General features: G+C 38.7%; 8 protein-coding genes, 1 long non-coding RNA gene and 1 other non-coding gene across 45 annotated transcripts in view; 4 read left to right on the top strand and 6 right to left on the bottom strand.

Moving 5' to 3' along the window:
* clasp1a (cytoplasmic linker associated protein 1a) overlaps window positions 1–18922 on the bottom strand; it is an 80689-nt gene extending 61767 nt beyond the window's left edge. For all 33 annotated transcript variants that reach the window (XM_077579994.1, XM_077579999.1, XM_077580008.1 and 30 more), the window contains exons 1-5: window positions 18786–18922; window positions 16232–16867; window positions 2011–2089; window positions 1288–1391; window positions 1047–1138 (exon numbers count right to left, since the gene is read on the bottom strand). In XM_077579994.1, the coding sequence (XP_077436120.1) occupies window positions 1047–1138; window positions 1288–1391; window positions 2011–2089; window positions 16232–16426 (470 nt within the window). In that variant the 5' untranslated portion in view covers window positions 16427–16867; window positions 18786–18922. The remainder of the gene's footprint in view (window positions 1–1046; window positions 1139–1287; window positions 1392–2010; window positions 2090–16231; window positions 16868–18785) is intronic.
* A 403-nt stretch (window positions 18923–19325) lies between these two features.
* On the bottom strand, window positions 19326–26369 carry nifk (nucleolar protein interacting with the FHA domain of MKI67). Its single transcript, XM_077580464.1, has 6 exons — window positions 26090–26369; window positions 25205–25333; window positions 24886–24994; window positions 23372–23583; window positions 19979–20038; window positions 19326–19722 (listed from the first exon to the last, which is right to left on the bottom strand). Exons 1-6 carry the CDS (start codon window positions 26201–26203, stop codon window positions 19546–19548), a joined length of 801 nt encoding a protein of 266 aa, XP_077436590.1. The 5' UTR covers window positions 26204–26369; the 3' UTR covers window positions 19326–19545.
* LOC144061041 (small nucleolar RNA ACA64) lies at window positions 19808–19942 on the bottom strand. The gene has a single exon (XR_013296069.1). It is a non-coding gene; the product is annotated as a small nucleolar RNA ACA64 (small nucleolar RNA).
* Window positions 26370–29387: 3018 nt separating the features above from the next.
* On the top strand, window positions 29388–40436 carry LOC144060698 (high affinity cGMP-specific 3',5'-cyclic phosphodiesterase 9A). 3 transcript variants are annotated; one of them, XM_077580461.1, is made up of 14 exons: window positions 29388–29530; window positions 30299–30460; window positions 30551–30602; window positions 31202–31304; window positions 31445–31587; window positions 31681–31740; window positions 33288–33465; window positions 34430–34552; window positions 35420–35512; window positions 35621–35688; window positions 35777–35879; window positions 39543–39647; window positions 39825–39971; window positions 40055–40436. In XM_077580461.1, the coding sequence occupies exons 1-14, from the start codon at window positions 29443–29445 to the stop codon at window positions 40223–40225; spliced, it is 1596 nt and encodes a 531-aa protein (XP_077436587.1). In that variant the 5' UTR covers window positions 29388–29442; the 3' UTR covers window positions 40226–40436. The 3 variants fall into 3 exon arrangements, with proteins under 3 accessions (XP_077436587.1, XP_077436588.1, XP_077436589.1); XM_077580462.1 differs by lacking the exon at window positions 34430–34552; XM_077580463.1 differs by lacking the exons at window positions 31202–31304; window positions 31445–31587; window positions 31681–31740.
* Window positions 40437–48108: 7672 nt separating this feature from the next.
* LOC144060674 (glycerol kinase-like) lies at window positions 48109–77537 on the top strand. 2 transcript variants are annotated; one of them, XM_077580412.1, is made up of 19 exons: window positions 48109–48255; window positions 60110–60183; window positions 60409–60515; window positions 60652–60729; window positions 62904–62983; window positions 63134–63271; window positions 63400–63509; window positions 63970–64036; window positions 65446–65481; window positions 66727–66794; window positions 66888–66930; window positions 67012–67092; window positions 67173–67251; window positions 67381–67477; window positions 67563–67647; window positions 74271–74391; window positions 75545–75688; window positions 75769–75861; window positions 77182–77537. In XM_077580412.1, the coding sequence occupies exons 1-19, from the start codon at window positions 48202–48204 to the stop codon at window positions 77193–77195; spliced, it is 1569 nt and encodes a 522-aa protein (XP_077436538.1). In that variant the 5' UTR covers window positions 48109–48201; the 3' UTR covers window positions 77196–77537. The 2 variants fall into 2 exon arrangements, with proteins under 2 accessions (XP_077436538.1, XP_077436539.1); XM_077580413.1 differs by lacking the exons at window positions 74271–74391; window positions 75545–75688; window positions 75769–75861; window positions 77182–77537 and adding an exon at window positions 68105–68538.
* A 452-nt stretch (window positions 77538–77989) lies between these two features.
* Window positions 77990–84082, bottom strand: ddx18 (DEAD (Asp-Glu-Ala-Asp) box polypeptide 18). The gene is made up of 14 exons (XM_077580411.1): window positions 83888–84082; window positions 83298–83477; window positions 83047–83199; window positions 81785–81920; window positions 81560–81660; window positions 81228–81427; window positions 80337–80451; window positions 80070–80209; window positions 79834–79995; window positions 79594–79746; window positions 78854–78967; window positions 78722–78778; window positions 78475–78652; window positions 77990–78369 (listed from the first exon to the last, which is right to left on the bottom strand). The coding sequence occupies exons 1-14, from the start codon at window positions 83991–83993 to the stop codon at window positions 78224–78226; spliced, it is 1941 nt and encodes a 646-aa protein (XP_077436537.1). The 5' UTR covers window positions 83994–84082; the 3' UTR covers window positions 77990–78223.
* A 1700-nt stretch (window positions 84083–85782) lies between these two features.
* On the bottom strand, window positions 85783–87482 carry LOC144060602 (uncharacterized). The gene is made up of 3 exons (XM_077580291.1): window positions 87224–87482; window positions 86857–87014; window positions 85783–86794 (listed from the first exon to the last, which is right to left on the bottom strand). Exons 1-3 carry the CDS (start codon window positions 87399–87401, stop codon window positions 86108–86110), a joined length of 1023 nt encoding a protein of 340 aa, XP_077436417.1. The 5' UTR covers window positions 87402–87482; the 3' UTR covers window positions 85783–86107.
* A 387-nt stretch (window positions 87483–87869) lies between these two features.
* LOC144060447 (actin-related protein 3) lies at window positions 87870–102670 on the top strand. Its single transcript, XM_077580029.1, has 12 exons — window positions 87870–88080; window positions 92298–92353; window positions 92625–92749; window positions 94220–94330; window positions 95187–95282; window positions 95390–95497; window positions 96023–96166; window positions 97060–97233; window positions 99264–99356; window positions 99533–99658; window positions 100078–100161; window positions 101813–102670. Exons 1-12 carry the CDS (start codon window positions 88037–88039, stop codon window positions 101906–101908), a joined length of 1257 nt encoding a protein of 418 aa, XP_077436155.1. The 5' UTR covers window positions 87870–88036; the 3' UTR covers window positions 101909–102670.
* Window positions 102671–110757: 8087 nt separating this feature from the next.
* On the bottom strand, window positions 110758–113601 carry LOC144059985 (uncharacterized). The gene is made up of 2 exons (XR_013295817.1): window positions 113082–113601; window positions 110758–112656 (listed from the first exon to the last, which is right to left on the bottom strand). It is a non-coding gene; the product is annotated as an uncharacterized LOC144059985 (long non-coding RNA).
* A 25324-nt stretch (window positions 113602–138925) lies between these two features.
* Window positions 138926–144179, top strand: part of dpp10 (dipeptidyl peptidase like 10) — a 172906-nt gene continuing 167652 nt past the window's right edge. The window contains exon 1 of the mRNA XM_077580498.1: window positions 138926–139066. Coding sequence (XP_077436624.1) covers window positions 139007–139066 — 60 coding nt within the window. The 5' untranslated portion in view covers window positions 138926–139006. The remainder of the gene's footprint in view (window positions 139067–144179) is intronic.

Here is a 144179-nt window from a genome sequence, read left to right as displayed (position 1 = left end):
CACAATTAGGATTTAGAGCACCAAAAGGTGCAATAATCAACAAAGATTCTACCTTTGGCCACAATGTGACGCAGGATTGTAGTTAAGGTAAACTATTTCAAACTAAAAAGAAAAGCTTTTCTGTAGCTGGAAGCAGAGGAGGCAAATCCAGGTCCAAAAAGTAAAAACCCTGCCACAGTTTGGCTTTAGCCCCAGGTACTAGCTAGCAGCGCCAAGCAGGTCAACGACCACCATGGGAGCCAGCTAGCTAGGCTAAAGCCAAACTGAGGCAGGGTTTTTACTTTCTGGACCTGGATTTGCCACCTCTGTTTGGAAGTGGGACTTCCGTCCAACGGGAACTCGTTCACTGCCGTCAACATGGAGTGTGTTCGGAAATTCACTCTGACTCCCTAACACCGCCCTTAGAATGTGTGTGTGTGTTAAGGGAGGCGCACTCAGCTCTAATTTTTGAACGCAGCAGGTAATAACCAAACGGCATATTTGAACAACACTCTGTGGGTTTTTGAACAGTAGGAGTAAAGTAGTTTGAGTTCCGAACGCACCCACAATTATGGAACAGCGATTTTGTTTTCTTATATATATATATATATATATATATATATATATATATATATACACACTATATATCTAGATATATATATATACACACACACACATATACTACATACTATACTATATATATATATATATATATATATATACTATATGTAGTATATATATATATATATATATATATATATATATATATATATATATACTATACTATATGTAGTATATATATATATATATATATATATATATATATATATATATACTATACTATATGTAGTATATATATATATATATATATATATATATATATATATATATATATATATATATATATACTATACTATATGTAGTATATATATATATATATATATATATATATATATATATATATATATACACACACACACTACATATACTATACTATATATATAAAATGTTATAGTCAAAAAAATCCGATACTAAAAATTAAAATTGGAAGAAAGGAGGAGTCTCACATGGTCAATGTGGCAATAAGGCAAAGGCAAACTCCTTCCCTGGTCCTGTTGTTCTTATGTTTGAAGCCTCCAAGCATTCGGTCCCACACATACTATTACAACACAACACAATCAAATAGCATGTGTCATCAACACAAACCAAGATTTGCATAAATGATAACTTCATGAATCAAACTTGATTGAGTATATTAAGAAGTAATATACTACTAACAGTGTGGTAAAATGCACAAAATATTAATACCTGTGGAGATGCAGCTAGTTCCATGATCTTAAGCAGCAGTGCTTGGTCTTGTTCTCTTACTTGGTCTTTGGCATCTCCCAATCGATCGATAAGACTAGGTAGAGCTGAATAAATAAAAACAAGACAATAGTCAGAAGAAGTGGGTACATTAATTGAAGTTTGGTGGCATAAATGTGAGTTACAGAGAGTAGGAATAAATCAGAGGCATTGCTTCCACCGAAGTTTACACATTGGGCAGTATTACTTCAGGGATTCCACATAAAAAGACAGATTCAATTGTCAATTTTAAGACTAGAAAAAAATATATATTTTAAATGATAAAGAAATAATTATTATTGTTGTTGCAGGTGTCAGACAATAGCTGCATTCAAATGCAAAGAATATTTAACAGTCATCACAACATGTTCTTCCAAAGGTTACCTTATGTGATATGGAATTTAGGAAAAATGGGTAAATAAGGGGTATAAAAAAAATATTTTAACCTTGTTAGGGATGGATGGATAAGTCTTAAATTCAATAGATTAACATTTGAAACGGAATATTATGAAAAGGAAATTGTATATGCTGTAGTATTATATTAAGCAAAAAAAGAATGTCTGAATGAATTATTCAGTCCCAAACAAAAAATCTGATTGTAGAAACAAAATTATGTAAACGTTAATATTCAATAATTAATTGTGTTAGATACTTGTGCAACATACTGATATATGAGTTTAAACTTACCTGTTCCCACATGAGCCCTAAATCTCTCTTGTAACCTCGTCACTAAAGTGGAGAGGAGATCTAAGCCTAGCAGAGCCACCTAGTGGAGAGACAATAAAAAGGATATTAGTATTAGAGCTGTTAAACAATAACATTTTCAAATCAGATTAATCACATCTTAGAATTTTGATTAATCACGATGAACCACTTAATAAAAAAGGCTTTTTTATCAATATTTTTCCCCAAATTTAAAGAGCACCGGTTATGTGGTAATTCTTTCGACATTTAATGTTATGAGCACGTCGTCAACATTTTTTGATCAACTGCACACGCTCATCCTCCTCTTTTTCTAATCCATGAATTACTTGCATAATTTAAAATGGGGAAAAAAATGACCCCAATATTTTGACATGAACAAATATTCTAAATGTCATACGCAAACATTTATTAAATGCTTTACTTTAATGCATGTAATTATGTTTATTGCTCAAACAACCTGTGCTATCTTAAACGTAGCCCTCCGCTGTCACACTAAAGGATAATATATGGTCCAAATTAATAGTGCGATTAATCTGTGTTAATTCGTGATTAATGCAATATTTTTTTGTAATTAATTAATCAGTTAATGCTTTAATTTTGACAGCACTAATTAGTATTAACTTTTCTCACATGCTGCCAGTCCCTCTCCATCCAGAAAGTAGAGGGAGAAAAAAATGGTTGACGGCCCCCAAAAAAATACAACAAAAAATTGTCTTTTTCTGGAGGCAGCCCCTCCAATCTCGACATAATTGAATACAATGGCGAGGGACCCCAAACCAATCAACCAAGTTGTACATGTTTGCATGTCCCATCCACTTACACTTTCCTTAGTTTCAGATATATGTTTTTTTGCAGGTATTGAAAGCAAAAGTACAGTAAACATCTCTGCACATCAGGAGAACGCAAAATCCAATGCAAAAAAGCATTTTTGTCGTTTCCAAAAATAAGTCTTACTATATTGTTGGATAATGAGCTCTCATTGAGACTTGTCCAACCCTTCCATAGGTCTAATAATTGCCATTTAGTTTGATGTAGATCTTAAACAGTTTGAGGTCCAAGTGGACTAGATTTTCTCGTGGTAACGGGGTAAGCGGCCTTTCCTGGTGATGTCGATGTTCTTTCTCGTCAATTGCTCATTCAGGTACACACATGTCCCCTTCAGTTAGTGACATTGTTTAAAGGATTACTCAACAGGGGGATATCATTTCCCTCTGCTCCATCTCATCTGCTCACAATTTTAATGCACCACACACACACGCACGCACGCACGCACGCGCACACACACACACACACACACACACACACACACACACACACACACACACACTTGTATATACACTGGGCGGGGTCACATCCACGGTGTAGGGGTAGAGTTCGTCAGTCGGCGAGCTGGCGAACTCGGTAACAGGGTTAGCTTTCATTAGGTGCGCTGGCGTGACGACCGGGCCCTTTCCCCGCTGGGCCTGGGGTTTGGGGGTGCCGTCAGTCTCCCAGTGCTCCCATCTCCCCTTCAGCCCCCAGTGTTTCGCCCCACCACGCGGCTGGAGGTGGGGTGGGCGCGGGTGGGATTTTTAATAGGTTTTAGGTGAAATAATGAGTACACTCACACGCACGCACACATGAACACACACACCCGTACATGCACATACTCACGCACATACAAAAAAAAAAGAAAAAGAAGGGGGGGATAGAGAGAGAGCTATGATTATTATGTCGAATCGGTAAGATTACTGAATGAGCAATACTGAGCTTTCTCCACCCCCCCCCCCCTGCCCCCCCCCCAAAAAAAAGGATTACTCAACAAGAAGTCAGACTCTTGCTCCACCCCTCACCCCTCAGATTTGAAATCGGCGCTCAAAGGGGGTGTTGCCTGGAGGACCGTCGGGTTGCGAATGGGGAGAGGGTTGAGCGTGGTCTGGCTGTGATTGGCGGCAGCAACTCACAAAAAAGCCATTTAAGGAGGCGTGTACGAGAATGAGCCGGTGGGTGGCGGGGGTGACTATGTCATGCGGAACAAGTGACGTAGTACGTATCGTCTCGTGCAATGAGAGGACAAACAGCCAAATTGTGTTTATCTCTGTGTTAAACCCTAAGATGGCACCAAACACACGTTTTTTTGCCACAAATTCAAGCTTTAAACAAACGTACTAAAATGTAAAAATAATGACCAGGACATGTAGACAGCATTTGTAGACGCCAGTTTATACAGTTTATCAGCAAGAAAAAGTTGAATAAGTGCTGAGTTAAGCTTTAATAGGGCGAATTTGGACATTCTACGGCATTTGTAAAACATAGAATAACTGCAGGTTTGTTGCTTCTTACCTGCGTGTGGGTAAGATTTGGAATTAATGTCCAGACCTGAGATTAAAACATCATTTATTTGGAAGTATAGCTCTCGAACGGTGTCAAAGCTTTCCAGCAACTATCTATTTTTCCTTCTCTGCATGTTACGTCTTGAGCGATTTCACCTCGTCCACCAGGCCAAACAAGAAGATATTTACTTCATGCATTTTCTGAAATTCTTTCTCTCATTGGATGGACAAGTAGCATGCTTCCCATCGTGTTTGTGTTTGTCTCTTTGTTCTGTGACTACGGAGAATTACAGTATAAAAATCCCCTTCTCCACCACATTGAAGCTACTGGGTTTGCCACAACGGTTGGGTTTGGCATGCACTACCTTTGGCCTTACATCAATTTGGAGTAGAGTACTGCAGGCTAAGTTCTCCAATGTTGTAAGAGAGACTATGCATTAAATGCAGTGTTTCCCACACCATGTTAATACTTGGGCGGGCCACCCAAGTAAACTGGCCTCCACCCAAGTAGATTTCAAGAAAATTTTATAAAAATATATTTAAAAACAAAACAAAACAAAAATATACCGCATTTAACCCCCGGGTGATGTAAGGTTTTCATTTCAAATTTAACAAATGTAATGATGATGCCATCTATTTGCACTACTTTGTTCTCTGTTTATATTTAACTATAGGCTACATAAGTATTTTTTGTGATACATATTATTTATATATGATGTGTGATGTGTATTGCTGCTGGTAACGCTGTGAATTTCTCCACTGTGGGATAAATAAAGGTGTATCTTATCTTATCTTATCTTATATGTATGAGCAAAATTTTTGAATTGACATGCAGTGTTAACATAGCCACAGATACACAAAAACACCACTTTTTCCAGCTCACTTCATCCAACAACTAAGCACCATGCTCAACTTGCTGCAGAAACACTGAAATAAGAGCATTCTCCTCAAAACATTTCATCCACTGATACTACTAATGCACGTCACTCTCTCTTTCAATTCCAGATTTACAATGCCTGTTGACATGGCATACACAAGCTTTATTCAAATTCACATTAAGCATTTCAGTGGGGTGGTGTTCCCTGTCAGAATTTCCAAAGCAGGTTGTGTTGACTAAAACCTCCCTCATGTCCCATCATCTTCTCCCATTATCTTGGTGTTGACTGTGGGCTCCAAGGCCAGCCATGGACTGAACAGAAGTCTCATTACATTATGCTTCTTATGCATCTTCTACTGTACACAACATTTTCAAAACCACTAGTCATCAGGAAGAGTTGACATTATTCTTAACGTCCTGCAGTGTCCACAGATGTATTTTTGGGCAAAAGTTATACAATAATAATAATAATAATAATAATAAAAAAATATATAATATATAATAATAAACATTTCAGCTCCCAAATTGAGTCACGTAGCAAAATAAATTCATAATCAGAGCTGCTGCCACAGAATGCTGAGCATGTGAGATTTATTTTACAATTTAATGGCAGCAGGTAAAATGTGGCATTTCACTATTGACCAAGTCAAATACTGTTATCAAATCAAATCAAACTTTATTTATAAAGCACCTTTCATACATTAAAATGCAACTCAAGGTGTTGAACAATTAAAACATATAGAAACAAAAACCCACCCCCAACATGTTGATGCATTTTAGACTGAAAGAAGGCTGACATCCTTTATAAACGGTTCTGATACAAATGTGGCATTCGATGTTTCAGAATGTTGAAATAGGTTATTTGAATTAGAGGTATTTAGACCCAACTGACCCATCCTGATGACAAACATAACACACTGGAGGGGAATGTTTCACAGACAACATAATGGTTTGACAATAAGAACTCATCCAACCTCAGGGCTATCATTAGCCATCTGAAAACAGTACGTAAATGCGTACAACATTGTAAACAGCTGTTTCTTAGGAGACAACGCAGAGAGAGAAAACAAGAGGAACAGAGAAGGGAGCTGAAGCTGTGAAAAGGAATTAAAACAAGGCAGCAGAAATAGGCTTCTTTCAAGAGATGAGTGTTTAGACAAAAAAAGTGGATGAGAGGAAAGGAATGTGTGTTAGTAGCAACATTAGCTGAAAAGGCAACAAGCTAAAATTACAGGATTTAACTACACATGACCAACAGCTGAAAATGTGCAACTTAATCAAACACTTAACGCTGCAATTACTGTACCTGTGATTGTCTTATCCTGTAACAGTAGAATATACTCATTCCCAAGACAATCTGACTGTAAAAACAGTTATTAAAGGTCATTATGTCAGTGGTCCTACAGAACTTCAGCACAGGGCGTATGTTTTGTAGCACTCCTAGGGGAAAAGAGCAGATGCCTTCACAATAATTGATGAGCAAAAATGTATGAAGAGGCGTGGCCACTATGAGTGTAACAGCTTATGTATTGGTCCCAAATCGTCTCGGTTCGGACGTCACGGCATACAGTCGTCATGAATACATGAGTTCATTGCAGTATCTATCTGCACTCCAAACCAGATGGAGGGAATGCGACTAAATCAGTTTGCCAACCGGCAATAAACAAGAAACACAAAATATAGAAATGGCGTCATTGCGACTTCAGGTGACAGCAGGAAATTGAAGACCCACCAGCTTCATTGTGTGGGAAATTGAAATCTGTGTGAGAGTACAACAGTGTTGGCGTGCGAGTGGTGGATCGGAAGATTACCAGTGTGCCAGCGTTGTTCAACACGACAGTTATGTGGGTACGTCCATTGCGTCTAACATTAATTAATTCCTACATTTTGATGCATAAAGGTCCAACAACTTATCCCCACTGTTTAACTTTTTAAGAAGCGTCTAGATTTGAAAGCTGACAGGTCCAAATATATTACCGAAGTTACTGGCGTAGACATTTGAACACATATGCGGCCATATGCAGTAGTGGAGAACCCAGGCTATTGGGAAAAACATGCAATATGCGATATAGTTGTTTAAATCATTCACTCCGAGCCATTTTCACTGAAGCAACCCCCTTCGCTTCCGGCTGTTTTACTGGATTTTGGCTGATTTTGCCAGGCCCACAGAATATTGTGTTTTCTTGCTATAAAAACATGGAACCATCAAAATAAAGATTAGAGTATATTTTTTTCATCAGGAAAAAAAAGTACATTTGTATCTGTTTCCGTTTTGCAGCAATTAGCATTAGAATATGCTATATATAATAAACACTAGGGATAAGAGCTAACACTATGTTGAAGTTGAACAAACTGTTACTTGACCTTAATACGTAATTGTGTGATTAAAACATATGGTAACAGAGGTAAAGGGTTTATTGTTTAAAATGGGATCCTCATTAGTTTTCACCTCGGTGAAAACTATTCTTCCTGGGGTCCCTCATAGAAACTACAAATAAAACATAATTCTTTAATAAAAAATCAGAATCAACATGATCAATATCCTTTACCTAAACATTCCAAAGTGCATACATAAAATAAACAGAAACAGAAAGGAGCCTGCAGCTAAGATCCTAGAATCACACTGTACTACCAATTTTCACATTCCATCACATAATTCATTATATGGTATACCCAGTGTTTCCCACACCATGTTAATACTTGGGCGGGCCACCCAAGTAAACTAGCCACCACCCAAGAAGTTTTCAAGAAAATGTAATAAAAATATATAAAAAACAAAACAAAATGTGTCGCGACCAAATATACCGCATGTAACATTAGTTCGCTGTCACTCACTTGTGGATCATGAGGTTAGAGGAGGCGCAAGTAACAGGACTGAGAACACCACGAGTCCACCCAACCAAGTAGATTTCAAATCTGGGAAACACTGACACCTATATAATAACACTAATGATCTCCCAGTATGAGCACACTTGGATCGCCAGTGAAAATTATATTATTAGTCATAAAACTGCACTGAAATAATCAGCTTAGTGTAGCTGCTGCATGCAGTTGTATCACCTCTTTATTAACCAGACTAGTTTGTGCTAGCAGAAAAAGGCTTTGCCCTGAGCCTCTTTTAAGGATATATTTGTTCTAAAACGGGTTCGGTTCAGCCAACAACAGCCCTGTGTCCTAAAGGCAGCCATGTGGCCTATCAGACAGAAACCACGGGATGGTCTGTGACGTTAGTGATAAGTCCTGTGTGCCACAGGCAAGGGCTATAAACAGCATGGGTATCAGAAATAACATTGACAAACTACAGTACCAGCTTTTATTGGGGGAACACCCATACCTACCCAACCAACCTTCCACTAGCACTCACAACACCCACTTAAGTATGCATAAATCATACTTGCATTATACTCAGATAGGACACTGCACTACAATCAGACATCATCTGCAGTACAATAAGGCAATCAATTATATTACAAAAAAATGGAGATGGGTTGCAGACAAATTTTGTGCATGCAACATAAAAAAATTCTTTAGAAGACAAATTAATACGAAACTATTTAAAGATACTATCAGCATGTAAATTACCGTGTCAACAGCTCACAAGAAAACATGTATAAGTGTCTTCATTGCGAAGTAACAAGTGACATCAAATAGGAACAAGAACTTAGATGTTAAAGAACTTGACCGTATCATGACAACTTGCTGGAGTCATGTGTACAGTGGCCTGGAGAAACACTCCACCTGTTGACTGACTCCTCACTAATCAATCTTAACGTCCAACTGGGACAATCATAATATGTTAAACACATTACAGTACATTTTACTTGAATTACCCAAATATATGATCTACTGATTTGAAATATTTTTGTACTTAAGAAAAAAAAACAAATTGTGGATCTGTTCTTGATTGCAATTAAAACAAAATTAGAGGTGCAATGATTTTTTACTTTTTATTTTCAGTTTTTTTCTTTTCTTCTTTTGCTGTTGTGGCATGCACCAAGTGAGAGAAGCCAAAAAAAACATAAACCTTATACTCTGAGACGCTAAAACGGTATCACTAACTCTCTGAAATGCTAACACAGTTGATCAGCAACCATATGATAATCCATATCATCCGTAGTTTGCAGGGCCCGACCGTTTAATCAGCTGCCCGAAGTCAGCTGGGATGGCTCCAGCACCCCCGCGACCCTTATGAGGAATTAGCAGTTTGGAAAATGGATAAATGGAAGTTGTAAAATTTAGAAGGGTCGGAACTGTGTGGCAGGTTTATCATGGCTCAGTAGATGCGTACTGTAACTCGCTCCCAAAAGCTTTCTAGCGGTACATTTCCAATGCAATACGTGACTGGTGCAAGGTAAACGGCACATCCAGCTTCCAATAGCTTTCAGGACAGAGCAAAAAAGCTTGGATAATGGTGAGTGCATTGCTTGTTTAGCACTAAACAGTCACCCAAGATAGCAATTAGCATTACCGATTGATTTTTTATTTTATTTTTTTAGATAATGTCAATTTTTGGGTTAAAGGTATAGTGGACAATTTTCTCGAAAAGTAGAAGCCAAATGTCATTTGTCACTTTTTTAAAAATGTGCAAGACCATCCTACCTGCTCTACTGCTTGCCTGGAGGAAACGCCTAACAAATGTTGGGAGCGAGCGAGCTCATCTTCCCCGAGCATGCACGGTTCTGTTTACAGTCTCTGCAGCCAGCCTCGCTTCATAGATGGACGGGTGTCCTCTTGCGACTCTCAGCCATTTTCAAAGTATGCGGTAAGATCGATGGAGCTACAATGAATGGCTACATGCTACAAACACTCAAAGTACGCGTGCGCAAATAGGAACGGGCACGCATAACGCCGTTACGTAAACATTTCTCCAGATTGATTGACAGAATGGAGGACCAACAGTTAAGATGATCCACCTAGAAAAATGCAGCCAAAAAAACATTGTCCACTACACCTTTAAGATCAGCGAAATACTTATTATTACTCAAATATATGTTGTGACAGCAAGATTTTCTGACTTGAATTATGACTTGCTTGGACCAAATAATGACTTGACTCAACTTGCTTGATTTTTTTCCCCCCACAGTAACTTGAGACTTGCTTGAGATTTGAAGGTTTTGACTTGCAGTACTTACTTACTTACTTACTTACTTACTTACTTGACAGACTTACTTGCGACTTGCACATACAGTATGACTTTAACTTAATTGTGAGTTGCACATACAGTATGTGAGTTATTCCCACCTCTGGTATCATCTGGTATAAAAACAGACGAAAAGTGAGATAGAAAAGCGGACAAACAATCTTGGCTTCATTCTGGGAACTGGGTGCCTTTTTAACAAGCTTTCCAGACTTAAGCAGATTCTCTGACGACTAAACCCAAGCAGCTCAGAGCTACACTGTCACAGGCTTCACTCCTTCGGCTGCTTTACATATTAATGTACGGCTGTTTCTTTCCCATCATGGTGTGGCCCTGTTGCCAAGCCGGTTCTAGAATTGTTGGACAAACAAACTGCTGGTAGAGCGAAGATGTATCCTTCACAGCCACTGCAACAGCGGCACCCCCACACGATTCGTAGGACTGTTGACTGTCAGACTAAAATCAAATATCTATTCACCCATACATTTTCTATACTGCTTATCTAGTTCAGCGTTAGGTGGCGCTTCAGGCTAGCCCATCTGATTGTGGGCAAAAGGTAGATATCACCCTGGACTGGTCGTCAGTCAAACACAGGAAATATTGCGTGGAAATCACATTCATGTGTCATTATAATTTGTGGATATGTCACCCTACAGTGTGATAGGACTGCAAGACCTATGGTATATTTTATGTCAAATACAAAAAAAATATTGACTGTAAAACTGCAGTTTGGCCCCCATATTACCACTTAGCAGGGACAAAAATATTTTGAATAATACAACTGGCTTATGACTAAGGTAGAGACAGTAGTACAGGGTGTTCTTTACAATTTAAAAAAATATTACAAAGGCAGTTGATGAAATAGTTTATCCAGATTTGTTTTATTTTAACCAGTGTTTATTACATCATATCACATGTGTTTCAAATACTATTGATGGATGGGAAAACTGATGTCGAGGCTATCCTACAGCGAACATGGCATGAAATTGAGTACCGTCTTGATGCGCTTGGCGCAAATAATGGTGCCCATATAGAGGTCTATTAAAATAAAAATAAAAAAAATAATAACACTCATTCAAATAAAATAAATCTAGTTAAAATATCTCAACAACTAAATTGTTTTAATTATAAAGAGACTATCGACAAGACCATTGCACGTTTTGACTGGATATTACGTCACACATACGTTTGTAGTCACAAAGCAACGTCGGATGGTAATGTAAGGTATGCTTGGGGGGGCGACAAAACAGGAATCTTTTTGGAATTAATTAAAGAAGCGAATATTCATGCATTTTAGATGGAAAACAGCAAAGAAACGCTACAGTTGATCAAGAATTACAAAAGCAAACTCATATGACTTCATTGCACGGCGCAGTCGCTTCCTGTTTTTCTTCTTTTAAATCACTATGGTGTATACCGCCACCTACAGCGGAGGAGTCCCCTCTCAATATTAAAATATTAAAAGAACAGATGGAAACAGGCATAAATCGCATGTCCGTTTTGCGCATTTTCAGTGAATTTGCTTAAAAAATTTGAAACAATTGAATGGAAACCTGACTGATGACGAGAATCGACATGTGACGGAACACTTCGACATGTACCTGACATGTCAAAAATTCTGTCAGCTTCCCGTAACTTCTAATAGGATATTTTGAGCCGGGGTGGCGGCTCATACTTTTAGCTCATCTGTCAGTGCCCTGCGCTCCCAAACCGGAGGCTTGGGTTTGATCCTCATGTTTGGTGAATATTGTGAGAATATGTAGAATTGTTGTCCTCAGGGAGAACTGCACTAAAAATGGGCATCATTGTGTAAAGGATATTGCCACGTGAGGTCACGAGGTCACGAACACTGCACCATGTAATGCAAAAGCTATACTGTATAATTAAAAACTTACAGAAACGCCACCAGATTCTCTGGGACCATCCTCATTTGAGTGGACTGACGCAAAGAGGAAGAGTGTGCTTGTGATGTGGTCTGAAGAGTCCAAATTTCTAATTGTTTTGGGGAATCATTGGTGTTTGTCCACCAAGCCAAAGAGGGAAAGGACCATGCAGACCTGTGGAGTGTTATCAATACATTGTTATTAACACAAAGTTCAAAAGCCAGCATCTATGTTGGTATGGGGCTGTGTTAGGGTCCATAGTAAAGTATGGGTAATTAATTTGCACCTCTGCGAAGACACCATTAACGCTGGAAGATACATACAGATTTTGGAGCAACATATGCTGCCATTTAAGCAACATCTTTTTCTGGGACCTGCTTATTTCAGCAAAAACACATTCTGCACGTGTTACAACACTGTGACTACGTGGTTAGAGTGTGAGTACTAGACTGGCCACCCAGTCCCACTGACACAATTAGAAAAACAAAAAAACAAAACACTGAATAACTGAAGACCACTATTGTCCAATTTAACCTGTATAAATATCAAAACAATCAGCACAATAATTTTCAATTTTGTGGAGCTGATAATGACTTTTCCTCATAGGAGCTCACGTTAAACGGCAATAAAATCTAAAATAGTATGCTTATCACTTTTATATTTTTACAGGTTAAAGTGAACATGAGTAGAGCTGTGCATATGAATTCTGGTGATGATTGCTCACAGTTTTCTGACAAGGTGATGACAAAATGTGACAAACCAAACCAGCAAACAATGTGACAATGCTTGCCTCATTAATGATGAGTCAAGCTGGTGTGTGTGTGGGGGGGGGGGGGGCAGTCTCTACACACAAATAATGGGCAATTGGGCATCATTAAGATGTGCTGAATGTAGTGATAAAAATCACATTAAATTACTTCTTTTTTTGGGGGGGGGGGCATTTTGGTGCTGACAATTTTTACATACAGACCTATTACAGATGTGCCTATTATTACATAAGTACCAATGTTCCAATGAACATTATAATTTGGATATTCTCATTTCGTCTACTCATGATTGTTGCCAGTGGTTTTGATTTTATTGGCTACTATGGGTTGAGTTATTTTGAGATTTTAATTTACACAGTTATACAAGCTTTACACTGAATTATTTACATAGTAGCAAAACACAATTTCTTCACTGGTGTCCCATGAAAAGATATAAGAATATATTAACAAAAATGTGAGAGGTTTACTAATGACTGTGAGATTTATTTATTTTTTAGACATACGACATCCTGTTAAATGTAAGCCCAGCATCTAAACTAAACAAAATCATCGTGTATTAACTGAAATGATCAACAGGCTGCATTCATACTATACGGGGGAATTCCACAAAGTTCCAACAATTCACACACAAACATTCAAACTTCTGTTTAAAGTCTGGTTAAATAACATTGAAAGCATTTAGATATGATTGTACTAGTAACCTCACAACCACCACATGCTTGACAATATTTTCAGCAGCTGCGTCTTTGTTATCATCAGGTGGAATTTGTTTGTAGATATGACTTAACTTCTTTTTAGAGCCAATAGAGACCATATAAGTGAAAATAATTGTCTTCCATTTTTTTTGTCCAAAAAATTCTCATCAATCTGCGCATATATTGCTCCAAACCGTGTCTAAATTCAAAAAGCCCTTGAAATCACAAAAACACGTGTCAAGTTCATCTGCAAAACACAACTTTGATACAAGCTTGGAATGTTGAAGTCATATATTTTTAACTTCGCTAAATAAAATCAAAACTAGGGCCAGACCAATATGGATTTTTTTTCAATTATCCGCAATTAACCACATTTTTCTACTTTTGATTCTACTTTTTTTCTTCAAAGCTTGGAACAGCTTTTTACTTGATGTTGGAATGAATGAAAATAATTAACACACTTACGTTTTATTTATGTTTCAGTACGTTTTTACTTAATTTTTTATTTTTTTTAAACAGTGACTTCAGGTTGTGTGTAAAATACGGACATCTAGTACAATAACGTCTTTAATGTAAAAAACAAAATAAAATAAAAAATAAAATAAAAAATAATTTAAAAAACGTTAATGTTGCTAATGTTTCCTTTGGCAACATTAACTGTTTTGTTTTTGTTAGCTTTTTCGGTTTTACCTACTTAACATTTCCACTAAAACAACCCCCTTCGCTGTTTAACTAGACTTTGACTGATTTTGCAAGGCCCACACAATATTGTGTTCTATTGCCATTAAAACATGGAAACCACCAAAAGAAAGATTAGAGTCTCTTCTTTCATCAGGAAAAAAAAGTACATTTCTATCTGTTTTCATTTTGTAGCAATTAGCATTAGAATATAGCTAAGTTTCATCATTATTCACAAATCTGTCTAGAACTGTGGGGAAAAGAGCGTTTTTATAATAACTACCATTGCTTTAAGTGTTCTCTTCAGTTCAAAGGCTGCAACACAATATTGTGTTCTATTGCCATTAAAACATGGAAACCATCAAAAGAAAGATTAGAGTCTCTTCTTTCATCAGGAAAAAAAAGTACATTTCTATCTGTTTTCATTTTGTAGCAATTAGCATTAGAATATAGCTAAGTTTCATCATTATTCACAAATCTGTCTAGAACTGTGGGGAAAAGAGCGTTTTTATAATAACTACCATTGCTTTAAGTGTTCTCTTCAGTTCAAAGGCTGCAACAAAGCCTTCTATATGCTCTAGCATAAAAAACAACAACATGTAAATACGTTTTTGGGACCATGGTGATATTTAAAATCGAACATTTTTATACGTTTGAGAGCAAATGAGTTAAAGACCGACAGCAGAAAAACGCTACCAATCTTTTTCCTTCTTTCACTGCCCTCACACCAGATTTACTCATCCAATCAGAAATCACAGACGCCTTCAATGTCTCATAGACAGTCAGATCTTATAAAACTCTTGCAACCATCCATGTAGCACAAATGCAGGTTGATATTCCCTCATACAGCAATGAATACTGAAAATTTGGATTTTGCACCAGATTCCTCTGGGTACTATGCAATAATGTACTAAGGATTAGAGTGGAAGCAAGAGAAGAGATGTGCTGCTTTAATTTACAACTGGTCCATTCCAAATACTACCGTAATACTGAGGGAAATTGCCCAATGACAAGACATGAATTCTCCAAGTTGTGCGGACACCATAAATATGGACGCGCCACTTTGAGTTGCATGCCTACAGTTATGCTAAGCTAGTGGGGTCAAAGTGTACATTCTACATTTAGTAGAAAAGTTACATGCAGCTCACTGGTTAACTACTCTCTAATATATATTTTTTAAATTAGCAAATTGTGTAAGCAAGGCACTGGTGAGCTATTGTTAGAACCAGCCTGCGGGCTACTCATGAGGTCTTTGGGGGCCACCCACGGGCACCATGTCGTTGACTCCTGGGATCTACGCTTCCGTTGTATTATTTAGCAGGTGCTGTTTGAGCAGACAAAGGTGTGTAAAACTTGCACTAATAGAACATATTGGAGTTATCTGTTTACGCTGCACTTGCATTCGGATACATATCGTGTTTTATCCACATTTGCAAGATGCCTGATTCTAATCTGATAGGATATCCGATTTCATGCATTTTTTTCCTCCTTATGCTGCCATGACGAATATCTGAATTATGCCATATGAGAGACAAAAAACTGACAACAACTATCAATTGTGCCATGCAGTCTTAACTCATTCACTCCCAGCCATTTTCACTGAAGCAACCCCTTTCGCTCCCGGCTGCCTTACTGGATTTTGGACTGATTTTGCAAGGCCCACATAATATTGTGTTCTATTGCAATTAAAACATGGAACCTGCCAAAAGAAAAATTAGAGTCTCTTCTTTCATCAGGAAAAAAAACCCTATATTTCTGTTTCCGTTTTGCAGCAATTAGCATTAGAATATAGCTAAGTTTCATTATTATTCACCCCACATTAGTGGAGTTCCCAGCCCAATCAATGGAGTTTACCTTGAAGTTGCTGGAATTGACCCAGGAGCTGGCAATGCCATCAACCATCTTATCAAGAGCAGTCTGATCCTGTTCAAGGTCATGAGACTTTTCTTTATCCAAGATGTAGTCGATGATCTCTTGTCCCACCTGAAGACGACGGCCCACATCCTTCTGCAGGACCTGGGCTAGGCAGCTCTCCATGTTGGACTCCATCAGGCTGGCCTTAAAGAATCACCTTCTCTGCCTCTGTCAGTCTTCACAGCTAAAAGATGGATGGTTGCAAGAGAGCCTGAGAGCTCAAAGCCTCAGGAATCACTAGTAAGCGCTACTACTTGGATGTAGTTTGGTGACCGAGAAAACAATTCTCCTAAAGGAGCGTCCTCCTTTTTGTGGCAACTTTAAGCACACCAGCAAGCTAGTGGCTGTGCCCTCGGGACTGATGGAGTCGGGCTTTGGGAATGGCAGCAATGCACCATGTGCGTCTGGGCAGCAGCTGGGAAAAGTGCCTCTTACTTGGGGTTTTACTTGGAGCCAAACCACTGCCGCAGTGTTTGAAATGGTGTTTTTGAGAAGCAGCAATCAAGCAGCAAATAGAGAAGGATGGAGGCCAGATCACATCTCCATGTCTTTTCCTGGGATCTGCCCCGGAAAGCCCTGGAAAAGCAGAAAACAGATCATGAGAGAAAGCAACAATTGAAAATAAAGGCTCAGAATGAGTTATATCACTTCTAAACATGTCTCTCTTCTAAGGAGACGCTTCACATGCTCTGCTGCATGACCGACTACTGCCATAGAAACACAAGAGAGCTGTGAGGGCTGGGCACTCAACTTCAGATGGACATGACACAGGGGTGTTAATCTTTTTGTTGTGGTGCTGATTTTTTTTAAACATCTATTGAACATAGATAATGCAAATATCAGACAATCCAATTTACATGAAATACATAAAATAAACGGGGGAAACAAAAGCAAAAAAGACCCAAAAAATAACATTCAGGTAGCTTCAAGTGGTTTAAAAAAATACTAATAATAATAATAAAATATGCATGGATATTAATTATCAAATGACATTTCTTGTTCGTAACAAATACCCCTGGGCGTTATTTGACCATTTTTTGGCTTTTTGTTGGTTCTGACCAAGCCATTTCAAAATAAAATAACGCCCAGGGGTTAAAATAATTGTAAATTCCAATCAAAAATAATTTGAATAAATGATTCAAGTTTAGAAATGTAATGTAATTTATGGATATAAAATGTTCCCAATAAAACACACAAATTAACCAACGTTGACAATTTTTTGTTCTTAGATTAAAAAATATTTTTTTTACCATCCAATATAATCGTGTGTTGTCTTGTTGCTTCACACATAAAATAATTTTCAATATCTTTCCAAAAAAAACACTAATGGGGCAATCAAAAAATAAATGTGTTACACTTACCGTTACAACTTTACAAAAAGAACATTTGTCATCAATATTTATAAATATAATAATTTAGTGAGTAAATATTGTGCAATATTTTTAAATGTAGTTTTCTCACTTTATTTGTAATGAAAAACAAGCAATGCTCTACTCAAACTAATATTCCTAACTTTGTATAGAGGTTCTCTGATGTGTTTATTGGTATAGGGGTGTTTATCAACTCCACTTTCATACTCCATGTCCGTCATATCACACACACAACACATACAGTATACTATTTTGCCTTCCAGTTCTTAAAAACATTTTGTGACAAGAAATGTTCCATATCAGATGTGTTTCTTTGTATTGTTTTTAAATGATAAACTGGACTAAATCTTACACGCAACACATATATTATTTTCCAAATAAAGGGTTTGTGGGTTGTTTTCGGCTGTGGGTTTTATAACTTTGTTTTACTTGGGCAGCAAAATTGTTCAAGAGTGATTACACCTTCCTTACCACATTTAACAATCGCCACGCTTACTGACTTCTAAGTATCGATAGCTGATCAGAAACGTATCAACTGCACGTTTAAGTGTGTCCACGAGTTTAAAAGCTATCAGAAGCTTTTTTTAGCCAAGCAAATTTAGTCTCATTGTACCAAAGCGTTAATCTATAACAATGCCTATTAATTATTACCCGGGGGGGTTGAAGTCAACCACAACACAGCGCGAAAAATATCAACGACAGAATAACTACGTATATATCATGACATTCATACCTGAGGTGCCCTTGCCTTTGACAGTCTGACATTCATGTGTTGCCACCCAGCTTGTGTGCTTTTGTGCAGTTAGCAGAGCTGTGGCTAGCTCGCAGTCAGACCATTACTGCTAGCAAATAGAAACACTTTGCCAAGCCTCAACACTTTTGACGCAAAATAAGGGATCCATCTGCATCAAAATTCAAGAAACAATTCATTTCTTACGTTACTACCAGGAGAAAACCGCTGGCGAGTTTATTTTCGCCAGATTGTGCATGAGGAATTAAAACTAAGCTTGTCTTCTCGCGAAGCGCTCCCTTTCAATGAAACGTCAGTGTACAGGCACAGCACAAATAAGCAAATATGACAAGAAAGGAAGCGCGCGGTGTGTTGAAACTATTCAAATACTTACCATATTCTGTTTTGAGGCTGCTAGTGGTCTCGGCAAATAAGCTCCAAGTGCTGTTTCGGTATAAGGCCTAAAAATCGCGTCTTTTTCTCTCACTCTTCACCCGGAATGCTGCCTGCAGCACAAGAATGGGATCGTCGCGCGCATGCGCAATAGGCAAAGGGATGATGCTGGCACTTGGAGAACTGTCGCATGGCAAAGCAGAACCGCTGCAGAAGCTTTGGCGACATCTGCTGGACGACGGAACTACACGTTGAACAAACTATTAAGACTCTCAGAAATAAACTGCATAATCGCCATCACGACATACAGTGTGGCTCATAGCTAGTATTTCGCCATTAATATGCATCACTATAATCCAGTAGGGAATGTAAAAACACAGGTCTTCCTCGTAGATATTGGCCCGGGTGCATCATGGCACACAAGACATCACAAATCCTCTGGGGCTGAGGAATCCTTATCTTTTCTACACATCTTGATCGACCAAAACAAGATGCAAGATAATTGAGAAATGGTTCAAAAGCCAAGTATTGTATATCATGATTAAAAGAGTCCAATAAGATTTATTTGAAACACTTTTTATACAGTTCAAATGTATCAAAACTCTTGACTGTATCCTAAAGAAAAAAAGTCATAATTACACTTGCATCGAAATGCACCATGATCTGTGCTCTGAAACCCAGAGAAAGAAGTCCTCAAACAAACAAAAAAAAAGTCAGGCTATGCATCCCATGATCGAGCCTCAACAGCTCTGCAGGGTTATTCAATCAGAATCGCCATCATCCTCTTCCTCTTTTTCTTCTTCCACCTCCTCCTCTGAGGAGCAATCATCATTTTTGTCTACAGATGGCATCTTGATGACAATCTCATCATCATCATCATCATTGACCATGGACTTCCTTCTCTCCAGGAAAGAAGGAGTGCACATTGGCGTGGTGTCCTAAAGGGGAAGAGATGGACTCAGGTCATTGTGGTACTAAGTAAAAGCTGATTAGTTTAAAGTTTGTGTTTGAGTCGTTTGACACGCATGTTGGTGCATAGGGTTTGACCACATTTGTCACATTCAGACAAAAAAATGATACGCTTAATGCACCACATTACTTTAGGCACAGTTATCTGACCCCAGATTACAAACACATCTGGGGTCATTTTCAGTCTGTGCCACACCAACAGTAACATATTGTTGTGCTTCTTACATTACTAGATGTAGACTCATTCAAGGAATCAGACGACTTTTTCTGGGGTACATGGGAAGCCTATAAAACAAAAACACACAAAAAGTTATTTGCCAACTGCCAAAAGGAAGGAAGAAGAAATCGAAGCACAAGAAGCAGTTGTCAAGGCAATGAATGTGCCGTGCTGCTAGTTTAGCATGCTCCTTCCTTCATTCATTCATGTTTCATCCAATCAGAACTCGTTCAATGCCGTCAACTCGGGGTGCGTTTGGAAATTCACTCAGACGCCCTAACACCACTCTGACAGTGTTAGTTCTCCCATTCATTTCCAAATGCAGCTTATTAGAGCTGTCAAAATTAATCTATTAATCGACAAGTATTCTATTAACAAATTAATCGACACATTTTAACAATCAAGAAATCATTTGGAGCCATTTTTTAATTTTAAATTGTCCAAATCCTCTGATTATAGCATATCAACAAGTAATTGTTCCTTGATGAAAGAAGACTGATTATCTTCTGTGTTTAATCAAAATAAGACATTTGCAAACATCTGTTTTTACTTTGAAAAACAATGAACAAACCAGTAACATCAATCCCCCCTTTCTTTTATTTATTTTTAATTTTTTAAGAGATGTGCAGGTGAAGCTTTGTGAACCTTTGAGGCTTTCTTTCAAATTGTGACGAAAAAGATTCGGAGCTTTGGTGCCTCAGTGAAAGCAACATTTGGGACAACTAGTGGAAGAAAGGTGTAAATGCAACCTATGTCATTGAAGTGTGAAACAATCAATCACAATAATCTTTCATCAATAAAAGTCTAAATAAATCAGAAACCGAGCATGTATTTTTTACAAAAGTCTGTGCTTCTAATAAAAGTTTTTCATAAATAAAATACGATTGACGTGTGTATGTTGATGTTTATTATAAACGGGAGTACGTGTGAACAGTTACAAAGGACGCAAACCATGGAATTATTTATTTATCGAAGATAAATATCGAAGATGCATCTCTTTATGCTTTATAATTCTGCAGTTTTGAAAATATGCATCGTTCACTGTAATAATGAAAAAAAGCACCAGATCTACTCAGTTATAATGCGGCAACAGTTACAAGCAATAAAATTAATTAAATTTCACCATGCTTATATTGGTTAATGATTAATTAAATGAGACCCTTAATATCATACATTTAATATAAGTAGCTTTGAATAGAGAACCAAAACATTTTTTTCCCATCTCACTGTGATCTTCCAGTGGGGGGAAGCAAACCCACGCCTCCTGTACCAAAGGAAAGTGACAGTACCACTTCACCACCCAGAAAAGACCAAGCAACATTGAACTTAATGGGACCTTCGCGGGCCACCAGCCACCAAAACGTTTCGGGTCGTCAATATGCGCTGTGACGTATGAATGAAGCTTTGAACGTCATCGGTCACGTGATACAAGCTCTGAAGCACAATTTCGAAGCAGTGTGATTCAGGAAGTTTGACGCTCGCTTTGAGGTACCGGTTTCATTTGAACATCACTATTATTATTTTTTTAATCACTATACAAATACATAGTATGAAATCAACACCAGTAACTGGTTAATAAAAAATAATAATCGGGGGGGGGAAAATACTTTTATGATACACTTTAATGCTAAATTAAAATGAAGCTGATTAATCGGCTTCATTTTAATTTAAAAAAATATTCGGTAGTGACAGCCTACAGCTGATGTTATAAACCAAATAGCAGTTCAGTTTTTATCTGTACTGCCTGACACACTGGATTCCGGCACTTTTTTATTGGAGCACTGTGACTAACCAAACAGGAGTGATGTTGCGCTCGAAGCAGACGCTCGAGACAAGTGTCGAGCACTCGCGGCAGAAGTATCACAATCGGTCGTCCCGATGTCTCGCTGGATCTGGTGGAACATCTAGTGACGTCACGCTCGAAGCAGACGCCCGGCAGGTGTCAAGCGCTCACAGCAATAAGTGTCTCGATACGTTGTTCTGATGCCGTGCTTCATTCGGTGGAAAAATCACGTGACCGCGGAAGCGAAGTGTTGTTACGTCACATGCGTGACTGTCGTGTCACACCAGGTAGGGAGGGGTCGAGTCTGTCAATTAGATTCTGAGTCAAACTCACAATGCTTCTTGGGAGCAAGATTGAGAGGAGAGCTTTTGCGCGCATTGAAGTCAATGAGAATGAGGAAGGGTGCACTAAAAAACAATGAGTAGTATTTACTTGGGGGGCTATGAAAGTGTTTTCACTCCAAAATTAAACTACTAGAGTTGAGGCATGAACCCACAACCTTCAGGCTAGGATCTGAGCCACGCCACTACTGCTGTATTGCTGGTGTTAGGTGGAATCCTTGTACCCTCAAGCCATTTTTTTTGCTCCGTTTAGTCACACCAGAAATACATTAGCCTGATGGTAAACAACAAGACTAATATGGCTCACATGATAGAGTGTCTGCCTACCAAGCAGAAGGTCATGAGTTCGCTCCTCAACAGTTAAGTAACTTTTTTTCCATTATAAATAAACTGAGAAAAAAATATATATATATATATAATAAAAAGTTTAGTAGTTTTTTTTCAAGTGAATATCACTCCACCCCCTTTTTTTTTTTACAGTAGAGGTGAAGTTAGATTATTACACAATAGATTAATTTGCAATTGCACATATTGTAGGCATTCATTCACACACTATATACACTGATTTATGATATAAATAAAATCACCGAAAGTATATTCTCCAAAGCTGGAGAGGTCATAGGAACCAACTGAAAAAAAATGCTGCAGAAATTATGTTTTTTGTGAAACACCCAAATCCCCGTCCCAGTGTCACAAGCATTTTATTCATATACCATCGTCAATTTTCTGTTGCACAAGAATTTCATTTTTTCATTTAAAACTGACACAAGAGTGTCTTATTTCTTATTGACATTTTGCCCTTTTGCTTAATGTAAATTAAATCTATTTTTGTCCAGCAGATGTCACCACATTGAATTGTGTCAAATGCCTCGAAGCACTGAACCATTTCCACACATTACTTCATATTGATTCACTGCTTTAGAAAGCTTCGGTTTCTCCATCACTACCAAACGGCACATTTGACCACCACTCTCAGTTTCTGAACAGTCAGAGTGAAGCGGTGAGCATATTTCCGAACGCAGCCATGATTAGGGACCAGAGATTTTGGGTGCAAGTTCGAGCTTTACTGTTCTTTGTCTCGGATTTCTAAAATACATTTTAAAAAAAAAATAAAAAAAAATAAAAAAAGAGTGGGGCTTTTAGAAATATGGTACTCTCACATTGGCAGTGAAACAGTGGATCAAAACAGGAAAACAAAGTTTTTTTTTGTTGGTATATTATTTCCCTTTCATAAATAGCAGACCACTACCTCCGGTGTAGAAATTGGAAGTACTTACAAACCCTGGGAAGTCATAGTCAATGCCTTGTGCTGCCAGCCTCTTGCGGAGCTTCCTCTCCTTTTGCAGGAGCTTGTTGGTCATTTTGACAACTTGCTCACTTGTGCGCTTCTTGTTGTAGCGGGCAATACCTGGCTTCGAAGGTTTTTTAAAGGTCCTCTCTGAGCCAGCGAACAGCTTCTCATGCAATTTTTCTGGTGGCATTACATGGCCTAAAAAATTACGGGATACGCAGTGGGTTAAGAAGAGTGCCTATTAGCAACCAAAACTGACAAAATTAAAAAAAAAAAAATGACTACAAGTGAAAATAAAAATGGATATAAAAAATAGAATTTAAAAATTAAATCCAACTATATATATATATATATATATATATATATATATATATATATATATATATAAATAAAATGAAAAATGTCAAAATAATACAAAAATAAATAGAATTATATATATCAACAAATAAAACATTTTTATTTTTTTGAATCTCGTTTTTTATTTTTGTACTTATTTTTACTATATATATATATATATATATATATATATCGTTTTTTATTTAGTTTATTTTTTTACTTATTTAGTTTATTTTACTATATATATATATATATATATATATATATACATATAGTAAAAATAAACTAAATAATAAGTAAAAATAAATACAAAAATAAAAAACGAGATTCAAAAAATAAAATAAAAATGTTTTATTTGTTGATATATAATTCTATTTATTTTGACATTTTTCATTTTCAATCGTATTTATTTATTCATGGATATTTATATAAAGATATATATATATATTATATAGATAGAGCGATAGACAGACAGAATTTATTTCCTTTTTTTATTTAATTTTTTGAATTGTACTTTTTATATCCATTATTTTCTTTTTTTTGTCATTTATTTTTAATTTGGGCAGTTTTTGGTCCTCCATAACAAATAGGCTTACGACAACAAAATTGGAATGAATACAGTGTAAACAACCATCTATAAAACAGATTTGAGAGAAAGCGAGATGAATGCTGATTTAGATCAGATGATCCTATTGGTTGATTATTCAGACAGAATATACTTTTGCTTGGTTAATCAATTATGAATACACAGGAGAAAATAAGACATTTTACTCAATAAACAACCAATTGTTTTTCTTTTTTTGATAATCAGTTCTTCTCAAATTTCTGAAAAGTAGTCATGTGCTGCTAGCAGCTAGCCGCTAACACTAGCATTTATAGAATTTTCAAAGACATTATAATTAACAGGCATTTTTTAGTGCCATTAATCAGCTATTGAACAAGATTTTGGGATGGTGTTCATGTGGATGTTGGTAAACTGGGCTCCCGGCCCGCCTTCAGTGAGCATCACAACAATTAAATGGCATCTGACTGTCAGTTCTATCACTCATGATTAGTTATTCAAGTTCAGTTCATTCTATACTACAGTACATCACTAACCTACTGCACTGTGCCAAGTGACAGGCTCAGTGGTAAAATTTACACGTGCAGGCACACAATACTCACATTTAATAAGTCTTTCTCCCATCAGGTAATTGTTCATGGTCTCGGCCACAATCTTGGCTACTTCATCACAATCAAACTCCACAAACGCGTAGCCTTTGCTTCCTCCGGTCTAAAAAAACAATTGAATATTAAAAGAACCGTTACAAAATGGTGTATTAGCGAAAATAATTTAGCTTGTTTTGTTGGTGCATGTGTTTATCACAGTACAAATCCATGTGCACGTGGTAAGGTTAATGCACAACAAAATAATTTAGGCTCAGGTATCTGACCTCAGATCACTGTTATATAATTTTCAGACTGGGCCAATTGAATATATTACCTTTTTACTCCTGGATAGTCGTAGCCGCAAAACGGTCCCAAACTGTTCGAAGTAGGTTCTGAGCTGTGGCTCAAAGAGCCCACGAGGCAAATGACCGACATAAATCACCCCAGGTGTTAAACGGTTTGCCTGTGTAACAAAAATAATAATAATATAAATACATACATAAAAACACACACACAGGTTCAGTCTGTTCATTTATTAACATATTACTCCAGTCATACGATCAATCTGTACCTTCAATACCTACTGACTGAAACTGTTTAACCAAAGAAAATAAACAAAAACACACACACAAGCGCTAGTTAGTATTATCTAATGTCAGTTTGCGTAGTTTCCCACTGCGCAAACCGACATTAGATAATATTATTTAATAATACTTTTGCCGTGAATCGTAGGAGAACTATAAGTACAATTTCTGCGCCAGTGAATGTGTACCAGCTCGTGAATTGTGGTTATAGCGGTCGCCCCGAAAGTACTGGGTCACGGCTTCAAATCCCCCGCAATTTCATGACAACTCTGGGGGTTAGTCGAACCAGGTTAGGCTGGCAGCTACTGCCTATCTTCGGTGGCAAAACTAAACTAAAACATAAAAGGGGTGAAGGGAGACGTGAAGAGAGACGTGAACCACGCGCAAGCGCACGACTCCGTCTGGCGATTGACCAATCAGAGCCGTTCACGGCAAAAAAAACAAAAAACGCTAGTAGGAAGGTTGCCAATCACGGCAAAACAGCCACTGCCTAATGTTTCTAGCAAATGGCACTTTTATTACTCAATGCTACCCGGCCAGTCCAAATTATTTACACGAAATGCCGTTAGACTATATAGGTAAGGTTTATCATAATCATTTTAGTCCCTGTAAAGTGTAAACGATCTTTAACCTACCTTGTTGGACTTCACCTCCTTCACCTTCTTTTTGAACTCGCGCTCTTGCTCAGGATTCAACGACAGTAGCTCTTTTCCAGGCTTAGAACTCGCTTCTCCTTTACTTTCAGTCATTTCGGTTAGTTATTGTTGACTGGCATGAATCGTGGAATAAGAAAAACCTTCTATTTCTACTGATACCACGTTGATCTCTTCATCCGTTAGACCATGTGGTAAAAACTCGACGACAAAATCACCAGTCGAACGTTTACATAGAAGTGTATCTGAAATAATGTGCAGCGCCCTCGATCGGTATGGAGTGAGACTGCAATAGTTTTTTTTAATCTTATCGATCTGAAGAGGAGGACCAGAGAAGAGAGCCGAGTTGCCGACAAATGCTTTACTATAGTTACTTTAGATGGGGTCCAAAACGTAATTGCCATAATTGCAAAACGTTTAAAATATAAATACAATGAATGTATTTGTATAGGTCTGTAACAACATAACTTTTTTTGGGGGGGAGGAGGGAGGGGGTGCCACTATCTTAGCTTGTAAAATTGTTTTTTCCCCTACATCTTGTGATCCTTGTGATCTCGTGAAACGTGTAATCTCGGCAAAATTACTGTTCCAAGTTAAAGTAGGAATAAACCAAAAACACGCAAGATACCCGGATGTTATTCTTGTCAACTGGTTTAAACCAATTATACATCCGTTGGATACTTATAGTACTTGTGAAGGCTTGGCTATGACTAAGGCGCGTGGCTATCATGTACACATCAACCATTCCAATTTACAAAGAGATTTACGTTTTTAGGAAGAACGTGTGTGAGACCGTATTTGGCGATCAGGAGACCACCTGTTCTCATCAGCTCTGATCACTTAGTTTCAACCAATCTGCTCAATCCAGCCATTTGTGTCTTGGCCAGGTGTTCGTCACTGTTTTATTTGCCAGACTGTATTAGTTCTCTGTTTTGTATTCTATCTCTGTGGCCATTCATTGTACTGTCATGTTACATGTGGTGGTGACTCGTGAGCTATCCCACCAACTCTGTTTAATTACCAAATTTATACCCTAATTTTTCTAAATTGATTTCGCTTTTTTTTTTATCCAGCAACACTGTATTTTTGTTTGTACTTTTTCCTAACAAATATTTTGTGTTTCTCTTGAGTTCCTGCCCTTCTCGCCTAATATCTGCTTTGCGCTTAACAGAATAGATTCTAGGGTCTGTTAGGGCGTCAAGCAGAAATTAACTGCAACCCGCCAACCAGTGTTTGTCATCATTTTAATTAAAAAAAAACGTTTAGAGTAAATGCATTTATTTCACATTCCACAATACCACATTATTTTGCACAATTTGCAAAATGGAATACAATTTCAAAACGTGATCACCTCTATATTGTAGTGGACCACTAGATGGTGCTCAAGCCAGGCCTGGCTTTGGGGGGTCCAAGGCCCAAGCAGTTGTCTGGCCTGCCTTTTGGCAAGAATGCCTTTGGAGCGTATGCAACGTACCCCTAGGCGTTATTGTGACCATTTTTTGGCTTTTTGTTGGTTCTGACCAAGCCATTTCAAAATAAAATACTGCCCATGGGTTAAGTCCACATTTCGCTTGCATACCGCCACCAGGAACCCCGGATGCACTGTACAAGAACAATGTGGATGGAATTTGATTGTTTATTGGACTCAATGTGTGTGTTTTTATGGAAACGGCACACAGAACAAGAAATACTGTATTATTTATTAGGGTTTTTATCATGTACAGTTTCCTCATACATCTGTAAAAGCAGACGCCCACTGAGGAGGCAAATGTTTGCAACACTAGCAAATGTTGATTTCTCATCAGGGTTTGTTCAATTTCACAACGTTCATTAAACTTTTGCTAAGCATTTGCCAAATGTTATACTGTTTTTTCTTCGCAAGGATTTTTTTTTATTTTGAACATGTTCAAAATGTCCTTGCAACAACAATAGGGTGACCAGAAGTCCCAGTGGATTTCACCAGCTCCATTGTTTTGTGCCACTTTTACGCAGGTCCCGTCCCAGTTTTTAAGGCAATTGTTTGGGCCACGTGTAGCCTATGTCAATCTCAGTTGTCAACGCAATTCATACAATAAGCTAATTAAAAAAGAATGTAACTGTTATAAACTTATATTCCTTCCTATTTACTTTCCCATTCATGTTTGCATTCTTCTCATTTGCTAGCAGGCATGTGTTTGTCATAACCGGAACTACTAGCTGAGCTATTATGGCGGCATATTTACACTCTTACAATGTGGGACGGACGTTAGGGAAACAGCACAGTGAGCCTCCAAAAAGCAAAAAAAGGTGTGCAAAAAGGGTGAATGCATTGCCTTGTTTAGCACTGTTGAACCGTTAACCAAGAGAACATTTAGCATTAGCTAAAGTAATAACACAACTGGTCACCAGATTGACCAGCGATTAAATTTGTTATAAATAATTCCTGGTGCATGAGATTTTATTGTTTATTTGATTTTTAGCAAAATTGTAGTCTCCCAGTTTTCAATTTTGAAAATGTGGCCACCACAAACAACAACCATCAAAACATTTGCTGAACTTCCGGTGAACGTTTAGCGAACTTAAACGAACCCTGACGAGAAATCAACATTTGCTAGCATCGCAAATCGTTGTACCTTCTGTGGTATACAGGCTTAAGGATGTAACGCATATTGTCAGTTCATTGACCTGTAACCAGAACAGATCAAGTAGTGGTTCACTGTTTTGCTTCTGTGCAAGCCATGTGGGTTCAGTCCCCACTCTGTGTTTGTTTGTGTCAGAATATGCAGTTGTTGTTTTGTGTATGCTCTGTAATTGACTCATGTTGACCAGTCCAGGGTGTAGTCTGCTTTTTGCTCAAAAGCCAGACTCCACCTCGCTGTGACAATGAACCTTGTCTGGTACTATATTGAATGGATGCATGCTAATAATAATAATAATAATAATAATAATAATAATAATAACAATAATAATAATAATAATGAACTGTTATGTTTGATAGAACGCACAGAACATTATGACATATAATTTCAAATCTATTTCATTTGAAGTTTTTTTTTTTTTTGTCTTACCTGGTGTATCTTCATAAGAATGTTTTGGGAGGATCTTTTTTTTATGGTGCATCTTGACCACTAGTGGGGAAAAAAATAGTATGGTGTTGTTATTAATAACTTGACTGCTTTATTTTTCTTTATTCAATAGGAAGCACCGTCCAATGGAAAACAAGAAGGCGGGGCAGAGAAGAGGTGGGAAGAACAATAGAGGTGGAGTGTTGTTTCAAGTAAGATAATGAGGTGAAACAGACGCTTGATTCAGACGTACAGTAGACACAGCGACGTAAGCGGCACTAAATAAATGAGATGGCAACAAAAATTATTTACTTCACAGTAAATGGGAGACCAGAGCAAGCTGAGTTCCCGGTAACTTGTCCTGCTCAAGATGTCAAAGGTAAGAGCAGAGAATTTATGACCTACTTTGGGAAAAGGTTAAATATAAGTATAATTCCTTATAAAATGCACAATTACCATGTTCTTTGTTTCATGTGTTTGTATAAATTCACCAGTAATGAGACTAGAGTTGCTGAATGGAAGGGCCTGATTTTGCTTGTGATAGTGGCAATAGTAGACAATGTTTAACTTCTGAAAGTGAGACCCAATGTGCACAGCTCGTATGGCATCACGGACCTCACACTGACTTGGTTATGGAAAGAGTAGCACAGGAGCAACAACATACAGCTGCCACTGACAGGTCTTCAGTCGGCATTTTCACTTCTCTGGCCTACAAACATTATCCGTGTGTTTATTTCAAGCACTGTGAAAGTCCAAAAGTGTCTAACCTGATGACTCGTTAAAAAAAAGAAGACCTTCACCAACCACCACATTTTGAAAGCAACTTGCCACTTATTATGTAACTTCCATAAGAGCAGAGTAAACTTCAAGCCTCAGTGTGAAGACAACTGTTGGCATTTGTGTTTGAAATGTTCTATACAGAAAAGCAACGTTGAATGTCTCTGTAGATTCTTGGCCAATCTGACTATTAGCTGCAAAAGTTTCATCTAGGCAACTGAACTGTGCACTTCTCCTACGTCTCTGGTGGCACTAACTTTGAATGAAAGGTGAAATTTCTTCTACAGCCAACAAGAGTTCAGTTGCCTTGAGTCAATGGAAAAACATTGAATCTTAACAAACACAGGAAAAACTGAAGCAATCTTTCCAGATCTGTTCCGATCTGCAGCTGAAGCAGGTCCACATGACATCCTGAAGCTCTACAATCCCAAAGGCAACATCATCAACATCTCACCAAATCTGGAGCCTAACAAGCCAAACACCTGCTACAAGCTGGAAGTGGTGGCTTCTGGCTGCAACAGTGAGCCATTAGGTATCCGTTCCTTGGCAGGAAAAACAAGGTAGCATGTTTAGGTTGAAAACATTTGACATGTTCTTTTTTTGTTTGTATTGTCTAAATTAGGTGTGGAGCTTGCTGGTGCACTTGGATTTGATCTCTCATCTATGGAGAAAAGGTATAACACCTCAAGCCCTTTCAAGATAAGAAACACTTTTTAATGAAATTTTTCTGAAGTGTAGTATATGGAATCGGTGTATATCACAGCAAGTTAAATGTACATTCTCTAGTCTTTACCTTTGTTTAATTGTTTTTATCTTTCTGTTAAAATAGACAAAGGAAGAAGAGAAAGTACAGATTAATTAACAAAAATATAAACCTAACTTTCTAAAGCGATCTCCTATCAAATACTTCTCAGCTCCAACAATTAAAATAAGAAACATAAAGGAGACAACTACTGTATATAATTTAAACATTTGAACTTTCCTATTTGAACAAATTTGCCTTTTTTTCCATTAAAAAAACACAAACAAAAAAACACAACAGCAACAAAAAGACAGAAAACCTGACAACCATTCCTAACCAAAGACTATCTAGACGAGAAATACAATTCATTACAACACAAAAACAAACAAACAAAGATCACAAACATAACCAACAAACACACCCACACAAAAACAATCTGATAGACAAGCTAAACCTTTCCCTAGCCTTTATCACATGACAGTATTGCACAAAGTTGTTGAATGTGCAAAGGCAATTATGTTGTTACCTCAGACTTAAAGGCCTGGAAAAGAAAATCCTCATTGAAGCAGGAACAACGCCTGCAGTCATCTACGAGATGAAGAAACAGGTGGATTCCTTCCGGGAGAAACTCGAGGTGCCACTTGAACTTGAACGTCACATAAGTGTCTTTTGAAAGTGTGCTATCAGCATTTGTATTTTCCATTCTGAAGTACAATATCTCAGTGAAGTATGTACGTTCCAGCTAACTTCCATCTTTGAACCAATTCATTTTAGAGTGTTGAGCATCTTAGCTGGCTTGGGTTATTCAAGGACTTGTCAGAGGGAGCACACAAGCCCTCTCCATTCTACCACAAGAAAACCTTGCATAAAACAAAAGAGGAATGTGAGCACATGCTTGAAAAGTTCCTTCAAATGAGGCATGTGCAAACGACCTTTAAACCAATTACCTATTTTTTGTATCAAATGTATTAATTTCTAATCATCATTATCTTATGGTGTCACCCTCGCAGCTCTCTTGAGGTATCAGAGGAAGTGAGGCAGTACTTAAAGACTCCAACATTTGACAACTGGTAGGTTAGGATTGGGCACCTGTACCGTATTAACTTCACTGGCAGCCATTTTCACTGAAGCAACCCCCTTCGCTCCCGGCTGTTTTACTGTTTTTTGACCGATTTTGCAAGGCCCACAGAATATTGGGTTATATTGCTATAAAAACATGGAACCTACCAAAAGAAAGATTAGAGTCTCTTCTTTCATCAGTAAAAAAATGTATATTTGTATGTTTCCATTTTGCAGCAATTAGAATTAGAATATAGCTAAGTTTCATCAATATTCACATTCCTGGTGAAACCACTTAACAAAAAGAGCTTGTTGCAACATGGCCCTGGTTGATCTCTTCTACTCTGCTGCCACCATTGTTTTAAGCCACATCTTCATGTCAGGAGCTGCATCAAAGCCTTCTGCATATGCTCTTGCATAAAATAAAACATAAAAACGTTTTTTTTTTTTAAGTGAAAATAAGGGAGTGAAGGACAAATGATTGAAAAACGTGTTAACATGTTTTTTGGGGGGTTTGAATGAGTTAACAGTGAGGCAGGCAGTTTGCTCATGACGGTTGTGCACGTGTAAAGCACCCATCTGGGTTTCTGAAAAATATGTGGTCTCTCATCCTTTCATTCTGGTCAGCATACTCATCTCAATATCAATAGGCCTGCAGAGGGCTCACATATCAAAAGGCTCATGAAAGGCTTAATTAAAGCCATGTTTGAAGCATGGGCGCAGATTGTTTCATTTGTCCAAAACCTTTATAAGCAAAACAAAAAATACACATACTGGATGGAGATGAGACCAAACCACAGGATGTTGAAAGCAGACAATAATCACACAGGCGTTTGATGTTCTCAGCTCCAGCATTTCTACGTGGAGTTTACTTGCGTCCATTATCCAAAGTCGAATATTTTGGTCCCTGCCCTTGTCACACTGTAAACCCCTGTAAATAGATTAATTACACAATGCTCAAAGTTGATAAAAACTACTACTAACTTAACTTTTTCAAGTTGGTGTAACTTTTTATGTTTTTATGACAAATTTGTACTAATAATTGTTGATTAAACTGAACTATACTAGTTTTTGGGTATGGAAAACTTTAATTGTTATTTCATAATAACATCTTATTTCTACGGAAGCGTATTGCATTCACTTGGAAAAAAAATAACTCCTTCATTTCTGACTATTTTTGGGGGGGAGTTTAAAAAAATGTTTTAAATTGTATGTTTTTCTGAATATTTGTTTTGTTTTGTTTTTTGTTATTATTATTTTTAAAAAACGGGAAAAAAATTATTGTTGTTTTTGTTTTTCAAAATTAATCTGATTCATCCTCATAGCAGGCGGCATGGTGGTGGACTGGTAAGAAATATGATTCAAGATTCAGGTTGAATATTTCACAAAACAATTCATTTGTTAACTTTTGTCCTTTGAGCTACTTTTTTCTCTTCTCTTCTCACGTTGTCAAGATGGCTGACAGAACACAGTGAGATGGAATTAGTGAGAAATATAATATATTCCATACTCACTGCTTCTTCTGAGATAGTTTTCTCTCTTTTTTGTGTGAGTGCAGGCAGTGGGAGGATGCAGAAATCATGGTGCTTCTGCAAGTCATGTACACAGACTTGGATTTTATTGCTACCTACAATATTGAACCTGAAGTATTACAACAGTTTTTGTTTGAGGTGTACCGCAGATACAACAACATCCCTTTCCATAACTTCAAGCATTGCTTCTGTGTCACCCAGATGGTGAGTCTCTCTCTCTCTCTCTCTCTCTCTCTCTCTCTCTCTTCTCTCTCTCTCTCTCTCTCTCTCTCTCTCTCTCTCTCACACACACACATACATACTGTACCGTTGTTTCATATGGCAAAATATTTTACAGTAACAAAAAGTTTGTCTGCAACACGCAATGTTGGACAAAACAGGTTGATTATTTTATGCAATTTTAAATGAAGACATAAGGAAAAAAACAACGGCTTTGCTTTTATGTGAACATTAGTTTGTTCAGCTCTTATAACACGGGGAGAGCATTTGTCTAAAAATTATTCACACACTACGAATAGATCCGTGATTTTCACATGTTTTTCAGATACACAAATATAGCCGTGTTGCACAGCTATAGATGTAGCTTTGCCTTGCATCCAGAAGACGTTCATGTTCTGTTGCTACTTCTGCTTCTACACCACTGTAGCATCAGCAGAGGAAGAACGTCTCCAAGCTTCAAGACAACACAAACTCTGAACACATCCTATGTTAGAAACAAATCAGTGGATTGTGCTTGAACTTTTTCCATAGATCTGTACTGCCTGACTGCCCACAGCGTGCCCCGGAATTAAATTTTTGTTGCACTCGACCGACACCGTTGAAAAATTGTTTGAGTTTGAAAACGGTCGGCGTGGAGCAGAGTGCAGTTTGAAAACGGTCGGCGTGGAGCAGAGTGCGCATGGATTATATTCCCAAAGTCACCCATAGATAAGAGAAGAGACTGGCTAACGTCGTGAAAAAGATGGCGACTTTCAACCATGTTTAGTGAAAAAGACAGTGACTTTCAACATGTTTTAAACAGTGAGGCTGCAGAGGGAGCATTAATACATGCACTCATGCAAGTGTGACAGAATGAAATGACTGAATTTCAATTAATCAAAATTTTTTGATGCTGATGAAACGCAAGTAAAACAAAATATGTCAACAAAATGTGTCACCACTTACACAGATGTACGGTTTAATCTGGTTGACTGACCTGAGAAGTAAGATGGACAGCATTGACCTGCTGATCATGCTGACCTCCGCAATTTGCCATGACCTTGACCACACTGGCTACAATAATGCCTACCAGGTACAAATAAGCACATTTAATACAAAAACAACAAAATCATCTTATTGTAAAAATCAGAATTGCAGCGCCCTTGTCATGATGCATGTACTTTTCCCCCTGATACAGTACAGTATATAATATATATTTGTGGTGTCAAAATTAGTGCGTTAATTTTAAGTTAATTTAAAGTTCCTTTAACACCACATTTTTTTAAATGTGCGATTAATGACCGCCGCTTACTTGGAAAGCCTGTATTGGGGGAATTCCAGTCGCTACGCAGCTGACACGTTCACATCAAAATGTAGGAGTAATACATTTAATAATAATGTATAGATTTGTGGAGATTGAGGTCAAGTTGTATTTTACAAATCAAAAAATGTGCAGAATTTCACAAATTAGTTCATGTTAAAGATTAGATAGCTCTTAATATGAAAAGAAAAATGCACTGAGCTGTCACCAACATCTTACAAAATCAATTATGCCATCTAGTGGCAGAAATATGACCTCAACACAAATCAATATCACACGTTTTTTTTACAGTTAAAGTATATCTTTTTAATTTTAACTAAATTTTATGAATTATTATGAAATTACTGTATCAATGACTAAAAGATGCAGCCATATTTCTATTATTTTAACATTTGTTTCCATTTTTATGTTAACAAGAGTATGAAAACTTAGGGGAGAAAGTATTTTATTGTACATTTAGAACAGATATAAAATTTGCGATTAATCATGGGCTAACTATTGAAGTCATGCGATTAACTACAATTACAAATTTTAATCGCCTGATGCCCCTAATATATATAAATACAAATACATTCATTTACTCTGCAATCCATCTCACTTGCAACTGAAAACAACTCACGGTATGTATCCATATTGCAGATAAATGCTCGGACAGAACTGGCCCTTCGCTACAATGATATCTCTCCCTTGGAGAACCACCACTGCGCTGTCACTTTTGACATCCTGGAGAAGGTACAACTTTTCAACACTGCCATGAAACATGTAGAAATGTTTGTCCGGAGGTGAAGTAAAGGGAGTGGTGAAGCAGCAACAGTCAAATAAGGGTTTTGTTGTGTCTAGAAAGAAAGCAACATCTTCCGAAATGTGTCTCCGGACCAGTACAAACGGATAAGGGAAGGCATTATTAAGTGAGACCATTTGTATGTTCTTTGTGTGAACATTACTTTGCTGTGTCCAGAGTTGATTACTCAGCAGCACAATATTTTGAAACGGCAGATGCATTCTGGCCACTGACATGACAAGACACAATGAAATCCTCAGCAAGTTCAAGTCTATTCTGTCTTCGTTTGACTTTGACAACAAGGATCACAGAGATGTGGTAAGAGATTACACTCTATCGCACTCCCATTACTTTAGCTACATCCCTCTAGTTTTTGTTTTGTTATTTTCCAGATTTTGCTTGCTGTATCTGCCTCAGGATTTACGGCATTGTTTTAGGGGATTTTGACTGAAATCCCCTAAAACAATGCCGTAAATTCTGAAAAACTGGTGATGTTTTTGAATGTCAGGCAAGTGACAGAGTTTAAGTTTAAGTTTGTTTGAACATGATTTTTTTTTTTTTGGGTAACATATTATTATTATTATTAACTTTATAACCTGTCCGGTGTGAAAACTCACTATATTAACAACATTTTTAAGAGTTTTTTTGAAAAAAGAGTTTTCTGCTGTAGTAGTTCATGCTCAACTAAGGGTTAGTTAGAAGTTAGAAGATCACTACTGCACTGTAGGTATTAGAGTTTGTTAATCTTATCAGACATTTTTTAATTTAGTCTCAGTTTTAGTCCAGTTTCAATCACGCTTGTTTTAGTTTCTATCATTGTTAGTCAACCTCATCGCTTTTATTTAGTCAACATTTAGTTGATTATAAATCTAGCCTTCTAGTCTTTATTTTAGTCCAAGAAAACGTAATTTTATTCGTCTAGTCAACAAAAACGGTCTTTTAGTCTAGTTTTAGTCAGGACAATCATTTTATCCCTGTATATTTTTTCAGCAGATAATGTTGAACATTTCGGTTCTAAAACTATTTCACACAAAATGTTCTCTCATCTATTTGATGAAAAACAACTTCACACACAATTACAGTCTATCACTGTAGATAGATAGTGGCTACTATGGCTTCATGCCATGAGCTATTAATTATAGTACAATAGTTAGCGTTCAGATTAACATTATTGTTGTTGGAACATTATAGCTGTTGGATTAATGTTATAACTATAATTTACTTCTTCTTCTTTTTTTTTCTTTTTTACCTTTCACCGTGAAATCACCTCCTGTCTGTCCCAGGTGTTTGTGCATGTTGCACTTGTTGGCTGCAGATTTGAAGTGTCACTATGTGTCACATGACGGTGTCACAGTGACAGATTAGCAGAGACAAGATTTTACAAAATCATATAATATTCGTCTTGTTTTTGTTCATGAACTAAAATATCCATAGATTTTAGTCCAGTTTTTATCAAGTGAATTACATGTTAGTCTCGTCTTCATTCGTCAACGAAAATGCATACTGATTAATCCCAGTAATTGTTTATTAATGAGGGTTTTAGTCTAGTCTAGTCTAGTCTAGTTTTAGTCCGGTGAAAAAGGTGTGTTGACAAAAATATTTTTGCTTAGTTTTCCTTAACGAAATTAACACTAGTAGGTACTGAGTCACATTACAGACCCCACATATTGACTAGTTTAGTATGCTGGTAACAAGGAGCCCTTGAGGGTGACTACTGCTTTTCTGAACTGAAACGATGACCAAAAACTTGTTGTATGCTGACAGATATACCTTAAAAGGTTTGGTTTTATTTTTGATTCCACCCCTTCCCCATTGTTAATGAGAAGAAAAGGAGAGTGGATGTCATAAATTCTTCTACAGAGAAGAAAGCAAGTCTGCTGGTTGTGAGTAACCACTTATAAAGACAGATTGGGAACTAAACGTTTATCATCGGGTTTAAAGTTCACGTGTGAAGTGTGTGAAGTTTGAAATTAGTTTGAGTGAATGCCTTGTTGAGTTGACTGCAGCACGCTATCCATTTCACAATCAAAAAAGCATGTTAGCCATTAATCTGGGCAACAGAAAGCTCAAGCGATAATACTAGTCTTTGTGGTTATGTAACAGGGAAATAGGTCATCTAACATAATAAGTACATCATTGTAATTTACTAAAATAAAAAAATAAATAAAAATACACACACACAATAGTAGGCTAGGCTCATGTAGAAATTATTGTCATGATCAAGGTTAAGGCATTTCATTTATTTCTCCTGAATTAGCCAGTTTCCTGAATTAGCCAATGACCTTGTGACCTGGTTAACTAATTATTACTTTTAATGAAGTCACCTCTTGAATTGTAAATAATGGCCAGTGCTGGGTCTCCCTTCCAAGAATTTGATAAGCAGTTAAGAATTACCGCGTCACTCAGCAAGAAGAAAATCATTCAAGTCATATACTGTTTTGTCAATCACTCCACCTTGACCTAATCACATGGAAGGTTGTGTTTATTAATTACTAGGGTTGTCAGTGGATTAACATTTTAAATCGTAAATAATCGCATGACTTCAATAATTAACTCATGATTAATCATACATTTTATATCTATTCTAAATGTATAAAATACTAAAATAGATCCCCCCTCCCCCGTTATTTCATACTCTTGTTAACATAAAGTGGAAAAAATATTTTAACCTAACACAAATATGGTGATATATTTTAGTTCATCGATACAGTAATTTCATAACCTTCAACAGCATTCATCAAAATTAATTAAATTGTTTTAAAATTAAAGATATGTTGGCTAATGTAAAAAAAAAAAGAAGAAAAAAGAGAGAGAGAGAGTGTGAGGCATTGATTTGTGTTGAGGTCATTTTTCTGCCAATAGATGGCATAAGCGTTTAATGTTGGACATTGATGACACAGTGCAACATTAATCAAATGTTTAAAACATTTGTGGCATTAAAGGAACGTTAAATTAACTCAATATTAATGCACTACTTTTGACCCCTCTACTAATTACTAGTGGTGCCATTTGAGAATGCTTCAGCTTTTGCCTCCCAGAACAACATGTGACGTCACAGTAAAATGTCCTACACGCTGATGGTGGTGATTTTCAAAAGACATGCATGTACAAGTACAGTTTCTTTCCTCATGCTCATTTAAGGTACATTTGACTTCTTTCTCAATGATTTTGGCCCAAAGCATTGTATATATAACTTTGCTGTAGCAAATAACTGCTGTGAAAATGGTATACATTTACATTAGGAGTGTCAAATCCATTTTTGTAATGGGACACATTATAGTTTCCCTTGGACTGACGTATGACTGTGAAACCGTATACATGTTTCATTGCCTCCTTATATTACTTATACACTACACAACAAATTGATTGATAACTAGTTTTGAAATCCGAAGTCAACTAGACGTCAACGGTATGTTGTGCGCGCCGACGTATTTACGTCATCAGCTAGTCTGGACAACCCTAATGCGATGACGTCACCAACATGCGCTACCGCGGTAAGACGGTAGAGTCAAAATCTCTACCTTCGGCAAAATGTATACCTTATATTGAATATACTGGTTATATCACCCAGCCCTAATTACATATGTCAATTTGAAATTTTGGTACAGATTTTACTTTTAGCAAGCATCATGGAAGTTGACATAAAACATAAAACTAAACCAACATAAAACAATGGGGCACCAGATCTGGCCCCCTGGCCTTTGGTTTGACCCTTTGTGATGTGCATGAACATAACAATTTTTAATCGTGTGTATTTGCGTGTTACAGACAACAGTTTTCAGTGTTTGGATTTAAAGGGCAACACTGTATGGTTTTCCAAAAATTGTTTTCAGCTGTTTAAGTTTTCAGATGGCAAAATGCTGTTATGTAAACAAAAGCCAAACCAACATGCTATTAATCCGTATTCAGTTAAACTGTGAATTGTCAAGAGTTATACACAGTACTGTATGTATAATCTTTCTTTGTTCCCTGTGTATGTAGCTTATGATGATTCTGATCAAAGTAAGTGACATCTCCAATGAAGCACGCCCCATGGAAGTGGCAGAGCCCTGGCTGGATTGTCTTTTGCAGGAATTCTACAACCAGGTGACTAGACTGGCTTCTTCTGCATACTTGAGCCATACATCAAAATTATCAGGGGTTTTATTGATCTAAAGACCAACATGTTATTGTGAAACAAATTTAACTTGAGAAAGTGCACTTCAATGGATTTTCCTATCTGTATCACCAATTCAAGTTTAATTGATTCTTTGTGGTCCTCAGAGTGACGCAGAGAAGTTAGAGGGTCTTCCTGTAACCCCTTTCATGGACCGGGACAAGATAACCAAACCCTCATCTCAAACTGGCTTCATCAGATTTGTGCTTTTGCCGCTCTTTATAGAGCTAGCCAACCTTTTTCCCTGCCTGGAGGTAATATGTCAGCAACCTATGGCTTTGCAAGCGTACTAACCCTAACGTTATTGGGGGGGCATTTTTGGATTTAAATCCTGCAGCTACACATCATTGATCCAGTGCGGAAAGCCCTTGACTACTACACTGAGATGGAGAAGGCCCTGGAGAGAGAGAAACAAAACCGGGCTCCATGTGAAAATGGATTCAAGGGCAAAGAGATAGCAGTTGGCCAGACCTCTGCGCCTGAAGCCTCAAATTCAGACACACAATGAGCTATGGTGACTAAATTGAAACTTTGTATGTACAAATGTTTTGGCCGCCTTTAGAATTTAGACACGTACACTTTGTTTGTTTGTTTTTGTTTGTTTATTTTGTGTGTTTGTTTGTTTGACTGTTTTTTTTTTTGCGGGGGCACATGTAATATGACACACTTTCTCACTAGATGTATGACAAAAATGCAATTTTAAATATGGGCGAAACGTGTATGTCTGTTTGTTTTTTTAAAGAAACAATGTACATCACAATATGTGACATATTTAATTTTGCAGAATACATTTATCTTTATATGTATTAAAGAAATGAAAGGAATGAAGAAAGGAAGGAAGGAAAGAAGGAAGAGAGGGAGAAAGGAAAGAGGGAAGAAGAAAGGAAGGAAGAGAAGAGAAGAAGAAAGAATAAAAGAAAGGAAGGAAAGAAGGAAAAGAAGAAATGAAGGAAGAAAAAAAGAAGAAATAAAGGAAGGAAGAAAGAAAGAAAGAAAAGAAGAAAAAAGAAAGGAAGGGAGGAAGGAAGAAAGAGAAGAAGAAAGGAAGGAAGGAAGAAAAGAAGAAAGAAAGAAAGAAAAGAAGACAAGAAAGAAAGATCTTTCAATCAAACAAGAAAGACAACCACATATATTTTCCCCTCAGTGCAAAGGACTCTCGTGCAGAAAAAGTACCATTCAAGGATGGCACAAAACTGCTAAACAGCAAACCAACATAAAGTGCAAGAACTCATTTTGTGGATTTTATCACAAAAAGCAATTCAATCAAAAATATTCAGGCAATATGTTTGTCCTGAATGTCATTCCAAATCTGCAAAATATTATTAGGCCTACTCATGTGGTAGGGTAATACAAGGTGCAAGCGCAACTAATGCTGGGCTTACACCAGAAGACTTTGAGAAGTTTCAGAAAATACTCTTGTAAAACTACCATCTCACACTAACTCACATATAAAGACTATAGGCGTAGAGTTTTTAGTCTTTAGCCTAGTCTCAGATTGAGATTTTAGAAAGACTGAATTATGTAGGGTCACTAAATAAAAGACTACAACTAGATTCTTCAGGCATTTATATTACCCACATGCTCTTGGTAGAAACCTACAAAATAGAGAAGCAGAAGGTGTTTGCTACGTAGTAATTTGTGCAGGGAAAAACAAAAACGAGTGAATTCAGCAGCAGAAAAAAAAAGCTGAACGAGTGAATTCAGCAGAATACGAGCACGGCTCAAATGATAAAATATAATATATTGATAACTATTATTTTGTATAAATACATTTGATTAGCATTTAAATAAATAGTTGATGTTCCAGCAGAGAATTAATCCCATGCCACTATGCATAATCAACATGGGATCGTAGTGCTGTAACCGCTGAGCTTAACACAGCTAGTGACTCTTTCATGAAAAAAGCAACAGATACGAATAGTAAACATTTATTAATAGCGAAATTTACAATAGGCCTATGTGAACATTCACTCAATCGTGATAGAATAGAGAGGTTGGTCTATTTTGAACACAGCTCTACGATCCGCTCCTCTATCTGGACGTTCCATTTTCGAGGAGGTGTCCATGTCCGCAGTGCGGCGCGTTTTTCCAGTGTTTCCATTCATTCATGCCGCTCTCGTATTTGTTTGCAAAGTAGCTCATCTATTGGTTGTTGGCTGTGTCACGTCACACAAAGACTGAAAGAATTAAGATAATATCAAACACGTTTGATATCGATATTTCCCAAGAAGTCAGCCGACGGGTGTGTCCAGTTTACACCATATTTTTTGGAACGTCGCGGTTCAAAGCCTAGACAAAAGTATAAAACAACGCTTATAAAATGGCTAAATTGACAGAAATGAGCACGCAAAAGTCCACGTTGTACCGGTAAAGTTTACAGGCAAAGGAATGCCAGCGGTATGTTATAAAAGTTGGACTGATCGCCGGGATCCCTATACATTGAAGAAGGAACGCCAGCCACCGGTTACGTTCATGGACACCGTGAAGTTTGTAAACTACATTATAAATGTGAAGAGCGTGTAAACCTTTGAACAACTAAAGGCATATAAATCAATGGAGGCAATCAACCAGCTCTGTTATACTGTAGATGGGGGCGCAAGTGCAAAGCATGACCGTGAACTCCAATGTGGGGCAAAGGCACATTGTAGCTAGCTTATCTTATATGCACTTATGGAAACTACAGTTGTGCGTATAATTGGACGCTGCGATTAATTCTGTTTTTGCAGAATTACTCACCGTTTCCTCGTGAATGTTGAACAGCAAGAGGCGCTTCGTGCATTTATCTGGTAAAGATGTTCGTGACAATCTTTTGGTGTAAGCCCAGCATTAGGACTATACAATGGACCATCACTAGATGCGGGGGATAGTGACCGGGCTCGCCTGCGGATAGCAAAATATCCAAGGACATTAGGGTTTTTAATTTCTCTCTTTTTTTTGTAACCCCCCCCCCCACACACACACACACACACACACACAAAATAAATAAAAAAAAAACATGCTGATAAACCTCCAGTACAGACGCTTTACAAAACAAATTCGAATATCCTCAAAAAGTTGAATAATTTCCATAATACCATTCAAAAAGTCAAACGTGCATAGATTATAGATTCAGGGCCCACAATTTAAGTGATTTCAAGTATTAGTTTTTTATTTTTACATAATTTTGGCTTCCAGATCATAAAACCCACAAAAACAGGATTAAAAAAATTGAATACTGTGAAGAAATTACCATGTTTCCAGTGTTTTGCATAGGGAAAAAAGGATGGCTGGTTGAATGCAATTGATGGTATTTTCAAAACGAGTCGCCAGTTGCTCTTGTTATAGTACTTAAAGGGAACAAAGCAACTTTAGCAAAGTGTTTAGTGATGCTTCACAAGATGCAGTAAGTGCAAATATTTGATCTGTTGCGTACAAATATTTGATCTGTTATCAGTTGTTAGCTGGCAGGCAGGACCACACTGAGTGGGTAATCAAACAACTTACCCACAAAGATTGATTCTATTTTAGGCTTTATCTTGATCTCAAGGATGACTGTACGGAATGAAAGAAGAGAAGGGACAACCATGTGCGTCAAACTTTTTAACCTTGCCCGCTGTTGCAACAGCTGCTTGCCTGCAAAGTGTGTGACACATGTACTGTATGTACTTGTGCTACTGTGTTATTGGTGGCACATGGCTTCTTTTGTCCAGCGATTTTATCTGTTACGGTGGCATATTGTGGAAAATGTACTTTTAATACTTTGCATAGTTTGTGTCTGGAGCGCCTGCGCCACCCTTCAAGTCTGAAATTAAACAACCATGTAAAAATGTTCTCATCTGCCTACTTCTGAAAATGTATCTGTGAACAAACAGATCTGATATTTGACTAATTGTGCATCGGGTGTTACAATAATGAAAAACGTACTGAATGTTTGCAAGAGACAGAAGGCCAACCAAGGAGGGGTAAATGATTTAACCAGTTAAAAAGAGTGAAGCAAGTGGATATTGATGTACTGTAATTGTTTATCTTTTGTCCATTTTGACTCTCAAGAATGTCAGGGACTTTTTGTTACGACAGCTGGACACAATACTTCAAAGGGGAAGTCAACCTTGAACATTTTTTGATAATCATAATGTTATATGTGACCTCACTAGTTTAAACATGACATTCTGATTATTTTATAATTACATATGTGGACTATAAATTATGCAGCAAAATCCAGCCGTTTTTTTTCCATCTCGGGGGGGGGGGGGGGTGCATTTTGCCACTTGTTGTCGACTGAAGATAACATAATAGTTGCTCAGAGCTCAGGCAACGACCAATCACAGCTCAGCTCACCTGTTTTCTGAAGCTGAGCTGTGATTGGTTGTTACCTGAGACCTGAACAACTGTGATGTCACTTTCACTCGACAGCAAGTGGCAAAATGGCCGCCTTCTGATATTGATAAAAATGACTGGATTTTGCTGCTTAACTCATATTCCACTAACGCAATATTAATCAGAAAACCATATTTAGACTGGTTTATTGTCAAGACATTTCTTGGGGGGTTGACTTCCCCTTTAACGTATACATAACTAATTACAACCATTTTATATTAATATGACCGTTTTTTAGGTTAATATGACCCACAACAATTTGATTGATAACAGGAAATACACTTTGGCCAGAACAACTTTTTTTCTAGATTTTCTTGCATTTTTGTTGTTTTGTTGACAATTAATGAATGACAGAAAACTTACCAGAAGTGAGTTTTTGTCCATCAATGTGATCATCAATAACCAGGCCAGTACCAACAGACCTTCCCAGTTTGTCAACGACGGATGCCCATTTTGCTGACGAATGACGAAAAAACTGACAGGCACCCACTTTGCTAACACACCGCAGAGCACTTCCACTTCTTAACTGCGACTGCAACTGACCCTTTTCTCTTGCAGGAAACAAGTCAATATACATTTACCAGGTATGCTAACTTCTTCGCACACCATTGTCCAAGCCTTTTCGCTTCTGACTCTGTCCCAATACTGGTAGCTGGCCGTGTTGTAGAGCTCGGGTGACTACAGACCGTGATGAAAATTCTCTCCTCCTGTTGTAAACTCCTTGCTATTGCTACGTTCATGCAAGCATTAGTTTAGTGCTCAGTTCATTTACTGTATTTTACATCAGCCGCATTGTTACACAGCTAAGGGGTTTTCCGGTGCGCCATTTTACATCAGGCAGCTTGAACAGCTAAGGGGTCCTAAAAAGGGAAAGTATTAAGTCCGTTGGCTGTGCTCTGCAGTGTTCTCAGTAAGTAAGTAAAAGAACAATAACATAACAAGCAAACAATGTTGAGCGGAAAATAGTGGTGGCAAAGTGTGATTTAGCATGAACAGAGCGGAGTGGTTAAAATAACCTTGACGGACTGAGCTTATTAAATTTACTGTCGGTCCTAAAATAGAGGCTTTAATTTAGCAAAGACGGAAGGCCGGTTAAAATAACATAGACAGATTGATGGACTGACAATTACAGTTAGATTTAATCAGTAATATTGACGGACTGACGATGACAAAAGGGTGTCCTGACTGTTGACGATTACCAAATGACAGACGCTCAAAATTCATTGACACGCTCACCTCTGGTATTCAACATTAACTGTTTGCTATGTAAAGCTGCTCACTCACCTGACTTCTATTCAGGCAGTGTGGGTTCACACTGCTCAATGAAAGCATAAATGTTTGTTGGTCTCTGTCTGTACCCTGTGATCAGGGGCGTAGCCAGAAATTTTTCAGTAACAGAAAATCATTGATTATCACACCATCAACAGTCAGTATTTCATGAAATAATATGTGGGTAATTTAGTTCATGAAGAATGATATGGTAAACAATAGCTTCTCGACCATGTTGTTTCCTTGCAAGGGTGTGAAAGTAATGCTTTTAATTGACATTAACTGAACTCTTTACTAAAGAGTTTTGCATTCAGAACTATTGTAAATTTATTTCTAAAGACCGTATTTTATGGACAAAAGTGACGGTGCGGGTATTGGATTGTTTTTATTTTTTTTCCCATGGATTTCGCTGTGCGACCGCCCGCTCCTGAGTATCTAATTTCACAACATACGGTATGTATCCGCGGTTTATAGTCCGGCGCGGCCAATACCTGTATATGAAAAACAAACAAATCTACACCATGTGGGCACGGCTTATAACCCAACAAGTTTTATAGTCAGGAAAATATGGTACATAGTTAATATAAAATCATTTTGGCATGGTATCAAGGATCCATGTGAAAATAGCAGGAAAACCACAAGTATCAAAATTTCCCCCTAGGTTTGGCCACCCCTAGCCACCACATAGCTCTGCCTTTGCCTTTGATTGGCTGGCCAGAGTGCAGTCAGCCTTATGGCTGAAGTCAGCTGGGATGCGCTGTGGCTCGCCATGACCAACAAGATAAGTAGTAGTGGTGGTGGTAGTAGTAGTAGTAGTAGTAATAATAATAACAATGTTATTATAGTTAATAACTATATTATATTAACGTTAGAGTTTATTTTAAAGGTGAAATATCAGTATAATAATAATAACATGTTACGCATGTATCTACATGTATAAACAATGTTACAGTTAATAACCACTATATATATATATTTATTAATAACAATATTAAAATGTTAGTATATTTAATAACAATACTATATTATTATTATTATTATTATTATATTACAATGTTATTTTAGTTAATAACAATACTATAATATTATTGTTATTATTATTATTATTATTGTTGTTATTACTACTTACAGAATAAGCGTCATCATCATGTTTGGGTTCTGTTTTTCCTTGTGTGTCTCCCTTGGTCTTGTTAAATGTAATCCTGCTCTTCCTCGTGTCAACCAATCAGTGCCCTTAGCCAGGTGTGTCTTGTTGTGTCATTTGTGTGTGTGTGTGTGTGTGTGTGTGTATTTTAGTCTCCCCTCTGTTTTCCTCCCGTCATGCTGCCAGTTTTTTTGCCTTGTTGTCTCCCCCACGTTTTGTTTCACTTGCCATTTGGAGTTTGTTTTTGTTTTGTATAATTAAATTCCTTTTTTTTTTTTTTTTACATTACCTCTGCCTCCTTGCCCTGCTTCCCTGCGTTTGGGTCCGCAACCACCACTACTCCATGACATTATTATTATTATTATTATTATTATTATTATTATTATTATTATTATTATTATTATTATTATTATTATTATTATTATTATTACTACTACTACTACTACGCAGAATAAGTGGTTCAGAAAATGGATGGATTTTTATTATTATTATTATTATACTGATATTTCACCTTTAAAATAGAGAGGAATGAAGGTTAGCGGTAGCAAGACAGAGTATCTGACCAATAAGGTGGAAGAGTTTAAGTATTTAGGGTCAACAGTCCAGAGCAATGGAGAGTGTGGAATGGAGTGATAAAGTGTGTGCAGGCAGGCTGGAACGGAAGGAGAAAAGTGTCAGGTATGATATGTGATAGAAGAGTTTCAGCTAAAATGAAAGGAAAGATTTATACAACTGTGGTGAGACTAGCAATGTTGTTTGGTTTGGAGACAGTGCCACTGAGGAAAAGACAGGAGGCAGAGCTGGAGGTGGCAGAGATGAAGATGCTGAGGTTCTCTTTGGGAGTGACCAGGATAGATAGAATCAGGAATGAGTACATCAGAGGGACACTACATGTTATAGAGGCTTTGGAGATAAAGTCAGAGAGGCCAGACTGAGATGGTGTGGACATGTCCAGAAGAGAGATAGTGAGTATATTGGCAGAAAGATGCTGAGTTTCCTATGCCAGGCAGAAGGTCTAGAAAAAAAAACAAAGAGAAGGTTTATGGATGTAGTTAAAGAGGGCATGAAGGAAGTTGGTGTGAGAGCAGAGGATGCAGAGGACAAGGTTAGATGGAGGCAACTGATTCGCTGTGGCGACCCCTGAAGGGAAAAGCCCAAAAAAAAGGAAGAAAATTTCACCTTTAAAATAAATGCTTGTACAGAGGGCACTGACAAACAAATAGTGCACATAAAAAAACAATACCGATACAAATCAAGCGCATACCCTGTAAAGTAACTGGATGAATGGATGAAAAAAAGTACAATATGAGTACAATGATGAGGGCATCTACTGAGCAATAAAATTAAGTGGACATTCACCCTCATTTAAAAAGTAACCGGATACTTATTCTCAGAGTACAGTAACACAAACAAGAAGAGCACTTTCCACTCTTATGCACCTAGACATGCATTCATCGAGCACGTGGGTGCCACTTCCACTGAGAGCTGATTGGACAACCTGCGACCAACGCCTTAAAGCGACTACCCAATGGGAGCTTCGCTTAGACAGGTCGGGCTTCTTTCTACCAGGCGCGAAAATCCCGCCTACTAGCAAGTCTTTCCTCATGCAAAGCTGACCCGCTGTGCTTCAAAAGCAAACACTGGACTTGTGAGCGCGTGCGCTTATCATTTTTCCTCACAGAGGCCATCAGGAGAAAAGAAAAAAAAACACAGCGATGGATCCGCTCGTGGGTGCTATTGACCAGGGCACGAGCTCAACGAGGTTTTTGGTGAGTGACGTGGCAGTGTGGCGGCATGTTTTGTATTCTGAAAACAGTAATGATAAAAAATAACGTTGGTATAATCATATTTCACCTCGACATTTTACGGCGAGTGTGACGCATATGTGTATGTAGGGATAGCCTAATATATGCAAAAATTCATGTAGACACTGACTATACAGTATAAGTGTATAGTACAACAACAGTAAAGTTCAACAACAAATATCACTTAGAATTATTTAAAAAAAATAACTTCAAATGGAAAACAAAAATCAAAAATATCAAGCAAAAAATGATGATGCAGCTGAACAGTTGCGTGAAACAAGGTGACAAAAAGGGCTTAAAATCTTATGCACTGTACATACTTTAATTTTAAATGTCTTTAGGTCGTTGTTTAGAAATGCTTTTAAATGTTATACTTTCAATCATGTAAAAGATAATGAGTTACCTTTTGTAAGAAATGTGCCCTATAAATAAAGCAGCCTTGCCTTTAAATAGAGAAATATAAAGTTGAATAATGAGGTCTTAACTTTTGGTAAAATGTAGACAATCTTTTGTTAATACACTTAAGCCTTAATGCAAACATTTAACCATTTTATGCTACCTAGTCTAGTTAGTGACTATTAGTGACTATATTCCGAGCCCAAAGTAAGGATTTTGTTTGCTTTTGCTTTGGGCCAGTTCTGAATTGGAGTCTTAGTAGGGTAGATACTTGCTTTCTTAATTGGTAAAAAAAAAGAAAAAAAAGTATATCATCCATTCATATGTTAAATAAGTACACATCTGCTGCTTAAGTCCTTGACTAGAGGATTTTTGGTCTGTCTGTTTGTTTTAGAATTTCATTAATACATCAGCTTGGAAATTTAATTTAAAACTCTCTAATGGATGGCTCGTGTCAGCTTCACCGTGTGTGAATTATTTTCAGCAAATTTGTCAGGTTTTAAGTGATAAAACCCTTAAATTCCTACCAGTTGTGTGCTGAAGTGTGATGCTATCACCTGTCAAAAATTAACTAATCTGTGGAATGTGGAGGTCTTTTTTTTCTTTCTTTTTTTGCCTTTGTGGCCCCGTCCTACTTTTTTGGATGGGTTAGAAGTTAGAACAGGGACGGCTGCATACACACAGTGTGGCTCTCGATTAATTTTTGACAGTGCAAATATTTACTGTAGCTGAGCAGTTTTAAGTTGTAATAAGTGTGCTCACCACTAGATGGCAGACATTTGTTTAAGTCAGAATAATGGGTGCGACTTGCAGTATTAACCGGAACCAGTGTTTTGTTTACATGGTAACTGTTTGAGTCCAATTTACTATGAAAGTTACAGGTTTAAACCCTGCAGGAACGCCAGTTGTCACATCTTAAAATAGAGAACATCTTCTCAGGTGGTTTGTCATCACGCACCCACAAAGTAGGATGTGCCCATTCTTCCGAGTGCTTTATGTCCACAAAATCAAAGGAGCAGAAGTCTTTTTAAATTAAAATTTTCATCCTAATCTTTCTGTGTTCCTCATCTTCAGCTAGGCGGTGGAAACCATACCGATTCTCACAACATTCTGTCTTTGTCCGAGATGCATGTTCAAAACATTGCTCTTGTAGCCACAGACTTCTTCTGGGTGTTAGCATAACCGCAAACAGCACGACAAGTTCCCAAGATGCACAAGACATTTGCTATATGCCACGATAATTTGTTTCTCACCGCAAACACAAAATGTTCAGTGTATGTCAAGAGCACAAACCAACCAAGAATTTCTTTCGGCAGGATTGTCGTGAGGCACACATCAGAAAAAAAATCTGCTGCTTTGAAGGTTCTAATGAGCACAGTGGTCTCCATCAGCCGTAAATGGAAGGAGTTCCAAACCAGTAGGACTCATTCCAAGACCTGGCTGACTGTCCAAACCGAGCAATCGTTGGAGAAGGGTCGTAGTCGTAGAGCTGACCAAGAACCCAATAGTCACTCTGTCAAGTAAAGTCAAGTCAAGTTTATTCATATAGCCCTTAATCACAAAAGAGTCTCTAAGGGCTTTACATGCCCACAGTTGACAAATATTAACGACATCCCTTGATCGAACCACAAGAGGGCATAGAAAATCTTAAAAAATCCCATGAGGGGAAAAACAAGAACCCTTCAGAAGGGACCGCAAATGTGGTAATCCACCTTCCAGGATGACCAGGCTGCAATGGATGCGCCCAACGGTCCTCTGTGGAGTGTGGAGAGAGAATAACCTTCCAGAAGGACAACCTTCGCTGCAGCATTTCACCAATCAGGACAGTCAGAAGCCATTCCTTTGTAACAAGCACGAAACAGCCTGCTTGGAGTTAGTCAAATGGCACCTAAAGAACTTTCACTGACTGGTCTGATGAGACAAATTTTTTCAGTGGTAGGAACTGGGAAACTAGTCAGGATTGAATGAAGGATAATTGCAACAATATACAGAGACATCCTCAGTAAAAACCTGCTCCAGATTGCTCAGAACCTCAAACTGGAGCGAAGATTTACAGTACTTTCCAACAGGACAATGACCCCAAGCACACAAAGTCAAGACAACCAAGGAGTGGCTTCTGGGCAACTCTGTGAATGTGATTGACCTATCGACCATCTCTGGAGAGATCTAAAAATGGCTGTGCACGACACTCCCCATCAAACTCTATGGAGCTTGAGAGGTACTGCAAAGGTGAAAGTGCCCAAAGATAGGAGTGCTACACTTGTGCAGACTTGAGGCTGAATTACTGCCAAAGGTGTATCAACAAATTATTGAGCAATGGTTGTGAATACTTACTGTATTTACATGTGATGCCTTAGTTTTTTTGGGAATACATTTTCAAAAATAATAATTCCTTTAAAAAATGGTAGTACATTTAAGTTAAAGTTATTAATAATTTAGACCAGAGGTAGGCCGAAGTCCTGCAGGTTTTGCATGTTGCCCTTCTCCAACACAGCTGATATATGATCAGCTCATCAGCAAACTCTGCATAAGCCTGATAATGACCCTGTTGATTGGAATCAGCTTGTGTTGGAAGTGAGAAACCTCCAAAACCTGCAGGACCTAGATTGCTCACCTCTGCCTTAGACCTTACATAATTACATCATAATTGTGAACACTCAAAAGTACTGTGCAATTTTCCAACAGTTGTGAATAAATACGTATACTTTACAGTATATTTGACCAAAAAACTGCTTCTATAACTTAGTAATATCTAAATTACTTTACATAAGTGACCAATTTCTTCACCTACCTGAGGTCTGTTTGAAAGTTCATCTGACATGAAGTTAAACTTTAACTTACCTGGTTGTTTTCAGACCCATTGCAAGACTTAAGTAACATCTGCAGTCATAAGCAAATCACACACACAGTTGATGCTTTTAGACAGAAGTCACTGAAGCGCAAGATTGCCTGATCGACACGTGTGATCAGGCACTTTGCGGCTTGCCCTATTAAGATAAGATGTCCTTCAACAATTACTTTCAGTACAAATCAACATGGGCGATGATTCTTGCATGTTTGGTCACGGTTGTCTGTGTTTCACTTCTGGTACGAGGTCAGAAGCTGGCAGTTTTCCAGGTTCATTTCAATTTCAGCAGTGTGAGAGTGAGATTCATTTTCAGTCCTGGAGTTTCATGACTCAGACCGGCCCACTTTTAGTTTCCAACATTTTAATGAAAATATAAAAATGTTACCCTTTTTAGTGTATCATTCCAATATAGCTTACCATTCCCTCTAATGATAAACATATTGGATCAAAAATATAAATAACAATTGAATGTGCTTACAAGATTTCTATCAGTGTTTATTTGTGAGAACAAATAGTTGAGATGGAACCAATAGGCAAGTGTATAACATAGGATAAGGGACTTTACACTTAACAAGTCAGATTTATTAAACGCTGTTAAGTCAGTAACATTTAGGAAGCTAACGTGTAGCATTAGTATTTGCAACTGATTCACACTGCTTCTGGTACACTACTTAGCACAAGTTAGCAGTTTGAAGCTAACTTAATGATCACATTGAGGCTTTCCCAGGACGCTTTCTTACTGTTACAAGTAACATTTGTGACTATTTTGCCTCTTTAGTATGTTACTTTGAACAGAGAAAGGGTGTGTACTATAGTGTCAGTGGTGTTGTTTCTAGTCGTGATTTAAATTACTGCGACTTGTCAATAACCTTAGTAACAAATGTACTGCTAATTTCAAAACATATCCGCAGACCGGTGGAAATTAATGTGGCATCTAGAATAGCAGAGTGCATGTAGCAGCCGAGCCTACCAGGAAATCGCCTGAATCTCCAGATTACCCCTCCTCAAGGATTTCTCTGTCAGGGGTTTCATTTTTACAGTTTGCATTGTAATGTTCGATAAAACAGTTATTGTGTGTCACATGTCATCCACATAGCCAATACTGGCATTCTTTTATGAAGGACTTGTGTTACTGTTTTAGGGTTGCTGCAGCTGTTGGAGCAGAATTATTGGGCTTTTGCACTGGTTGGGTTACCGACACAGTCTTGCATAAGTAGACCAAAAGCTGATTTACAGTATGTCTAGTTGACTATATGAATTACAATTTAGAGCATCGGGAAGAGATACAGTTCTTCCCCAAATTAATAATAATTATATTTTTGAGTTCTTCACACCATCACATTATATTTGGTTATACTCAAACACACAAATGAATACACTGTAACAAATTGACTGTAGAATTGACAAGAAATAACTGGTAAAAGTTACATTTACTGTGTATAAATTGCAATTACTTACTGTACTTACTTTTACAGCAATTCACTGTAATCTAGTTTACAACCGTTGTTTGTATTCTACGTAATTTACAGGAATTTACTGGCAACTAATCACAAATACAGTATGTCATCATAGAATCCATCCATCTGTCACACCGCGGTGAGGGTGTCTTGTCATTTCCTGTTTTATTGTGAAAAGTCTGACTCCTCTCGTTTCAGGTCACTTGCCCTTGCCTCGTGTGGTGTCTGTGTCAACCCTGATCCCTGAATGTTTCCACCTGTTCCCCATTACCCTCATGTGTTAAATAGTCTGCGTTTTCCCTGTCTTGTGCCGAAGTGTTTTCGTTTGAGCCACTGAAGCCTGCCATAGACCACAGCCTTGATACCCAATTGCCTTGTTGCCTTTATTGCCTTGTCTCGTGAGAGAACCTTTGTTTGTAATTTTGTATAGCTTAGTTTTGTTTAGTCATAGAGTGATTTTTGTTTTTGAATGTAGTTTTGAACTTCCTCCCTTTTGGAGCGCTTTCAGTTAATGTTTGTATAGTCTTTATTTTTTCCCTCTCATTGAAGAGCTTTTGTTTTGTTAATTAAAAGCTGCTTTACCCTCCACCTCTTCCTCTGCGTCTGAGTCCAAAAACAGCCTCGTTGTGTCAGAACACTTCGGCCAGCATGGACTCAGCAGAGAGAGAGCAATTGATCGCAGCTTTGCGGGCTCAGGATGCCCGTCTACGCCGACAGGAGGAGTTTCAGACCGCCATGGCAACGCAAATGACCGAGCTTTCAGCTCAGATTCCGGGTGCTCGAAGTCGCACCAATAGCCCTCCATCCGAGCCAGAGACTCAAGCTACCTTGCCGATCCTACCCGTGCCATATACCGGATCAGGGATCAAGTTAGCCTCTCCTGAGCGATTCTCTGGAGAGCCAGGACAATGCAAGGCCTTTTTAACAGACTGTGACATTCATTTTGAGTACTCCCCCCAGGCTTTTCCCACAGATCGTTCACGGGTGGCTTTCATGATCTCTCACCTGACTGGAAGAGCCAGAGCCTGGGCCACGGGAGAGTGGGCCCGCTGTTCCCCACTTTGCAGCTCCGCCCCGAAATTCCGAGCCGCTCTTCAGGGAGTCTTTGACCCAGCCTGTTCCGACCGGGAAAAGGCCCGGCAGCTAAGCAGTCTGATCCAAGGAAGGGACTCCGTGAGTGACTATGCCATACGCTTCCGCACTCTTGCGGCAGAGAGTGGCTGGAACACCACGGCGCTCTACGACGTTTTTCTCAAGGGCCTGGCAACGTCCATCCAAGAGCTTCTCATCGCAGTCGATCTTCCACCGGATTTGGACTCCCTCATCGCCCTGGCCATACGGACGGATCATCGGCTGCAGGAGGTGACGCAGAGCCGCGCTCGCCGGACCAGGACAATGGAGGGCTTCCCGCGCTTCCCAACATCAGGGGGGTCAGCTCCTCTCGGATCCCTGTCAGTTCAGCGCCAACCAGCTCCCGTGCAACCAGAGGAAGAGCCCATGCAACTGGGCAGAGCGCGGATCTCGCTGGAGGAGAGACGGCATCGACAGCGGGAAGGGCTGTGTTTCTACTGCGGGAACCGAGATCACTTCGTGGTCGCCTGCCCAGCCAAAAGGACCCAAGAGGTGAGTCAAGTCACGACTCCAGCGGCGGCTCCACGAAGACTCACGTCAGTGAGGATCAACCATCACACCACTCCCACAGATCTCTATGCCCTGATAGATTCTGGGGCCGACGAGAGCCTAATTGACTGGGGGCTGGTGAGACATTTAGGAGCCAAGACTGAGCCGTTAATCAAGCCCATTAAGGCTAGGGCCCTGAATGGAAGTGAACTATTCATTATTATGCACATCACAGAACCCATCCAGCTCCAAGTCGGCAAACATAAGGAGCACCTAGTTTTTCACGTTTTTCAGTCTCCTTCACGGGCCCTGGTCCTAGGACACCCCTGGTTGTGTGAACACAATCCCCATGTAGACTGGGTAACTGGCGAAGTTCTGGGATGGGGAAAGAATTGTGTGAGCCATGGGATTGGTTCACCAAACCGAGAAGTAGACATCACCACGGTTGATCACATTTCTGTCAAATCCTTCACAGACGCAGAATACCCGAATTTGAGCACAGTGCCTCCATGCTACCATCACCTCCAGGAGATCTTCAGCAAGACCAAGGCCATGTCGCTCCCACCCCATCGTGCCTATGACTGTGCCATAGAACTGATTCCTGGTTCCACCATTCCCAAGGGACGCCTATATTCTGTTTCAGGACCAGAGAAGGCGGCCCTTAGGGATTACATCGAAACTTCTCTGAAGGTTGGACTGATTCGTCCTTCCTCATCACCAGCGGGAGCAGGTTTCTTTTTTGTGGGGAAGAAAGATGGTTCCTTACGGCCATGTATAGACCATAGCCCCCTTAATGACATTACGATAAAGAACCGCTACCCTCTTCCTCTCATGTCCTCCGTCTTTGAAAATCTCCAACAAGCCACGATCTTTACTAAATTGGACTTGCGCAACGCCTACCACCTCATTAGGATCCGAGAGGGGGATGAGTGGAAGACAGGGTTCAATACACCTAGTGGCCATTATGAATACCTGGTCATGCCCTTCGGACTCACTAACGCTTCTGCAGTTTTCCAGGCCATGATCAATGACGTGTTGAGAGACTTTCTGGACCAGTTTGTATATGTTTATTTAGACGACATACTCATATACTCGACAGATCTAGCCACTCATCAGATCCATGTTTCCAAGGTTCTTCAAAGACTGCTGGAGCACAAACTGTATGTTATGGCCGAGAAATGCGTCTTTCATGCTGAAACCGTCTTTTTTTTGGGTTTCGTCATAGCTCCGGGGAGGGTTCAGATGGACCCGGCTAAGACTAGGGCCGTGACGGAGTGGCCCACTCCTGTTAGCCGCAAGAAGGTTCAGCAGTTCCTCGGGTTCGCAAACTTCTACAGACGCTTCATCAGAGGGTTCAGCGCAATAGCTGCCCCTCTGCATGCCCTCACCTCCACTCTGGTGAGGTTCAGTTGGTCACCGGCGGCTGAAGCCGCTTTTGAAGCACTCAAGAAACGATTTGTCACAGCTCCGATCCTCATAGTACCAGATCCACAGCGGCAATTCATGGTGGAAGTGGATGCATCCAATGAGGGGATCGGAGCTGTCCTGTCTCAACGCGCAGAGAAGGATGGAAAGATGCACCCCTGCGCATTCTTTTCACGACGATTATCCAAGGCCGAGCGGAACTATGACGGTGGGGACAAAGAGCTTCTGGCCGTCAAGCTTGCTCTGGAAGAGTGGAGGCACTGGCTTGAGGGGGCAAAGCATCCATTCATGGTCTGGACCGATCACAAGAACCTGGAATATATACGCAAAGCCAAGAGACTCAACTCACGCCAGGCCAGATGGGCACTGTTCTTCAACCGGTTTTCCTTCTCTCTCACTTACAGGCCGGGGTCTCAAAACGTCAAACCCGACGCCCTGTCCCGTCTCTACGATCCTGAGCCTGTAACTAAGGAACCAGAGACCATCCTTTCGCCGGACTGTGTGATTGGAGCCGTGACATGGCCAATCGAGAGGGACGTGAAACAAGCCAACGGGGAGGCAACCCTACCAAAAGGGTGCCCGGCGAATAGACTATTTGTTCCAGAGCAGCTGCGCCCACAGGTGATCCATTGGGGTCACACCTCGCTTCTATCCTTTCATCCGGGAGTTCGACGGACAATTTACGCCATCTCCCGGCGTTTCTGGTGGCCTTCCATGGAGCCGGAAGTCCGGGAGTACATCGAGGCCTGCTCGTTATGTGCTCGAAACAAGACATCCACCAGATCACGCATGGGTCTGCTACAGCCTCTTCCCATTCCTTCTAGACCATGGGCAGAAATTTCCCTGGATTTTGTCACGGGACTTCCTCTCTCCAAAGGAAAGACCACCGTTCTCACAGTAGTTGACCGATTTTCTAAGATGGTCCAATTCTTAGCCTTGTCAAAGCTTCCCTCAGCCAAGGAAACGGCTGAGGTCATGATTAAACACGTTTTCCCTAGAGACATTGTGTCGGATTGGGGGCCCCATTTTGTGTCACGCTTTTGGAAGGAATTTTGCCGCCTAATAGGCGCCAAAGCCAGCCTAACCTCAGGGTACCACCCTGAGGCTAACGGTCAGTCGGAACGTCTCAACCAGCAGCTGGAAACCGGTTTACGGTGCCTTGTATCTCAGAACCCGGCATCGTGGAGCAAACACCTGGTCTGGGTTGAGTTTGCCCATAACTCCCTGCCCACCTCTGCCACTGGACTCACCCCCTTCAAATGCGTTTTTGGATACGACCCTCCTTTTTTTCCTAACCTAGAGTCTGAGGCCTCTGTTCCCTCAGCCCATGCCTTGGTCCGTCGTTGCCATCGCGTCTGGGCAGCCGCTCGGCAGGTTCTGGAGCGCCAGAGGGACAGAGGCAAGCGAGCAGCGGATCGGAAAAGGAGACCTGCTCCAGTATACCAGCCAGGGAACAAAGTGTGGTTGTCAGCCAAACATCTGCATTTAAAGGTGCCATGCCAAAAGTTGGCGCCTCGGTTTGTGGGCCCATACCCCATCTCCAAGGTGATCAACCCGGCCGCGGTCCGTCTTCGCCTGCCTCGGTCCTTGCGTGTTCACCCAACGTTCCACGTAAGCCAAGTCAAGCCAGTCAAGGAGAGTTCTCTGGTTCCGGCTCCTACGCCCCCGCCGCCTCCTGTGATTGTGGATGGGGGGCCCGTCTACAAAGTCAAGCGATTGCTGGCCGTCCGCAAGCGGGGCCGGGGCAGGCAGTTCTTGGTGGACTGGGAGGGGTATGGGCCCGAGGAAAGACAGTGGATACCTTCCCGCTTCATCATGGATGACTCTCTAATTGAAGACTTTTTTAGGGATCATCCTGACCAGCCTGGGCCATCAGGAGTCGGCCCTAGGGGGAGGGGTACTGTCACACCGCGGTGAGGGTGTCTTGTCATTTCCCGTTTTATTGTGAAAAGTCTGACTCCTCTCGTTTCAGGTCACTTGCCCTTCCTCGTGTGGTGTCTGTGTCAACCCTGATCCCTGAATGTTTCCACCTGTTCCCCATTACCCTCATGTGTTAAATAGTCTGCGTTTTCCCTGTCTTGTGCCGAAGTGTTTTCGTTTGAGCCACTGAAGCCTGCCATAGACCACAGCCTTGATACCCAATTGCCTTGTTGCCTTTATTGCCTTGTCTCGTGAGAGAACCTTTGTTTGTAATTTTGTATAGCTTAGTTTTGTTTAGTCATAGAGTGATTTTTGTTTTTGAATGTAGTTTTGAACTTCCTCCCTTTTGGAGCGCTTTCAGTTAATGTTTGTATAGTCTTTATTTTTTCCCTCTCATTGAAGAGCTTTTGTTTTGTTAATTAAAAGCTGCTTTACCCTCCACCTCTTCCTCTGAGTCCAAAAACAGCCTCGTTGTGTCACCATCCATTTTATAAGGGTCACAAATGACCTCCTGATGACAGCAGACTCCGGTTCCCCATCCCTACCTATCCTCTTAGACTTGACAGCAGCTTTTGACACAGTTGACCATCACATCCTTCTTCACTGCTTACAACATACCATTGGACTCTCAGGAAACGTGTGCAACTGGTTCACCTCCTACCTGTCTAACAGATCCAAATACGTCACTTTGGGCCAGGCAAAATCACACACTCACACTGTCACCTGTGGTGTCCCTCAGGGTTCGGTATTGGGTCCCACCCTCTTCACCCTCTATCTGCTCCCCCTGGGAAACCAACTGCAATACATCCAGAACTGTGCTGCCAGGATCCTGATGGAGGTGCGCAAATTTGACCACATCACCCCCATCCTGAAATCACTGAATTGGCTCCCGGTGTCCCTCAGAATAGAACACAAGGTTTCCCTCCTCACTCATTAGTGCATTCACGGTCATGCCCCACAATACCTCAAAGAACTCCTCATACCAAAGACCTCCTCACGAACCCGCCGTTCTACATCCTCAAACCTCTTTCAAGCCCCCAAGGCCAAGCTCCGCACTATGGGCGATCGGGCCTTCTTCTCTGTGGCTCTGAGGCTGTTGAGGCTGTGGAATGCTCTTCCTGACCGCCTGAGGGCTCCACAGCCTACTGACATATTTAAACTGTCTCTTAAAACGTTTCTTTTTCAAAAGCTTTTTGTTAGACGTTTTTTTTTTTTTTTTTTTTTACTCTGTAGCACATTGAGATTGTTGGAATATAAAGTGCATTACAAATAAAATGTATTATTATTATTATTTTCTTTACCACTTATTCCTCAAAAGGGTCACTGGAGTTTATCCCAGCTGATTTTTGGGCAGTAGGCAGGGTACATCCTGAACTGGTTGCCTGCCAATCGCAGGGCACACAGAGACGAACAACCATCCTCACTCACAATCTCATCTAGGCACAATTTAGAGTGCTCAATTAACCGGCCATACATGTCTTTGGAATGTGGGAGGGGGACCAGAACACTCAGAGAAAATCCACACAGGCATTGGGAGAACATGCAAACTCCACCCCGGAAGGCCAAAGCCTGGACTCGACCTCACGCCCTCAGCACTGGAAGGCAGACATGCTAACCAGCCATACACCATGCTACCCTTGTTGTAAAATCAGTCCTCGTTCTGCAGCCGAGTGCATAAATGAGTGTTAGCTGTAAGGTTGCCTGTTTATTGGAGAAACGCGATGTGAAGATGATGCAGACTGCCCTCATGCTAAAATATTACTCTTGTCCTTGCTCCGGTGACAATATAGGGTCTGTTATTTGCTTCTTCTCCTATAGACATACCCGCCAAAATCCAACAATCTTTACAGTATTTACATCTAATCCACATATATACGTGCCAAAACATAGTTGCTGCAAAATTTATGGTATTTTACCACTAATTATAAGGCAAATTACTGTACTTTTGTTTTTACCCGTAATGCATTGCTGTATACAGTTAAATACTGTAAAATTATCAAACAAGTAAATGCTATCTTTTTTTACTGTAAATTTTACTGAAATTTGTTACAGTGTACTTACAATAAATAATGGCCCTAAGTATTTTGCTACTTTTTATTTTGTTAGTGAAAACCATTTTGGTGTCTTTCTCTCTTTAATCTCTTGCTCACAGGTGTTCAATGCCAAGACAGCTGAATTAATCATTCACCACCAAGTAGAAATAAACCAAAGTTTTCCAAAGGAGGGGTGAGTTTTAAATCTTCACATTATCTGGTGATATGTGAAATCATACCATAGTTTATACTGTAGTTTACCATAAACTCCATTGCCGGTGCCAAGCATTAATTCGTTCTCTAGCCTTTCTTTTCTAGCATTTGTATCTTCCTGTTAAATGATTTGGCTACAAAATCACTTTTGTTCAAGTCTGTTTATTAGAAAGTTTTGACACCTGTATTGTTTGATTTTAATCAGGTGGGTGGAGGAGGACCCCAGGGAAATAATACAGTCAGTCTATGAATGTATGAAGAAAACGTGTGAAAAACTTCGACAACTCAACATTGATATTGGCAACATTAAAGGTGTGTGAAAATGCCATCACTACTGTACACCATTCACCTGTAGAGGGTGAATTCGGTACACTGTACCCCAATTTTTTGAGAAACAGTAAAGAATAGTGAGAGTTTGTTATTGACCATGATAATGTTGTTTTATCAGCGGTGGGTGTGACCAATCAGAGAGAGACAACTCTGGTTTGGGACAAAGACACTGGAGAACCGCTCTACAATGCCATTGGTGAGTTTGTGCAGTATCTCTGACGTCCTTACTCCATCATTACTACACGAGTTCCAAACTGCATGACATCATTAACCACTTCACCTGGTTAAACATGGACTAAAATTGAAAAAGAAAAAACATTTTCATTTACGAAATAAAAATGAAAATGCTTTATTCATTATTATTAGTAGTGTATATATACATATATATATATTTTTTAAGGATAGCTTTAAGTCAAACGGTAATTTGGGAATTGTAAACAAATAAGAATTAAACTAAAACGATTTATTTTCAAAAGAATAAAAAATAACGAATCTACTGTATTATAACCCTGATCTGGATACATAATCTCATACCAGGTTGACATGAAATCAATTCAAGATAAAAATATGTTGACAGATAAACAAAAATGGAGATGTAAAATTAGTTTCTCAAATGTGCAACATATTTTCTATGTCATGACCCTTTTTTCCCCCCAGTATTTTGTCAGACAAATTATGACAATTTATATAAATCCAAATGAAACTTGTGTTGCAATTTCAGGATTGGATATTTAGACTCTATTACATTATAAAAACAAATGATTTTTTTTTTTAGGTATTTATTTGTATCTATATATCAAGTTAGTTAGGTTTGTCTGTCAAACTTTATTCCCCAAAAAGATTTGCACTTCTTCTACTTCCACAGTTGAAAAGGAAATGATGTCATCTGGAAAATGGCTCAGCACGTAACGAGGTTGCATCATGTAGTGTCAGGTGTCTTGCATGCTTCTACTATTCCCTGTGGCAGTGTCGCAGCCTCAGAGCACTTCTTGGAAGTCATTCAAGAGATGCTTTTATTCCCCCCCCGAGGCCTTAAAAAAATAGTTTTAGTAGTAGTAATAGTTGCCCCCAGCCTTTTCAAAATGTGTTCACTATTAAAGGTTGCTCATATACAGTACCTTACTGAATGTTTTACCATTACAAAGTATATTTTAAAAATGTGCACTTTTGTTTTAAAATGCTCCTCTGTTCCTTTACTGAAAGATGAAGGATTATGATGTATGTGACTAGCATCTATTTGTGTTCCAGATTAAATTTTTATGTTTAAGTGTTCTTATATTGATATTACTAGCAGACTGGTCAATCCATTGTTTTAATCTTTTTATGGGGCATTTGTAAATGGGCTTGATTCATTGTGCCTGGCAACACAGGTTATTTTAGTTAACGAAAACTAACAAAATAAGTCAAATTTAAAAAACATTAACACGGGGCTGGACTGGCACAAAAAAATCAGCCCTGGTCCGACTCCTGATCACCCTGCCTAAAACATATATCTGCCATTGATATTGACGGATGTTGGTTCAGTTTGCTATCTATATTCGAAATGAATTAATAGACTAGTCCGGTTAAGTTGTGGGTCAGTCTCTTGGGGTAAAATGGAGGTAAAAAATAAAAATGCATTGAATCAACCCCAAAAGACGCCGGTTTATCGGGCATCTGCCCTGTATGCCAGATGGCCAGTCCAGCCCTGCATTCACAAAACAAAATAAAATTGCCTTCCGATAACATCACCACTAGGCGATAATTTTGCATGTTTAACTTTTGACTCCAATAGCCTGCCTTGCATTTAACTCAGCCAAAACACAACACATTGCTTTTTTTTATTTTACCATGGTGTTTTTTTTAAATCTTGCACACAAGTAATACACAACTTTTTTTTAATGGAAACTAATACTAAAACTAATCTAAAACTAAAAATGTTTTAATAGAGCTGCCTTGAAAACTAATTAGAACTAATTAAATAAATAAAATAAAAAAACTCAAAATGAAATAAAAACTAACTATAATGAAAATTCCAAAACTACAGTAACCGTGCTGGAAACAAAGGTGCACGCAAATATATCATACAACCAGGAAAAACAATCTAAGCAACTCGACAAGGGTGTGCCTGCTTGGCAGAATAAAAAGTAAAGTTTCATAATAAATCTTTTTTTGTGTGTGTGTTGTAGCTGGGGGTAGATATTTTAAAAATGAAATGAATAAGAAAAAAATTGGTAGTCTCGTAGTTTTCCTTGGTATGCAGTTGGAGTCCTATCAGTTATTTTCATATATTAACATCCCCTGTTAGAGAGCCCACATTGTTTACATTGTCATTGTCTTTACGCTTAATCTATTTGAGCCTCCATGAGTTAACGTCCATTCACTCTTTAGTTTGGCTAGACCTGCGCACACAATCTACAGTGGAGAAGCTCATCAACAAAACACCAGGCAAAAACAAGAATCACCTCAGGGTAAGTGTGATAAGCAAAGTCTATTTGTTTTTTCGAAACATTTCCTTAAAATTTAGTAACAGCAGGTTACAATTTGACTCCTTTACTATTCTCAAACGTTGTTTCTGATCTCCCATTTTGTGAATATCTTCAACACTTCTGACATCACAGCACAAGACGGGCCTCCCCATCAGCACCTACTTCAGTGCAGTGAAGCTACGTTGGCTGCTGGACAATGTAGACACGGTGCAACAGGCTGTGAAAAGCAGCCGCGCCATGTTTGGCACAGTGGACTCCTGGATCATCTGGGTATGACCCCACACCATCAGTTACACAGAATCATAGTCCCAAGTATCTTATTGTACATGCAGTAGTTGGCTCAGGATAGGGAAATTGAAGCTCCATGGTACAAGTACAGTGGAGTTGGGGTTTCTCAGTGCCTGACAGGTGGCAGGAACGGAGGAATCCACTGCACAGATGTTACTAATGCCAGTCGCACCATGCTCTTCAACATTCACACCATGGACTGGGATCATGAGCTCTGCAGGTAACCGTCACATACACACACACACACACACACACACACACACCCACACACACACACACACACATGCACACACACACGCACACACACACACTAACACACACACACACTAACACACTAACCTATGTGCAGACGTGGCTAGTTTGGATAAACTCACTGGATTATCGAATCACACTATCATTGTGCACTGGGAGAACCTTGTACTATTTGATTCCAGTGACGTATTGAGCAGGTTAATGCTGTCTGGAACAGTTCTGCAGTAGTAGATACAAAATTGAGAATGAATCAGTGCCATAGTATCACATTATATGTATTCATAAATAGTAGCTTTTAAAACACATTTCTTGTTTGCTGCAGTCATTCATTCATTCATTCATTCATTCATTCATTCATTCATCTATCCATTCATTCCTTCATTCATCTATCCATTCATTTCTTCATTCATTATCCGTGCCTCTTTTAGTTACTTTGGCATTCCAATGGAACTTCTCCCCAAAGTCAAAAGCTCCTCTGAAATATACGGCTGGATGGTAAGTTCTGTTATTTACAGAATTTAACATTGACACACTAATCGGCGCAGCTCAATGGATTATGTGATTTAATGTAAGTAAAGACAAATTATGTATGTTTGCTTATTTTGGAGTCATTTCACACTTGTATCTGTGGCCCATGCAACACACGTGGATAAAATTGTTGGAACCCCACTGTTAATGATAGAGAAAAAACAAACAAACAATGGCAACGGAAAAACTTGAATCTGACAAAAGTAATAATAAACTAGACAAAGTTACATTCCTGCAGAAATTGTGAGGGAATGCTGAAAAGCTGAATGCTATTAGCTGAATGCTAACATTTTAATGCATGTGCTTATGAAGCAAATTATGTGAAAATTACGTGAAAATTACAAATGTGTGATTGTAGTTAAATGACAAATGAATAAAAAGAAAAATTGAACTGCAATCTGTCTGAAATGGGATTTAAACATTTGAGAGAAATTATAATCAATTTCCTGATCTGATAGTGAGTTGGTATCGAGCCATCGAATGTAATAAATCGAGGTCCAAGCGGGTTTTGAACCAAGGTACTCCATGGTGGGAGGCAATTGCTCTAAGCACTGAGCTAACTTGACTTGTTCAAATTCATGGCTAATGGCGTATTTATTTTTGAAAAGTGTCATCTGATGCTGACAGTTAACATGCATTTAATCATTTCAGTGAAATTATAATCAATTTCCTGATACGATAGCCGATACATGTATATTATTTAGCATAAAAGCCATGGAAATAATTGTAATGTACAGTCGGAGGTGGGAGTGCGAAGTTGCAACCTCCTGGTTACAACGGACTTTACCAACTGCTCCACCAAACTGTAGTAGCAGAATTATTTCTAAAGACAAACTCATTTTGGTATCCCTAGAAAAGAAAATAATTTCACCATCAGCACTTGTTGAACCAAGGTGTGTCCTCTAATTTGGATCGCAGTGTCAACAGTCAGTTGGCCTATTTAAAGGGTGACTTGAAATCACTCTGTTGTTAAGTGACTGGTTTGTAACACTAAACAATGACCAGAAGAATCGACGGAGAGTTACCAATTCCTGTACTATGTTAGTTCGTGTCTAAGTATATTTAGACCCTGTGTGGCTTAGAGGAACTCCAAAATAACTAAAATTGTATATCTGTTGTATAAACATACACAGCACAGCAACATTATTGAAGATATTGTTAAATCAATCCACACTTGAAAAAGTATGGTTCATAATATATCATTTAGCCCAAAATGTTTATGACCTTTATATTCATTATGTGTTCATGCAAACTACAAACCAAACAATACAGTATTTGAAATTCAAATGTGAGACATGTACTTACCTTATTTTAAAATCACATGCATATAAACAGCCTGAAAAATGTTAATGAGTGTGTTCATGTCCTCTCACCAGAAATCAACCAGCCTTGAAGGAGTTCCAATCTCTGGGGTAAAACCTTCCAAATGCTATGTTGCTATTTACGAACGTGGTGGTCTTTCTTGGTGGTTTAGTGGAAGTGATTCTCAACTGCTGGGTCAGGAACCAAAAGTAGGAGTCAATATGGTTGGGTTGCTGACAGGAAACAAAAAAATGACAAGGCTCCTTGCTTTATGATGCTATATGACTGTTTTTCATTTAATTGACTGACATTCATGGATTTTCACACAAATACAGTATTTACTGTAATTCAGACTTTGCTAACGCATTTGTGTAGGCTAGTGATAGACTATGATGCATTCCGACATATGTAAAAATGTGTGGGAACGTAATTCCGTCGGACCCCGAGTACAGTGAAATATGTTCCCTGCCTTTGATTTGGAAACTAATATTTTAACACACATGTATCAGAAAGGTACTGGTCCATTAAATAAATTACTTGCCATGTTAATCTTCAATTCAGTTCAAGGCTCACATTCACCAATTCACTCACATGTTCATACACCAATGGGAGGCCACTGATCCATGTTGTACAATTTCAGTTGCCCAGCAGTCCGGGTCTTAGTTCTTGTATTTTGCGCATTATAACAGGTTTGGACTGCTGGCAGCCCAGTTTAGTACTTACATTTTGTATGCATTTTTAAAAATAAAATAAAAATAAGTACCGACAATAGAAAATTGTGGGTCCCGGGGGGGCAACAGCGGTTGAGAATCACTGCTTTAATGTTATTCACTATCATTTCCACTGTTACGAATTACTTTATAAAGAGGTGGGTAGTGACGCACATTTGCGCTTTTACATTTACATTGTACTTATTAGAGTAGCTTTATTAATGTAACATACATTTACACTGTCACATTTAATTACAACACTTTTTAAGTTTAAAGCACTGGGAAAAGAAGCTTTTTGCAACATGGCCCTGGTTGATCTCTTATACTCTGCTGCCACCTGCTGGCCGTTTTTTGCAATGACTACCATTGCTTAAAGCGTCATCTTCAGGTCAGAGGCTGCATCAAAGCCATCGGTATGCTCTAGCATTAAAAAAAAAAAAACATAACAAAATAGATACGTTTTTGAAACCATAACAATATTTAAAATAGAATGTTTTTATAAATTTTTGGGAGCAAATGAGTTAATTAAATGACACATGAATGTTTGTTTTATTAAAATTCTGTTTTAGTAATGAATGTTCAAATATTGCGTGTCTGTCTGAAAATGTTGATCTGCCATGCTAACAGCGACATTGTCTTTATCAGTGTCTTGGTGATCAGTCGGCAGCCCTGGTTGGTCAAATGTGCTTCAAGGATGGCCAGACCAAAAACACGTACAGTACACCTCTCACAAATTGTCTTTGTCTTCTACTTTATCTCGCAATTGTTGCTGATTCATTGCTTATGTGTTTTGTTGTCATATAAAGGTATGGGACTGGTTGCTTCATGCTCAGAAATACAGGGAACAAGGTACGTATAACAGAACATAATGTTTAACTGTCATCCTTCCTCTTCTGTATTTGAATATTTACAATTTTGCAAATTCGCCAGCCCGTGATCTCAGAGCACGGCCTGCTGACCACTGTTGCCTACAAACTGGGAATAGATCAACCTCCTTGCTATGCACTAGAGGTTTGTTAGTGCTTTGACTCGCAATGCTCCTTTGTTTGGTGTAACCTAACTCATTTGATTGGTTCCTGTCTTCCTGACAGGGCTCAGTGGCCATTGCTGGGGCAGTAGTTCAATGGTTGAAGGACAATATGGGCATAGTTCAGTCGTCCGCAGAGATAGGCACGTTACTTGAAAAACAACAAACTCAGAATGTATTTGTTGGAGCTCCTTGTTTGTCAGTGATAGCTTCTTTGTACGGAAAATCAACATTTAGTTACAGTCGTGTATTTTCTCTCATCCTCATTCCAGAGAAATTAGCTGCCTCAGCAGGGACATCTTATGGCTGTTATTTTGTGCCTGCTTTCTCCGGGCTCTATGCCCCATATTGGGAGCCGAGTGCGCGAGGGTGAGATATGCCGTGCTCACTGTGATTTGAGCATGCAAGATGGTCTGGGCGAGGGAACTTAGCTGTCTTTCTCTGTCTTTTGCAGGATCATTTGTGGCCTCACGCAGTTCACCAACAAGAGCCATTTGGCATTTGCTGCTCTCGAGGCCGTTTGCTTCCAAACCAGAGAGGTATCTATGAGCTCTGTTGGATGTTCTGACTCTTACTGTTTGGCAAGGGCCACAATACAACATTGTGCCTCTAAATGATGCTTTTAGTACTGTGATCAATTGTATGTTGGCATACAAAATATAAATTAAAAAGGAGCTTGTATCTTAATATAAAGTTATACATAAAAAGTATGTGATTTCAAATTTAGAAACCCCCTCGCCCCCAATTCAGCACACCAAACCATACCACATTGTCATGATTCTTTTCTTTTTTTTTTTTTTTTCTTTTTTCTGGGAGATCTCAGTATCGATCATTTGAAATGTCATCATCATTGTTGTCCCTTTTTTTTTTTTTTTTTTTTGTATGTGTGTTTGTGTGTGCGTGCGTGTGTGTGTGCGTGCGTGCGTGCGTGCGTGAGAAAGAAAAAAAAAAAAAATTCCCATACCGTTCACCTAAACCGAACACTTCAAAATCCAGCCAGAGTCGTGGGGCCGCCAGGAGACCCGAAGGGGGACCAAAGAAAAGAAAGAAAAGCGAAGCCCAGCACCGACCAGACACCACCCACCGGGCCACTAACCTTCACCAACCCCAGAGACATCTAAACTCCAACAAATCAGGGAAACCTCAAGGGCTCAAAGGAGAAACTGAGGAAAGGTAGAAAGGACAGACGAAGCAGAGTGAGATCCACAGACACCAGCCTCCACCGAATCAATGACCTGAGGGAGAAACAAATTGTGTCTGAGTCTCGATAGATGCTGGTGTGGTGGATCTAGCATGCATGAAAATCTCCACCAAAGAGGGGAGCCGTCGACCCCCGCCAGGACAGAGCAAGCGCAAAACCTCAGGGCCCCCCAGGCCGCGGCCGCGCCAAAGGACGACCCCCGGGCCCCGCAGGGGCCACCGGCCGGAGAGCAAACCCCGGAGCAGGAGCGCCCCCCACCCCAACGCGGCCCGCGCACACGGACAGGCGACCGCAGCACTGCTCCATACTGCGGCCCGCCCCAACCGATGCCCCCCCCCCCCCCCCCCCCAAGTTGTGTGGTGCATTAAAATTTGGAGGGGAGCTGCAGGGCGGAGACGGTGTCTCCACCCCACCCCACTCCCCCCCAAAGTGTGTTATGTGCCCTAAAATGTATTGTGCAAAACTAGTGCAGTGAGTTAAGAGGAGCGACCAGCTGGGCCCCCCCCAACCGGGCGGGGGGGGGGGCGCACCCGCCCACCAAAAACCCCACCCACCCCACCGGGACCCCGGCGTGGCTCGCCCCCCGGATACCGGGGCCCGCCCGAAGTGCCCGGAGGCCCACCAGAGCGGGGCGGGCACAACACCAATCCCGCCCACTCCCCCGGAGCGCCGAGACCCGGGCCACGGATGGAACCCCCGGCCTAGGGGAGGGGGAGGAGGGCGGACAGGGGAGGGGGAGGGGACGGGGGAAGGAGACGACAGGAAGGGCAGGAGGCAGCGGCAGGGCCGCAGAGAGAGGGGGAGAGGAGGAGGAAGGGCGACGAGGGAGAAGGGACAGGGAGGCGGAGGACGGGCGGGGTGAGGTGAAGAGGGAGAGGAAGCAAGGGGGAGGAAGGGGGAGGGGAGAGGGAACCACGGGGCACCCCGGCGGCCCACAGGCCCCGACCCGCGTCGCCGGACCCAGAGCGACGGACCGCGCCGGGGCGGCGCCGCCCCGGACACCAGGGAGAGCCCCGCAACACAGCACCCCCCACGAGACCCAGGGAACGACCAAGACGCAGCCGCCACCCAGCAGCCAACAGAGGGGCAGACCCGCCCACGCCCAGCCAGGGGGGACAGCACCTGTAGAGTTAGTCCCCTGGCATGCAGTGAATCCGAATATTAGCCCTTAGTGCCCATTGGAGGTGAATCTGCTCGATCCTGTTGGCAGCAACTGGGTTCCTGACTATAAAAATACAACCATTAGTTACAAACTGTCAAATGCAGAGACATCAATGTAAGTTATCACGATGTGGTGGCTCTCGCTAACAGGCAGAATTAAATAACCAGAATTAGGTTAAAATATTCTATATACGTAGACCATATTTCTATGAATTTTGATATTTGTTTTTTATTTGAGGCCGATATTTTTTCCATTAAAATGTGATTTATGAGGAGGTTAGACCATTGGTCGATATTCAGAGTTTGTTTATTTTTCCAGTTAACAAGAATTGTTTTTTTAGCGATAGTAAGGGCTACAAGTGTAGATTGAAATTGTTTATGTGGTTGGTCAGTTGTTGTTAGGTCACCTAGCAAACACAAGTTTGGAGATAAAGGTATCCTATAGTCCAAGATAGCGGAAAGTTTTTCTAAGACTTTAGTCCAGAAATACATAACCGGAGTGCATAACCATAAAGCATGAAAATAAGTGTCTGTAGTGTTTTGTAAACACTGGAGACAAATGTCGGAGTCGGAGAGCCCCATTTTCTTCATCATATATTGAGTAATGTATGTTCTATGGATAATTTTGTATTGGATAAGTTGTAAATTTGTGTGTTTTGTCATTTTAAATGCATTTTCACAAACTTGAATCCAAAAGTCAGATTCCGGAGCTATAGACAAGTCTGTCTCCCATTTTAAGATGGGTAAAGACATTTTATCCGTATATGAAAGTAACATATATTTTTGAAAGTTTTTTTGTTGTTGTCGGAGAAAGCTTGGTAATATCTTTAGCTAAGCCAGGCGGTTGGAGCGTACCCTGAAGTGTTGGAATTTGTTTCTTTATCATATTTTTAATTTGCAGATAATGTAAAAAATTTCCGTTTGTTATTTTGTATTTTTGGAGCAAAGATGTATATGATATAAACATATTATCTGAGAAGAGATGGTGAAGATGTGTGATTCCTTTCTGCTCCCACACACCTAAATAAAACGTTTGGTTGTTAATTCGAAAGTCAGGGTTATGCCATAGGGGAGAAAGCCCATAGGGCTCCACTTGGGCTTTTGTAATTTCTAATGCCTTCCACCAAGCAGTCAGGGTGGCGGAAATCATTGGGTTTTTAAAACAATTATGTCGCTTAATCGGTGTTGTAATAAAGAGTAAATCTAGAAGTCTGAGGTTATTACAATCCTTCTGTTCTAGTTCCAGCCAACAGTTAGTATCTCTGTTGGGTTGTGCCCATAGAACGATATATTGTAGCTGGTTAGCTATATAGTAGTACATAAAATTTGGTGCCTCTAGACCACCTTTGGATTTACTTTTCTGAAGAGTAGATAGACTAATCTTTGCTTCTTTTTTTTTCCAGTAAAATTTTGTAACGGCTGAGTTCAACAACTGGAACCATTTAGCCGTAGGTTTAAATGGAATCATTGAAAAATAGTTTATTTTAGGTAAAACTTTCATTTTAACGGTGGCTATTCGTCCTATTAAAGAAATAGGAAGATTATTCCAGCGTTCCAAGTCACTATGAATGTTATCCAGAAGTGGAGAAAAGTTTAAATGAATTAAATCAGTTAATTTAGGTGAGATTTTTATGCCTAAGTATTTTAAATTACCTATAGGAAATGAGTAATGTGGGTCCTGGCTTGCAGGGTTCCATGAATTTTCTGTAATTGGTAGAAGTGTTGATTTTGTCCAGTTAATAGAATAATCTGACAACTGTGAGAATTTAGTTATTAAGTTAAATACTTCCCCTAACGAAATCGCCGGGTTTTCTAAATAAAGTAAAATATCATCGGCATATAGATTAATTTTATGTTCTGTTACCCTAGAGTGAATTCCTTGAATCCTTCTTTCCTGGCGTATGGCTATTGCAAGTGGCTCGATAAATATTGCAAATAATAAAGGGGATAGTGGGCATCCCTGTCTTGTGCCTCTCTGTAAAATAAAGCTCTTAGATATAATCCCGTTAGTAGTAACTGTAGCTTTGGGAGAATCATATAATACTGACACCCAGTGGATAAATGATTTCCCAAAGCCAAATTTATTTAAAACAGCAAAGAGGAAGGACCAGTTAACTTTGTCAAAAGCTTTTTCTGCATCCAACGATATAATAACTGCCTTCTTATCATGCCGCTGTGACATGCTAATAAGGTTAAAGAGCCTCCTAATATTATTAGTAGAGTGACGATCTTTAATAAAGCCTGTTTGGTCGCTATGAATAATTGTCGAGATTACTGTTTCTAATCTAGATGTGAAAGCCTTAGTAATAATTTTGATATCAGTGTTAATTAGTGAAATCGGACGGTAACTTGATGGAAGGGTGGGGTCTTTTTCTGGCTTTAATAAAAGTTTAATTGCTGCTGTATTCATGTGTGGACGTATGTAACCATTAGTTTTAATTTCTGTTACTACTCTTAAGAATAGCGGAGCAAGCATTAACCAGTAGTGCTTAAAAAATATAGCCGGATAACCATCTGGGCCAGGTGCCTTGCCATTAGGCATACTATCTAGAGCACTGTACAACTCGTTTATAGTAAGTGGCGCTTCTAACATATCTTTATATTCAGTAGTTAACTGAGGCATATTTAAGCTACTGAGGAATGCCTCAATATGCTCAGGGTTAGGTTTGTTAGTTTCTGAGTATAGGTTGCGATAATAGTTTAAAAAATTTGATTAATTTCTTCTGGTGATTGTGTACATTCACCAGTTGTCCCTTTAATAGCCGTTATAAGAGATTTTTCCCGATTGCGTTGAAGTTGGTTTGCAAGAAATTTACCTGATTTGTTATTATATTCAAAGTTGTTGTATCTCAATTGTTGTATTATAAACTCTGTCTTTTTAGTTAGCATATCGTCTAACTGTATTTTTGTATTTTGTAAGTCAGTCCATATTTGGTCATTTGGGTTTATTGCGTACTCATCCGTCAGTTGTTTAATTTTATCTTCCAAGTCATTTTCAAATTTTTGATCCTGTTTCTTTTTATAAGATGAATATGATATAATTTTACCTCTAATTACTGCTTTCCCAGCTTCCCAGAGAAGAGATGGCGATAGGCCTGGAGAGTCATTTATTTCCCAAAAGTCTGCCCACTCTTTCCTTATAATTTGATCAAACTCTGCATCGTTTAGCAGTGAGATGTTAAAACGCCATGTTGGTGGTGGTTTAAAGGTATAATCAACTTGTAGGGAAAGTGAGACTGGTGCATGGTCGCTAATAATAATAGGATGTATTTTTGTAACAGTTTTATCAGCAATAGAGTTATTTGTAAGAAAATAATCAATTCTTGAAAAAGACCGGTGTACAGCGGAAAAGAAGGTAAATTCCTTCTTATTTGGGTTTTTAAGTCTCCAGCTGTCGACGAGGCCAAAATCATCCATATATTCCCCTATTACTTTAGTAGATTGTAATCGCCTTATACATGTTGTGTTATTAGAACGGTCTATTAATGGATTTAAGACTGTGTTAAAGTCTCCTCCAATAATAATAGTAGAGTTCGCTGCTAAATCAAACAGCTGAGAGAAAAATTCATAGAAAAAGGCCGGATCATCATTATTAGGGGCATGATTCTTTTCTAACGTTGTCTACAAATTCTTAAACACATACTAAGTGTGGTAAACTTTTAGTTTCCTGGTTTAAAACGGCACTAGCTGGTGTGTTATCACATACAGCCTTTAAAGGAAAAGTCAACCCAAACATTTTCTTTACAATATTTTGTATGTGCTGAGGTAATAGCCAATCACAGCTCACCTGTTTTCTGAGTTTGGTCATGTGACATAATGTGGCATTTGCAAGCTGAGCTGTGATTGGTCGTTACCAGAGCCCTGACAAACTGTGATGTCATTTTCAGTCGACAGGAAGTGACAAAATGGCCGCCCACTGAGATGGATAGAAATAGGTGGATTTTGTTGCTTTATTCACATTCCACAAACACAATATTAATCGGAATATCATGTTTGGACGAGTCGGGCTGCATACATTACTATTATTGTAAAGAAAATTAGGGGTTATCTTCCCCTGTAAGGAACAGAAAGTGTGTTGTCTGTGACATTGTGTGTTGTGTTTCCAAACTACGTTGTGTGGTCTGAAGAAGTCAACAATTTGTAATATACCTCAAGTTTTATTAACTAACAGGGTCAAATCTAACCTCAAACAGGTTGATTATCATGAAGTATGTTCACGATTACTTCTGAATTAAGCACAGTGAGCTGTGACTCATTAGGTTGATTTTGTTTTTAAATTACATTTTAATGTAGTAGATAGCTAAACTGAAGTTTTCACTAAGTTGTAAAAAAAAATAATTGAATATATTTCCTAACAACATATAGTTTTCAAACTGCTAGCAAGATTTGAATTTAGCCTCGCTAGTCTCAACAGCTGCTACATTGCTAGCATGACTTATTTGTGATGGAGTGCTGTGTTTTTACCCTAATTTTGTCACAAGAGCTATGCAAAATGTTTTGTTACAATACTTTGTACAAACTGGAGGTAAGTAGTAACTTCGGCTGCTGGGTGTCCCTGATGACGACACAGTGAAGCTACGTGTGTGCCCGCCAACATCTTGGCAACATCCCTTGGTAAAATAATAATTATAAAATTAGAGGCATAAGATGGGCCAGGGAGGGATGATTTTTCCCTAATATCACTGTAATAATTTTCAAAGATTTTATCATTTTTTATCAATGTTAGCAACTCCATCAACAAGATTCAGGTGATTTCTGGAGCTTCTTTGTACTAAAGTGTATGACACTCTTTTGTATTAGATTCTCGATGCAATGAACAAGGACAGCGGTGTCCCTCTGGTGCAGCTGCAGGTGGATGGAGGCATGACAGCTAACAGATTACTGATGCAGCTGCAGGCCGACATCCTTGGCGTGTCTGTAGGTATGAGTGTGCACACAGACAACATGCTGGACCTGAATAATACCATTTGCCTGATCCTCCACTGTTCTTAGAAAAATCTTGTCAACAAAATGTACTTGAAATGTTGACAATACTCATCTAACAGGTAAACTATGGAGGACCAAAACTTCCAAAATTAAAAATAAATAAATTACTAAATAAATAAATGAATGAATAAAAGTGAAAATAAAAACGGATATAAAAAAATACAATTCAAAAATTAAATACAGAAAAAAAATATAAAAGGAAATAAAAACTATATGTGTGTGTGTATATATATATATATATATATATATATATATATATATATCCCTAAATAAATAAAAAAATAAAATGAATTTCCAAAAATAAAAATAAATACAAAAATAAGTGACGGAGTGATTGATATATATACACATATACGTGTATATATATATATATATATATATATATATATATATATATATATATATATATATATATATATATATATATATATATATATATGTGTGTGTGTGTGTATATATATATATATATATATATATATATATATATATATTTAAATAACTTCCATTGCTTTAAGCCACCTCTTCATGTCAGAAGCTGCATCAAAACCTTCTGTATGCTCTTGCATAAAAAAACAAAAAAAAACTTGTAAACACGTATTTGGAAGTGATGGAAAAAGTATTAAAAAACATTTTTTATGCGTTTTTGGCTTTGAATGAGTTAATGGCAGTTTGCATAACCCAAGTACAGTCACTGCCTTCTTCACACTCTAATGGGTTAAACTAAGCAATGCAACCTTAATAGTGTGCTGAGACGAACGCAGCTTGAAGTTGTCCTCCTCCATCAACAAAAAGTAATTTTACATTTACACAAACACAGAAGAGTGGAGGACAGAGAACAGTGTTATACTCCAGCATTTTCCCACAGTCTCAAAACAAAGTAGGATAATTGGGCAGTACTCATAATTGCCAATAACTGTGTTCCGTGCCTCTCTCTTTTGTCTTTTGTCCATCGAACTACAGTCCCAGCTCCCTGCCACGTTAAACTGGATCATTGAGCTAGATAACGGTTGAGTGAACTCAAGTCCAGTTGCTCTGTCACAGCTTTTTTTGTTTTTTGTTGCCTTTTTCCCATTGTCATGATGATCCAGTGAAACCCTCAATGTCAGAGACTACAGCTCTCGGTGCTGCCATGGCAGCAGGGGCCGCAGAGGGGGTGAAGGTGTGGAGCCTGATTCCCAGTGACCTTCCTCACATCAGCTCTGAAAAATACCAGCCACAGATCAACTCCGACGGTAAGAAAGCAAAACGTGTGAACAATCTGGCAACAAATAGCTCTCCCGAAATCAGCTCACCTTACATGTAATCTTCTCAGAGAGCGAGTTGCGCTTCGCTCGCTGGAAGAAGGCTGTTCAACGATCCATGAATTGGGAGACCACCGAGCCAGAGCCAGGCTGCGGTGACAATGGTATGGCATCTTTTGTCTTGGATGCACCTTGAATGCACTCTCTTACTGTCAAGTTTAGCAATGAAGGTGAACGGCATCCCCTGGGGGGTCTCTCCTCCACCTCCCCAACCAGAGTGGACCCCTAAGGTCCGGCATTTGCTGCTGCTACTTTGCTTGTTATTCTTTGGACAGTCAATTTGGCTTATGGAGGACCAAAACTGCCCAAATTTAAAATAAATGACTAAATCAATCAATCAACATAAACATAAAACAGATATTAAAAATGTAATTCAAAAATTTAATACAAAAAAAATAATCTAAATGGAAATTATATATATATATAAATCAAAGTAAAAATAAAAAAACGAGAATCAAAAAATAAAAATGAATATAATAAATGTTGAAATAAATACAAAATATAGAATTAAATATCAATCAATAAATAAAAACGCTCTGCTCTCACATTTATTTATTTAATGCAGCAGACATTCTCTTAGGTTGAAATGTTATTGAACTGAGGGGGCTCACTCGACCAATGAAAGGCAGTTTGCAACAGCGGAGCCCAGCCCAAGACCGCCCCCTCATTTGAATAACATTTTGACCTGACAGAGCGTCTGCAGCATGAAATAAATAAATGAGAGCAGAGGCGTTTTTATTTATTGACATTTAATTCTCTTTATATGTTTATTTTGGGATTTATTTCAACATTTAATTTTATTTTTATATTTTGAATCTCGTTTCTTATTTTTGTTTTACTTTTATTTATATAGGGATATATACAGTATATTTTTATTTTTATATCCATCTATATTTTTGTTGTATTTAATTTTTTAATTATATTTTTTCTATCCGTTTTTTTTCTTCACTTTTATTCATTTTTAATTTTGGCAGTTTTGGTCCTCCATATTGGGTGTCTTGCAGGTCCTTAAAGGGATACTATCATTGAGCCATTTTCAACAGTAAAAAGTTCATTTGTCCAGAATAAATATGGTAACTGCATTAGTTTTTAAAGGTATTAATGTTTTCAAATTCATTCTGGACAAAATATGAACTTGTTATTGCTGAAAATGGCTCAATGAGTCAAGTATCCCTTTTAGTCTTAATATTTAAGCGTAATAAATGTGAAGCTTCCAACACCACGCTGGTTATGAAACACATTGAAAGTTATTTTAAAGAACGTGTCACGAACCCTGCACTGATGTGTATTGCATAGTGGAAGAATATTTCTGCATGGCTGTGCAAAAGAAGCTAGCTGTGTGTCTTTTCTCATGCCACTTTCCAATTCATTTTCCAAACACTTTAATTGTCCCTCATTCATTATTTTTCCCCCCTATCCCCCAGATAAGCAACAGTAACCTAAACGTGGCACAAGACGTACATGGGAATGAAGGTGCTAGGTGCAGCCAACTCACAGCTGTGACGCAACTCATCATTGCACAATTGCCAGTTGGAATTAAGAGTGGAAGCTGTGGAGCAATGACAAGTTTATTTGGAAAAAAGGGAACACTTACCAATTCAGATTTTTCTAGGAATGGTGGTGCAGGTATCTCTTTTGTGGTCAGAAATTGTACTCCAAAAGGTGTTATAATAGCAAAATGAGCATTTGAAGTGAACATGGTTTAAAGTTGAATTAGAAATGTTAAGAAGAAATAATGAAAAATAAATACAATGTCATTTGTATGCACTGTTAAAAGGTATCATGAGATTCAAACATATTTTTTATGGGAGTTTGCAACAGGTGGAAAGACCATTATCATGTGGAATATCAAGTAGTGAGTGTTAAAATAGTGTTAATCAGTGTCAACATGGTCATTGGAGACATTTTGACAAAAATATTATAGCTCACTAACTTTGACTAGTAATATGTATCAGCGTTGATTAAAAAAAAAAAGGTGCTTTTTGCAATCAAGATGACTGATGCAAGATGAAAAACTACAGTTTCTCAAGTACTGTTGAAACTTTTCAGTTTCCCTGTGCAATTTAATTGGCAAGTACAGCTTCAGTCATCTGATAGAATTTACAGATTTCCATAGTGGAGGTTTTTTTTTTTTTTTTTTTTTAACATCAGTACCTGAAACCGTCTTATGGATTTAATGATCTCATCTCAAATAAGCAAAACAAATAAAACCATTTTCAATATGCAGTCTCGTCAGATGTAATATTTTAATCCAATGTATTTAAGTTTTGTGAACAAATGTGTGCAGTCACACAAACATGGAATTCTGCAGATCAATATATAAAATATACAGGAAATAGCCCCAAAATACAATTCCTACAATTTACGGAGAACAAGGACATACACAGCGTTTCTCATTATAATGTAAAACTGCTGTTTTTCCTGAAACTCTGACAAGGAACCAGGCCAGGGATTCTAATCATCCCATTAACGAGAGAACTGCCTTTTGTCATTCCGTCCTTTGTTGACATGCTTATAGATTTTGGACTTGTGCACATTCTTAGATTTCTGGTAACCAAAACCGCCGCCGCCGCCTCGCTTTTGCAGCTTTGCACCTTTACTGCCGTGGACATCTGAGGAAAAGAGTTGCGTTAAGGAGAACTGGTTGAATATCACATTGCTTTTTGCAATACACGCTTCAAGATTATTTTCCCGCATTAAATGACAGAAAAGGATACTGAGATCTACGTAGGGTGGGACTTTGAATCCAAACGACAGCGCCACCATGAGGAGGTTCAGCGTATTGACGCTGTAGATCTGTTTGAGCGAATGAGAGTCGTAAGACCTCACATAAGATTTGTAGGCTTCTTGGGCCGACTTGTGAAGATAATAATTCTTCTCAATCAGCTTCTCCAACTACAAAAGAGAATTTAAACAGACGTCAGAACATTACACCTCAGGTACTCAAAGTACTAGATTTCTTACCTGGGATTGGATATCTGAGATTTTGCTCCAGGAAAATTCAAACTCACTCAGGGGGACCTGGAGAAAACAGGACATTTCTGTTACTCTGCCATGAAAAGTGTCATATATTATCAGGCATTGTGAAATATTTACCTTGGCCTGCTTGAGAAAGCGCAAGAATCCAAGCTCCTCCGGTCTCAGGATCAGGAGTGCGTGGCCTCTGCCATTGATGCCTCGAGCGGTTCTGCCCACTCTGTGGATGTATTCCTGTGGGCAGGAAGTTACGTTTGTAGAAGCTTGATGAGGTTAGAAAGGAAACCATTTTTCATAATGATGTGTGCTTGCTGAGTTTAGATGGCTTCAATGCAAAGGTCTAACTTCGTGAATGGATGTACATCACCAAAACATCTTCAAAGGGTCAATATGAGCTAGAGATGTCAGAATTAATCAATTACTATTAAATTAACTAATTCAACCCCCAAAATGTATAAATACATTTTTAATACTTTGTCTTACACTCCCAAAAACAGTTATACATTTTTTTGGTGTTTTTTATGCTAGAGCATATAGAAGGCTTTGATACAGCTTCTGACACGAGGTTGCTTAAAGCAATGGTAGTTATCACAATAAAACGACCAGTAGGTGGCAGCCGAGTATAAGAGAGCTTTTGTTGAACTAAAAAGGGACCAAATCCTTGAATTTCAGCCTCTCAACTAATTTGGATTTTTGTAGTCCTTCATAAAACCAGACTGGTTCATGCGTTGAATAAAAATAAAACATCTGCAAACATTTGCTTTGACTTTGGAAAGCAATGACTGAATCAGTATAATTTACAACAGGTTGGTGAATACAAAATCAATCTGTCTCGTGCGATATTGCTTATTTGTTTAGACCTTGGGGTCATCTGGGGGGTCGTATTGGACGATCCAGTCCACCTCCGGGATGTCTAGGCCTCGAGCGGCTACGTCAGTACAGAGCAGAATTCCTGAGTCTGCGTTGCAGAACTGGAAGAAGGTGGTGGTGCGTTTGGTCTGCTTCTGCTTGCCCTAATCGGTGGAGAACGTGCAATTGACAGACCCGCGGACCACACATGACACAAGTGCCACTGATAGATAACGTGTATGACAGCTTACATGGATGGCCATTACAGGGAGGTCGATGTAGTTGAGGAGTTCATAGTGGAATTTGACAGACATGCAGGAGGAGAAGAAGACCATCAGCTTCTTCTTGCGGTTCTTCTTCAGGAAAGTGAACAGCAACAAGAAGCGCTTCTCTGATGGACACACGACATAGCCCTGCAGTAAAGCGGATAGACGATGGTGAAGACGGAGCCTGGCCACATCAGTCTGCTGTCGTGCCACTAACATACCTGCTCCAAACCATCGACCGTGGCGTTGTCCTTATTGTCATCTACCCCAACATAGAGGGGCTCTTTCTTCAGTGAAATACGAGCCAAGTCCTCCACCTTACGAGTCTGTGTTGCTGAAAATAGCATGGTCTGTCTTTTCTCTGCAGAAAAGACCCAACAACCCTCACTTATTTGGATTTTTAAACTGAGAATATACATTGCATAATGCAATAAGCATTAGGAACTACAATGGAATAGATAGGAAAAACAAGGTATAAAAAAACATACTGGGCAGAAGCTTGATGATCTGCTTGAGTTCTTCCTCGAAGCCCACCTCCAAGATACGATCAGCCTCATCAATAATCAAACACTGCAAGTTCTTGAACATGAAGCCGGGCGTGTTCTAAAGATACAGGTGCAGAAAGGGATAACACTTACTGTTATTACATGTATGAAGAAGGAAACTACAGTATACAACGTTTTGTGTTAGGTCTGAGCAATTGCGTCACATCTATTTTATTTCCATTTAAAAAAAACATTTCTCCTCTAAGCAGCTCTTTTTTTTTGTTAATATAATTCAAATCAACATCGAAATGTAATAGAATAAAATTTTCAATTTGCAAAGGCTGCAATTTGGTGGTGGGATTTATTTCGGCTAGTTGACCAACATTTTTTAATGTGTATATTCATTGATTCATATAGCGTCTAGTTAAGAAGTGCAGTGTGCATGTTTACATAGCATTGTTTCATGAAACATGCAAATTTGAAGTGATAAAGCATCAGATTTGTTAGCATTATTGTTCTAATATGTGTTAGGTCTTAACTGACTTATTTGGTAGAATGATGTGAAGTTGTCGCAGTGAACACTATAAAGACTGTAAGTCAAGTTGCTAAACTGTCATTCAAATTTATTCATGGTTCACATTTGCCTTTATTGTAGCGTAATCCTAACATAAAACATTTATGTACAATAAATAAAAAGCCCTGGCAACAAAAGTGAGTACACCCCCTAAGAGAAACTTTACAAAGGCACTAGTCATGTGCTGTACACATCTCTCAAACAAGATCATTTTTGTTACAGTACATAGTCTCTCTCTCTCTCTCTATTTTTTTTTTTGCAAAGCCCTTATTGATGGCTATTATATTATCTTGATATTATGCAGCGAGATGCCAGCTCACCTGGAGGTGATCCAGTAGACGGCCTGGCGTTGCCACCACAATGTTGACCCCATTGGCCAGTTTTTGAGCCTCTGCTGATCGGTTGCTGCCTCCCATGATCAGGCCGTAGGTGTGCACGTGGTGGGTCATCAGTTCTTTCAGCACACCATACGTCTGCATTGCCAATTCGCGCGTCGGAGAAAGAATCACCACACCGGTCCCTGACAGAAAGATGGCAGACAAAAACAATTTACGCTACTATGACCAAAACACACATGCAGTCCGATAAGTCGAACCCGCAAAACAATCAACATTCAACCAATGTGCAATATTAAACACTGGGTTAGGTTTACCATTTCTGGGCATAAATTTAAGTTTGTAGATGAGCTCTATGGATGGAATTAGAAAAGCCAAGGTTTTACCACTCCCAGTCTTGGCAGCGGCCAGCACATCTCTGTTCGTCACAGAATGGACAAATTCCACGTTAATAATCATTTTCATTCAAAAAGCATACAGCGTTGATGTCACATTAGGTTTGGGACGTGTGTATATTGAATGACCAAGATTTAGATTCGCACCTTCCCTCCAGCAGAGGACGAATGCTTTTGTGCTGGATTTCCGTCATGTGTTCAAAGCCCATCTCCTTCACTCCTTTCAGCGTGTTTTCACTCACCAGTTCAGTGAGAGAAGCAAAAGATGTGTCCTCAAATGCACCTGACAGAAAAACCAAAATATTACAATTGCAACTGCATTTCACGAAACATTAGAGCTGTGCAATTAATCAAAATGTAATTAAAATTTCAATTATTAACACTCCACAATTACAAAATCAATATAATCCTCAAAAAAGGTTTTATAATATTTTTTCCGTTTTTTTTTTATTTATACATTTGCACATTTATTTTATTTTAAAATAACAGATTTAATAAGTTTTGCTTCATCCAAAAGGAACTTGCAGAATGATAGTGTTTCAAAGAAATTTGTTTGTCTTAATATTTCTTATTTGTTTTTCACGTTTAAACATTTTCTTGTTTTGTACCAAAAAATAAATGATCGTCCTACAAGCTTCACTCCAACTTCAAGTTTTTGACAACATAAATAAATAAATATTATTATAAATATATATGATTATAAATTCTGTTTGGTCCAAAAGGAACTTGCTTTTTTTTTTAAAAAATTGGTCTTAATGTTTTAAATGCTTAAACATTTTCTTGTTTTGTAGCCAAAAATAAATAATTGTTTGAATAATCGTGATTTCAATCATTGCCAAAATAATCGCGATTATTATTTTCCCGTAATTGAGCAGTCGTTATCCATCTCAGGGTCGGCCATTTTGACCCTTGCTGTTGACTGACAATTAGATCATATGGCAGATATTGTATAGCACATTTGTATGTTTGTCGATGGCCTCTATTGTCAATACTTCTGCCATCAACATTTTATTGTATTCATAGTTCTGGGATGTTCATACCTGTTTGTGCATGTTTGTTTACTGATCATTTCAAATGTGCACTTTTTCTACAATGGGATGGAAATGTAATTAAAAAAATTAATCTGATTTAATTAATTGAAAAATAAAAGAACAATTAAATGACTATTAAAACAATCTTTAATTGCCGTCCTACATTTAACAATACAGTGTAACGTGTACTTGCAGTTAGTCTTATCAGAGAAGTCAGGTGTGACTCCTCTCATCACAAAGACAACCACAAGAGTCTATGTGCGCCTTGACTGACACCCATTTCATGATGGAAACATTGAAAGGGCAACACTTTAAGGCAACAGTACTCATGTCTAAAACTAAGCAGGCTACATTGATATGAATGGAAATGCAAATTACCTGTCAAGCCAGACGGTAGCTCAGGTAGATCATCTTCCTCAACATCCGCCTCCTGCTCCGTCGATTTGACTGCTTCCTCCTCCTTCTCCTCCTCTACCTCAGCACCATCTTCTTCCCCATTTACTTGGTGTACAGTTTTGAGCTTTTTCTCAGCTAAAATAAGGATCATGACATCAATTTGAGCAATAACAGTAATGGTGCTTTATTTTTTGGGGGCAAAATGGTTCCTTACAGTTTAAGAGTTGTGTTACCTGGTGATTCAGCAGTGAGAGGTGTCTTTCTTTTCTTTTTTTTCTTTTGCTTCACAAAGTTTCCCGGTGCACCTGCTTGAATGTCAACTGGCTCATTGTCCTGTTTCTGCTGTTTTTGGGGTTTAGTTTCAGCTTTACGCACTTCTTCAGGGCATTTCTCCTCCACACTGACTGACCTCACTACGAAAAGCATTGAATCATAATGTGAACTTCCATTAAAAACTGATGCACTGTACTTTACTTCCTCCTTAATGTTGATGCATTTGAGTGCACTGCTTGAATACACAGTAGCCTATGGTTACTTCTGTTAGAATTGGTTCGGTGGAAATTCAAGAAATTTAAAGCCACACAACACACAAATCAAAAGGATGTTTGCAAAAGCTCTCGTTTACATACATAAACGATGATATAAAAAAATGGATTCCGGGAAGTTATGAGCTCATTTACCACCGAAATTATGAGAAGTTTATTTGTTGAAGCTTTATAATAATTAAAACTAGGAATCATGCCGCAACAAGCTAACGATGCTAATGAAGCTATCAGTGGCCGCCAAGAACAGCAATCATCATATTTTGATAATCAGTACCTACCAGACGCTTCGTCCTCTACGTGCTTCTTGAGTAGTTTGCGCTCTTTGTTTTTTTCGTTTCTTTTATGGATTTTCTTACGGAGAAGCTTCATCTGTAATTCGGCCATGTTGACCACAGAAAAACACGTGTAAACGGGCAGAACAGGACCCTGTTCAAGGAGAAACCTGAAAGTTGCCTGAATGAAAATGTCAAGGACCCCACAAGGTGACGTGAAAAATGCCCAATGGAAATACTAAAATGAGATAGGAACTGTGCTGGGCGGGAAAAATAATCATTTTGTATAAACATATTTTGAATTTATACAGCGTTATTTTATCTGTTTATAAATACAAAATACGACTGTTTTTGTTGTTGTAATTTGCATTTGTTAAATAATGTTTAAAAGGAAAATAATGTGATAAGAAATTTGCAACTTTACACATTACAATTTGTCCAGCAATATATATATATATATATATGCAGTATATATATATATATATATATATATATATATATATATATATATATATATATATATATATATATATATATATATATATATAGTACCCAATGACATTTACTAATTTTATCCATGTGAGTAGTGAAATATATTTATATATTGACCCTTTTTCTGTTTGTTTCCTATATTGTTCAAATTATTTTCATACTATACGAACATGAATAACATCCCTTTGAGCTCTTAAATGCTTGGAAAATAAAAATATTTTAAATGTTCAACAGAAACAAGGAAATACCTCAAATGTAAACGTTAAAACAAGATGTGCAAGTGTGCAAAACAGAGGCAGCCACATATCATAAGTGACATTAAGCTATGTTGACATGTGAAAACATTAAGGGAATCTGTGCATTCGAATGCCATCACTACATGCACCTGTGTTTGTTGTCAATAAAATACTGTACACATGCCCATACTATTGCCACGAATGGTCACTTCAGCCACAGAGGCATAAGTGCATCATTCACCAAAGTCATGCCATGCTGTCTACCATCTGCCCTGTACAATAACCAGGATTCATTTGTGAAGAGAACGCCGCTCCAAATTTCCAGACATCATTGAAACTTAGCATTTGCTCACTCGAGTCCAGCATGCAGTTTCTAGCAGTCCGTGAAGAAATGATTTGGTAATGCAGGAGCTTCCGGTTGGCTGGTTTGGTGACAATGTCAGATATAGAAGTCCTGGGCTGGTCGTTTGAATGTGCTGCCTAAGGCACACCTGTACAATGATTATACGGTTGCTAATCAACATGTTAAGATACCACGTCTGTAAGGTGAGTGTATTTATTAGCAAAAGACAGAATAATTTGTGAACAATATTTGAGAGAAATTGTCCATTTGTGTACATAAAGTCCTGGGTCATTGAGTTCACAAATATGAGCATTTTTGTTTTGTTCAGTATAGATCCAAAATATGTAGATGAGGTTATGTTATTTTTATTATTCTATTTCAACCAGATTGTTTTATAATAAATATTTGTGGTGCTAATTTGAACACTACCACAGTACTTAATACACCGTATTATGTACAATATTGACAGTAAAATGGCAATGCTGATTTCATGTTGTAATTTGCAAATTATTTAAATTTGAAAATATACAATGACACCATATATGTTGTGTAAAAGGCATAGGCTACATTTTCTTTAAAAAACCTTGAAAGAACCAACAAGTAATTTACTCACCAAAGATCTGATGTTTAATAATGAGCAAACTGTATTTATCTAAAATATGGCAGTTTATGATATGGCTATCTACAGGTGGCATCTACAGTACTTATGGCAATCTTGTTATCATTGTTTGAAAACAGATGAATATACATATCCCTACTAACAGAAGAGGTAACAACTTTTTTCACCTTAAGAATAACATGGATCAATTTTTGAACAGAAACAGTTCATCAATGACACATAAATATTTTCTTTAATGGAGAGATACTCTGAGATTGTCGCTACAAAATAATAAATGTTCTTTGGCTTCTGATGATAGGATTTTTGAGCTGCTTTTCATGTCTATAAATGGTCAAAAACTGATAACCTTGATTGGTCATGTACTGGCATGTCCTCTACAAGTTAGCAAGGGTACCGATATGAAGTCAGCAAGCCCCAATCAAGCTAATTTCCGAGAACAGTGATTTTCTTCAACACATCACAGCATGTCACTACAGCTTCTCAACAGGATTATGTGCAAACATGATTTGTTGAATAAGAGCACGCTGACAGGAATGTCACAGAACAGTAAGCGTCTCATCCTCTGTTTTAACCACATGTGGATCTAATTCTAATTTGACCTCCGAAGCCTGAATTATAGCCTGAGGAGGGATAGTTCCGTTGATGTCCTCAAGCACTTGACCTGCTTGGTTCCTACAAAACCTCCTCATGTGCTTTACAGGTCCCCTGTTCTTTCTCTTAAAAACCCTCTGCAAGCATGTTTGAGGCCTTGAAGAGCTTGGAAGCTGTGCTTTTTCTCCTGGCTGCGTAAAGGGCACTGGATTACGTCTGTGCATGTCCTCCTCCACTGCTTTAAACACAAGGTCTGTGATATCTCGGCGAAGTCGGATAAGCACCATGTTGTCTTTAATTTGACGCATATCTGCCAGCATGACATTGACAAACTGGTTTAATACATCGTGATTTGACAGATTTGCTGCTAATTGATCGGGAGCATCAGGTGAGCTTTTCTCATGAGGTTCAAAGCTCAAGGACATAGTCTCTGCAAGATGAGATTGTGTATTTGCACAGTAGGAAGAAGGGTTTGAGGTGGATGCCTCAGATGGAAATTCCTCATGTGGATCTTGCCCAGCGTCATAATCATCCAGTGGGCTCCCAAATGTACTTGTACCTGTTTCGTGATCATTACTCCCTTCAGTCTCAATTTCTCCCTCGTCGTCCTCATGATCATCAGACTTGTCGTCCTGGAACAAAATGACACTCAACAAACGTGCAGGAAAACATGTTGCATTGCATGCATACTTACTGGGTAGGAATCGCCTCGTCTTCGAACGATGTAAGGTCTCAGAAAATCCAGTTTCTCTCTCAGCATCCTTTGCTGAAACGTACTGACCCTCTCTGGGTGCCATAACACCCTTCCATACTGAGTCCGCAGAGACCTTGATCTTCTCACAACATCGGATACTGGTGTGAAGAAGTGTAGACAGTCAAAACATAAATGTCACTGAATCACTCTTATGAAAACATAAATTATACATTGTAAAATGTTGAGAACAATTTAACAATGATACTGTTTCATAACAGTCCCAATGGTAAGCTGTCTACATTCCATAGAAATGTATATTATGTGAGACAATACTACCAAATGTTTACATTGTAAACTGTAACTATACCAGATTTCCCGATCAACAGGGCGCACTCCGACCACAGCTTTGTCTTCGTGTCTCTGTCGTAGAAAGACTCCAGCGAGGAATTAAATAAACATTCGTGCCTTTTCCAGAAATCTATTAGTATGTTATCCCTTTTAGCGCCCCAGTGTGGCCCCCGAATCTGACCACGAAAATGTGCCATATCTTTACGTTATTTATGAAACTGTGGCTCCTGCTTCCCCACGGGCAGATAATGTTCCGTTTCTTCTTTCGTTTGCGTTTGGCTTCAAAAGATAGTAGGCAAATGCTGCCACCATCTGGTGTGGAATAAGAGAGAGAAAAAAACACCATACATGATTTAGAAATCATTTATTGTTGCGCACACAATGCGAACGTAGTCTGACAAAAGTACTGGTCTCATCACAATAATAATAATAATAATAATAATAATAAAATAAAATAAAAATTAATACGTGTAACGTGGGCATTCGTGACTTTATTGTTACACAAGGCACTCAATATGCCAAAATAGAAAGCAAACAACATACTAATAAATTATTATTTAAAAATAAAACAATAGCAAAACATGTATTTCTCTTCGCGATGATTGACAGCGATATGACCCTGCTTGCGTCTTGCTTCACTCGGCCGGCCTCCGCCATCTTGCCTCTCCTTGCCTACCCCCACACAAGCAGAGTGCGGAAGTGGAAAGTGGGAACGCTGTACAGGCTGGGCTTGGGGTACCGCCTGTGAACAACTCGCCGGTCGGGTTCGTCTGCTGACACAGCCTGCTAGACGTCATCTTACCCTTTCTACATAGCAAAAACTTGGGGAAAGATGGCTGGACGGCTACCGGCGTGTGTAGTTGACTGCGGTACAGGGTAAGATGTTCTGTTCTGCACAAGGGCCCGAGTGTTTGCAAGGGAAAGACGCTGTCTATAGCGGCAGCAATAACGGGGCGTGTATGCGCGTATAATTATCCTCCTGGTTAGCCAACAAGCCAAATTAGTAACGGTATAGTTAATATAATCTAAATCTGTTAGCCTGCTCGATGGGCTTTCGTGTGTTCAATACATTTGCTTGTTTGTCTATGTCTCTGGCGATTTACGACAGTGTTTCTTCCTGTCGTACATTGTCGGGTAGATTTCATTGTGTTTATAATAATATCGTTAGACCCAAACCTGAAAGAAAATTGTTATCTTGCATCAGTTAAATTCATTTCGCCTTCCTTTATTGGTACGTACTCTTTGATCATATAGAAACCAAAATGTAGCTGTTCTTCAAACGCTTTTTTTCCAAGCTAGTGCCCATGCCTTTGCTCTATATGAGCATGCGCAGTACAGCGGCCTTCTCAGCACACACTTCCTCATTCATTTGTTTTAGCCCATATATGGTTATTTATTGCTGTATGGGCTTTTTGATGATTTCTCAAACGTTTTGTCGAAAGTAATATGGCGTTTTCTTCTGAAAATGAAAGGAAACAAACCCTGTTGTAGTCATTTTTGCGTTTATTCAACATTTTGCTCTTACATTGTTGGACTGTTCATGTCATTTTAGAAATGTGTCGTGTGCATTACTTGGCTATCTGTTATTTATTATTAGTTAATTTGTGCAAAGATAATAACGTTTCCAAGAATCTACAATCTTAGATTTTTATTGTTTTCATGGGGAGGCTTGAAATTAGGAACTCGTCACATTGCATATTTAAAATGAAAACAAAACAGCCGCCCTCTACTGCAGGCTGTTTTCTACCAGTGATTTTCAGCTGTTATTACAAGGGCACGACCCACTTTTATAGAAGTTAAGAATAATAGGGCCTCTGAAAATACGTATCCAGTAGGTGTGGGAATCTTTGAATGTCTCACGATTTAATTCAATTCCGATTTTTGGGTGTGCAATTCGATTCAGAATGGATTTTCGATTAACTCTTTTACTGCCAAAGACGTTAAATGACGTTCTGCAAAAACCTACGGAGGAGCGCCAAAGACGTTAAAAGACGTCCTCCCATTTTTTTTTTTTTTTTTTTGAAACGGGTGCTGGGAAGGCTTGCGGAACTATCCTGAAAGTTTTAAGCAGGTCTCGTGAGCCTAATGACTATTTTTGGCCCCTAGAGGGCAGCGATGACTCTCTTTTGACAAGATCGGGTGGGCGTCAGTAGAGGCGGAGCTAGAGCGTTGAGCAGGAGATCAGAATGGAAAACAAAGGAAAAATGGCGGCCGGTCGCGAGGAGCTAACGCCAGAGCCGTTTTTTTCAAAGACCAAAAGCATCGCTAAAAGAGCACACTGTTGATGACGATGATCATTATCGATGATGAAGATGATGGTGACTCCGTGGTTGGAAAGCATTGACGCGGCAGTAGAAGACGTTAGATGGAGCTAGATGGAGGAGGGAACGGGCAATGGCGAGCGTTTGCAAGCAGCTCTACACTTACAAGACAAAAGGCATCGACCAACGCTAAAAGAGTACATTGATGACGATGATGATGAAGGTGAATCAGAGCTTGACGGCGAAATTGGAACCGCTGATGCGGCGGCTATGACGGTGTCGTAACGCGGAGCGCAACCGAGCACGCACAGGCGGACGTTCGATCGGACGATGGAGAGTGCCCCGAGTCCAATGCATATTCATCGGAGGAAGTGTGTACAGTCTGCTACTTGCTTTTTATTCCCCGGAAAAAAAGGCCGTCAAGAAAGTGTAACGTTTGCACGCAAAACGGACCAATGTGAAAGTGAAAGTAAACTGTTGTGCGAGTCCTGGCGTCTCCTTGCACGCAGGAGAGCGTTACAAAAAGAAAAACTGTATTTGAAACATCCACATAATTGTAAGTAATACCACAGTTGCACACATTTGTAAATAGTTTGCGAAATTGTTTTGTCAAATTGTTACACTGTTGAATGGAAATAAACGCATTTTGCAATCAAAAAACACTTTTTCATTGTTGGTGAAAGCGTTTTACAGAAGTAAAGCACTATTTAAGTGTTTGTGGCATCATTCATGGACAAAAAGAAGTGTACAATTCACTAGAGTGCATGAAATAACATCGTTTCACAAAAAACTCTTTTTCTCCGTTTTTTGTTTAAAAACAGAGAATTTCGGTGAAAGTAACCATTTTCTATTGTTGATTACTGAAGAACGGAATAAGGTAGAAACAAACTTTTTTTTTCTGATGAAAGATGAGAGTCCAATCTTTCATTTGGTCGGATGTGTGTTTCCATAGTCCAAACACAACATTTTCTGTGGACCTTGAAAGATCACTCAAAATGCTTAAATCGGCTGGCACTGGCGACATCCCGTTTTTGAAAACGTCTGGCAGTCAAAGAGTTAAGAATGATTTTTTAGTCAAAATTATTTGATTGACAATGATTTTTGCTTCAATCTATAGATGTGCAAGGAATTGTAATGATCCACTCCAGTCTGAATCGCTAATGCTAATTAATGCGCTACACTTTTATCACTCAAAAAAACACTGCAAAAAACGACTTTTATTGGAATAACTTGATTATGACTTTTTCCTTCTACTCTTTAATGTGGCTACAACTTAACAGTGTATTAGACCACGTGGAACCACACTGCCCCTAAGTGGCCAAATCGGGTACAACCTGAACAGCGCTCCAAATAAAGGCACACAGACAAAGGCAAGACAGTATAAAATAATTTAAATAAAATCGATTTAGGGACATTTAAAATCGATTCTGAATTGTACTAAATGAGAATCGCGATTCTTCACCCCTGGTATCCAATATTTTATCATTTTAAGCAATGTTTCAAGGGGCAAAAATGTATTGCTACCTCTCATCGGTGGACTGGCTATCCAAAATTTTGGGAGGCTATTATTGGTAGTGTCTCAGGAGAAGATGAAAAGTAATGTTTTTGGAATTTCTGCAATGAACTAGTTAAGATAGTGTAGACTAGCTAGTATCCTAATAATGTAGTATCTTAAACTGTTCTAAGTTGTTAAATGCAATTATTAACACTAGCACAGGAATTCAGTCGACTTCTGTTAGCTTTAGCCATCCGTTGCATACATATCCCCTCTCAGATTTGTTATGTAGTTCTAGCCTGTTGAGGCAGGTTGAGGCGGGCAAGCTGGGACTGTTCAATGGTATGAAGGCCCGAAGTATGTCTGCTGCCACATATTGTTTCTATGAGTCAGTTTTTTTTGTTTTTGACATGAGGCAACCGTTACAGTAATATTAACTTATCTTATAGTTCAAGGAAAAATACGTTGTAAAAATATCACCTATGCATCATGACCTATAATCTTTGGAGACAAGAAATGTTTTAATTACATTGTCAGGTTTTTTGTAAAAGTTAGGAATCGAGACCTATAAAGGGTAACAATTGAAGATAAGTGGAAACTACCATGCGCACCTGTGGTGGAGAAATGTACTGTTATAGTCTGTTACAGGATACAGTGCTTTGCTATCAATTGGTCCAGAGACTCTTTATAAGTGAATGGAATCAGTGAAAGGTGCCAGCCAGTATTTGTGTGTGTGTAAATTTTTAGTCGTTTTTAGTTAATAGTTAGTCGTTTATTAATGGGTGATGAAGATTGTGAGTCAAAACTTTTCTACCACTGTTACTGGTAGAACTCCAAAATGGAAGGTTTGTTAGATTCCACTGTAGACAATATTATGACCAGGATGTGGCCTATTAAATTTTCCACAGTCATTTGGCAGCGGTCAACTTCTTTCACTTTCTTGGCCCGGAGAACCGGATGTCTGGGCTTTCCCAAGACAGTAGTACAGCTGGTTGGCATGTACCTTGCAGCACACTACACACAGTAGTTACTTGAAAAAGACAGGAGAGCAACATAATATGTGCCTAGTGATTGTTGAACGAGGATGCTTATATGTATTTTTCTCATATTTTGTTTCATCTTAGCCGTTTTTACAGAATCAAATTCATATGTAAGCATTTTATTTCCGTTACATTTCAGCTGAGTCATGAATAGCTTTTTCAGAAGACGTTCTGTTGGCAGTCGAACCAGTAGACCACTTTAAAAATCACTTGAAATTCATTGGGAAAACTACTCTGGCTTCACATTCTGACTTAGTTTGCTTTTCATTTTGGGTATGAATTCTTTTTCTTTTGCAGTTACACCAAACTGGGGTATGCAGGCAACACAGAGCCACAGTTCATCGTTCCATCATGTGAGTTTTGCACTATTCGATTCAGCATACACCAGTTCAGCATTTCACAGTGCCTACAATGTGCCTTTTAGAATTGGAAGTGTTTCAATACTTCAAGGAGCCACAACAGTTTGAATGCTTTACAGTTTTATGAACCTATCATGATGGTCGTGGAATACATGTCTATTTTCCATTTGTCTCAAACAAAACTGCTTTTAATAGGCAGCAGACACTGTAACAATATCACAAGTGTATCATTTGCCGGCTGCGTGAATTAAAAATTTCTTGTCAGGTATTGCCATCAAGGAGTCAGCCAAGGTTGGAGACCAAGCTCAGCGGAGAATGATGAAGGGGGTGGATGACTTGGATTTCTTCATCGGAGATGAAGCTGTGGACAAGCCCACATATTCTACAAAGGTACCTGACCCTGGCAGTTTTTTTCAGACAATTTGTAGGCTTTATATATGTAATGGATACATTAACACATTAATTAACTCTTTGACTGCCAGACGTTTTCAGAAACGGGATGTCGCCAGTGCCAGACGATTTAAGCATTTTGACTGATCTTTCAAGGTCCACAGAAAATGTTGTGTTTGGACTATGGAAACACACATACTACCAAATGAAAGATTAAACTATCATCTTTCATCAGGAAAAAAAGTTTGTTTCTACCTAATTCCGTTCTTCAGTAATCAACAATAGAAAATGGTTAGTTTCACCGAAATGCTCTGTTTTGAAACAAAAAAAGAGCTTTTTGTGAAACGATGTTATTTCATGCACTCTAGTGAATTGTACACTTCTTTTTGTCCATGAAAGATGCCACAAACACCTAAACAGTGCTTTACTTCTGTAAAACGCTTTCACCAACAATGAAAAAGTGTTTTTAGTTTGCAAAATACGTTTATTTCCATTCAACAGTGTAACAATTTGACAAAACAATTTCGCAAACTATTTACAAATGTGTGTAACTGTGGTACTACTTACAATTATGTGGATGTTTCAAATACAGTTTTTCTTTTTGTAACGCTCTCCTGCGTGCAAGGAGAGGGACCAGGATTCGCACAACAGATTAGTTTCACTTTCGCTTTGTCCGTTTCGCGTGCAGACGTTACACTTTCTTTTCGGCCTTTTTTTCCGGGGAATAAATAGCAAGTAGCAGACTGTACACACTCCTCGGATGAATATGCATTGGACTCGGGGCACTCTTCGTCGTCCGATTGAACGTCCGCCTGAGCGTTGTGCTCTGTGTTTTCCGGTGTCAGCATCGCTCGCCCGTGAACCTTTATAACGTCGTCATAGCCGCCGCATCAGCGCTTCCAACTTCGCCGGCAACCTCGGAGTCACCATCATCATCATCGATGATGATCATCGTCGTCATCAATGTGCTCTTTATCGTTGGTCGATGTCTTTGAAAAAAACGGCTCGACCGTGAGCTGCTAGCAAGCGGCCGCCATTATGACTTCTTCAGCCATTGTCCCCTCAACACTCTAGCCCCGCCTCACGTCTTCTACTGACGCCCACCCAATCTTGTCAAGAGAGTCATCGCTGCCCTCTAGTGGCCAAAAATAGTCATTAGGCTCAATAGACCTGCTTGAAACTTTCACCACAGCTGCGGAAGGCTTGCCTGCACCCGTTTCATAATTTTTTTAAAAAAAAAATTGGATGACGTCTTTTAACGTCATTGGCGGCCCTCCGTAGGTTTTTACTTGACGTCTTTTAACGTCAGTGGCAGTGAAAGAGTTAACGTCTTTGGTGCTCCTCCGTAGGATTTTACTAAACGTTATTTAACGGTTTTGGCAGTCAAAGAGTTAATAAGTGTTGGAAAATATTGTTCTGGGTCATTTCTCTTATTTTTGCTTTTGTCTTACAATTATTGGATGTCAATAGTGGCCAATTCGTCATGGGATTGTGGAAGACTGGGACCTAATGGAACGCTTCATGGAGCAAATCATCTTCAAGTACCTGAGGGCCGAACCTGAAGACCACTACTTCCTCCTTGTGAGAACACTTATCGTCCACTGCAGTGACTTAGCATCTTGGATCATGGAAAACATGATTGTCAACTTAGAACCTTTTACAACCAAAATGAAAAAGTAACCTACTGCCTGTGTAGGCTCATATAAAATACACATCCTTAATGGCCAATTCCAATACACTGCCGATATCCATTTTATTGGTCTATTTACTACTATTTATTATCTACTGTCAAGTGACTTGCATTCAATATCACTATATTTACATTTACTGAACAATCTGTATCCATAAACATTCAAAACACAGATAAACTAGATTTCAGTAATAGCTCCCCAATCAACGGTCTTTGGCCCGGTATCAAATGGCCTGCAGACTGGTTCCGGGCACAGAAAGACTGACTTTTTTTTTTAAGCCGAACATGTCAGCCCCGTAAATGAAGCATGTTAGATGCAAGCTCGATATGCATAGGCTGCCCACAGAACCGTGTAGCCAGCAGACCCAAAGCATCAATCAATTGTGCCATCTTTTGATGATGCAAGTAGCAATTATCTAGATCGTAGCTAAACCTAAAAATTAAATGTTTACATTTTAAGGCTTATTCATAATTTCTCAGGGCTCATTTTGTATTATTCTACATTCTACATTTGTTGATGTGTGTTGAGTAAAAAAATAAAATAAACTTGTCATCTTTTTCATTTTGCAAAATGTTTTGACTTGACTTGTGTTGGGACTCCTGTACAAAGCTTGACCCAGGCACTCAATGCACAATATCCAATATACATCCAGTATACCTGTACACAGATCATGACAATATGTGACATTCACACTCTCACACTTGTTATTCTACTCATAATGTTTGTGTTTTTCCATAAACTTACAGACAGAGCCTCCTCTGAACACACCGGAAAACCGAGAATACACAGCAGAGATCATGTTTGAATCCTTCAATGTACCAGGACTGTACATTGCAGTTCAGGTCAGAACCACATACTTAATTCCCTCCTTGTACAAAAAAGATGCTGTGCAACTACAGAATGTTAAATGTAGGTGTAATGATACCAACATGTGTGACCTACCATTTAGGCCGTGCTTGCTCTCGCAGCCTCCTGGACATCCAGGCAAGTAGGTGAGAGGACATTGACGGGCACTGTTATTGACAGTGGTGATGGTGTAACCCACGTCATCCCTGTGGTAAGTGTAAAGAGTAGAGCGACAAGCATACACCTATTACAATCATCACAATTGGTTTCTTCTTACTCGTGCACACCCACTGCCTCACACAAATATAGTTCTAATTTCTTCTACATTTGTTTTCTATCATATACTCGTAACATCCCTCTATCCATTCATTTTCTACTGCTTATCTAGTTACGACTCCTGGGGGAGCTGGAGTCAAGAGGCAAGGGGCACCCCATCACTGATCACTGTAGCCATAAAGTGTTTTGGTGCTGGCATTATTATTTCAAATGAAAGCTCCCTTAAGCTAACAGCAATCATCTTGATTTGTACACATAAAATACACAGATTGCTATTACTTTACTGACTCAACTATAAAAGAAAATATATGTGGTTTTGCAGTTGCAACGACAATACGCTAATGTAATTGACATCACTGTGTAAAATTTAATTGTATTTTGCATATCATGACCTTATTTTTAAATTGAATCTAATTTTGTTTCATTTATTTATTCATGTTTATTTTTACTTGTCCTCTAGGCTGAAGGTTATGTTATTGGCAGCTGTATAAAGCACATTCCCATCGCAGGACGAGACATTACTTACTTCACCCAGCAGCTTCTAAGAGAGAGAGAGGTGGGCATCCCACCAGAGCAGTCACTGGAGACAGCCAAGGCAGTCAAGGTTTGTCCTCATCTTGACTTTAATGGGCTGTGATGTCTTTTACATTACCCATCATTTTTTCAACCTTAGCTTGACACTTGCACAGTTTCTTGTTCTTTCGACTTTTTTGTTGTTGGAGCCAGTTCTCTTCCCCCCAGGAAGAAGAAAATATTTAATTTCTCCCAACTCTCCGTCATGACTATAAAAAAGTACCACTTGTCTATAAAAGTTGGTATAGCCTCACATTAATTTGTTACCCTTTCCAGTATGGCTGAAATATTTATCGTTTTTGGATCGAAATCTCGTGATTGTCAAAGGTAAAACATTTTAAGCGCTCTTATACGGGTATATTATTATAAAAAAAGTTCACCAATCAAAAGTGGAATGCTATCCGTGAACTTAAATGGGCTCTCAATTATGGCTTATACTAACTATTAGAAGTTTTTTTCTATAGTAAGAGACATGCATATAAGGAGTGTAAAGCTTGGGGATGAACATTGTACAAATTAATTGTTGTAAAAGTGGTATTACCTCTGATGTGTGCTTTAAAATGGTTGCATAGTTTCCTGCAAAGAGAACCGCTGACCTTGACGTTGACGTCACACGTCCCAAAATGGGCGTTAGCGCATCCATTTTGGCAGCATAGAAAACACGTCTGCCACTTTGAGTAAACGGCAAACTTTAACAATGATTGACAGCTGTTGTGGACCAGCTGGCACAATGAGAAGAGGCAAACAAAAGTATTGAAAAAACTGAGGCTATACATACACAAAAATTAAATACACTTTGCAAATGTATGATGTCTTAAAATAAAGTGCAGAGAAATAGTCACATGATGTCTGTAACTCAATTGGCCTTCTTGTTTTCCTGTGTGATGGTAAGACTCGTATGTTTATTTATAATGTCTCTTTTAGGAACGGTTCAGCTACGTGTGCCCAGATCTTGTCAAAGAGTTTAACAAGTATGACACAGATGGCTCCAAGTGGATTAAGCAATACACCGGTGTTAATGCCATCAACAAGAAAGAGTTCACTATTGATGTGGGATACGAAAGGTTTTTAGGACCCGAGATCTTCTTTCACCCAGAGGTAAGTTGAAGAAAAAACAAAAAGAGAAAAACACCACAAACAAGTTTTATTTTGGCTGAAAGTCACAACAACCAAAACACTCAAAATTGATTATGATCGACATTGAGTTCAGTTAATGACATGACAAATAGTTGCAAACGTGGTTAGAAATGTAGCTAAATATACCAACAATGTTGCTATATTAGCAACAGCAAAGACACAAGTCGTTGCTTTCTCACTTGTACACATACACACATACATCAAAATTAAAGCACCGATAACTCAATATCAGTATGTATCGCAAAATACAAGTGATCAATATGAATACAAAATGCATTTGATAAAATATTCAACAGAAACATATCAGCAAGCAAAACCGACCCCATGCAGCATAGTGCGTGTGTTTGATTTGTGCCACAATCACAAGCATGTCAGGACATTTGAAGCACAAAAGTGTGTTTTGAGCGCACAAGAACTGTTTTTGAGCGTCTAATTTACTAGCTCGCCTACCAAGCCGAAGAAGAAGCTGTCTAACTAAGGAAAAAATGCACTCACACATATTGTCCTCTATCACACCAGATTTTCAGTGCAGTAATTTCTGGACTACACGTCGCTACTTTTTTCACTTGCATTCAACTCTTCGGCTAATAAAACGGTGCAGCTTATCCATCAGACCTCAAGGGGGCGCACTTAAAAAGGAAGCGCAAGAGCCTCAGGCAGAGCAAAACAAACCAAGTGAGCCCAAATACAGTAAAAGAGACAGAACGAGAGCGAGACAATTTGTGGCCTCACTATGGAAAAGAAAGTAGCGGGAACCTGGTGCAGTAACATTAAAACACCTGCGGCTTACAGTCGGGTGTGGCTTTATATGTGTAACAAACTCTAGTATTCCCCCAATTTAGCCAGCGCGGCTTATGGTCAGGTGCGCCTTATGGTCCAGAAATTACTGTAACACAAACTACTTTCACACTAAGGATCAGTAAACTATTTTTGATGCAACCGATTGGCACTCATGGTGCGCAATCTGAGAGACCTGGCAGGTCTGAACAACAACATATGACAAGATGTGACTCCTGCTAGCCAGAATAGCTGCACTGTGTTTGTATACGGAGTAGGCATGTGGTTAGAGAGAGGCAGACAGGTAGACTTAAACTTCTTGTCCCTTAGCTACGACGGCGTATTAGCGTCACATATAAATATATATTTTTTAGAAGGCGGGGGCAATAATTCGAGAAAAAGTGGCAAATTTGCGAGAGAAAAAACTCAGAAACTTACGAGAAATGCATGTAGTGAGTGTACTTATAGTCTAATGTGAGGATTCGTTGGTGGTTAATGGGACACTATTTATAATGAATATATATGAATATTTATATGAAAAGGCAGGATTGAGACGGATTCATTCTTAATTTAAACTTTACTTGTCATACACGACAGCTAGAGCGACAACACTTCCTGATCCAGATCAGCTGACTAACACTAACCAATCATAAACTAGCATACTTTAAGTAAATGTAAGTGAATGACAGAGAGCAGTAGATTCAACACATCAACTTAACTTGTACAAAAAAAAATAGCAAAAGGTATTAATGTGTAAATAATAGTTCTGGAAACGTAAATATACATTTTTGACAAATTAACTTAAATGCTTGCTCCTCAGGGTGTGGACCTTCGCAAAGCGAGGCGTCTTTGTCGCTGGCAGTACCCAACGCTTGAAAGTGCGAAGGCTTAACATCATATGGTTAAAGTCATTACTATCTTCTTATGTGAAAACCCGACCGAAAAGTATTGGCACAAACATCCGAGAAGTACGCTATGTGTATTTCTCGTAGGTTTTTTTCTCTCGTAAATCTGCCATTTTATAAAGTTGCAAATTTAAGATTTTTTTTTCTCACAAATTTGCCATTTTATAATCGCAAATTAAAGTGGCAATTTTCCAGTTTTTTTCTCGCAATATTGCCCCTGTCCTCTAAAAAATATATTTATACATGGCCCTAATACACTGTTGTACTTACCTAATATCTTGTTTTCATTTTTTTTTACTACTAACCTAGTTTGCCAACCCAGACTTCACCCAACCTATATCTGAGGTTGTTGACGAAGTCATCCAGAACTGCCCCATTGATGTCAGGCGTCCACTCTATAAGGTAAGCTGCCATTTACTGCACTATACCACACAATTACATATCAGTCATGTTGAATGGTGAGGAAGAAGGGGGGTAGACGGTATTGTTACTCTTCAACAAATCTTTCTTTGGCTGACTGACCCATTACCTCATTTTAGATTTGATATTCAAAGATTTATAAATTTTTCCTTTCTCAGAACATTGTTCTATCTGGAGGCTCCACCATGTTCAGAGACTTTGGTCGCCGTATGCAGAGAGATTTAAAGAGGACCGTTGATGCCAGACTAAAGATGAGTGAAGAACTCAGCGGAGGCAAACTTAAGGTGAGGAACATGTACTTCATCACAACAGTGACCGAAAAAGAACCCAAATATTTGAGTGGTGAATCAATGTGTAGAACATTGGTCTTGGTAATTTGTTTGTAGACTTCCTTTAATTTTAATCCTGTGATCTTGCATCGTATTATAAACTATCGTCATCATGCCTTCAGATTTGATCGTTGGTACCAGGCTGGAAAAGATGCAAAATAACTAATGTTAAATTAGAGGGTCGCGCCTGATTATGTAAAATGTGTATGCGAATGTGTAGAATGATTTGTGTACAAAGCACAGATTACCGGTACCGGTAATTGCATTGATGTGGTCTATTCTATTTTGCTTTGCCAGAAGGAACTTGCGCTCACACTCTTGGTCTATTACATGGTTTGTAGGGTATGAATTGTGTAAAATTCTTCTCTCTGCAGCCCAAACCAATTGATGTCCAAGTTATCACTCATCATATGCAGAGATATGCTGTCTGGTTTGGAGGATCAATGTTAGCGTCAACTGTAAGTAGCAAGACAATGCGCAGTTGCGGGCACTGCTAGATGAATGTGATCTTTATATCTCATGATTGGAACTTTGTAACTACGTTCATATTTCACTGATGAGTGGTACATAGAACGGATGGATGAATGAATTTGTTCTAATTACAGTACATGATTATGGGCATGAGTTATGCAAAGATCACTTGAAGAACAGAGCCAGAGCCCAACCCTTTCTCTCTCGGGCCAACAGAGACACTAATCTATGCTTTTTGCTTCCTGGTCTTCCCAAAAAGAGCATTTCAACCTTACAATTAATTACTACAGAACTCAGCAGCACACTCACCCAGGCCATTGTGACCGTGTCAAAGTATCCTTGAGCAAGACACTGAATCCCCAGTTGCTCCTGATGCTGTGTAATCAGTAGTGAATGAGTAGTCAGAATGTAAAGCGCTTTGAGGGCCTTGTAAGGTGGAAAATAAAATAAATGAAGTACCATTTAGATGGGCAAAGATGTTTTTTTTTTGGGGGGGGGGGGGGGGTAATTAGGGGAGTAACAAACACTGATTCAAATCCCAAATTTTTTTTGATTTAACAAACCAAATCGAATTGTTACATTTTAAAATTGTTGCATTATGGGATTCTGTCTCACCCCATGTATTGAATCGTATCAAATTGTCTTGTGTGGAAAGATGCACTCTCTTAGTTGCAATAGCATTATTATTTTTACAAGATTATTCTTTTATAAATGATCTCGATCTCACTAACTACTGTGCTGTGCTAAATTATCCAAATTTTCTCCTAATTAGTCCATACTACAAATAAAGTGTCTTTGTTCATGTGCGTAGACAACAGCAGATATGCCTGCCACTGCCTGAATATGGTACCTTCTATTTTTCTGTTCATTTCTTGAGTGTTCATTTCGAGGACTTTAATTATAAAGTGCAAGTCACCCCTCAACCCAAAATCAATTCTATACCACGACAAGCTATGCTATATAAACTAACCGAATGCTATGCTAATAAATCACCAACCTTAAAATCGGTATAATAATGTTCGCAAATGCTACTATTCCAACTCCAACGCACTAAGGAGGAGCAAGACTGAGCCAGTGGGTGCCAGAGCGACTACGTCGATTTCACGGAAGTGACATTGGTAGTCCGTGCTCGTCCAAAGAGAGGACAAACACAGATGTCCCCCCAAATTCAAGCTTTCCAACAAGCATGCACTAATATGTCAAAACAATGAAAAAGTTGATTTGGTGTTGAGTTGCCCTTTAGGAGTGCTACTTAAGGTGGTAAAGTTGGGCACCTCTTGTCCTACAAAAAAGTAGCGACTATTGGCTTGTGTCATTAAGTGCAAGATGTACCGGTAGGTTAGGTTTGAATTGCAAGTGTATAGCATTGTGTGTTTGCTACATTGCTTTATCACTGCTCCCGTTTTTCATACTTTTGTGTTGGAGAGGTTGGTCGAAGGTCATCATAAAAAAGGCTTCAGGCTCCTCTTCTTTCTATTTGTCTTGAGCCTTATTCTTGTGGATTTTTAAAGCGTTTACAAAATAGTTTGCAACAGTTTGACTCAAGGGAAAAACAATCAGGAAATTTTTATATATAATTTTTTAAATGCTTCTATTTTTTGTGTGTTTTAACTCGTCCTTTTCTTTGTTGTTCCACAGCCTGAATTCTACCAGGTTTGCCACACCAAAAAGGACTATGAAGAGATTGGGCCAAGCATCTGTCGCCACAATCCTGTGTTTGGGGTCATGTCTTAATTAAATGGAACAGCAGTGGGGTGGGTGACAGGGAGGTTTGTGGGACTGAGTTTAAATTGTGTCAAGGACACGTTGGAAAGGTGCAAGGAGGTGGTGCTCTTGAAACAGCACAGAGTAAAGGAGACACCTGACTGTTTTTTTCTCCCCTCCCCGTTCTGCCTTTTGTTTATTTTCAAAATGAGGGAAATAGTTTTACAAAACGGTTTGCTGATATATATTTTGTTTCTTGTAAGCCACATGCAGTGAATGGTGTGGATGGTTGAGAATATCTGTTTGGTGGAGTCCTTGAATAATGTTGCAACTTCAAGGTGAAAGTACTTCTGTTAAGTTTGCGTCTTTACTTACAATCTTCAAATGTACCGTAAGACGCACTTGTTCACATGCCTTTTTTAATTGGAAGTCCAGGATGATATCAAGGGTTAAGAAATAACAATTGACTGTTTCATCTGATGGCGCAGGTTTGATGCACAGTATTTTCCAAAGTTTAATCAATAGTCTCTCACTTGAGTGTCAGTGTGTTCTGTCCTCTAATTCTCAAGTGTTGAATCATCTGCTTTCACTTAAGACTGTGGCAGGTTTCCACCTCTATGATGCAGGGAAAGAAGACATTCTAGGTAACAATAATGCAGTTGAAGTCAAATGTCAAACCAGTATTGTTTCATTATTTTTATTACTATTAAATACCAAATTATTTCAAAGAATGGGATTTGTGTATTTAATGCCTTGTTACATTCTAATAAAGGCGTGAATTGGTTTATAAAAGCTGAAGTTTCCTGTACTTTATTTTCAATCATCCTCCTTTTGTGGTATAAGGCCCAAATAAAGCTTAAAATAATAAATTTTGAATGGTCTGTTTTGTTCACAAATTAAAAAATATTCAAGAGGTAAATAAGCTTTGCTCTGATTGGGTCTCTGTTCTTAATTTGATATGGTGAAGAAACTTTCCTATATTGGTTAGTTCCTAGTTTGCTGTGGCACAATTAAATGGCTGGCTTGATCTAGGTCGTTGTCTATGAAGCCACAACACTAACAATATGATTTGGTATTGAAAAAAAAATGTCATTGTGGAAAAAGCTGCATTGACAATGAAACAAGTTACAATACTTGGCATTGTAAAAGATTGTATTGAAAAATAAAATACATGAAGAAAAACATAATTTTTTTGTATGTCTTTTTCAATGCCATTTTGCAGAGTTAATTGACGGGTTTTTATCGAGAGTAATTTAGCTAACGTGCTAACTGGTTTACTACAGAAACATTAACACTGACGCCACAAGGTTATATGTAGAAAAAAACTGATTTACAGGCGGTTTAGGAGTTCCTGGTTAACTTGTATTCATGAGTATTGCCTTTAGCCAACAGAGGGCGCGCTCATAAGTCAGGTTGAAAAGGAGATCAAAATCTGCAGGATGGCCATGAAAATAATATAGGGATAAGAAAAAAAAATAGGCATAGGCTTACCCTCCCGAGCACTCAACAAGTACAATACCTTTTTCAATGCCATTTTGCAGAATTAATTGACAGGTTTTTTTTCCGAGAGTAATTTAGCTAACGTGCTAACTGGTTTACTACAGAAACATTAACACTGACGCCACAAGGTTATATGTAGAAAAAAACAGATTTACAGGCGGTTTAGGAGTTCCTGGTTAACTTGTATTCATGAGTATTACCTTTAGCCAACAGAGGGCGCGTTCATAAATCAGGTTGGAAAGGAGATCAAAATCTGCAGCATGGCCATGAAAATAATATAGGGATAAGAAAAAAAAATAGGCATAGGCTTACCGTCCCGACCACTCAACAAGTACAAATCTGGTTGTTCTGCTCACTTGGGTTATGTGACTTCAGAAGTTATTTAAAAAAAAATTCCCTTGCCAAAATCCACAAAAATAAAGTACATAATTGTTAAAAAATAATAATTGTGACTGACACACCTGAAAAGAAGAAAAGACCTCTGAAACATGCAAATCAAAGTTTTGTATTGAATTTGTCTTCCTTTTAGATAGCATTATCATTTTTTAGATTGAAATTATCTTTTATTTTATTTTATTTTTACTTCGGTTATCAATGGCACAATTTACCCCACTGAATTCTGACTAATGGCACAACTTACCCTGCACTTGGGGCAAGTTGTGTCACAAAATCACTTTTTTTTTCCTAAAGCTATATTTCTCAAACAGTTTATTGAAGATCCAAGTGATTGCTCCCAGGGATGCACAGCATCCGAAACTATATGAGCATATTTTAGTTGGAGGGTTTCCTTGTAATCCCCTTGCATAAAAGACAATTTAAGTAAAAATTGGCACTACTCACTAATCTTGTTTTATTTTGTTTTGTTCATCAGGTCAATTGTCCATTGTTTTGCACATGAACCCTGAAGAAGTCAACATTTGCTACTTTTGCAAACACTCGCAAACAGTCGTCCCTCAATGGGATACAGGCTTATTATTATGGACCCTTATCATTTGCTCTTTGATAAATTTTCAACTTCGAAAGATTCTGATCCCTGATTGTGAGACAAGTAGGCATGTGTAGACATATGACGGCTGGTACAGGGGTACTATCCATGATAAAATTGAGGAACCAATCATTAGATTGGGCGGAGCTGGTGCTTAGAGAGCAGAAATGAGCAGGAACGCTCAGAATTAGCATTTTTAACATGGCTAGAAAGAAAGAAAGAAGGTTTTGCATGATATGGGCCCAAGTTTTAAACATTTCTTCTGAGGTGAATAGAGAGGTGAGGAGAAATGATTGTACTGGCAGTCGAGTCGTTCTCCTGGGTAATCTGTGTGGCGAAGGCCAGATTCCCTCACACCACCTTGTTCAAACCTGAATTTGTGTCCAGTGGGCAAAACCGCCTTAAAAACACTGTCTGAAAGATTTTGAAAAATAAGATAATAATAATAGGTCCATATGAACTACTGCGGTCTTAAAAATAGTATTTTCAGACTAAAAACAAGTAATGTCGACTTTTTTCAAACTGTAATTAGTAGAACTATTTTCGTAAAATACATGAGTACAATTTTTTTTTTACGCTTCGATAACTTAGCCTGAGTGTCAAGCAGGTAGGTAACAGGTTCCATTTTTTTTGTCATGACATGCCAGGAATTGAACCCACAACCTCCAAGTCTGAGGGTAGGCACTCTACCACTAGACCACTAAGCTGGTCCTGAAACATGGAAAAATGAGCTTAGTAAATATAACGAAATTAACCATATTGCACTTTTCACACTTGTATTTTTTCCCTATTTATCTTATTATTAGATTATGAGAAATCGTAAAATAAGAAAAATTATGAAACCCCAAATCAGGGCCTTTGGTGTTGGTCAGTTGTCATCTCAAAATGTGGGAAATGCTTGTTTTAATCCTCACAGTATTTAAAACTGTCTGTTAATACTCAATGTCAAGACTGCTTGATCAAATAAGATAATTAAGTAATAATTATCTTAAAATAAGCACAATGATCTTGCCTGACAATTTCATTTTAAGTAAAAAAAATAACTTGTCAAATCAAAAATCAAATCAGCAAATTTAGGTTAAATTTAAGAAATTATATCTTACTTAAGATTTTAGTTTTTGCAGTGAATGTGATGCTCCTATCCTTCCAAGATGAAACTTCTGAGATAAGGTTAATGGGGAGTTCTTTTAGAAACTGCTTGTGAAATGTAATGAGAAGTTGGGACTGTGCCAAAATACCAAAGAAAATGATTCGAAGACTGGAACTCTTACCCAGAAACTTTTATTATGTAAGAGCATATTTTAGCAACCTGAAAGTATGTGTTTGACATGCAGAAGAAGAAAATGTCCATAGCACTGACAAGACTTCATGAACTGTACATTTCAATTATTATTTTTTTAAGACAAATACAAATACAAAGACATGCACAACTATAATTAATGTGAGGAAAAGCGGTCAAGAAAATGGATGGATGGATGGATTTTTAAGAATATTTGCAAGCGTAAACAGGTATGAGTAAGTATAAAATTACAAAACTGCAAATATTTGTTAAGCTTATGTTTCTTGATTTTCTTCTAAGAAATTCGGGGCGCTGAAAGGTGACCCAACAGGCTTTTTGTTCTGTCTCCCTCTGTTGGCTGTCCTTGTAATCTGAAATAATTATACAATAAATCATCAATCTGCACGCAGCTCAACAAGCAAGCATAGCTTGCTTGTCTTTCTGATACTGTTGTCACTATTTTCACAATTCACATCAGGCAAACCTCTCTGGAAAGTAAAGACTGCACTCCGTCTTTCCTGGAGCACCATTCACTCGAGGGAAATTCTCTCTGAAAGTCGTTCCTTTGTGGTGGAGTTGCTGCAAAATGGCTGCCAAGGTCAGTGTCAATCAATACAAGCTCTCCCAGACTCGAACTTTTCCTCTTGTGTTGTCATCCCTTTTGAACAAGACAACGTCCTCCAGTGTTCGGAACCAAAAATCAGGAGAGAATTTATACTAACATTAGTTGGGTTTTCATCCACCCATTTTTTTCCATTTTATTTATTTATTTATTTTTCAAGAAAAGGGGCCCAAAATTCACAAAAAAAGGTTTTTACGCTTCGGCGGGGTGGATTTTGAAGCATATCGAAAAAAGGAAAATGCCAATTTTGGCTTTGGTTTTTTGAATAAACGCTGACACACGTACGTTTGTAGCACCAAAGCAATGTTGGACGATAAAGCAAGGTATGTTTGGGGGGGTCGATGAAACAAAATCTTTTTGGAATTAATTAATATTAATGAATATTTATGCTATTTTAGATGGAAAATAGCAAATAAACACTACAGTTTATCAAGAATTATTAAGGAAAACGCATACCACATCATCGCACGGCTTCCTGGTCTTCTTCTTCTTTTAAATTACTGGTGGATCACATCTCTATGGTGTATATCGCCATGTACAGCGGTGGAGGCCCCTCTCAATATTTGCAGAGGAACAGGTGGAAACGGGCACAAGTCGCATGTCCGTTTTGCGCATTTTCAATAAATTCGCTTAAAATTTTTTAAAACAATTGGATGGAAACCCGACTATTGACTCCATGTGCAACAGCAAATAGTTTGGATGACTATTTTATACTTTTGCATTTGGTACATTGACTTCAAATCAAAGTCTTGGGATCTACGGGGAGAGATTTGTCTAAAAAATATTCAGACCAATAAATTTGTGATTTTCGCATGTTTTTCAGATCCACAAACATTTTCGCGATTTTCACGTGTTTTTCAGATCCACAAATGTATCCGCGATTTTCAAAAGTCTTTTTTAATTTTGTGTGTGCATTTTCCATGACTTTTGCTTGCAAGTTATCGAAAGTGCGTTTGTGGATTGTTGCGCACGCGCATTCATTTTTGAGACAAACATTCGAGATATTCACACACACACAAAAGCGCTCAGATATTCACATGTGTCTAAGGCCCGTTCCTCCGCCGTCCACGGGGAGGCAGTGTTACTGTCTCCATCGAACCGTTTCGGTTTCTCGTTTAAAATTGGACGTTAAAAAACAGAAATCAAGTCTTTATCTCACGTCGGGAAACAAAATGCGACCTTAGTTTATTTCCCTTGAGCTTGTTTTGCTTTCACTAGAAAGACACTCTTCTTCTGCTGTTAAAATTTCTTCTTTTGAATCTGAATCTGTTTGATCTGGATTAAAATTTTGATGTCCCCTTTATGTTTTTTGTTTTTGCTGTAATTTGATGTTGAAGCAGGTTTTTTTTCTTCATTTCTTTCTTTCTTTCTTTCTAAGATATGTGGGATTATTATTATTATTTTTTACTTCACAGTCAAAGAGAAGAAGCCATTTTCAACAATTTAGATTGGTCAATAATTCGCAAAAATAACACCCGCACGAAGAAAACAAGACAAATTACACAGGAATTTAAGACCAAAACAGTAGAACTAAAGTATTGTTTCATAGAGGACACAGGATTTTATTGAAGGGCTTGGGCATGCATTGCATTAATAGCTTATTATGACCGCTCGCCACTGGTGGATAGGAATACAAGTCGACAGGCCACATTTTCTCTTGACAATTATCCAACAATAACGTTGACCTTGCATTACACACTTTTGGGTTAGGGTTAGGGTTTAGGGTTAACCCTAACCCTCAAAAATAAAGGGTAAGTCAATCCCCCCCAAAACTCTTTACAATAATATGTTCTATGCAGCCCCACTAGTCTAAATATGGTATTCTGGTTAATAATACATTAATATTACATTAGTTGAATATGAGTTAAGCAGCAAAATCCAGCAGTTTTTATCAACGTTAGAAGGCCTCAATTTTGCCACTTGCTGTCGACTGAAGATGACATCACAGTTTCTCAGAGCTCAGGCAACGACAAATCACAGCTCACCTGTTTTCTGAAGCTGAACTGTGATTGGTGGTTACCTGAGCAACTGTGATGTCATTTTCACTCGACACTAAGTGGCAAAATGGCTGCCCCCTGAGATGGATAAAAATGGCTGGAATTTGTTTCATAACTCATATTCCGCAAAGGTAATATTAATCAGAATGTCATGTTTAGACTAGTCAAGTCACATATAACATTTTATTGTCAAGAAATGTTTAAGGTTGACTTCCCCTTTTAAGCATTTTTTTACGCAGAAAGCAGAATGATATGAGACTAAATAGTTGACTGAGCATGATAGCTATTTAACATTTATTTGTATGTTTTATAGTATTGAATATTTTTTTCATCACATTTGATGCATACACAGGCAGCTCGGCCGCAGATAAAATATTCAAATATCTTCACGGATCTGGTAATATTTTATCGCCAAGGCCAGGTAAATTGGTCTCTACTAAAGCCTTTAATAAAAGACTGAAATCTGTTACTTTCCCTTTGACACCTCATAACACATTTTGTGGAGCAAGGAAAATCTGTTAAAACACACGTTTTAATGTATCTTTGCAAACGAAAGTTACGGCACAACAAAGGCCACGTCTGGATGATCTTTAGGCAGATTTTTCCTCTGACATTTTGTACGTCAAGCTAAAGAGAATGGGATCAATGTTGTCTGTTCCTTGCGGGACAAACTTGAAGAATCAGGAGAGGAAAAAGGCACAAGAGTTTGTGCTTGTATAGAAGTGCAGCAATTTGAGCGGGATGTGCCAAGGAGACAGGCAGCGATTTGGAAGGATGATTGAAGAAGGGATTAATGTGTACCTCTCTCATCTCAGGGTGAACCTGAAGAAAGGACGCAATTACAGGCTAGCATACAGTATGTCCTACCATTTAAGTCATTATATTGTATTTTGTGGATAATACCTCTTGAGATGGCAGAAGATGCACACACGCATATGTTTGTCTTTGTATCGTAGTGGGACATCTCATTGACATAATGCATTTCCTAGCCCCTTACCCTAACCTTAACCATCACAACTCATTGCCTTACCCTAACCCCAACCAAACACAATTCAAACCTAAACTCTAAAAACCAACTCTTGACCCTCAAAAAGAGGTCTTGAGTTGTGTGGACCGGCAAAAATGTCCCCACAAAGCACCTGTGGTCCCCAGAATGATAGTAAAACATGGAATTTAGTCCTCACAAGATAACACATGCAAAAACACACACGCGCACACGATTCCATTCCATTACTTAACCTCTTCGGACCCATAGATGATTGCAGTGGACATGACATATTTGCGTGTCTAAATCAATAAAAACGCATCATTTACTGTAGATGATGTCAATGATGATTGCATCCATGTAACCAATTACAATCGCAAGTTGATTAGCATGATGTTCATGTTAAAAATTTTACATATAAGCTTGGTAAGTTTACAACATGTGACAGCCATACTATCCTGGTGCCCACTATAACAAAAACATGAGATAACCCCAAAAATGTTTTCTCCATGTTCTTATGTGAGAAGAGCCAAAATCAGTTAAAAAATAAAATAAAATAAAAATAAATAAATAAAAATGTGTCCAGCAGAAAAAAATGCAGGTGTGAAGGGGTTAAATTAACAAATTAAATCTGGATATTGCCTTGGCTAATCTCTTCTATCCCTTCTCTGATGCGGGGTAATAGTTTATGGTTGCTGATATTGGTTGATAAAGAGCAAGAAAAAAATATTTTTGGTTTAGCTGCCAGTGCAGCACAAAAAGCAATTGGGCATTTAATATGAATTTCTATTCTTCTGTGTCTTGCTGACTTTTCCTGGGGTAACAAGTAATACACGTGTCAGTAGATCAAAAGCTGCCTTTGGGATATGAGTACAATGGCAGACAAGGTGAATGGCTGATTTTGTGCAACCGTCTTGAAAAACTCAGCCACTTTTGTTTGGCCTAATCAGAACAAACAAAAAGAAAGTATATGAAATATAATAAACATAAAGAAAATGCATTTAGTTACAGTAGGTCTACTTTCATCCATCATTCTTTTTTTTAACATTCATTTATGGTCATTAAATATTGTGCATTAATAAAATATTTAAAAAAATAATGTATATAGTGGGGTGGCATGGTGCACGACCGGTTAGCACAGATCAGAAGTTGTGGGTTCGATTCCGGGTTGCGGCCTTCCGGTGTGGAGTTTGCATGTTCTCTCCGTATAGGTTTTCTCTTGTTTTCTCCCCCATTCCGAAAAACATGCATGCTAGGTTAAATTAACTCACTGAATTGACCGTCGGTGTGATTGTGAGTGCAAATGGTTGTTCTCCTATGTGTGCCCTGCAATTGGCTGGCAACCAGTTCAGGGTGTACCACACCAATTGGCCAAAGACGGCGACCCTCATGAGGATAAGCGGTTTAGATAATGGATGGATGTATATAGTCAAACTATTAAAGAGGTTAAATATATTCGTCCTCTTTTGCGTGTTCCAAAAATATGAAGACAGATTTCTTGTAAGAAAAAACACCATTGCAAAGATGATTTATTAAAACAGAGATCTCCGGACATCGGGACGACCCTGAACATCATGTAGGAGGTGGAATTTTCAGAGTGCCCATTGTGCCCCCTCCCTTACGGAAGAGGGCTTCTTATAGTATCGAGCTTGGAAAGTGAAACGCCTTTTAAAACACGTTATACAACAGATTTGCAGCTGTGCCGATCTCCAGACAAAATATACTCTCCGGGTACTTTTTCTCAAAACAATATCTCACAAACAAGTTGAACTAGATTTAGATTGGCCATGAGCGATGATGCCAACAGAGTCAGTGTGTGTGGGTGTGTGTTCGAGGCAGATTCTGTTCTCACGAACAGAATGTGTTTTCGCACACTGAGAAGGAATTTTAGACTAATCAAAGTGTATGGTTTAGGTTAAGGTCAAATTATACTGAGTTCAACACTATTTCACCTACTTTACACATCTATAAAACATTTCAACATGGTTGATATATGAAATAAAGAATTAAAATGTTAATAATATCTAACAGTCCCCCCTTTGGGCTCTTAATAGCCCAATAACTAGACATTTAAACATGTTACACAAAGATTCCAGCGGGATCTTCATCATCGCAATGGCAGGTGCAACAGTAGAATAAGAGAAAAATAAAAACATTCTTTTTTAGCAGGAGAGGAGGTCAGTCATATGTCAAAAACAATGTGATTCATCAAAAGATTTTTTCAACAAATTAAGCATATCATATATGAAGACAATGTGTTGTGATTATGTTTAAAAATTGTGGTGGGGGATCCCAGAAATAGCAAATTGGCATGACAGTCAGTATGAGAAAGAGTGTCATTATGTACGTGCAATTGAAGACCCAATTGAAGACTTGTTGTCGTTTGGGCTAGGGAAGTTTTTGTTGACGTTTGTCAGTTCCGTTTTCGTTCTTGCGTTTGTTTTTTTTGTTTTTTTAAACAGAGTCCTTCAGCTCTGCGATTGGCTGGCAACCCGTTCAGGGTGTACCCCGCCTACTGCCCGAAGCCAGTTGGGATAGGCTCCAGTACCCTCACAATCCTTGTGAGGACAAGCGGTCAAGGAAATGGATGGATGGATGGATGGGTCCTTCAGCTCTTTTAGAACCCACATCAACTGCCAGGGATGCAGGGATTGATCACCGGGCCCAAGGTGTGACTCATTCTTTGTGGAACGCCCGGAAAAGGGACATGTTCCTCCTATCTCCATTGGGTAATCCTCAGGTCGTCTGGTGGAAACTGGAAGCAGTTGAATGGTTTCTCAGTTGGTTCATCAGGTGGCTCGCTCCTGTTGGTGGGGGTTGAGTAGAAGGCGGACCCGGCAGGTCTGATAGGCAAGATGTGGAACCAGGTGCCCCCCGTGGACTGGACCATATTGACCTTTCCATCACCTCATCTGGGTGCAGAACATTTTCATTTAGTCACTAATAAACATTTATTCACATCCCTTTTTGAAAGAGCATCTGGTAGTTTTTATTAGTTTGGAGTTAGTAAATGTTAGTGAAGTTCTGTAGGCCCGTCCTGTGGAAAAATTCTGTTTGTTGTGACATTCAATTAGAATCCAGCCTTTGGCTGAATTTAATGACCTAAGCACATTCATTAATGCAACAATGAAAATCTTATAGCCAATTCAAATCTGACGAGGCCAATTTTCTTTACAGAATGTAATGATTATTGGAATGTTTTACCATAATATTTACTGTTATAGATATGGCATGAATGTGCTTCCAGCCATAAAATAACTGCAACTTTCGGCAACAAATAAATCAAAAAATAACATCTGACCCCAGGGCCCCAGGGAAAAATAAAAATGGAACATATTCACCTTATTTTTGCCGTCTCTGCCAAAACTTACTCTCCTCCATGGTCAAAAGTCCAATCACCAATTGTCTTCCTGTAAATTCATTCTCACGGATATTTATCACATTAAGACTAACTTATAATTCTATATTTATTTAATTCAACATGGACTGTTTGTGTCCTTCGCGACGATATACCCAGACCGACCAATAATTCCCCCATCTGAAAAAGATCGCTTAAGAGAATTTTTCAGACTAATATATAAAAGTTCTGCAATAAATAAATTTTGCATGCTTTTTTGTTTAAAAAGAGGGGAAAATTTTTACATTTAACCAATAGATTCGACAATGCGTCCCAAACAACTGTTCAAATAAAAAAATAAAAAATAAAAAATTGTCGTTTGTCGACGATTGTCTCGCTTTTGTTTCACTCGAAGAAATTACCGGTTCTATCTCATATTTTACGTCGAACGCCTGGCGATGCAAGTTTTAACGTTTTTCATCAATAAAATTAACTTACCGTAGATTACAACGGCGCTAAAAGATTTTTTCCACAGCAATCATGCACCCAGTCGTGCAATTCTTTTTTATCTCTCGTCTTTATTTCGTAGGTAAATCTCCGATAGCAACTGTGCATGCGTTCCCACTTGTTTCATAGCGTCATCCCGTTGTCGTTCAACGGAAGCTCATTTGGGTCAAACCATTTTGTTTCGTGCTCGAATAGAGCGTCCATTTCTCTTCTTAATTATTGACTCCCGTATTTTATAGCTTATTATATTATATTATATTATATTATATTATATTATATTATATTGTAGTTAAGTCGTATTAACATTTATAAATTAAGTGACGTCTCACTTATAACAGAATTAGTCAACAACATATCTCATCGCGGTCCCTTTAAGAATAAAAGTGACGTCCGATTATTGTATCACAAGACAAAACATAGAATACAGACAAACAAATATCATGATCTCCTCTTAAAATAATAAATACTGCTTTAATCTATCGACTAATATAGCCTGTCTGTTCACAATTATTTGATTCAATTGTGCAGAAACCCCTCGTAACGTTACGTACCAATCTCTGGTAATATATCCTCATCTGCGCATTCGTATTTCTGTTGTCTTTCAGCTGAACAGATTTGTCTAAGAATATTAATATCCAATTATTCAAAAGACCTATCGATTGATCTCAAAGCGGCGTATTAAGTCCGTTCCTGCCAATCTGACTTCCATAAGTTGAGCAAATATATATTTTATTCAAGGGTCTTGTCACGATTACATAACAGCAGCCGTACTCTCTGCTGTGTCAATCACTGACTTTTCTCTCTCATCCCCCCAAGAATCTAACGTTTTTAAAAACAAAATGTTTCCCAAAACTGACTTCCTCTCAACTTAAACACATATACATAGACTTTAAATCAATTATCTACGTACCTATCGTTTTGTAAAAACAAAATGTTTCTCAAAACTGACTTCCTCTTAACTTAAACACATATACACAGACTTTAAATCAATTATCTACGTATCTATCGTTTTGTAAAAACAAAATATTCCTCAAAACTGACTTCCAAGCGATCGCGTACAATCCAACGTGACAGCATTTTGTAAATAATGCTTCGTCACTACATATGTGTATACTTCAAATACCGTGGTAAAATCCGAAATCTGGGACTTCGCGTCCAACCAAACGACTTCAAAATTTATCAATTAATTAATTAAATTAATTTTTCTTACATAAATTCCATCTTCAATATAATTTTGCAAGACGAATTTACTAGCCGCAGCGTTCTCAAACAGACAGAATTCCTAAAGCATGGATAAAGTGTCCACTTACCGTGATTAATATGGCCGGGAATTTTATCCGTCTGTGAACACTCCGCTCACAAAACGTCGTTTTTCCAGCATCGGGGTCACCATTTTGAAGAGGTTAAATATATTTGTCCTCTTTTGCGTGTTCCAAAAATATGAAGACAGATTTCTTGTAAGAAAAAACACCATTGCAAAGATGATTTATTAAAACAGAGATCTCCGGACATCGGGACGACCCTGAACATCATGTAGGAGGCGGAATTTTCAGAGTGCCCATTGTGCCCCCTCCCTTACGGAAGAGGGCTTCTTATAGTATCGAGCTTGGAAAGTGAAACGCCTTTTAAAACACGTTATACAACAGATTTGCAGCTGTGCCGATCTCCAGACAAAATATACTCTCCGGGTACTTTTTCTCAAAACAATATCTCACAAACAAGTTGAACTAGATTTAGAGTGGCCGTGAGCGATGATGCCAACAGAGTCAGTGTGTGTGGGTGTGTGTTCGAGGCAGATTCTGTTCTCACGAACAGAATGTGTTTTCGCACACTGAGAAGGAATTTTAGACTAATCAAAGTGTATGGTTTAGGTTAAGGTCAAATTATACTGAGTTCAACACTATTTCACCTACTTTACACATCTATAAAACATTTCAACATGGTTAATATATGAAATAAAGAATTAAAATGTTAATAATATCTAACACTATTAACAGCCCAGCATGACTAAGCAGCTCAATCACTGTTTTTGGTAGAAATTAAATCACTACATGGGAAACAATTAACCTGTAAGTGTAGTAGAGTCATAGGAAATCAACAAACCCAGCATCATGATATGCATGTTCCTGAGTCTGTGTAATTGAATAATTAATTACAAACAGCTTGTTTTAAATAATAGCAGTACAAGTTTCAATTAGTCTGGTTAATCTGTGAAAGGGTTAGGGTGTTAATGAGAGTTCCAAATATATTTCAGGTCCCTTACCTATTTGACGTGGTGCGTGAAGCCCCTGACATGCCCTGAAGCCCTCTTCGGATCAATGGGACACCCAACCCCCTCCAGATGGTAAGGTGGGGGTTTACCTCAGTTGTATGTAGGGCTTGATGAAACAAATTATGCTTTTAACAAAATAATCTCGATGAATCATATCCCCTCAGTATACCACCCATGAGCAAATGAATACAACAATAATAAGGAAGTAAGCAGGCTTGCTACAGTGGGGGGAATTAGTTTTAATGTGCTGCAACAGAACTGGAAGAAATTATGCAAATAAAGACAGCGGGAGTCAATAGAAGAACATATGCAAATATTTTTTGCAGTTAGACTATTGCACTGGGTATGTTGAACGATTGCTTTGAAAAAAAATGCCCTCATTTCTCTGTGGCATTTAGGCATGCAATTTCTAATAGAAGGCAAATACTGTGTTCAACTATTACAGGCGGTCCAAGCAATCATTTTTTTCCTACTAAAAATATGAACACTGTCGTTTCTTCAATATTACATCTCATTCTCATGTACATTTTCTTATCAGTGTGTAGGAGTTTGTGTCTAATTCACAAGGATGTAAATAGACTGTACACTGTATAGACATTTTTTTGTGCACATCAGAAGCAGTATACAGTAATAGGTTCATTATCTTGTTTGAATGAATCTCATGTATAGAAATCAACTCATTACTTACATTGCACCTTCTGTTATGACCTACAAATTAAACTGGGTTTGCAGAGTTGATTGCATCTAATTAAATATATTATTATTCGAACATGATCATGTAGACTTTGTTGTGTCTTAACAATTTATTCAGTAATGTTGTGAAACAAATCTAATCTCTTTTACATGCAAATACACACCACATGGTTGATTAGGGATTATAACTGCCAATGCAATTTTGTTGTCATCATGCATAATAGTCATTTTCTGAAACTGTCCACTGTGTACTCCACCTCTTAACAGAACACGCATTCTCTCTAAATATAAGAACTAAGATTTTAAAATATTTTTTTGGATGAAAAAATATAGGTACTATAGCTACCCATGGTCTATCTATCTATCTTTTTTTTTCTTTTTTTTAAATATTTTTTTGGGGAAAAACCTAAACATAACCTCTTGAGCAAGAGCGTTCGAGCTGATATCACCCATCCATAGCTTGATGCTCGTCTTGAGATTTGAACAGACCCATTTGGTAACAGTTTGGGAAAAATTTTAATGCTTGACTTGCCCCCATTTCTGTTCATTGTAATGCAGGTCACAGTGATGTGCTTCGTTATACCTGTGGCGGATGGAGCTAACATAGGACCCATTTTAGTGCCCCATGCTAGTCTATCGCAAAGCTCTGTCTAACTTTGCACATAGGTGAAGCACCCTCCTCAAACAAATCTCGTACACACAGAAGCGTTTCAAGACTTGCGTGTGTCCTAAAGAAGACGCAGAGGACGTTTAACGGCTGTAATGTACATGCCGAGTCTGGAGTGGCGCTGTAGTGCAGCCACATGGAGTTAACGGAAAGCGTAGAAGAAGAATCAGCGAAGAAGAACAAACATGGCTTTGCATGTATCAAAACAACATGAAAAAGACGAAGATAGGAGAGGTGACAATAGCGGGTGATTCAAGTACAACACCACTGTTGAACGTGGGAATAAGGAAGCAAAATATCTTGCTGCAAAAGTATAAGCAAGCTAAGGAGACTGCGTAAAACGACTATGACTATGGGACAGACTGACGGTTCGCGCACAGTCATGCGAGAATTGGCGCAAAAGTCATCAACCGACCATTACGTCTTCACTGGAGGAGTATCCTGCATATGGTGTCCAGGCGGACGCGTACGGAGTGCGTTTTGAAATCTTTCCACTCTCGAGCCCGCTTTCAAAAGTGATCGGTTTCAAGCTCCGAAACCGCACTATTTTGTGGACGAACCGCCAAAACCGTAAGAAACTTGTGAGGATACATTGAAATGTGTGGACGGGGCCTTAGTCCTTTGTTTTCTGTCAGCCTATGTTGGTCCATTGTGTGTGTCAGTGTTATGTTTTGTCATTGACTCATGTCCTGCTGTCACCTTGTCTAGCTTTTACTTAGCTCATCGGTTTTTGATTATCGACTTTGTTGTTTTTTTGTTTACTTTCCAGTTCCTTGTTTACCTGCCCGTTTATGTTTAATTAAAGAAAAATAACTTTTTTTAACCTCAACTCTGCCTCCTCGCTCTGCTTTCCTGCACTTGGGTCCACAACCACGCCAATCCGTGACTCCTCCATTCTTTCTTCCCTGTTCAATCTTGAGATGCTCCTCTCTGTGTCTGTTATAATTTGTAAATATTTTTATTTTATTTTTTATTTTTTTTACTTCTCTCCGCTTCTTGCCAGACCAAAAAAATCGAATAAATATTACTAACACACACTCATCAATACACTAAAATACACAAACCTTAGTCGTTGCTGATCAAATCGGATTTTGCACTAGTAGTTCTTCTTACATGACCAATGAAACACTAATTTACAGTATACATAAAATCTTCAAATGTCACATTGGAACTTTCCCATAGCCACACATATTATACTGTCCGATCACTGTTCTGATGAGAGAGACATCAAAAAGAGAACCGTCTCACCGACAAAAATGAAAATGGCAGCCAGCCAGCACCAAAATAGAAAATGAGAGGAGGAGTGTATTTTTTTTTGCAGCTATCTACATGTTTTTTAATTTAATTTGAGATTACAGAGCATATTAAGTTTAGCTATGTTATAAATCCTCATTCCCGCCGCTAAACCCCACCTCACCCCACCCCCACAATCCTCCTCCCTCATGGAACTCCATGATTTCCCCTTATTGCTGTTTAATGGAGATGAGTAACCAAACAAATGATCAGCCGTTGCCTGGCTCAGCACTGCAGGATCTCATTAATCCGGATGCCGAGTTGCTGATGGCAATCATTTTTCAGACTACGCACTGCCTGTTTCTCAGTGCTTCACCATACTACCACAAAAAGAGAGTTTCAATCATAGGGAGCGCCCACAGGCAAGGAAGGTGTGGTTTTCATGTCACACCTGTTCTAGTGTGATCTCTTCCTCACTGTTGGAACTCTCCCCTGCAGTGCCCATCTGCGTCTGTTGGACAAAAAAAAAAAGTGATGTGTCTCTACCACGCTATTAAAATAATGCTAGGGAGAAAAAAGAACAAATTGCATTAAAAACAGATATTTCCAGACCATAGCTTTTATTTTCAAATGAGCTCTTGGTAATTTGGGAAACAAAACAAATGCATTTGTAAAATGAGCTGCATTAGAGATAATGACATTGAGACTGCTGATAAACACAAGTAAGAAGTGGGGGGTGGACTGGGGATTCTCTGCATCTATTTACTATTAGGTTTAATAATCAACTATACTGGAGAAAATACATTATTAGTTTTTTTGCTTGAGGAAAGAATTGAGTTATCTACTTAAGTATAACAGTACTTGTGAGTCAAGGCAGTAACTGTTTATGTAGTCTAGTTATCTATTGTTTTATTATATGATTTTAAGGAATTTGAACAATAACAAATGGAGTCTTATCATGCCCCAGGAAAATAAATGATGTCAATGTACTTGATTACGCATAAACAACCATGAGAACAAACCTTGTGTATTCAAAATGTCAAGAAAATAAAAAAAATGACTATAGAGAAGAACAGAGATAACCAAATACACATAGATTACAAGACAACAAATTACACCTGGACAATATATGAGGCGAATAATGCACAGGAGGACAACACAAAGGTGTAATTTCTAATGTACAGAATGAGCAGGCAAAAAGGAGTAACAGGAAAAACATTACCCTGAATCTAAATGTAGATCTTAGAGTGGTACACACATAATATCAGCTAAGTGCAGTCTAACTGTGCGCAATACTGCTCAGGGGTGGAGTTTCCTTACTTTTGCTATTTTAGTAAACAGGTGCAAATAAAAAGGGTCTTTTGTGCCGCTGTGGGAGTGAGCACAGCTTGGTTGCTTCCAATGGAATGCCAATGGGCTCTCAAAAGTGGCCCGTGGTGCAAAAAAGAGTAGACCAGGACCTTTTAGCAAAAAAAATCAAGAGCCTAAATTGAGAAGAACAACAACACACCACAACTAAAATCCTCAAGCATTTCCATTAACGACAATAAAGAAAAAGTCACTTTTCTATAACCACCTGGAAAATGTCCACTCATGCCTGAATGGCCCACACTTCAACAATAAAAGGTAAGACTTAGTTGACAAACAAATAGAAAAACAGAAAACAAAAGAGACAATCACACCTTCACAAAGCCAGTCATCATTCAAAACTACAACTACATCTGAAGGGAAAAAAAGAGGAAAATAAAGCACCAAGGGAGGACAATGTTGACACTACACTAATAAAACAAGCACCAGCATTTACCTTCAGCACCTTGGACAGCTCCTCTCCTCAAGCCTCAAAACAGGCCACTTACCCTCACCATGGAAGGTTGCAGTTGTAAGAATGATTCATAAACCAGGGAAAGACCCACACAGTGCCTCAAATGCCCCACAGGCGCCTTCTCAGTCACATAGAAAAACTGTTTGAAAGAATACTCACCTCACGACTCACCAACCACACTGATAGAGGTGTGCAGTGACCTTTGGAGGGGCAGGTGCTCAAAGTAAAAAAAAAAAAAGTCACATGATAACGTGCCTGCACTGTCCACCCACTTATGGTTCGAACCCATGTCACCACCGAGCCACTATGTGTTGAGGCTGGGAAGAGCAAATGCTTTTTATTATTTTTCGGCAGATGTAGATATTAATATTTTATCATTGGGATTGTACTCAACAATTAACTGCCACATCTTGGCAAGCTACATTGTTTTTGATAAAACGCAGTGATTGTTTTTTTGTGTTGTTGTGATTCTTCATTGTCCCCCTAATGTCTGAAATCACTGCTACTTCTTTCTTATTCGGACCTCAATCTCACCACAAATTCCCCCAAAACGAGCTGTTGGTTAAAATAAAAACAAAGATTATGTAACAATTTCCACATATATTTTAAAGTACATTTCAATTCAGCTATCATTGAGTACATGCTACAAGACTTATATAGCTTAACAGAAAAAAGTTACAAACATCTACTGAAAGTTGTTACTTGTATTTTTTACATTTATCAGATGCCTAATTTTTTTTTACAGCGCGGTTAGGCCCGTGCTGTTTGTTACCTCATTTTTTTTTACAGCGCGGTTAGCAGTGGAGTGCACAGACATTTTGGGGGGCAAGTGCTCCAGGGGAAAAAGGGCACTTTAATTATTATATTAATAGTATTATTATAATAAGTATTATTATTATTATTATTATTATTATTATTATTATTATTATTATTATTATTATTATTCCCTACAGCTAGTTTTAATAAAAGACTATTGGGGCAACATGACTGCAAGACTTGTAACATAGAAATAACTTACTGTTATGGTTTGTACAAAATAAAAGCTAATACTTTAGTTAATAATAGTTTCATGCCTGCTGACCCCTACGTGAGCCGGCAGCTTATCGTGGTGGAGGGGTTTATGTGTCCCAATGATCCTAGGAGCTACGTTGTCTGAGGCTTTATGCCCCTGGCAGGGTCACCCATGGCAAACAGGTCCTAGGTGAGGGGCCAGACAAAGCACGGCTCAAAAGACCCCTACGACGAATAAAATACATGGACTGTCGAGAGGGGTTGGACTCTCTTTCACTCTGGAGTTTCCCACGGTGAGAGGTGCAGAGCAGGTGTGGGCATACTTATTGCCCCCCGGCTAGGCGTGAAGGTAGCTTCCCTCCGCCTTCGGGTGGGGGGATGGGTCCTGACTGTTGTTTGTGCATATGCACCAAACAGCAGTTCACAGAACCCACCCTTTTTGGAGTCCTTGGAGGGTGTGCTGGAGAGCGGTCCCTCTGGGGACTCCCATTCTGCTGGGGGATTTCAACACTCACGTGGGCAATGACAGTGAGACCTGGAGGGGCATGATTGGGAAGAACTGCCCCCCGATCAGAAATCGAGTGGTGTTTTGTTATTGGACTTCTGTGCTTGTCACAGATTGTCCATAACAAACACCATGTTCAAACATAGGGGTGTCCATATGTGCACTTGGCACCAGGACACCCTAGGCCGCAGTTGGATGATCGACTTTGTAGTCGTGTCATCGGATTTGCGGCAGAAATTCTCCCTTTTCCCAGGGGAGGCGTAGCTGTGGCCGTAAGGTGGCCGGTGCCTGTCGTGGCGGCAATCCTCGAACGTAAGGGATGCCGTCAAGCTGAAGAAGTCCTATCGGGCATTTTTGGCCTGTGGGACTTCGGAGGCAGCTAACAAGTACCGAATGGCCAAGCAGAACGCAGCTTCGGCGATCGCTTGGGCAAAAACTTGGACATGGGATTAGTTCCGTGAGGCCATGGAAAACGACTTCTGGACGGCTTCGAGGAATTTCTGGTCCACCATCCGGCGTCTCAGCAGGGGAAAGCAGTGCACCATCAACACTGTGTATAGTGGAGGTAGGATGTTGCTGACCTCGACTCGGGACATCGTGAGTCGGTGGGAAGAGTACTTCGAAGTTCTCCTCAATTCCATCAACACGTCTTCCTTTGAGGAAGCAGAGTCTTCGGACTCTGAGGTGGGCTCTCTTATCTCAGGGTTCAAAGTCACTGAGGTGGCAGGGCCCCGGGGGTGGATGTTGTGGGGCTGTCGTGGTTGACACGCCTCTACAACATTGCATGGACATCGGGGACAGTGCCTCTGGATTGGCAAACCGGGGTGGTGGCCCCCCTTTTTAAGAAGGGTATAGAGGGATCACACTCCTCAGCCTCCCTGGTAAGGTCTATTCAGGGGTGCTGGAGAGGAGGGTCCGTCGGGAAGTCGAATCTCGGATTCAGGAGAAGCAGTGTGGTTTTCATCCTGGCCGTGGAACAGTGGACAAGCTCTTCACCCTCTGCAGGGTCCTCTAGGGTGCGTGGGAGTTCGACCAACCAGTCTACATGTGTTTTGTGGATTTGGAGAAGGCATTCGACCGGGTCCCTCCAGGATTCCTGTGGGGGGTACTTCGGGAGTACAGGGTACCGAGCCCCTTGATATGGGCTGTGCGGATGGTCCCTATACAACCGGTGCCAGAGCTTAGTCAACATTGTTGGCAGTAAGTCGGATTCGTTTCCAATGAGAGTTGGACTCCGCCGAGGCTGCCCTTTGTCACCAATTCTGTTCATAACTTTTATTGGCAGAATTTCTAGGCGCAGCCAAGGCGTTGAGGGAGTCCGGTTTGGTGGCCTCATCATTGCATCTCTGCTTTTTGCAGATGACGTGGTGCTGTTGGCTTCATCAAGCCGTGATCTCCAACTCTCATTGGTGAGGTTCGCAGCGGTTGGGATGATGATCAGCACCTCCAAATCCGAGACCATGGTCCTCAATCGGAAAAATGTGGCGTGCTCTCTCCAGGTCAGGGATGAGATCCTTCCCCAAGTGGAGGAGTTCAAGTATCTTGGGGTCTTGTTCACGAGTGAGGGCAGGATGGAGCGGGAAATTGACAGGCGGATCGGTGCTGCGTCTGCAGTGATGCGGACTCTGTATCGGTCCGTTGTGATGAAGAAGGAGCTGAGCCGAAAGGGAAAGGCAAAGCTCTCGATTTACCAATTGATCTACGTTCCTACCCTCACCTATGGTCACGGGCTGTGGGTTGTGTGGGAAGATCCCGTATACAAGCGGCCAAAATGAGTTTCCTCAGCAGGGTGTCCGCAGGGCTCTCCCTTAGAGATAGGGGGAGAAGCTCGGTCATCCGGGAGGGACTTAGGGTTGAGCCGCTACTCCTCCGCATTGAGAGGAACCAGCTGAGGTGGCTCGGGCATCTGGTTTGGTTGCCTCCTGGACACCTCCCTGGAAAGGCATGTTCCACCGGCGGGAGTCCCCAGGGACGACCCAGGACACGCTGGAGAGACTATGTCTCTCGGCTGGCCCGGGAACGCCTTGAGATCCTGCCGCAGGAGCTGGTTGAAGTGGCTGGGAAGAGGGAAGTCTGGGCATCCCTCCTAAAGCTGCTGCCCCCGCGGCCCAACCTCGGATAAGCGGTAGAAGATGGATGGATGGATGCCTGCTGATTTAGTACAAACCACTTAAAAATAAAATGTGAACAGCTTTTAAGATTTGTCAATAAAATTAACCTTAAGGACCAAATCAATTTTAAAATGGGAGCTTTAAAAGGTGCTACTTGTTAACATGACTCTCTATGGCCTTGACTTTCACCTTTCATCTTCATGTGTCTTTGGTTTTATCCAAGAGAGCAGAGAGATGCTTTCCTTGGCTGCTTGCTGTGTAGCTCATTTTCTTTTTCCCTTTTCAGCTTCTCCTTTCTAGGCATTATGCTACAATTAGTAAATAAATAGACCAATTGTAACCAAAAATACCAAGGGCATGAGAATGAATAAGACTGACTGTTGTCATTACCAGAAGGCAAAAGGGTGTTTTTCACAGGCAATTAACAATTCCAAACATCCGGACATTTCAGATATTTCCACAATGCAACTTAATGCAAATGCTTCGACCACCAACGACGTATTTGATTGATTTTGCCTGTGACTACTAGGATAATACAAACCAGACACAAACGACAGTTCATTACGTTTTGAAGTCAAAATAATCCCCACAAATCAAATTACAATGATCCAAAGTCCAATGACTTTCAAAGCATGGACCAGAGTTTCCTTTCACCGTCATATAGTTGTACCCTGTGGTGGTCATCACATTATCTATTATTGATTAGCCTATAGCGTTAAACTAGCTAATTAGGTGGCCATTCGGCTAATTTATGCTCAGCTGTTTGTGCTACTTCACAACAAAACTAGTGTAGGTAAGGAATTGAGGGCAAACAAACAATACAATTTCACTGGATTTATAACACATTTACCTGGCTGGGGTGGAGCAGCAGCAGAGGAAGAGATGCGTGTGTGGGCGACCAAGACTGCAAGGCTTATTACAGTCTGCGTTCATGTGACTAAGAGAGAGACAGCTATAACCAAGTATTTCATTATTTTTTTAAAGCGACCAAACGGGATAACACGTAGTATAAAGCCATGTTGTTACCTGCTGTCTGTGCATGGGCATGTGTTTTTTTCCCATCCTGTCATTCTCAAATCTCAAGTAAAGTATCCAGAACTTCTTGGGCGTGTTTCCATATACATTCACAACTTTTCGTTCAGTTGGTCTATCACATAAATGACGTGCACACAGGAGGTTATGGCCCCATTTTTATGTATGCCTTAAGATTTGTACTATGATGTTATATGGAATACTCATATAAACACCTTAAAAAAATATCCAATGACAAATGAAGATGCGGTTACTTTTGAGATCCGGTAGCTTAGCCTAAAAGTGTGCCATTGTTGAAGGACATCATTGTACAAAGCAGTATAACATGTAGGATTGTGAAGCCATAAATATGTTTGTGACCCACAAAGAAAAACTTTGTCCTTGGGTAAGTCTGAAGATAAATTTGCTCCCACATTACCCTCTGGCAAGTGTTACCTCAGTGGAGAAAAAGGCCAAAGCAAGATCTTTCACTCTTCCTGTTCCATGTTCCTCTCAGGCACAGACACACTGCTGCTGTATCTTTCTGTCTCAGTATCTTTCACTCTTCCTGTTCCATGTTCCTCTCAGGCGCAGACACACTGCTGCTGTATCTTTCTGTCTCAGTGTCTTCCTCTATTTATTTACAACGCCGTTTGTACACAAAATTAACTTTTTAAGTTTTCAATACCTCTATAAAGCGAGTCTACCAAAAACAGCAAACTGTAAGTGATTTTGTTAAAATATCTATATATTTTTTACACATCATGACTCAAATATAGAGCAGAAATTCAAAATGTTTATGTGTGTGTGCATGAAAAAGACACTTATTTAAACATTTATAATATATAGATCCTGTTAGCTCTTGAACAATCGCCTGCGTTTTTCCATGTCTGTAAATATGTAACAGAATTGTGATGTGTTTACATCGCAAATGTAGTTGAGCGCTGCTATGCATAAAGCTCTACTGTGGCAGGGCGCTGCAGGTTGAGGCTCAAAGGCAGAAGCTTGAGGATTAAGACAACATTTAGACTTTGTTTGGGTTTTCCACGGTAACCTTGTCATTTTCCTTCCCGATCCATCAAACTTGTTGTATGCTCTCACACAGGCCTCTGCAACACTGGCATGCAGTCAAGAAGAGTTTAAAAAATAAAAATAAAAATGATAATCATCACATTTAATTATTTTTTATTTTAGTTCTCTGGTTCATGCTTTACATCCCCCGCCCCTGATCCAATGTCAAGCTGAATTTGTGTATTTCCTGCTCAAATACATGGCGAGATTGGAATAGAAGCTCCACCAGTGACACATTGTTGTCCTGACAGTTGTCAGGAGCCTAACACAAGTGACACTGCTTGTTTGTTTTTATAGATATCAATAGTGAAATTAATCATATAGGCTACAAAGTGCAACCACATTTCTGCTACGAGAAGTGGATTTAAGCGCTCTACGTTTACTTGTACACTCTGTGACAATGATTAATTTACCACTTAAAATCTATATTTTCTTACTGCACTAAATGTCTTATTATTTAGATTTTATTTTGTTTATTTCAGGCAAAATATTTAGATGTTATTTGTTTGCATTGTTATTGTGTGCTGAACCATTGATATTTATATGCTATTAAAAAAATTCATATCTTTTCTTGGTTTAAGCCATAACTGCAGTAGACTTAAAATCATGTAAAAAGTTAGCATGATTGCTTACTTACTACTATTATAAATAAATAAATAAATAAAATAGACAGTTGATTGAGACAATTGGGATGTGGAAGCCCAAATTTGAGAGGGAATGCTTGTAGCCAGAAAAGCAGGCAATTGCGTGCCTTATCCCGTTCATGAGCATCGAACAGTCATTCGTTGTGAAATTTTGCAAATGTGTACAACAGCAGGATTATTGAATTAGTTGACATAAAACTAATATCAAAAAGTTATTGATTGGGAGTATACCTGAAAATATGTTGCACCCTTATACCTTTGTCATAGATTTTTCAGGTTGAAAATTATTCATATGGATGTATGATCTTTTAATCTTATCTGCTGGAAAATTTGGTCCAAGCTCGTTTTTTTTCATCCACAAAATCCTTGCATAATAGTTTCGACCAATGACAATCATTCACCCATATCCTGCTTTAGGAAAAATTTTAGTTGGTAAACCAGGCACATTTGCAAAGAAACTATGTTTATTTCATAAATATTTTACAACAATAATTTGCAATTCTTCTCAAGATTAATCACACAACAAACTGTCATTGATATGATTGATTAGTGTATTTTAATTAACATCTGTTTTTTTCCCTCTAAGTTCAGCGCATCATTAAATATGTAAACAAAATAGCTCTTTTTGTCTTTATATATTCAATTTCCTGAACTTCTCAAGAGAGGGTTGATGAATCACATTTCTTCAGATGATATGCTGACTATGTGCGATATCAGTCACAAAATTAAGCTCGCTTAATGTCGCTGACATTTATGGAATGGTCACTACAACTGGGCCTTTGGGTAGAAAAGACCTATAAAAAGAAATCAGCGGAAAAATGAAACATTCACTGGCATTGTAGCCATGTTATTAATAATCACTTCCATTAGAAAAGCACAGTATTTGTCTATTAGCAATAATGTCAACTGATTTTTAAGATTAAGAGATGATTAAGATGAAGATTCAAAATAAACATTTGTGTGTTTCTTATGATCTCACATTTGCTCCTTCTGTAGAGACAACGGAGACAAAAAGTGCACACCCTCCATTGAAATGTGTTGACAGATGGAGAATGGTGAGGGTTCGCCTGGTGTCTAACTGAGCGCAGGATACGGTCTATTCATTCTCCTGCCTTGGTGAGAGATAGCTATTGCTCGCAATGGGCTACTTTGAATATTTAATGACGGATCCATATGAGAATGAGACAAAGCCCATCGCTGGCCACAGCTGAAAGAAATACACTGTCAATGTGCTGTTGGAGATGCAATGAGCTATTTTTCTAACCTTCTTCTCAATGGAAAAAAAGAGAGAGAAAGTAGTGCTGTACAATCGAGCAATCAAATGTTCCCAAGTTTGAATCCATCCATCCAAAAAAAGGTTTGCTGCTTAAAAGTGAAGTTAACACAAACATTTTCTTTACAATATGTTCTATGCAACTCCACTAGTCTAAACACGACATTCTAAATTAATATTGTGTTCGTAGAATATGAGACAACTAGCAAAATCCACCCGCTTTTATCCATTTTAGGGGGCGGCCATTTTGCCAATTGCTGTCGACTGAAAATGACATCACAAGTTGCTCAGCGCTCATCAACTGTGATGTAATTTTCAAGACCCCCGCCCTGTCATGATCTGTTTGGTGCTCTTGGTTTTGGTTTAGATTTTTAGTTGTCATGTTTTCCCTGTGTCCCTGGTGTCGCTGTTTGTCTCTCCCAGTTCTGACCTCAAAGCGTTAGTGGCAAATGTAAACAACAAAGATGGCTGATTCCGATAAATTGTTTGTTGTTCTGGTTAACACAGGTTTTTCTCTCTATCAGGTTCGCCATTGTCGAGCGACGTCAGATTGAAGCCGGTCATTGAACTTCCCCCCGCCCCCAGACTTCGCAACTCGGATTTCCAAGTTCAAAGGGGCATTCCCATGCATTCTTCTTGGTATGAAGGCTGAAAAATCCTGACTTCCCCCCGCCCCCAGACTTCGCAACTCGGATTTCCAAGTTCAAAGGGGCATTCCCATGCATTCTTCTTGGTATGAAGGCTGAAAAATCCTGACTTCCCACCTTCCTCAAATGCAGCATTAGTTCCCAGCTTTCTTTCAGTCTTTATTGGTTTATTGTCGATGTCATGTCTATGGCAAGCCACTGTTTGCTGCCACGAGTGTTTGTTATTCTGACATGTTCTTGGACTTTGTGTTTTTTGGGATTCTCGAGTACTTTGTTTAACAATTTGTTTTTCTTGAATGAAATGACTTATTTATTTATTTTTTTAGAACCTGTGCCTCCTCGCCGTGCTTCTGGGTCCTCAATTTCCATACACAACGTGATACCCCCTGAGATGGATAAAAATGAAAAAATAAATAATTGTTGCTTACTTCATATTTAATTGTCAGAATAAAGTAGTGGGGCTGCATAAAACATATTATGGTAAAGAAAATCTTGCAGTTGACTTCCCTTTTAAGTCCATGTGTGTCTATTTGTTCATTACAATCCACTTCAATTAAAAACAGTTGCTGATTGCGTCAAATAATCTTTAATTACAATATGATTAATTGTGATTAATTACAATGCCCTTTAATCAATTAGAGTAACGTATTTTTTAATCAGTAACAGCGGCATTTTTTAATTATGTCCCACCAATAATTACACATCAATTACACCTGACCTTTAGCTGTCAAAATGTTGTGGGTATCTTTTTCTGTTATTTACTTTATTCAAACATTTAGATGCATGCAGTGACTAAAATAAAGCAATGGAGCATAAACAAATATAAAGTGATGTTGATTGATATTGAAACTTAACATAAGTACGTGTTCAGAATGCTTCTAAATCATCCACACACACACGCACGCACGCACGCACGCACGCACGCACGCTCGCACGCACACACACGCACGCACGCACGCACGCACACACACACACACACACACACACACACACACACACACCTTTATAAAGTGCAAATATAAAAAATACACTTACACACAGAGTTTATTATTTAAGGGATTCTTTCACAACCAGACCTAATCTATGTAAAGGGATAGATTACATTATAGATTATTAATCTAGAGATGGATGGCCCGGTGGTGCTTCTGCCTTTGGGTTCTGCAAGTGTAAGTGTGTTTAGACTGATCTGCTCACCAAAGTCTATAATAGAGGGACATCCCACAGTGCCTTGAGGGAGCTGTTATTCATCTCCTAGTGACTGACTGCAGTATCATTCAATTGCAGACCTGCTTGAGCCTTGCTTGCATAAATAAATGACTGCACTGTGTTACACAGTAGTCTCTAATTGCCACAGTATGAATGATGAGGTACCATGCAACCCCCCCCCCCCCCCCCCGTGATGTTCCACACCCCGCAATAATCAACTTTATTGCCTTCCCAAGCCACTTTGTCTTTTATGCATGAGGTGTCATTGCACCACTTGAAATGTTTTTTTTTTTTTAAATAATGTAGATACCCTAATTATTAGCACCTTCCAGTTGTGGCAGTATTATTATCTGTTTTAATGGATGCAAGTCTCATTTCCAGACTACCTCAGATCATTGTAAGAGTGGAGTATGAGCATAACGGACAACAATGATATTCAAGTTAAAAAGTTATTTAATGAAGAACAAAGGTACTTTATGACCTGAAGCTGATTTGACTCTGGTGTTGCTGCTCCCAACAGCCACTTAACTTCAGATGCAACATAACATTAAGGGTAGGGTTTTCAGCCTATTATATTAAAACTGTATGTATGAACTGTAAGTAGAATATTATTAAAATGATATTTTAAAAATCCTCCATTTCTGGCTCCACACATGACTGTAGACACACTAATCAGGCTTGAGCAATCCAAAAATGCAGCAGGTAAATTCACCTGCTTTCAACCAAAATGGAAGAAAAGTAAGGGTGAGAGGGTGTTAGGAAAATTGTACAATTAGTTATTATATGAATAAGCACTTTACTATTTGCTGCAATGAAGAATTGCTTCTGCTTGCAATGAAGAATACTTGCTTCCACACACATAGTCAGATTAGGACAGTCTAAAATGACTCATGCAATGAAGAATTGCTTCGGCTTGCAATAAAGAATGGTTTATGCTTTGCTCCTACTCGGTGGTCGTATCTAACAGCTGATTAACAGGAGATGACTCATGATGACTACAAGAAGAAGAACATCCAACCGAACGGAATGAATTGAGCCAGTCCGATAAAGACCCGCCTGTTGTCTATTAAGAAATTATTGCAAACTTGACCACACATGTACTCAGCACTTACATGCACAAACACATAGACAAACAAGTACACTGTGTTCCAACTATGCTGTCCCCCCCCCCCCCCCCACACACACAGACCCCTGTAGAGTTGGAACACCCATGTAACCAGGGACCGCCCTAAAGAAATAAAAAGAGAGGGCTCGGCAGAGTGTGCTTAAAAGCGGTAGGAGGTTGTAACTGAGGCACACCCTCTGCCCGTTCTCCTCGCTAGCTTATGAAAATGTACAAAGTGTCTTCATTGTGTGTTTTTTTTTTTTTAATGAATGTCAGCTTATTGAACCTGACAGAGGGGGAACCAGTGGAGGACAAGCAGGAGGTAGAGGTTAAGGAAGACCTGAAATAGGAGAACAACATCGTCAAAGAAGAAGAGGAATTTGTGGAACACAAGTTGAAAATGTTCAAACATGGATTGATGCAGAGGGAGGCTACTAAAAGTTCAGCCAAATCGTAGCAGATCCAAAAGGACCTTCCAACAAGTAAATAAGTTTGTAAAAAAACTGAAAAAATGCTAATGAAGATATTGCCTGCAATGTTGATCAAATTCTCTGGCTAGATGTGTAATATAATTTTTATTCAGATTTTCTTTCTTTCTTTTTTATTTTTTTATTTTAAACTTTACAGTAAATTTAACCAGTATTGGCAGTATTGTATTTTTATTTTTCTATTTTCTAGTCTCACAGTTTTGCACTCTAAAAAGAGAATTGTTGAACCAATTTAAGATTACAAACTGAAGTGTTGACCAATTAAGAAAAAATTGCTTCAATTGGTAACACACGATTGAATTAAATTAATCCAAAGTGAATATATTAAGTTTATTCCATTATTAGTTCATTTAACTTAATATACAGTATTCACTTTGGATTAACTTAATTCAAGTGAATATATTCAATTGGTTCAACAATTCTCTTTTTAGAATGTGGAACACATTTTTTTTGTGATTGTCTATGTTGACTCATTTACAAAGAGAAATAAATCAGATTTTAAATAGTCTGTAGAATTGATCTTGTTTGGTTAATTTTCCATGTTGTATAATTGTACTATCTCTGTGTACTTATTTTACAGTATAACTGGTTCAAACATTATTAAGCTTTATGAAATGTAACATGAGATTGTTTATACTTTATACATACATGTATATAGTTTTTACAAAAGTGTTTCAAGCATGTGAGATGTTGTGCAACTCATGTGTGTGGTTGTGCTAATTGCATGTAGCGTTTTCAAAATCAAAATCGTTGTTTTCTACTTCGTGCTTAAGCAATCGCAAAAAACTGCAAGAGGGAGCAAACTGCGGGTGCAAATGAAGAGCAATTTACGGCGCTATCAGCAGACGCAGTGCATTCTTAGTGGATTTGGCCCATAGTCGGGGTTAGAAAGGTGAGGTTATTACCAGGAAAATGACAAAGCAGGGATGGCAGAAGAGTGTTGGAGAGTGATGGAATAAATCACACAAAATTATGTTATTTTCAGTATTAATGATTACATGACACATTGATTACACACATTATGTTTCACTAAGATTGTTTTATTCGCATTGTGTTTTGATCAAGCATTTTTACAGGGACATTGAATCATTCACTTTCAAGAACAAATCAAATGTATTTACACATAAGTAGCTGTCAGGCTGACCAGTACAATCGGTCAACTGTAGATAATACCCATGTACACTGACCAGTACAATCAGTCAGTGGATTTTACTCTTTGCAATATGATGATTACAAGGTTATTGTGAACTTTGCTAATGATACGATGTTGACTAACAAAAAATCATGAGATGCAGATTTGGGTGGAAAAGGGGAAAAACAAACTCCCTTTTGGGTACAAAGTAGATTAGGAGTTAATGTTTAGACTGGTTGTTTTTGAATTATTGTATAAATAAGGAGGGCCGCTAGAATAGCTTTGCCGTTCTTTGGGATTGTTCACACAATCCTCTTTTCGCGCAGACAGATTAAAAAGACGGCCCTCAATTGAGAACTTGTACTTGACTAAATTCTAGAGATAAAAGCAGATCAACTTTTACAGACCTTGTGTCCAGTCATTTTTATCCTCTTTGGGTCCAAAACGAACATGCACCTCTGGTGAGTGAATGAATACTATTGGAATGCTAAAAAGATAACTTTTGAACATAAGAGCAAATAAATGCTAAAATTCCAACAAGAGTCTCCCATGAGAGTGGAAGAACAATTTGTCAGAGCGAGTTAGCATGAGAGGCACAAATAGTGGCTGATTGCTTTGAAGCACCTGTGCACCCAGGTGAGCAGAGTGGTTCATTTGGTGGTTGTGGAGGACTGGCAGAGTTGAGTATAGTACTACTATTGTACGATACAAAAATGTGTGCTTAGTCAGTAGGAGAAACAATAATGAGCATACTATGCTTTTTACGCATTTGGAATTAAGTCTGATATATTTATTAAAGACAGCACCATTCATATCAGACATGAATAATAATGATAAAAATAGTAATTTATATGGCGCTTTCTCTTTTGTACAATCATAGTGCTTATAATGGATACATTATTCACATACTCGCACATTCACAGCCTGGTGGCGGTTAAATTACATACATAGCCACAGCCTGACAGAGGTATGGCTGCCACCACCATCAAACATTAGCACCTGCCATACACCAGTGTGAATGGTAATGGAGGTAAGGTTTGAAGTTTCTTGACCAAGTATGACACGACTTGGAGAAACCAGGAACCGCTGACCCTTCGATACATGGAAGACCCGCTGTAACTCCTGAGCCATGGCTGCCACATGAAAACAATGATGGCTTTGTGAAAGGACTGCGCTGGAAAGATGTAATTGCAGGTAAAGTGAAAAGAGTAATTTTTTTAGGCCCTGTTTACACGTTTCTGCATTTTGCCCTGTCATCCACACGTCCCCAGGGATTTCTTTCATTAAAAAACGAAGATTTCCAAAAACTCCGGCCAAAGTGGAGATTTTGGGATTTTTCCGGATCTGCGTTTGCGTGTAACCATTACAAACGGATATATATGTCATTTTTCTACACACGTCACTCACACACATACCTCAAATTGTAAAACAAAAAACAAACAAAAAAGTGAAGCTTTATTTAATTATGTATTTATCCTCTTTGTTTTCCTCTATGATCTGTTTTTGATGTACTCACTCTGACTGTTTACATGTGTATATATATATATATATATATAAAGTCTTGTGTGCGCTGACAGTCCATGCTCGTGTGACGTATGGATGAAGTGACATCGAGTCAAGCAGTATTTGGCTAACTACTGCTGCCTAGAGGCTTGGCATGCATCTAAATGAGCTTAAAAACTCACTTCTCCGTTTTTGTGTGCGTTTATGTGGATGTGTTTTTTATAACAATCGAGGCAGTGTGGACAGATTTTTCTCTCTACAAATGGAGGAGGTAAATATTCAGTTTTAAAAATACCCTGCTATGTTTGTACAAGGCCTTAGTCTTAAGTAAGGATGAAATTCACAAGGAACAATGAGTAAATTTAATGTAACGATCTGGCAATCCGCTCAACTCATAAAATGACAGTAAACAATTTAAATTGAAATTAATTGTCTGACAACTGCAAAGCCACAATTAACATTTTTCTCTCTCTCGTTGCAGACCATTGCTACATAATGTGGATATATCCAGTACATGCACACTGTAGTACAGTATACACACTGCCAGTAGCACACAACACTAATTAACTACTTATAAGTGGGTGATGTCGGGAACATGCAGTCCATCTACAGTGCCACATACATTGACCAGCTCCTACCATGTAATGCTGTAGGCCATTTATCAAGAGGAATAGAACAGCAAAGCACAATCTGTTGTGCTTTTCACAAAAACAGATGCAGTTGCAGATCTTTTCTTTCCCCACAAATATTTTTGGACTGCTACATGGAGGAGAAGCAGCAGCAGCAGCAGCACATTCTAACCTGCTTTTATGGTTGACTATTAGTCCGCTTCATTACAATATAGAATTTACCCAACTCAGACATGCACTGTTTTTGTGACTAGAATAAGGGCTTCAAGCCAGGATTTTGAATAGACAATTTTATATGAGTTGATCTGATGGACAGATCTTTAAATTTGGTTGTACAGGCTGTTTTCTTTTCATTTGATTCGGGAAAAGTCTTATTAGTTGGGTACACTTGCTGAGTTAGGAGCTACACATTGAGTTGTACATAATATTGGTAGCTAAACTGTAGCAGCAGTAAATAGATACTGATAGCAGTGGCAGCTGTGGAGTTTTTGCCAAGGGGCATATATACTGTATGCATGGTGCATGTATTAAGTATTGTAATATGGACTGTTTTATTATTTCTGTCTATGTAGTAGACCACCCTGACTAACTGTTTATCTTTTTCTTTCCTCTGTCGACAGGAAGGGCTCCTGCTTCCAGAGGACCATGCTACAACATTCCATTCATTATATCTGCTATTCAGTGGCGGCGGATAGAGGTTTCATCATATGACTATGGGAATAAATTATTATTATTTTTAAATCCATCCATATCACAAGTGAGCTACAGCTGAAAAGGTTGGGAGCAGAAACGTCTTTAGAAATGCTGTCCCTACAATGAATTGTAGTAATGGTGGTAGTGACCTCTGTACAGAATGAGTTAATATGCCATTAATATACAGTGGAACTCATTTTAAAATGGAAATGCCAGCTTCTGGTTTCATAACAAAGAGAACAATGGACTAGTGTCTGTGTCCCAGTGAGCTGCACCATACAGCAATACCAAGTAGCTATATTTCCCCTTCAAAGCAAATTGGACACAATTGATTTTGTCCCATCACTGGTGAAGCTTCAAAGCAAGTTAGTCTCCAAGGCCAAGTCATTTCACTGAAACAACCGCGTTGAGTGTGGGATTCTGTCCCCACTCAACATGCACATAATTAATTTCTCTCTAAAAGACAATTAGCATGTTGAACTCATCAAAACCTTCAGGCGCGTTTGAATTTAGTTAAGTTGATACTTTTTCTAAAGTAAATGATTAATCATTTGACTGCCATGCGTATCTGTCATTATTATTGCATCAGTAATATTCATGAGCATAACTTTTGCGTTGTATTTTCACAGTCATCATATCTTATGTAATTTTTGGGGGATTTAGTGCACTTCTGGAGAGCAAAGAAGATAAGGGCCAGTGAAGAGAAAAAGAGGTTGGCAGGATTCTGACTTCATTCTCAAAATTGTGCCTTTAAAGTCAGAATTGTGACTTTAAAGTTTATGTGATAAAGTCAGAAATCTAACTTCAAAGTCAGAATTCTGAGAATAAAGTCACAATTCTCACTTTAAAGTCAGAATTCTCACTTTAAAGTCAGAATTCTGTTTAAAGTTTTTGTGATTAAAGTCAGAAATGTCCCTTTAAAGTCAGATCTCACTTTAAGGTCAGAATTCTGTTTAACAATTATAGTTTTTGTGATTAAAGTCAGAAATGTCCCTTTAAAGTCAGAAATGTCCCTTTAAAGTCAGATCTCACTTTAATGTCAGAATTCTGAGATTAAAGTGAGATTCCTGCCACCGCCCCCTCCTCATAATCCTCTTCCGTAGTTTTGCACTACAGACAAGACAAAACTTATTTTGGCTGACCACCGAAGCTGTGGTGCAATGAGACCGAGTTGACCGCCTCATTGTAAAATTGTTATTTCATAAGTGTCAAACTGGTAGCCCTTCCCATTAACCAGTACTCAGGAAGTAGCTCTCAGTTTCACAAATGTTGGTGACCCCTGAGATAGAGCGTGTCAAGTTCTTTACACGTTTCCTTTTTACGTAATGCAAAGCTCTTAGGAAAAAGTTTTTGCCTGGGGAGGTTTGTATTCAATGCAATGCACAAAAGGTGCTTTGCAGAGATGGAACTAAAATTGGAAGTCTGAAAGAGCCATACATGCTCAGTCATGCATAACACTCTGTACCCTGCATATTTTCATCTGAAGATAGAGCGATTAGTGTTGATTGACAAATGTTGGTTTACAAACTACTTTCTGTGCATATGGTTTGCGATACAGTAGGTATAATTTTGTTTGTTTTCTTCAGTGTTCTCATTGTCTTAGATAATCTTTAAACATTAAGCTTCGAATATTTGCTTTTCTTACTACATTTTGTTTCTGCATTTGAGAGAATGTTTAATACACTACTTGCATAAGGAAAGATCTTCACATACCGGAACTCCTGCCAGTCTACGTGTTGTTGTCACAGTGATAATGAAGCTCCTGACTCAGTCACAGTTCACACGCTCCATTGCATTAACTCATCCTCACACATCTAAACTCAGCTCACTTCTCTTTGTCTCATTAATTGGGAAACATATTAAATGCACATGGGAAGTAATTACCAGATAGTCCTAACATGTACTTGCAGTCACCCACAATCATTAACAGCTGCCTAGAGATGTTTATATGAAGATCATTTAAAAACATTTGATGCTCATACTTACATAAATTTCACCCATGTTTTTCTTTTTAAATCTCTCTAGAAAGCACCTTTGTTTAAAATGTATTATCATTAATTGATGCAAAGTGACTTGAGACCAACCAGATTAGCAGCTCTCAGGTTAGGTTGGATTTTAATTGAAACAAAAAATATAGCATTACATTTTCTGTCAAAATAACGGCCAAGTCTCAGGTACATAGCGAGACCATATTAATGTGCCGAGAAGAGAAACATGCAATTTCAGCGAATGAAGGACACTGCAGACACATTTACTCACTTTCTGGAATTTATTTCTGGTGCCTGCCAGCACATTCGTCCTCTCACTGGAAATTTCACTCTGAAGTGTGTGGGTGGATTGTTTCTCTGTATGCTGCACCTGATGCTTATCCAAATAGTTTTTTTTGTTTTTGTTTTTTACATGGATTTCATTTTGAGGAGTGATTTGGTTTTTGGTGCACTAATGTTTATTTTTGGTTGAAAGTGATTACAATTATGATTGGTATTATTGTGTGTAAATTAAGAGGTTCAGATTTATCTTGGAAAATGGCAGAATATTCCTAGTCACCCAATCACAGTGGATTTGGAATAAAAGAATGAAGATACAGTGGCTGTATATAATGGAAAAAACACAGCATTTACCATTCAGGAATTTTAGCCATTTTCAATTGACAAACATGATTTTACTTATTAAACATGTCAATAGGCTCCCCGTGGTGGATCTGTAAAAGTTTTATCAGCTGGGCTTGACAGTTTCTTGAGAAAAGTCTGCCGAGATGTGGACTTCGAAGAACACGATTTGTGGGGCGGAATGCTCAGTGCTTTTGGATTTTCTGATGTCCATGATCATCTCTTTCGTCTTGGCTGTATTCAGGTCCAAGTTGTTGATTTCACACCATCACCTAAAATGCTGGACCTCCTCTCCTTAGGAGGTGTCCTTGATCAGTCCTACAAGGGTGGTGTTATCAGTAAATTTGACTATGGTGATGTTGAGCTGAATGGGAATAAGCAATGTGTAAGGAGGGAGCGGAACAGGGAACTGAGAACACATCCCTGAGGTGTCCCCGTGTTCAGGATCAGAGTGGACGAGGTGCTTCCCCTACAGATATTGTAGGGTCTATTGTATAAAGGTGTACAGTGAGCTGCTGATGCCCAGGTTACTCAGCTTTGTAAAGCGAGAAAAAAAGAGACGTTTGTGTGCCATTGGTGATGAGATTGAATTTCTGATTCAGAACAAAAGCCGTGATCACCACTTCGAAGGTAAAAAAAAGTCTGACAAAAAATCCACCATTGTTAATGTTAGAGTTAGCACCATTCATGCACAGTCACGCAAGAACTGGAATTGTTAGCGTCTTCTTTTTGTCTTTGTGGGAGAAAACAAAAAATGTGTGGACAGGGACTGAAGTTACTACAACTAAAGACAGACAGCTAAAATATGAAACTAATTAATGTAATCATCATTATTTATTTATTCATTTATTATTAACTTTTATTGACGAGCCACCACTGACTGCAGGTGCACATTTTAACCCTGCGAACCAATGTTTAATATCAATTTACCACCATAAATGGCACATAACTGGTGAAAAACTGAGAATCTTGATTAAACCTTACTAGCATGCAGGCAAATAAACTAAATAGGATATGAGTCTATAGTTCAGCTATGCAGGCAGGTGGTATAAACCTTGCCTTACAGCAAAGTCTCATCTTGATCTGAGGAGATCAAGTTGCCATGACAACTATGCCTTGCTGTTTTACTTGTCCATCATTTCTGCCTGCACTTAGTGAATGTTTTCCCCCCATTAAATTTCTATTCCGTTTCAAAATACTTCTAATGTAATGAACAACTTTTCTTTCTTTTTTTTTACTTGCATACTGTATAGGTTATATTGTCCAAACATTTCAACTGCTGTGTGTATGAATTGAGATGCAGAGGCCAATAACTCAATGGACTCCCCAGGAGGAGTGATTAGTATTTACTTCGTCATATTTATATTATGTTCAAATAATTTGGTGCCGCCTGACCACTATTTGTAAAAGTGCAAGTGCGCTCTTGGTAACCCAATCCTGCACATTAATTGGCTCCACCGCGTTGCGTGCGCAGCGTCGCCTCATCCAAGCAAGCTTCCATTATCCATCAGAAGGACGGTACGGCGTGTTTGCTTGCTCGACTTTGTTGCCGGACTTGGATAGGAGAGGACCGTCTTTACTTCTTCCCACAATGAACCAAACCGCCACGGTATCCCATCAAGTTAAATGCCAGTCTACAAAGACAATTAAGGTAAGCTCTGATAACTTACTTTATGTTGGCATGTGGGAATTTCTTTGTTATTATTTTTGCAACTCTGATCAACATCGCATGAAAAGTTACAAGTCAGCCGAGATGTGCATTGACACACAACACTTTGGAAATGATTAAGACACTCCTCTTCAACTAAGTTATCGACCTTTATTTGTCATGGAGCCATCTCCTTTGTGAAACGGCGTTGCATTGTTGACGTTCAGGGTTGATGTGTTGGAGCCACACTGACGCAGTGGCGAGATTTCATTCATATCACGTCGTGTTCGTTATTTACTATTATTATTTTTTGTTGTGCATGCTGCTTATGCATTCGCCAGTGGAATAATTAGAGTTGTATAGTTTCATGTGGCGGTGTGATAAATATGCTATTCATAGTGTTTTAGACAATGAGTTTATGAAAATAAGTGAAATTGTAAGAACACGTTGTGTGCTTCAGTCACGACGAAGAATAATCTCTTATCCATCCTCATGAAAGAGGGCTTCCCTTTTTGTCTCGGCGTGAGCGCGTTTTCCTTGCTAAGGCGCGCGCTTGCCCACTGTGACTGAACAGGGATATTGATTTTGCCGAGGGTTCTTGCATCACTTTTCACCCCGGGGTCCCACAAGCGGAATTTAGCTTTGGGCAAATCTATTGATCCCTCCCAGTATCCCAAAGGTGCGCACTTCTGGAATACTGCATGGAAGACTTTAACTTGAGCCAGACAGGGACCTGATTTAAGCTCAGATATGTTGTTTTGGCTCTGAATGCATACATCCTTTTTGGATGTTATAAAATAAAACATTAGTATGTTACTGTGGTACCTTAAAATAACACTAGCCTACAGTATATTGGTACACTTGATACTTAAAGACCTGGAAAAGGGACAAAATTGACACAGTGAGACCTGTCGGGTTGTGTTGAGCTTACCTGCACGTAACTGTAATTATATTTGTGACAGTATATATTACAAGCAATACGAAAAAAAATCTCACAACCAAACAAAAACTTCACATGGAGCGAATCATTGTTCTGTCTGTCACTATATGTTGCTGGTTTAGATAAATGAGCAAAGATACTATTATGTTTCTGTTATCTACCTGTCTGTCTCTTTTCATGTTTTTCTTGGCAATGGTTGGTAACTGAATGTTTAGGTGCAATACAAGCAACGGAAGAACAGGGACGGATCATTATTGCTGACTCCTGCTGCCTTTCTAGTGTTTTGTGGCTCAAACTAGTCCTTGTTTTTTATGGTTGTGCTTGTGTGTTTGTCCGTATGCGAACACAACTGTTTGGTGATCTTTTGTCATTCGATTCTCTATAGATTGCAGATTAGATTCATTTCCACTATTACCGTTCGTTGCCGTGGGAAGGGAGTGCGCACGGCAGCCAGCGACACGTTTAACCAATTAATATTTATCAACTGGGGTGACTGGCCACTGGACGGAAAATGGACCAGGCATTTGGGAAACTCATCAAATTACCGATGGCCAGTCCACCCCAGGTGTCAGGTGTCTGGACGTCTCTTTCATTATCCATATGCTATGTATGAACTGGTATAGCGTTGCGTGCTGCAGTCTCCTAGGTCCGCAGCTATATAGAATAATTTGGTATTCGGATATCCTACGGAAAGTTGTATTGAATTGGATATGATAAAAATTTTAAACATATTTTTTCTTGGTAAAATAACAATTATGAATACAGAAGACAATAAATCATTTCCACTTAATAATAATCGACCAACTATTCATTTCTACATAATCGACTTTCTTTTTTTTTCTTTTTTTAACTTGTAAACTGTGCTTAACAGCACATTACTTTTCTCTCTACACAGCAAAAAGTCCCATGTTGATTTGACTCCTACCGAGTTAATTTCAACACTTCCTCAGAGTTTATACAGTATAGCTCTACACTTTCCGGAGTCAAATCAACACTTGGTAAATAGTAACATATTTTAACACATGGCCAGAGTACATTTTTTAACTCACTAAAGAGAGTTCAGTTAACACTATAGAGTTAGTAGACAAGTAACTTTTCTTGGACACATATGTTTTTCGGCACAGTCAGTGTTAGTTTAACTCCTTAAAAGTCCAGAATTAGGTTAAATTGTGTATACATGTTTTTTTTTTTTTTTTTTTTTTAACATTTATGAAAACTGTACTTTTGAGCCAGTGCCTTTATTTGACCTTTTCACGCTAAATCAAACCATTGTGAAAGAAGGTATGATATACAAGCAGTCATCTGAAACATTACATGAGCTTTGAATATCAAACAGTTTTTTGGAATTTCAGTTCAGATACTTTTATCATGCACCTTTCCTTCCACTTTGAATGCATGGTAATGGTGATCAAAAGTAAATAACTTGTTTGTCAACAAAATAATGTGATCATCAATCAAAAGTACGTCAGCTATGTGACAAAAAAAGTGGAACATCATCATTCATTTCTCTGCGAACGACAAATCCAACTTTGTATTCAATACCCTCAACTTGAACCCAACTAGTTGAGAACACCTCTTTTAAAGAGATTTCAAGCATATCACTGTTGACCACAGTCTCTTCTGGCAGTGAAAAGGATTTTATGGGCGCAAACTGTTTAAATGAGTTTCTTATTCATAAGCAATTCCAACCGGATGCTTTTTAGCAAGGGATTTGGTTATGTTTTTGAAATTTTCAAAAGAATCTTTAAACAATTTGTGCTTGGCTTCAAATCTCATTGACCACATATGCAAAAATGGGGTACTTTTACGAATGAAAGACGGGTAATGGATCACAAAATGATGCATTGGTATCAGTTTTTTTTTTGTGGATACAATTGCTTAAGTAGTCTGTGGTGGTCAACAATCAAATGCTTTTGATATACAGTTATACCTAAGGTGACAGAAGGTGTTCATTATTTGGAGTAACAACAACAACAACTCCCAGTTTTTGTTTCCAGCAGGAATAATGTCATCAAATAGCAGTGGAATATTATTATTTTTTTAAATGAAAATAGACACGATATTGTAGTGCACACACATGGTTGGCATCTGCAATACACTACAAAGGATACCCTCCAAATGCTATTAAAGTTTGAGGATTTTATTGATCACCATCATGTTCTTGGATATCCTTGTTGATCTTGGAATATAACAGTATTCCTTCACACAACAACAAATTCTGTTTCCTCTGGGAAACAATGCTGTGATCACTCATACTGACTTGCAGTAACTGTTTTAGTTACAAGATTTGAATTTTAAGCAGGATTTAACTGCACAAAGACTTTTGTGCTTTTTGAAAAAGAAGTGGCCGTTTATTGGAATCTGTCCCTATCTTGTGAGGGCCCAACTGTCCCTCGCCACAATGCGCTCTCAAATAATCATCTAAGATATATTTAAGTATTTTTATTAATGATGATCTACTAATGCTTTTTGCTCTCCTTTTCAGCCTTGTCCTACAATACCCCCCAAAAAAGTGAACTAGTTGCGGTTGTGCCAGACGGTGCGATACAAAAGTCAGCTGGGTTAAGGCCGCAGCTTGCTTGTGGGCATAATCTCTCAAGGTCTCACTAAGTTTTGCAAGTTTGGTTAACAGCCTGAGGCTTGTGTCATTAATGGTCGTTGGAAGTGTCAGGTCCACCCACGTGCAGTTGGCAGCTATAAAGTGGGACTGTCAGAGAACCGGGGAGTGGTGTCACTGATGTGTGTGCACACCCGTGACACGGTGATGGCTACACAATGTCGAGTCCGATTGAACAGGGAAATGTTTACCAACTTGTACTGCACTGCAATGACATGTCCTCTAACACAGAGCTTTTAGGTCAGTTTATGTACTGCAACACAACTTGTCTTTACACATAAATTCTGATGTTAGTTTATACAAGGATTTCTGTTGAGACATTTGAAATGCTGCTGGAAAACTTGATGACATTTCTCATAAATTGTCAATGCCTACGTGGAATTTCATTTCACATGTCTGTGCTTGGTCCTAAATTATACATACTGCATATTAATGATATATGCTGTGTATTTAAAGTTTTTTTTTTTTAAAAACCTTTGCATCTTTATATCCATCGCTCAGGAGAAAATCTTGAGCAGATTGTGACTACTGTGGAAACAAAAATTACATATACAAAAAAAACAACTGGCTTGACACAAACAAATTATCCTAGTATCTTGGCAAAATAAAGTTCATCATCTTTGGCACTAGACAAATTAAACTCAAATCAAATTAAAGTCAAATCATTGTTGACTCAATTAAAATTGAAAGAGTAAATTAAATAAAATTTCTTGCCATAATTAATGCAAAACTATGCTGGAAATCTCATGAGAACATTAAAAGAAAAATATCCAAAACGCTATAAATCAAATGGTCTAAAATAAATCATTATACACAATATATTGTGTATTATTAATTTCATGCCTGACTTACTGTGTGGAAATATTAGGTAATACATACAAAACTAACAATCAATCTGTTTTTGAGCTACATGAGTTATTAATCATTCCAATTATATAAACCCAAATAATCCATTATTCATCAAATTAAACATTGTCTAATTCTATGACCTAAAGTAAAAATTAAAACAGCACAATGTAAAAAATATATATTATTTTTTAAACAGGGCGGACCACCCAAGTAAATTGGCCAGCACCCAAGAAGTTTTCAAGAAAATTTATAAAAAATATATTTCAAAAGACAGGATGTACCGCATGTAACGTTAGTTCACCATCACTCACTTGTGGATCGTGAGGCTAGAGGAGACGTTGTAACAGGACTGAGACCCGCCTCCCATCCCCACTGCCGGAGTCCCCCCACCCAAGTAGATTTCAAATCTGTAGGAATCACTGCACACAATAACCACAGTATTCAGAAGCTAATTGAAATCAGGGAGGTTTGCTGTTATAAGTTAAGGAGCATAAGTGAGTTAAAAAAATAAAAATAATGATAAGAACAAACATAAAGCAAATGTGTGTTCCTGTTAAAGGGGTTGATTTTTTTGGGAACAATTAAGAAATGGAATTTAAAAAAAGTGTACAACATCACTCAATGTGTTCAAAAACAGGTTTATAGTGTTACAAAAATATACAAATCAGGTATAAACAAGAATGTGTGTGTGCGTGTGTTTATATGCATAT

The sequence above is a fragment of the Vanacampus margaritifer genome, chromosome 11 (assembly GCF_051991255.1).
Source record: "Vanacampus margaritifer isolate UIUO_Vmar chromosome 11, RoL_Vmar_1.0, whole genome shotgun sequence".
Lineage (NCBI taxonomy): Eukaryota > Metazoa > Chordata > Actinopteri > Syngnathiformes > Syngnathidae > Vanacampus > Vanacampus margaritifer.
Note: the sequence above shows the minus strand (reverse complement) of the source record. Positions and strands in the feature narration are given on the sequence as shown.

Excerpts from the sequence above, each read along its gene's own strand:
- nifk (XM_077580464.1), bottom strand. The coding sequence starts at position 26,203 with ATGACTGAAAGTAAAGGAGAAGCGAGTTCTAAGCCTGGAAAAGAGCTA. Across the intron at positions 23,584-24,885 it reads GGGAGAAAGACTTATTAAAT|GCCATGTAATGCCACCAGAA; the intron begins GTGAGTATTGTG and ends GTAATTTTTTAG. Across the intron at positions 20,039-23,371 it reads ACTATGACTTCCCAGGGTTT|GCTTCCCATGTACCCCAGAA; the intron begins GTAAGTACTTCC and ends TTTGTTTTATAG.
- LOC144060698 (XM_077580461.1), top strand. The coding sequence starts at position 29,443 with ATGGCAACAAAAATTATTTACTTCACAGTAAATGGGAGACCAGAGCAA. Across the intron at positions 29,531-30,298 it reads TCCTGCTCAAGATGTCAAAG|ATCTGTTCCGATCTGCAGCT; the intron begins GTAAGAGCAGAG and ends CAATCTTTCCAG. Across the intron at positions 30,603-31,201 it reads CTCTCATCTATGGAGAAAAG|ACTTAAAGGCCTGGAAAAGA; the intron begins GTATAACACCTC and ends TTGTTACCTCAG.
- LOC144060674 (XM_077580412.1), top strand. The coding sequence starts at position 48,202 with ATGGATCCGCTCGTGGGTGCTATTGACCAGGGCACGAGCTCAACGAGG. Across the intron at positions 60,184-60,408 it reads CAAAGTTTTCCAAAGGAGGG|GTGGGTGGAGGAGGACCCCA; the intron begins GTGAGTTTTAAA and ends GATTTTAATCAG. Across the intron at positions 67,648-74,270 it reads TTTGCTTCCAAACCAGAGAG|ATTCTCGATGCAATGAACAA; the intron begins GTATCTATGAGC and ends CTTTTGTATTAG.
- ddx18 (XM_077580411.1), bottom strand. The coding sequence starts at position 83,993 with ATGGCCGAATTACAGATGAAGCTTCTCCGTAAGAAAATCCATAAAAGA. Across the intron at positions 83,200-83,297 it reads TCTCACTGCTGAATCACCAG|CTGAGAAAAAGCTCAAAACT; the intron begins GTAACACAACTC and ends TCCTTATTTTAG. Across the intron at positions 78,370-78,474 it reads CCCACCCTACGTAGATCTCA|ATGTCCACGGCAGTAAAGGT; the intron begins GTATCCTTTTCT and ends TCTTTTCCTCAG.
- LOC144060602 (XM_077580291.1), bottom strand. The coding sequence starts at position 87,401 with ATGGCACATTTTCGTGGTCAGATTCGGGGGCCACACTGGGGCGCTAAA. Across the intron at positions 87,015-87,223 it reads CCTGTTGATCGGGAAATCTG|TATCCGATGTTGTGAGAAGA; the intron begins GTATAGTTACAG and ends TCTTCACACCAG. Across the intron at positions 86,795-86,856 it reads GACGAGGCGATTCCTACCCA|GACGACAAGTCTGATGATCA; the intron begins GTAAGTATGCAT and ends ATTTTGTTCCAG.
- LOC144060447 (XM_077580029.1), top strand. The coding sequence starts at position 88,037 with ATGGCTGGACGGCTACCGGCGTGTGTAGTTGACTGCGGTACAGG. Across the intron at positions 92,750-94,219 it reads AGCCCACATATTCTACAAAG|TGGCCAATTCGTCATGGGAT; the intron begins GTACCTGACCCT and ends GGATGTCAATAG. Across the intron at positions 99,357-99,532 it reads TCAGGCGTCCACTCTATAAG|AACATTGTTCTATCTGGAGG; the intron begins GTAAGCTGCCAT and ends TTCCTTTCTCAG.